The sequence below is a fragment of the Coregonus lavaretus genome (assembly GCF_964263955.1).
Source record: "Coregonus lavaretus genome assembly, contig: HAP1_SCAFFOLD_1653, whole genome shotgun sequence".
NCBI lineage: Eukaryota > Metazoa > Chordata > Actinopteri > Salmoniformes > Salmonidae > Coregonus > Coregonus lavaretus.
The window spans coordinates 1-102,602 of NW_028162137.1; the positions used below are offsets into that span (position 1 = coordinate 1).

Sequence of the window (102,602 nt, forward strand, 5' to 3'; positions counted from 1 at the left end):
ATATTACTGAGAGATGGCAGTGGGGGCAGGACAGACTGACTGAGAGATGGGATGGTGGTGGGGGCAGGACATATTACTGACCTACTGCATCACCATCAGAGAAGATACATTCCATTCATTGTGGTCCTGTCTGGAATCAGAAACAATCCTTCAATCAGTGTTTCTGAATCTATTTCATCTTTAATTCACCAGGGAGTCTCTTGAGATGAAAACAAATGGGGTCTCCCTGAATTGAATAGGTCTAACATCAAGAACTGATACTGTAGTAGCCATATTTGTCTCTGCTTTAGCCTGCTCCTTTGCCATGAAATGGTTGAAATGGTGCAGTTTGGAACAGTTCAGTTTGGATTCCAGGCTAGCCAACTCCTTTGTTGTTGTCATAAACATTTTAAAAACAAAAACCGATGGTGTCTCTCTGGCTGTCACATCAAAGGGAGTCAGTTCAGTGATGTCTGGTCTCATCTGCTCTGTCTCCGTCTGTCAGATCCCTCATGTGTTCCTGACTCCTCATCGGGGACATCAGTCTCTGTTTGGGGGAGACGAAATCTCCCATCTTTTATTGGCTTTCTCTTTCTTCATAAGTCCAGCGCCACTGTGTCTTTTAGGCAGGAACAATCTTTTAGGCAGCAACAATTAAGGCCTGGAGGTGGTGGGGGTGAGGAGAGAGGGGGGCATTTTGGGACTTGTGGTTTATCTGACCGTGTAAAGGCCTCCATCTACAGTGAGGGAAAAAAGTATTTGATCCCCTGCTGACTTTGTACGTTTGCCCACTGACAAAGAAATGATCAGTCTATAATTTTAATGGTAGGTTTATTTGAACAGTGAGAGACAGAATAACAAACAACAAAAATCCAGAAAAAGCATGTCAAAAATGTTCTAAATTGATTAGCATTTTAATGAGGGAAATAAGTATTTGACCCCTCTGCAAAACATGACTTAGTACTTGGTGGCAAAACCCTTGTTGGCAATCACAGAGGTCAGATGTTTCTTGTAGTTGGCCACCAGGTTTGCACACATCTCAGGAGGGATTTTGTTCCACTCCTCTTTGCAGATCTTCTCCAAGTCATTAAGGTTTCGAGGCTGACGTTTGGCAACTCGAACCTTCAGCTCCCTCCACATATTTTCTATGGGATTAAGGTCTGGAGACTGGCTAGGCCACTCCAGGACCTTAACGTGCTTCTTCTTGAGCCACTCCTTTGTTGCCTTGGCCGTGTGTTTTGGGTCATTGTCATGCTGGAATACCCATCCACGACCCATTTTCAATGCCCTGGCTGAGGGCAGAAAAACACCCCCAAAGCATAATGTTTCCACCTCCATGTTTGACGGTGGGGATGGTGTTCTTGGGGTCATAGGCACCATTCCTCCTCCTCCAAACACGGCGAGTTGAGTTGATGCCAAAGAGCTCGATTTTGGTCTCATCTGACCACAACACTTTCACCCAGTTCTCCTCTGAATCATTCAGATGTTCATTGGCAAACTTCAGACGGGCCTGTATATGTGCTTTCTTGAGCAGGGGGACCTTGCGGGCGCTGCAGGATTTCAGTCCTTCACGGCGTAATGTGTTACCAATTGTTTTCTTGGTGACTATGGTCACAGCTGCCTTGAGATCATTGACAAGATCCTCCCGTTTAGTTCTGGGCTGATTCCTCACCGTTTTCATGATCATTGCAACTCCACGAGGTGAGATCTTGCATGGAGCCCCAGGCCGAGGGAGATTGACAGTTCTTTTGTGTTTCTTCCATTTGCGAATAATCGCACCAACTGTTGTCACCTTCTCACCAATCTGCTTGGCGATGGTCTTGTAGCCCATTCCAGCCTTGTGTAGGTCTACAATCTTGTCCCTGACATCCTTGGAGAGCTCTTTGGTCTTGGCCATGGTGGAGAGTTTGGAATCTGATTGATTGATTACTTCTGTGGACAGGTGTCTTTTATACAGGTAACAAACTGAGATTAGGAGCACTCCCTTTAAGATTGTGCTCCTAATCTCAGCTCGTTACCTGTATAAAAAACACCTGGGAGCCAGAAATCTTTCTGATTGAGAGGTCAAATACTTATTTCCCTCATTAAAATGCAAATCAATTTATAACATTTTTGACATGCGCTTTTCGTTTTTTTGTTGTTGTTATTCTGTCTCTCACTGTTCAAATAAACCTACCATTAAAATGATAGACTGATCATTTATTTGTCAGTGGGCAAACGTACAAAATCAGCAGGGGATCAAATACTTTTTTATCTCACTGTATAAACAACAACAAAAAGTTCCCTGCTGGCTGCTTGGCCTTGGCTTCACACATTACCTGTTGTCACCGTGGTAACGGATAGCCTCTGTTCCCGGCTCCTGGCTGGGACCGACACACCGCGCACGCCCACACACATGGCTAGCCTGGAGGAGCAGAAGCAGGTTAGTATTGATGAGGTCCCAAGACCCACAATCCATCAGGGCCCTGACCCCTGACCGCTGAGAGCCTGTTAATTGGCCATTAATGGGCTGTCCTTTCAGAGTGTGTGTGTGTGTGTGTGTGTGTGTGTCCTTTCTGAGATTAGGAGAGGGGGAGGGGCCGGGCACACTGTCTCATCCTGACGGACAGCTCCTAAATGGCAACGGAAACAAGGGAGTATTTGGCCTCCCTTGTATAAAAAATTTGCCAATCAGCGTTGAGCTAAACTGAGCAAGTTCAACTGTGAATGGTCCTGGCGCACCAAGTAAAAGTGTAAAGGGAAGCCAGTTTGGATTTGGCGTCACTCCTATCACATCGCATCAAGAGAAATACGTCATTGACAGAAAAACTTGAATTGTTGTGTCTCGTTGTGTTGTTGTCCTCTGGTGGCTAGCTAGCTAGCTAAAATTGGCCCTTTTCTAAATTAGCCATGGATGGAGATAGGGATTTGGACTTGTGGTTTTACTTAATTCTCCGTACTGGCCAATGGTTATAACGGCGAATCTGATCCAACTATTAATTCATACATTGTTGTGCCCCTGGCCTGAGAGGATGGAAGTTCAGTATGTGGCTAGATGTAGAAGCCTAATGTTAACTAGCTAACGTTGCCCATGAATGGAAGTTAGGCTAGCAAGCAAGCATTTTAGCCAGGTAACCTAGGACAACAAAAAATAACAGTGTACTGTCAACATGAAAGAGAGGAGGATGGCATTGGCGTTTCTCTACAAGTAGGGTCAACATGTTTTTCTACTTGCACGAACACGCACACACACGCACACACGCGCACATGCAACCATGGACAGCTACATCATATTTATCTTACGTTGATTGGACTAAATCATTTTTTGGTATCTTTTAGTTGTCACTGTATTAGACTAAGCAGAGATGATTTGATCATGTTGAAATGTTGAAGTTGAAATGGTGCTGGAATAGTGGAGGCAGCTCCTGCTTTCTTTGCGACTTGCGGTAACTCTCTGTGGTTCTAAATCAATAGTTGATTAGTGGTCGGAAAATGGCGTAAACATTAACTTGCTTGACCATGCTGTAGGTCATGTAACTGTCTGTTACTCTACATACAATATGTTTTGTGGACTTCACTGGACAGAGGTTGCTCTCCGGTTTTGTGATGAAGGTGTGGTTGAATTTATTCTGCCACTGTGTGTTCTTATTGTCTCGGCCTTAGGCCTATATATATCACGGTGTCAAGGCATATAAACTAACAGGTTATAGAACAAACAACGCAATTATCACAACACATAGGTTTTAATATGGCTTGGCTTCCCCAGTGATTTTACCCACGCACCGCTACTGGTCCAGGGTTTAATCCGACCAATTTCCTCTTTCTCTGGTGTGTAGATTAGCCATCTGTATCCCTACTCCTCTCTCCTCCTCCTCCTCCTCTCCTCTTCCTCCTCCTCTTCTCTCTCCTCCTCCTCTTCCTCCTCCTCTTCTCTCTCCTCCTCCTCCTCTTCCTCCTCCTCCTCTCCTCTTCCTCCTCCTCTCCTCTTCCTCCTCTTCTCTCTCCTCCTCCTCCTCTCCTCTTTCTCCTCCTCCTCTCCTTTCCCCTCTTCTCTTTCTTTTCTCCTCCCTCTCTCCTCCCTCTCTCCTCCCTCTCTCCTCCCTCTCTCCCCCAGGAGGTCAGTCATCAGTGTGTTGCTCCTGTCCTTGTCAGTGTAATGGGCCAACCAGTCTCACTGCTACACCGAACACACACACACACACACACACACACACACACACACACACACACACACACACACACACACACACACACACACACACACACACACTGACACACACACTGACACACACACACACACACACACTGACACACACACATACAGACACACACACAAACACTGACACCCACACATACAGACACACACACACACACACACACAAACACACACACACACACACACTGACACACACACACACACACACACACACACACACACACACACACACACACACACACACATACATACACACTGACACACACACACATGCACACACATGCACACACACACTGACACACACACACACTGACACGCACACACACACACACACACACACTCACAATGAAACACTATACAACACACATTGCTACACAGAGCACACAGTTACACACACACACACACACACAAATACACACTCACACTGAAACACTCTACAACACACGCTGCTACACAGAGCACACATTGACAGCCAGGGAGAGGATAAATAGATGGAGGAGGAAGGGAGGGATGATACAGAGACAGGGGAATGAGAGTGTGATAAAGAGACAGAGGAATGAGAGTGTGATAAAGAGACAGGGGAATGAGAGTGTGATAAAGAGACAGGGGAATGAGAGTGTGATAAAGAGACAGAGGAATGAGAGTGTGATAAAGAGACAGGGGAATGAGAGTGTGATAAAGAGACAGGGGAATGAGAGTGTGATAAAGAGACAGGGGAATGAGAGTGTGATAAAGAGACAGGGGAATGAGAGTGTGATAAAGAGACAGGGGAATAACAGTGTGATAAAGAGACAGGGGAATGAGAGTGTGATACAGAGACAGGGGAATGAGAGTGTGATAAAGAGACAGGGGAATGAGAGTGTGATAAAGAGACAGGGGAATGAGAGTGTGATAAAGAGACAGGGGAATGAGAGTGTGATAAAGAGACAGGGGAATGAGAGTGTGATACAGAGACAGGGGAATAAGAGTGTGATACAGAGACAGGGGAATGAGAGTGTGATGAAGAGACAGGTGGTGAAAGAGAGGAGGAGAGAGATAGAAGGAGAGGGAGGACAAGGCGGAGAAATAGAGAGAGCAGGAGAGACAAGTGTCCTTTCATTCTCCCTCCATCAATCACTCCATCCCTCCCTCCATCCTTTCCCGGCAAATTACTCACTGCCTGTCTGTACTGAGGAGGTAGTCTGGGGCTGAAGCTTAGTATGGCGCTAGGGCTTTGACTGGGGGCTGGGGGCTGGGTCTGGTGGCTGGAGACTGGGGGCTGGGTCTGGGGGCTGGTGGCTGGAGGCTGGGTCTGGGGGCTGGAGGCTGTAGGCTGGGGCCTGGAGGCTGGTTCTGGGGTCTGGGGGCTGTGGCTGGTGGCTGGAGGCTGTAGGCTGGGGGCTGGAGGCTGGGGCTGGCGCTTGGGCTTGGGCTAGGACTGTTTTGGGTAGAGGACATGGGGTAGTTGGGAGATGTTGTTGAAAGGCCCAGGGAAGTTTTATTAGGTAGTGTTGTAGTGCTGTGGAGATACACTACCTAGGGCAGTAGTGTTATGGCTCAATGTTGCCTGGGTTTATATGTAGTGTGTTGTTATTGGTGACTCAGACCATGATGGGCTAGCAGAGCAGAGGAAGCAAGGCCACATCCAGCCATGTTTTCCCCCTCAGTTCACCCCACTGCACACAGCAGGATCATCCTGTCCCCAGCCCGGCGCGACAGAGCACATTAACCCTCTCAGCAGCATGCTTCCCTGCCCGCCCGGCCCGGCGCTCCTCTCCACCCGCTGCAAGTAGGAGGCAGGAAGGGAGTGGGGAGCTGCCATGGAGGGTGGAAGGGGTTACCATGGCAGCGGCATCCCCCAGGTGTGGCCCTGCTGAGTGGGCTAGGAAATGGAGTTGGGAACCGGTGGGTTGGTGGTATCGTTAGATGCTGGTTAATGATGGAAGATGGTAGATGTGTGGCCTTGCTTTTGCCAAGCCTCTCAGCTGCCCTCTCCTAATCATGTAGTCGTGACCTGCTGGAGCCCCCAGCTCTCAGTCCCAAAACCCCCAGCCCCCTCCCTGGCCTTACCCCAGTCTCATCCAGCAGCCCCCAGCCCCCAATATACCAATCCCCCCCCACCCCCCCGGGCCAGTGGAGGGAACACAAAGGGCCCCCACAGGGGGCTGCAGGGTGGAGGCTGATTCCCCCTGACAGGAATGGCTCTGTGATGAGTTTGTATAAATGCAAAAAAAGGTCCTGTTCAGTGTTCCCTTTGGAAGGAACACACACAGACACACATTCAAAGTTCCTTCATAGAAGGAAGGTATAATTCGGTGGGCCTAATTCAGATAATGCATGTCATAAAAAATGCCCAGCATTTCAAGCCAAACCTCCTCCACCCTCTCTCGCTCTCTCCCCACCCGCAACATTTCAGTCGCATCTTGCGCCCTTCACATGTCTGTCCATTGCAGGTAAACAACTATAGCCCGCTCCATAGCAAGCTGCTCTATTTGCACTGATTGGTGAAGTCATTTAATGTAGAGCTAAATGTAAAAAAAAAAAAAAAGGTTTAAAAAGGAACGATATAAACTGGTGCTTTTTTGGGGTTCGAACCGGTTTAGAACTTTATTTTGCTGGTCGGAAAAGTGGAACGCAACAAAATACATAATGCTTCTGTTCAGAACAAAATGATTGGAAAATAATTTCGGTTTCAACCCCTGGTACGGACACACACACACGGACACAAAGAAACACACGTACGTACGAACACACACACACACACACGGACGTACACACCACACCACTCGCACGCACACCCACACACATCCTCTGAGTTCTAATTGATGAAAAGTTATCCTGGACAGATCATATTCAATTTGTCTATAGCAAAGTGATGAAATCTGTTGGTATTATCAGAAAGATTAGTGGTTTGGTTAAATAAGGCTTGCTTCCTAACTCTATACTATAGCTTAATTTACCCATATCTAATTTACTGTAATATTGTCTGGGCCAGTGCATACAGTGCCTTGCAAAAGAATTTATCCCCCTTGGCGTTTTTCCTATTTTGTTGCATTACAACCTATAATTTAAATGGATTTTTATTTGGATTTCATGTAATGGACATACACAAAATAGTCCAAATTGGTGAAGTGAAATGAAAAAAATAACTAGTTTCAAAAAATTCTAAAATAAATAATGGAAAAGTGGTGCGTGCATATGTATTCACCCCCTTTGCTATGAAGCCCCTAAATAAGATCTGGTGCAACCAATTACCTTCAGAAATCACATAATTAGTTAAATAAAGTCCACCTGTGTGCAATCTAAGTGTCACATGATCTGTCACATGATCTCAGTATATATACACCTGTTCTGAAAGGCCCCAGAGTCTGCAACACCACTAAGCAAGGGGCACCACAAAGCAAGCGGCACCATGAAGACCAAGGAGCTCTCCAAACAGGTCAGGGACAAAGTAGTGGAGAAGTACAGATCAGGGTTGGGTTATAAAAAATATCAGAAACTTTTAACATCCCGCGGAGCACCATTAAATCCATTATTAAAAAATGGAAAGAATATGGCACCAAAACAAACCTGCCAAGAGAGGGCCGCCCACCAAAACTCACGGACCAGGCAAGGAGGGCATTAATCAGAGAGGCAACAAAGACCAATGATAACCCTGAAGGAGCTGCAAAGCTCCACAGCGGAGATTGGAGTATCTGTCCATAGGACCACTTTAAGCCGTACATTCCACAGAGCTGGGCTTTACGGAAGAGTGGCCAGAAAAAAGCCATTGCTTACAGAAAAAAATAAGCAAACACGTTTGGTGTTTGCCAAAAGGCATGAGGGAGACTCCCCAAACATATGGAAGAAGGTACTCTGGTCAGATGAGACTAAAATTGAGCTTTTTGGCCATCAAGGAAAACGCTATGTCTGGCGCAAACCCAACACCTCTCATCACCCCGAGAACACCATCCCCACAGTGAAGCATGGTGGTGGCAGCATCATGCTGTGGGGATGTTTTTCATCAGCAGGGACTGGGAAACTGGTCAGAATTGAAGGAATGATGGATGGCGCTAAATACAGGGAAATTCTTGAGGGAAACCTGTTTCAGTCTTCCAGAGATTTGAGACTGGGACGGAGGTTCACCTTCCAGCAGAACAATGACCCTAAGCATACTGCTAAAGCAACACTCAAGTGGTTTAAGGGGAAACATTTAAATGTCTTGGAATGGCCTAGTCGAAGCCCAGACCTCAATCCAATTGAAAATCTGTGGTATGACTTAAAGATTGCTGTACACCAGCGGAACCCATCCAACTTGAAGGAGCTGGAGCAGTTTTGCCTTGAAGAATGGGCAAAATCCCAGTGGCTAGATGTGCCAAGCTTATAGAGACATACCCCAAGAGACTTGCAGCTGTAATAGCTGCAAAAGGTGGCTCTACAAAGTATTGACTTCTGTTTTTTTGTCTTATTTCTTGTTTGTTTCACAAGAAAAAATATATTGTGTCTTCAAAGTGGTAGGCATGTTGTGTAAATCAAATGATACAAACCCCCCAAAAATCCATTTTAATTCCAGGTTGTAAGGAAAAATGCCAAGGGGGGTGAATACTTTCGCAAGGCACTGTATGCCTCCTGCCTACACAAATGACTCATCATACAAAATACATTTGCAAGACTAGACACCTCCTCTAATTACCTGGCTCCCACTGCACCTTCGTTTACTCAATTAATATACGCACATTATGCACTCTCATCTACAAAGACTCATACCTCCCAGACAGGTGTAGCGGGTGATTTGGACGGAGTCAGGCACAGGAGTGTAAATCACAGAATAAATGGTTTATTCAGAAAATACAGCGGTACGCAGCAATGCGTAAAACACCACAGTGAGGTATAACGGTGCACTGGAGAAAACAAAGCACACGGGTGAATATCCCGGCGATACAAATATATATAAAGCTCCACCGAGCTATAGTCTCCTCCACAATAAAAAATCGTACACAAAGAAATGGGGGGCAGAGGGAATACTTATACAGGTACTGATGAGGGGATATGAACCAGGTGTGTGTAAAAACAAGACAAAACAAATGGAATGATGAGATGAGGAGCGGCAGTGGCTAGAAGGCCGGTGACGACGAACGCCGAAGCCTGCCCGAACAAGGAGAGGAGGCAGCTTCAGAGGAAGTTGTGACAACAGGTTAATTCTGAAATCCATCAATATAACACAAGACGCTGTGATAACCTTCACCCTCCCCACTGCCACACCTCACATAGTCAATTCTCTATCAGATACAGGAGGTACCATGCTCTGGAATTCTTATCTTCACATTGCCAAAACCTCATCATCCCTCAATAACTTCAAGCGAAGACTGGGGGTCAGCCTGATGAAACAAACTACCGAATAATCCCCTCCATGAAAACTGGGGGTCAGCCTGATGAACCAAACTACCAAATAATCCCCTCCATGAAGACTGGGAGTCAGCCTGATGAACCAAACTACCCAGTAGTCTCCTCCATGAAGACTGGGGGTCAGCCTGATGAACCAAACTACCCAATAATCCCCTCCATGAAGACTGGGGGTCAGCCTGATGAACCAAACTACCCAGTAGTCTCCTCCATGAAGACTGGGGGTCAGCCTGATGAACCAAACTACCAAATAATCCCCTCCATGAAGACTGGGAGTCAGCCTGATGAACCAAACTACCCAGTAGTCTCCTCCATGAAGACTGGGGGTCAGCCTGATGAACCAAACTACCCAATAATCCCCTCCATGAAGACTGGGGGTCAGCCTGATGAACCAAACTACCCAATAATCCCCTCCATGAAGACTGGGGGTCAGCCTGATGAACCAAACTACCCAATAATCCCCTCCATGAAGACTGGGGGTCAGCCTGATGAACCAAACTACCCAGTAGTCTCCTCCATGAAGACTGGGGGTCAGCCTGATGAACCAAACTACCAAATAATCCCCTCCATGAAGACTGGGGGTCAGTCTGATGAACCAAACTACCCAGTAGTCTCCTCCATGAAGACTGGGGGTCAGCCTGATGAACCAAACTACCCAGTAGTCTCCTCCATGAAGACTGGGGGTCAGCCTGATGAACCAAACTACCCAGTAGTCTCCTCCATGAAGACTGAGGATCAGTCTGATGAACCAAACTACCCAGTAGTCTCCTCCATGAAGACTGGGGGTCAGCCTGATGAACCAAACTACCCAATAATCCCCTCCATGAAGACTGGGGGTCAGCCTGATGAACCAAACTACCCAATAATCCCCTCCATGTAGCCTAACTCTCACATAATCCAACGTTTTTTCTTGTATACTGAGTATATCATCTACAATTATAATTAATATGTTTTGTTTAACTGACTGAACTTTTTGGTACTTATATTTGTGGTGTGGTTTTCATATCAGCCCTTTTGGGCTTCCAACCTCACCTGTACACCGTTTTTACCAGTTGTTTATCTGCACTGTTTTGTCTTTCACTTCTTTTCTTTGGTGCGAATAAATAAAACCTAAAACCCAGACACAGGGGCACAGACAGTGACTTAATGATGGCCTATTTTCTATACCTAGCTGTTTCCAGATGCAGGAAGGAACCGGTTTGGGAGTTGTTGTGACCATTAAGCTGCATTCACAGTGGAGGGTTCATACGTGTAGGTGTGTATGTATGTGTGTGTTTGCGTATGTGTCCATGCGCCTGACTGTGTGTGAGTGTGAGTGTGTGTGTGCTTACTTCTCCGTTGAAAATACTCTGCTAGCCTACAGGTCTGTTTAACAGTAAAAACATAGGTTGAGAGTCAGGGGGAGAGAATCAGCTCCCAGACATACTTAACAGTCAGAAATAATTAGAGCCGAGTGTATCTCTGTATCTCTCTCACTGGTGTGTGTGTGTGTGTGTGTGTGTGTGTGTGTGTGTGTGTGTGTGTGTGTGTGTGTGTGTGTGTGTGTGTGTGTGTGTGTGTGTGTGTGTGTGTGTGTGTGTGTGTGTGTGTGTGTGTGTGTGTGTGTGTGTGTGTGTGTGTGTTTGCTAGTGCTGGGTGGTATACCGTATTTTACTATATACCGGTTTAGGTTTTTACTTTATCTTTTATAACGGTATTTACATGTTTGGTTTGTTAAATGTGATATGCCGTGTGCAACGTCCATTTTTATAGTTTACACCGCTACTTGAGTCATCCCTCTCTGCTCTCTCTCTCTCTCTCTCTCTCTCTCTCTCTCTCTTTCTCTCCAGAGAGAGAGAGAGAGAGAGGTGGGGGAAGAAGGAGACAGACATGAAGACAGAGATGGAGAAAGAGAAACAGAAAGAGAGCGAGACAGACAGACAGACAGACAGACCGAGAGAGGGAGAGAGATAGAGGAGAGAAGAGAAAGGAGTCAGACAAGGAGAGAGAGAGAGATGGAGAGAGAGAGAGATGGAGAGAGAGAGAAGGAAAAAGACAGAAAGAGTCGGAGAGAAAGAGAGAAGGAGAAGGAGAAGGGTAAAAGGAAGGAGAGAGAGAGGAGAGAGCTGCTCCACAGCTCAGGGCCCCAGTGTGAGTCCAGGAGTGTGTCCTATACTGTGGCCCAGCTGTCAGTCAGCGTGGGGGGTTGGGGGCATTGAGGCGATGCTGAGTGATAGCTCTGGAGGGAGGAGTGTGTGTGTGTGTTTGAGAGATAGAGAGAGAGAGCTGGCATTTAGTAGTCCTGAGGGGGTTAGGACAGGGCATGGTAGAGCAGAGCTGTGTGGGTGAGGAAAAAGGATTTCTCTGCCTCCATGTGGCCAGCAGCAGCATGTGTCTGTGTGTGTGTGTGTGTGTGTGTTTCTTGACAGTGTTGACAGTGGAGGTTATCAGCCCCACCTCCAGACCCTAGCCTGTAGCCTACAGAGACCACAGAGGTGATTAACCTATAACTTCCAGAGAGAGGGGGCACAGCAGGACAAGGCAAGCATGAGGGGTAGCGGTCACGGTCATAGAGGAGTGACTCTGGAGTATGGAATTTTTAGAATTTAATTGTAGTTCTATGTATGATGTGGTTGGTGGGAGAGCATAAAGGAAGGTAGGGATTGGCTACTCCTTCGCTAAGCTTTTTCATAATGCACAAACTGTAATTTGAATGACATACAGCGGGGATCATCAATATTCAGCCTCGGGCCGATTTTTTTCCGCGGGCCAGAACATAATTACTAATAATTTGTAGACTGCAAATTAACCGCAAGAATCCCAAACAGACATAAAATTTGACTAAAACATAATAATTTCAAACCTTGCTTACATTTGTATATGATCACATACTGTATATCTCTCTATTATGGGTCGGAATACTTTGGAACAGATTTCCAAAATTGGAGCTGATTTGCTGGTGTTTTCACAGTCTTTTATGTCCAGCAATTTAACTTAACTTGGGGGGGGGCAAATAAAATCACCTGTGGGCCAAATTCGGTCCGCGGGCCACCAGTTGGGGAACCCTGACATACAGTATAAAGAAATATGTGTATATATGATTAGTATGTGTATATATGTGCCCTCTGTTCCCCATTGTCCTTGTCGATTATTGTCCCATGTCCATTGGTCTCATGAGTACCGTGTATTGTGCTCTTGTTATTACGGGTCTCGTCCCGTGTGATGTTTAGAGGTTTACACCTCACTCTTTTGTTTGAGAGAGAGAGAGAGAGAGAGGAGTGACAAAAGAGAGAGAGAGGAGTGATTCTTATCTTAGCTCACTGGTCACCATAGCAACACCCACCCGTAGTCTGCGCTCCAGCAGGTATATCTCACTGGTCATCCCCAAAGCCAACACCTCCTTTGGCCGCCATTCCTTCCAGTTCTCTGCTGCCAATGACTGGAACGAACTGCAAAAATCTCTGAAGCTGGAGACTCTTATCTCCCTCACTAATTTTAAGCATCAGTTGTCAGAGCAGCTTACCGATCACTGCACCTGTACACAGCCATTCTGAAATTAGCCCACCCAACTACCTCGTCCCCATATTGTTATTTATTTTGCTAATTTGCACCCCAGTATCTCTATTTGCACATCATCTTTTGCACATCTATCATTCCAGTGTTAATACGAAATTGTAACTATTTTGCACTATGGCCTATTTATTGCCTTACCTCCATAACTTACTACATTTGCACACACTGTATATATATTTTCTGTTGTATTTTTAAGACTTTATGTTTTGTTTACCCCATATGTAACTCTGTGTTGTTGTTTTTATCGCACTGCTTTGCTTTATCTTGGCCAGGTTGCAGTTGTAAATGAGAACTTGTTCTCAACTGGCTTACCTGGTTAAATAAAGGTGAAATAATAATAAATAAAAAATGCAAACGAGTCACCTTTCGGCGAAATTCGCCGTTTTGAATCCAAAATAGGTAACCTATGTGATTCGTGTAGATCCGATGTAATCGGATCACTACTGGCTGTCATAGTAAGCGAACAAGTGATTCACGTTTGGAGCAATACTGGCTGTATCCAAGGATCAGCCAATTGTTCACATAACAACAGAATACAGCACGCGACTTAAGAGAGAAGAGACAACCAACTTCCTAGTTACAGCATCAGCGCGCGCTCTGGAAAAACGATAGTTACCGGAGTTGTAAATCCAGTTCTATGAGTGGAGCGGAGCCCCATAGGGGAGCTCTGCTCCTATTGCTTTACCCTGCTGCCTAGGCAGCGAACAGCCTGAGAGAAAATTATGCACACACCTGCAGCCAATAGGAGTACAGGTGTCCCTATAAGAGGGGATGCTTCCCCTCAATCAGCCTCCCGAGATATGTATCTTCAGCGAGACTAGAGAGGGTCGGCAGGGCCTTAAGTCCTATGGGGCTAGGCTCCACTCATAGAACTGGAGTTACAACTCCGGTAACTATCGTTCTATATCGTGGAGCTCCGCCCCATAGGGGAGCTCTGCTCCTATTGGTTTAAGGGGGAGTGCAACGCTCCAAAATGTACTCCCTGCCGAGCCCAACACTTCCCACTTAAATGAAAAGGTCGGGCCTAGCATTTGCTGCGACCAAGTCCCACAGTACTGTGACACACTGTATCACAATATACTGTGTCCTCGGTACAAATCCGCCCCACCTAGTCCAATGGCATTGCCAATGTCTAGTGGGCAGATGAGTCATACTAATCTGAACCAGCAGATAGATGATGTCACAATTGCGTCAATATTTTATGACCGGTCTGATAGTAATGTAACAAAGTTACAAAAACTATTTCCCTCATCATCCCGCCCCAACCCAGTAATACTGGTGGGCAGATTAAATAACATTCCCTCTACTGTACTGAACATGTCAGTCAGGAGTCATGTCATATATGTCTCCCTCTAACAGGAGCGGACCTGAAAGAGACCTACCTCTTTAGTCCTGCATTCCTTTCTCCTAGCTCAAGATCTCCCATCAGCTACGCTGAGTACAGACTGAGCCAAAGAGTTAGAAGACATATCCAAGAGATAGAAACTGATAAATGGAGACAGTGACGACCACGACGCCGCTGCACAGATATCCTCTACCCCTGTTCCTCTGAAAAGGGCAGTAGAAGCCGCTACTCCACGAGTGGAGTGGGCTCTTATACCCTGAGGCAATTGTCGCCCCGCTGCCTCATAAACTGTCTCAATGCCTTCGCAAAGCCAATGAGACAGACACTGTTTCAAAAGTGGTCTACCTAGTGCAGCCGCACCGTGACACACAAACAGCTGAGGCGATGACCTAATCGCTGCTGTGCGCTCAACGTAACATGCCAAAGCGCTCCTCTCCCCATGAGGAGGGGGAGAAAAAGCCCACAGCTCCACGGTCTGTGATCTATATGAGCTCTTAATAACCTTCGGCTAAATGCCGGGTTAGGACGTAACACCGCTCTGCTCAAATCACCATTAATGGCAAGGCAGTCGGGTCTCGTCGAAAGAGCACACAAATCACTGACACGCTTAGCAGTAGTCAAAGTGAGCAACAGTGCCGTCTTCAAAGACAGCATCTTGAGGGGAATTTGGTTCAATGGTTCGAACGGTGGCTCGCAGAACGCTTCGAGTACCAGAGCCAAATCCCACTGAGGAAGCGTGGCTCTAGGCGTGGCCGCCGTGTTCCCAAAAGGAAACGTTTCACTAGAGGGTGGCTGAAGACAGTGTCTCTCCCAAACCCCTCATGACAAGCCGAAATCGCCGCTGCAAACACCTTAATGGTGGCGGGAGATCGTTGCTTATAATAATAATATAATAATAACATAATAATAATATGCCATTTAGCAAACACTATTATCCAAAGCGACTAACAGTCATGCGTGCATACATTTTTTTTGTGTATGGGTGGTCCCGGGGATCGAACCCACTACCTTGGCGTTACAAGCGCCGTGCTCTACCAGCTGAGCTACAGAGGACCACAAATAAGAACTGTAGGAACGAGAGAACACTCTCAACCTGACAGCACACAGGGTCCACATTTTCTGTGGCACACCACTGTGAAAACACATTCCATTTGCTGGCATAAACCCTGGAAGTGGAACTGGCACGTGAACCCTGTATGGTTCTGATTACAGAAACAGATAACCCACGGCACTCTAGCCTGTCCCTCTCAGGAGCCAAGCCTTCAGTGGTTGGCCGATTATGGGCAACTGCCCTATCGCGCCTCCCGCCTGAGACAACGCGTCCCGTTGATGTGGAATTGGCCAAGGTGGCGCAATCAACATCTGAATCATCTCCGCGAACCATGGAGCCCCTGGGCGATCGGGAGCCACCAATATGATTGACAGCCCGCCTGATCTCACCCTGGCTAACAGTGGGAGAATGCAGGACAGCGGTGGGAAAGCATACAGGAGCTCGAAGAGAGAACCAAAGAGGGCAATGCGCGTTCACGCGTGATGCGAATAGATCCACCTCGGCTCTCCCGAACTGTTCCCAAATTTGGAGAACGATGTTCGGGTGCAGACGCCACTCGTCATCTCGATGACCCCCTCGAGACATGATGTCTGCCCCTAGGTTCAAGTAGCCTGGAATGTGTGCTGCTCTCAATAAGCGAAGGTGCTCGTGAGCCCACAGCCACAATTCCACCACCGCCCGGTGGAGTGCAGGAGACCTAACTCCTCCCTGGCGATTGATGTGGGCTACTGTGGTTCGGTTGTCTGACCAGACCTGCACATCACGACCCCGAAGGGTAGTGCGTGAGAACGTTCGGGTCTCTCCAATAGTTCAGATCTGCACTGAGCGAGAGGGGAACCACCACCAACCAACAACGTTGACACACTGGGTCTAGTCGTAGGTGGCCGAACCATCGCTGTATCCTGCGCATGCGCAGGAGTCCCAGCGGAACCACGAAATGGGCCGACGACATGAGACCCAAGAGTGACATGACCGAAAGCGCCGTTACCGTGTGATTCGGACGAAACCTTCGTAGGGCTAGCAACATAGCAACCCTTCGAGGGTGTGAAATTCGAGCCCTCATCGTTACAGTGTCTATCTGTATCCCCAGATAGACAATCTGATGACTGGGCCAGGGTGCTCTCTTTTTCCAATTCACAGCGAACCCCAGACTTGTGAGATGAATCACTGTCTGTGTCGTGTGAGTGAACGCCAGCTCTGCTGACGGGTCGAGAACCAGTAGGTCGTCTAGGTAGGCTAGTAGCCTTATTCCCTGACGACGCAACGGTTCCAATGCCGCCTCCACACATTTGGAAAACGTGTGAGGTGCCAGGGCGTACTCGAATGGCATCCTCGTGAACTCGTACGCCACCCCTTGAAAGGCGAACCGCAGAAACTTCCTGTGACGCGGCTGCACCGGCACATGAAAGTACGCGTCCTTTAGGTCTATGCTCGTACAAAACTCTCCCTTCTGGACACATTCCAGTAGACATTTTGTCGTTAGCATTCGGAAGGGCCGTTTGGCTACGCTCTTGTTGAGAATGCGTGAATCCAATATCGGCCTCATTCCCCGTCTTTTTCGGCACCAGGAAATAGGGCGAATATAGCCCTTTGTTCCTTTGCTCCCAGGGAACTACTGTGACCGCCTCCTTTGCCAAAAGTTCCGTAATCTCTGCAACGAGAGCTGCAACTTATCGGCCGTTTTCATCACCGTCTCCACCACCCTCCTGAATGGGGGAGGGGTCTGATGAAATTGGATGGCATAACCCTTCTTCAACGTCTGGTCTAACCAGAGGGAGAAGGTACAGCTTCGCCGCTACTCCCAGCAATGCAGAGAAAGCAGAAGAGCACGAAGCTGTGGTACATTCAGTAGGAAGGACCTGTATTCCTCGACGGCCCTCGCTGCCGCTGTTCCCCAACCCCCTTTTTTTTTTACCTTTATTTAACCAGGTAAGCCAGTTGAGAACAAGTTCTCATTTACAACTGCAACCTGGCCAAGATAAAGCAAAGCAGTGCGATAAAAACAACAACAACACAGAGTTACATATGGAATAAACAAAACGTACAGTCAATAACACAATATGTATGCACTCACTAACTGTAAGTCGCTCTGGATAAGAGCGTCTGCTAAATGACTAAAATGTAAAAGTAAAATGTAGTTGGTGAACCAGGCGAGGCAGTCATTTGAGAAACCAAGGCTATTTAGTCTGCCAAAAACACTGAAGTGGTGGAACAGCCCAAGGCGGGCCTCCCAAGAAAGGGAGAGGATACATTAGCGCGTTCTGAGAGAAACGGGGGCGCCGATACGTTGGTTAAACTCGTAACCTCGATATCCTGGCCCTCCATGAACGCAGCAAGGGTCTGAACTGCACTGACTGAGGCGTTAGCCTGAGACAGAGCGCCGTCCCCGTATAGCGATTGCGTCATCATTTCATTACCTGGCTGTGACTGCAGTCTGCTATGTGAGACCTTCACTACAGCACTCCTAGAAGTCTGTAATATGAGGTCTTTATGAGGTAAAGCAAGGCGGCGCCTTGTTACCTTTTTAACACCCGCCTCATGTGTGTGTTCAACTACGCACCCTTGGTGGGCTGAGCTACACGCAGAGTGGTGAGAGAGAGAGAGAGAGAGAGAGAGAGAGTGAAGGAGCTTGAACGTTCTCAGATGTATTATGGAAAAGGGGCTCTCTTGTGACATGACAAAGTCAATTGGAGCCAACTCTTTATTCAACACATCAACAACAACAGTTCCCTCCATACCCTCAACAGTCGTACCAGCCGCTGTGCCATCTCCCATTCTCGCCCCCTCGCCACGTCATAGGCGCCGTCTCTTCTGGCCACCCTTCGGGTGCTTCCAAGAAGGGGCTCTGACGACCTCTCTCGTCAACAGCACGGTCGGGACCTCGGCTCCGCAGGAGGGGCGGGGCCCGCTTCTCTGCTGCTGGAAGTCGCTGCATGGCTCCGGGCACAACGCCTCGCTGTAGACCCCTGTCTACTTGAGGCGGTGGAGCTTGACGGTCGTTTCGGTGCAGGGTCGAGTCTTCCTGCCAGTGGCAGGTGTCTGGCCAGCTGCTTCCTCTCCTCGTCAAGCCTCATAAAATGCTCCGTCGCATCATTGCCGGCGACCCCTAACAGGCCGTCGACAGAGATGGGGGCATTCAGTAACGTGGCTCTGTCTGTCTCTTTCATGGCTGTCATAGACAGCCAAAGGTGTCGTTCCACCACCACCGAAGTGGCCATGGACCTCCCTGCACACACAGCTGATGCCTGCGTTAAGTGGAGAGCTCAGACTTAGCCGTTGTTAGGCGGGACAGAGAGGCTGCTAGGAGGGCAATATTATTCGCCGCTGCTACGGCCTGTGCTCCCAACACGAAGGACTTCTCAACCAGCTGTGCTGTGAGTCGGTCCTTCTGTGTGGGTAGAACGGCTTTCTTGGACGAGGGCCAGGGACTCGAACCCGGCATGAGATACGCAGCCAGGGCGCTCTCGAGCCTAGGGATTCCCCTTGAAAAGCCCTGCTGTCTGCCTTCCATTCTGGTGAATGGGAGGTACGCCTTAGCCGCCGAACGCGCCGCTAAAGGTGCCTCCCATGAGCCCTCCACATACTTACCAAGAGAGGGCATGGTCGGTGCCAGAGGCTCTGCCGCCCTCCTGGGCCTGGAATAAGGACCGCCCTCCATCACATTCACTTCCGGGTTGGAGGGAATGGGGGGCAGCTTAATCTGCAGGCGCTCGAAAGCCCTCTCGATTAGCCCTGGAAAGTCAGAGCTCAGAGAGGCTGTGGTGTATGATGTGGCTGCTGAATTCTCAGAGCCCGCATCATCATCGCCCAGGGATGAAAAAGACCTTGCCCTTGCCCTTTCCAATGGAAATGGGGTCTTAAAATCATGGGTCAGAGTGATGGATTGTTCCGCTGGAATATCCATCTCTTCCCCAATATCCCTGTCATCTCCTGAGTCAGCGCCCTCAGATGATGCCTCAGAAGCTGAGGCTAACACTGATAGCACATCCTCAAGAGGAAAATCCTCCCTAAAAAATGCCCAACGCTGCTTCCTCTCTTTCAATGAAAGGAGGGCGCAGCTGGCGCATAGTGGGGGATGTATGAGGCCGTCCCTGGCGTGCTGTGACCCTAGACACACGAAACATAAGTCGTGGGGGTCAGCAGCCACCATAGAGGAACAGCGACATTGAGCTCTGAAAATAGCTTTTGGGGGTGGAAATTCTCCTGGTGTGCTCATTTTAGGACAACGTCGATGATCTGGAAAATCGACAGCGTTTTCTTCGTCCTGAGTCTTCGTCTTCTTATTGGCTTCTTCATTCCAGTCCAGTCGCTGAAGATAATTTCTCGGGAGGCTGATTGAGGGGAAGCATCCCCTCTTATAGGGACACCTGTACTCCTATTGGCTGCAGGTGTGTGCATAATTTTGTCTCAGGCTGTTCGCTGCCTAGGCAGCGGGGTAAACCAATAGGAGCAGAGCTCCCCTATGGGGCAGAGCTCCACGATATAGAACAGCGGAGAGTGGAAGGCAGTTGCCAGTTACAACAGCGCGTCCACTGAACAATAATGAAGAGGTGAAAGGCAGTTGCCAGTTACAACAGTGCGTCCACTGAACAATAAGGAAGAGGTGAAAGGCAGTTGCCAGTTACAACAGGCGTCCACTGAACAATAAGGAAGAGGTGAAAGGCAGTTGCCAGTTACAACAGGCGTCCACTGAACAATAATGAAGAGGTGAAAGGCAGTTGCCAGTTACAACAGGCGTCCACTGAACAATAATGAAGAGGTGAAAGGCAGTTGCCAGTTACAACAGGCGTCCACTGAACAATAATGAAGAGGTGAAAGGCAGTTGCCAGTTACAACAGGCGTCCACTGAACAATAAGGAAGAGGTGAAAGGCAGTTGCCAGTTACAACAGGCGTCCACTGAACAATAAGGAAGAGGTGAAAGGCAGTTGCCAGTTACAACAGGCGTCCACTGAACAATAAGGAAGAGGTGAAAGGCAGTTGCCAGTTACAACAGGCGTCCACTGAACAATAATGAAGAGGTGAAAGGCAGTTGCCAGTTACAACAGGCGTCCACTGAACAATAATGAAGAGGTGAAAGGCAGTTGCCAGTTACAACAGGCGTCCACTGAACAATAAGGAAGAGGTGAAAGGCAGTTGCCAGTTACAACAGGCGTCCACTGAACAATAAGGAAGAGGTGAAAGGCAGTTGCCAGTTACAACAGCGCGTCCACTGAACAATAATGAAGAGGTGAAAGGCAGTTGCCAGTTACAACAGGCGTCCACTGAACAATAATGAAGAGGTGAAAGGCAGTTGCCAGTTACAACAGGCGTCCACTGAACAATAATGAAGAGGTGAAAGGCAGTTGCCAGTTACAACAGGCGTCCACTGAACAATAAGGAAGAGGTGAAAGGCAGTTGCCAGTTACAACAGGCATCCACTGAACAATAAGGAAGAGGTTGAAAGGCAGTTGCCAGTTACAACAGGCATCCACTGAACAATAAGGAAGAGGTTAAAGGCAGTTGCCAATTACAACAGGCGTCCACTGAACAATAAGGAAGAGGTGAAAGGCAGTTGTCAGTTACAACAGGCGTCCACTGAACAATAAGGAAGAGGTGAAAGGAAGTTGCCAGTTACAACAGGCGTCCACTGAACAATAAGGAAGAGGTGAAAGGCAGTTGCCAGTTACAACAGGCGTCCACTGAACAATAAGGAAGAGGTGAAAGGCAGTTGCCAGTTACAACAGGCGTCCACTGAACAATAAGGAAGAGGTGAAAGGCAGTTGCCAGTTACAACAGGCGTCCACTGAACAATAAGGAAGAGGTGAAAGGCAGTTGCCAGTTACAACAGCGCGTCCACTGAACAATAATGAAGAGGTGAAAGGCAGTTGCCAGTTACAACAGGCGTCCACTGAACAATAAGGAAGAGGTGAAAGGCAGTTGCCAGTTACAACAGGCGTCCACTGAACAATAAGGAAGAGGTGAAATGCAGTTGCCAGTTACAACAGGCGTCCACTGAACAATAATGAAGAGGTGAAAGGCAGTTGCCAGTTACAACAGGCGTCCACTGAACAATAAGGAAGAGGTGAAAGGTAGTTGCCAGTTACAACAGGCGTCCACTGAACAATAAGGAAGAGGTGAAAGGCAGTTGCCAGTTACAACAGGCGTCCACTGAACAATAAGGAAGAGGTGAAAGGCAGTTGCCAGTTACAACAGGCGTCCACTGAACAATAAGGAAGAGGTGAAAGGCAGTTGCCAGTTACAACAGGCGTCCACTGAACAATAAGGAAGAGGTGAAAGGCAGTTGCCAGTTGCAACAGGCGTCCACTGAACAATAAGGAAGAGGTGAAAGGCAGTTGCCAGTTACAACAGGCGTCCACTGAACAATAAGGAAGAGGTGAAAGGCAGTTGCCAGTTACAACAGGTGTCCACTGAACAATAAGGAAGAGGTGAAAGGCAGTTGCCAGTTACAACAGGTGTCCACTGAACAATAAGGAAGAGGTGAAAGGCAGTTGCCAGTTACAACAGGCGTCCACTGAACAATAAGGAAGAGGTGAAAGGCAGTTGCCAGTTACAACAGGCGTCCACTGAACAATAAGGAAGAGGTGAAAGGCAGTTGCCAGTTACAACAGGCGTCCACTGAACAATAAGGAAGAGGTGAAAGGCAGTTGCCAGTTACAACAGGCGTCCACTGAACAATAAGGAAGAGGTGAAAGGCAGTTGCCAGTTACAACAGGCGTCCACTGAACAATAAGGAAGAGGTGAAAGGCAGTTGCCAGTTACAACAGGCGTCCACTGAACAATAAGGAAGAGGTGAAAGGCAGTTGCCAGTTACAACAGGCGTCCACTGAACAATAAGGAAGAGGTAGGCACCCGATTAGACAACAAGTGAGAAGGTGATGAAACGTACTTCATGAGGTGTAACCGAAAAACAACTGGCATTTGGAAAGTTTGAGGTGAGGGAGCAATTGTGGTGGTACAAGAATTGTTAGCATTATTAAGTATCTCACTAGCTGGAAGTGAATTCACTATAGAGGTGAACGGAACACCACAAACTTTCCCTCCTTCTCACTTCTTCAATACGGTGGATAAAAAGGGATATGCCAGGTGTACTCTTTGCCTGAAAGAGATCAATTATGCCAACAAAGGGTCTCATGCTCTGCTGTTGGCACATTGTAGAACAGATGTCCACAGGCAGAAAGTGTACAATGTAATAACGTGCAGTGTAGCCCAAAGCTATTGCTTTTGTTGTGTTGATCTTGACATACAGTTGTGAGTGAGTGGGGATTATTTTTGTTTTTACTCATTGAACGTTATTTTTGCACACATATAGCCTTGTGCACTTGATCAATGTCTACTATAGTGGCCACTATAATCGTGGCCACTATAATAGAGAAAAAATAGAATGCCTGTTTGTTTCATTCTATTTCTACTTTAAGATGTTTTTTTCCCCAAGTGCAATATTTAGATGTGTGTGTTCACAAGCGTTCTATTATAAAGGCTGTCATGGCCAACTGCAATATTAATGTATTGCTTTTTCTCAGGACTTGAGTGTCATTTGCAGTAAAGTCTAGGCAACAAATAACATTGGATTGCTTTCCTTATGTAACCGGTGTGAAACGGCTAGCTAGTTAGCGGTGCGCGCTAGTAGCGTTTCAATTTGTGACGTCACTCGCTCTGAGACCTTGAAGTAGTTGTTTCCCTTGGTAGATGCGGCTTTTGTGGAGAGATGGGTAACGATGCTTCGAGGGTGACTGTTGTCGATGTGTGCGTAGGATCCCTGGTTCGAGTGTCACGTTTTTGGGCCCTCACCAGTTTGCATCCCTGAGAGAGAGAGAGAGACCTCTGGCCCAGTGGAGAGAAGGAGGGACAGACGAGAAGAGCGGTGGAGGGAGGGTCCCCCAATCTCAGGCTGCTGCCACGGCAACGGGGCTGGGGGTAGGGGCAGGGCCAAGCTGAAAGGCTCTACATTTACATTACATTTTAGTCATTTAGCAGACGCTCTTATCCAGAGCGACTTACAGTTAGCACATACATTATTTTATCGAACCCACAACCCTGGCGTTGCAAACGCCATGCTCTACCAACTGAGCTACATCCCCTGCCGGCCATTCCCTCCCCTACCCTGGACGACGCTGGGCCAATTGTGCGCCGCCCCATGGGTCTCCCGGTCGCGGCCGGCTACGACAGAGCCTGGATTCGAACCAGGATCTCTAGTGGCACAGCTAGCACTGCGATGCAGTGCCTTAGACCACTGCGCCACTCGGGCGCAGTGGTCTATCATGGACTTTGATCTAAGAGCACTTCTTGTCCGTTTCACTGCATTCCTTATTCCTTTGTTTTCATTGTACCATTTCAATCCACCAGGGCGGGTTGAATTTAGCAGGTTTTTCTTCCTTTTTCCATGGCTTTAGGTAGTAGATTGTATATGGTAGATTGTACATGGTAGATTGTACATGGTAGATTGTATGCATGTTGGATCTGGTGTAAATCTCAGTGGTTTGACTGATGGTAATGTCACCTCTGATTTGGTGAGCCGGTGGTGGGGGTGGAAGTGGGAGGGTAGTGGGTGTCTGTGTAATGAGGTGATGGATCATCTTATGTTATGATTCATGACAGTCTGAGGGTGTCTGAGAGGGTGAAGGCACACAGTCGAACTCCAGACAACCTCCCACCTGCACCCCCATCCATCCCCAGCCAACCCCCGTATCCCAACATGGGTCATACCATAGGATCAGCTGCAAAAGGGAAAACCTGTCCTAACCATCCCATCCATTCACTAAGGGAGCCAACCCCCCACCTGCACCCCATCCCAATCCACCTCTAGCCCCGCATCGCACCCCCATCTCCAGCCCAACCCCCATCTCCAGCCCAACCCCCATCTCCAGCCCAACCCCCAGCTCCAGCCCAACCCCCATATCCCCTAATGGGGAGTTATAGTAGAACTGTCCTACTCCAGGTTAGTAGAAAACCACAACTACCTGCCGGTCTGTCCCGTCCCTGTCCCATCCCTGCCCCATCCCTGCCCCTGTCCCTTCCTCTGTCCCTTCCCCCGTCCCCGTCCCTGTCCCTTCCCCTGTCCCTTCCTCTGTCCCTTCCCCCGTCCCCGTCCCTTCCCCTCCCCTGTCCCTGTCCCTTCCCCTGTCCCTTCCCCTCCCCTGTCCCTTCCCCTGTCCCTTCCCCTCCCCTGTCCCTTCCTCTGTCCCTTCCTCCGTCCCGTCCCTGTCCCTTCCCCTCCCCTCCCCTGTCCCTTCCTTGTCCCCATCCTTGTCCCTGTCCCTTCCCCTGTCCCCGTCCCTGTCCCTTCCCCTGTCCCTTCCCCTGTCCCTTCCCCTGTCCCTTCCCCTGTCCCTTCCCCTGTCCCCGTCCCCGTCCCTGTCCCTTCCCCTGTCCCTTCCCCTGTCCCTTCCCCTGTCCCTTCCCCTGTCCCCGTCCCCGTCCCTGTCCCTGTCCCCGTCCCTGTCCCCTTCCCCTTTCCCTTTTTTAAATTAATTTATTTATTTAACCTTTATTTAACCAGGTAAGCCAGTTGAGAACAAGTTCTCATTTACAACTGCGACCTGGCCAAGATAAAGCAAAGCAGTGCGATTAAAAACAACAACACAGTTACATATGGAGTAAACAAAACATAAAGTCAAAATTACAACAGAAAATATATATACAGTGTGTGCGAATGTAGTAAGTTATGGAGGTAAGGCAATAAATAGGCCATAGTGCAAAATAGTTACAATTTCGTATAATACTGGAATGATAGATGTGCAAATAGAGATACTGGGGTGCAAATTAGCAAAATAAATAACAATATGGGGATGAGGTAGTTGGGTGGGCTAATTTCAGAAAGGCTGTGTACAGGTGCAGTGATCGGTAAGCTGCTCTGACAACTGACGCTTAAAGTTAGTGAGGGAGATAAGAGTCTCCAGCTTCAGAGATTTTTGCAGTTCGTTCCAGTCATTGGCAGCAGAGAACTGGAAGGAATGGCGGCCAAAGGAGGTGTTGGCTTTGGGGATGACCAGTGAGATATACCTTCTGGAGCGCAGACTACGGGTGGGTGTTGCCATGGTGACCAGTGAGCTAAGATAAGACAGGGGTTTGCCTAGCAGTGATTTATAGATGACCTGGAGCCAGTGGGTTTGGCGCCGAATATGTAGTGAGGGCCAGCCAACAACAGCGTACAGGTCACAATGGTGGGTAGTATATGGGGCTTTGGTGACAAAACGGATGGCACTGTGATAGACTACATCCAATTTGCTGAGTAGGGTGTTGGAGGCTATTTTGTAAATGACATCGCCGAAGTCAAGGATCGGTAGGATAGTCAGTTTTACGAGGGCATGTTTGGCAGCATGAGTGAAGGAGGCTTTGTTGCGAAATAGGAAGCCAATTATAGATCTAACTTTTGATTGGAGATGCTTAATGTGAGTCTGGAAGGAGAGTTTACAGTCTAACCAGACACCTAGGTATTTGTAGTTGTCCACATACTCTAGGTCAGACCCACCGAGAGTAGTGATTCTAGTCGGGTGGGCGGGTGCAAGCAGCGTTCGGTTGAAGAGCATGCATTTACTTTTACTAGTGTTTAAGAGCAGTTGGAAGCTACGGAAGGAGTGTTGTATGGTATTGAAGCTCGTTTGGAGGTTTGTTAACACAATGTCCAATGAAGGGCCAGATGTATCCAAAATGGTGTCGTCCGCATAGAGGTGGATCCGAGCGTCACCAGCAGCAAGAGCGACATCATTGATATACACAGAGAATAGAGTCGGCCCGAGAATTGAACCCTGTGGTACGCCCATAGAGACAGCCAGAGGTCCAGACAACAGGCCCTCCAATTTGACATGTTGAACTCTATCTGAGAAGTAGTTGGTGAACCAGGCGAGGCAGTCATTAGAGAAACCAAGGCTATTTAGTCTGCCAATAAGAATGCGGTGATTGACAGAGTCGAAAGCCTTGGCCAGGTCGATGAAGACGGCTGCGCAGTACTGTCTTTTATCGATCGCGTTTATAATATCATTTAGGACCTTGAGTGTGGCTGAGGTGCACCCATGACCAGCTCGGAAACCGGATTGCATAGCGGAGAAGGTACGGTGTGATTTGAAATGGTCGGTGATCTGTTTGTTAACTTGGCTTTCAAAAACTTTCGAAAGGCAGGGCAGGATGGATATAGGTCTGTAACAGTTTGGATCTAGAGTGTCAACCCCTTTGAAGAGGGGGATGACCGCGGCAGCTTTCCAATCTCTGGGGATCTCAGACGTTACGAAAGAGAGATTGAACAGGCTAGTAATAGGGGTTGCGACAATTTCGGTGGCTAATTTTAGAAAGAAAGGGTCCAGATTGTCTAGCCCAGCTGATTTGTAGGGGTCCAGATTTTTTAGCTCTTTCAGAACATCAGCTGTCTGAATTTGTGTGAAGGAGAAGCGGGGTGGGCATGGGCAAGTTGCAGCAGAGGGTGCAGAGCTGGTGGCCGGGGTAGTGGTAGCCAGGTGGAAAGCATGGCCAGCCGTAGCAAAATGCTTGTTGAAATTCTCGATTATTGTAGATTTATATTGTGACAGTGTTTCCTAGCCTCAGTGCAGTGGGCAGTTGGGAGGAGGTGCTCTTATTTTCCATCCATGGTGCTCTTATTTCCCCTGTCCCTTCCCCTGTCCCTGTCCCCGTCCCTGTCCCTTCCCCTGTCCCTTCCCTGTCCCCGTCCCTGTCCCTTCCCCTGTCCCTTCCCTGTCCCCATCCTTTTCCCTGTCCCTTCCCCTGTCCCCGTCCCTGTCCCTTCCCCCGTCCCGTCCCTGTCCTTTCCCTTGTCCCTTCCCCTGTCCCTGTCCCTGTCCCATCCCTGTCCTTGACCCTGTCCCTTTCCCGTTCCTGTCCTTGTACCTGTCCTTGTCCCGTCCCTGTCCCTGTCCTAACCATCCCATGTATTCAATGAAAACCTGACACCTCTGTCTACAGTCCACAGACAACATTAAAAGAAAGATTAAGTTGGTATGCACTTTAGTCTGTTCTCTAGCTCTGCTGTCTTGTGTTAGTGCCAGTTAGTGTATTGCTTTATGGTTAGACTGTCACAGTGTGTGTGTGTGTGTGTGTGTGTGTGTGTGTGTGTGTGTGTGTGTGTGTGTGTGTGTGTGTGTGTGTGTGTGTGTGTGTGTGTGTGTGTGTGTGTGTGTGTGTGTGTGTGTGTGTTTGTTTGTGTGTGTGTGTACAGTAGGCCAGGTTAGTGTGCGGTGCTGTATTAGAGGTCTATTACAGTAAGACAAGCCAGCCAAGGCTAATGGCTCTCTGGCTCAATATTTAGATAAATTAGCTGCTGTATCTAATATCTAATATACATGAGACAGTGCATGCGACGGTGGCAGGGGAGGACGGTGTGTGTGTATGTGTGTGTTTGTCAGACTGCCTGCTGCGTGCTGTAGGAGCCCAGAATGCCCGACACCTGGCACCTGGCCAATTCACAAACAATGAGACATTTCCATATCAACCAAGGCTGCAGTACAGGGGGGTTATATGAATGGAATAGTCTTTCACCCTTCAATGTACTTCCTCGATTACTCTCTCCCCCCACCCCCCACCCCCCTCTCTCTATCTCCCTTCCCCTCTCTCGCCTTCTCAATTCAATTCAAAGGGCTTTATTAGCATGGGAAACATATGTTTACATTGCCAAAGCAAGTGAAATAGATAATCAACAAAAGTGAAATAACAATCAAAAATGAACAGTAAACATTACACTCACAAAAGTTTCAAAGGAATAGAGACGTTTCAAATGTCATATTATGGCTATGTTTGGTGTTGTAACGATGTGCAAATAGTTAAAGTTCTCTCCTTCCCTCCTTATCTCTGTCTGTGTTGTTGCATTAACAAACAGCCAGAGGTCTGTGCTCTCCAGGAGAGGGGTGTGAGCCTGTAACTCCAACCCACCAGGGAGGCACTGTAACTGGGCCACAGAACCTGGGGCTCAGCCAGAGGATGGATGGGTGTACCCCACTCTATAGAAGCGATAGATGAGAACAAGTTGAAAACATTCACTTACTGTTTCTCTCTCAGACATCTCTGTCTCTGTCTCTGTCTGTCTCTCTCTCTCTCTGTCTCTTTCTTTCAATTCAGTTCAATTCAATTTAAGGGCTTTATTGGCATGGGAAACGTATGTTAACATAACCAAAGCAAGTGAAGTAGATAGTAAACAAAAGTGAAATAAACAATAAATATTAACAGTAAACATTACACTCAGAAGTTCCAAAAGAATAAAGACATTTCAAATGTCATATTATGTATATATAGTGGGGGAAAAAAGTATTTAGTCAGCCACCAATTGTGCAAGTTCTCCCACTTAAAAAGATGAGAGAGGCCTGTAATTTTCATCATATGTACACGTCAACTATGACAGACAAATTGAGGGAAAAAAATCCAGAAAATCACATTGTAGGATTTTTTATGAATTTATTAGCAAATTATGGTGGAAAATAAGTATTTGGTCACCTACAAACAAGCAAGATTTCTGGCTCTCACAGACCTGTAACTTCTTCTTTAAGAGGCTCCTCTGTCCTCCACTCGTTACCTGTATTAATGGCACCTGTTTGAACTTGTTATCAGTATAAAAGACACCTGTCTACAACCTCAAACAGTCACACTCCAAACTCCACTATGGCAAAGACCAAAGAGCTGTCAAAGGACACCAGAAACAAAATTGTAGACCTGCACCAGGCTGGGAAGACTGAATCTGCAATAGGTAAGCAGCTTGGTTTGAATAAATCAACTGTGGGAGCAATTATTAGGAAATGGAAGACATACAAGACCACTGATAATCTCCCTCGATCTGGGGCTCCACGCAAGATCTCACCCCGTGGGGTCAAAATGATCACAAGAACGGTGAGCAAAAATCCCAGAAACACACGGGGGGACCTAGTGAATGACCTGCAGAGAGCTGGGACCAAAGTAACAAAGCCTACCATCAGTAACACACTACGCCTCCAGGGACTCAAATCCTGCAGTACCAGACGTGTCCCCCTGCTTAAGCCAGTACATGTCCAGGCCCGTCTGAAGTTTGCTAGAGTGCATTTGGATGATCCAGAAGAGGATTGGGAGAATGTCATATGGTCAGATGAAACCAAAATATAACTTTTTGGTAAAAACTCAACTCGTCGTGTTTGGAGGACAAAGAATGCTGAGTTGCATCCAAAGAACACCATACCTACTGTGAAGCATGGGGGTGGAAACATCATGCTTTGGGGCTGTTTTTCTGCAAAGGGACCAGGACGACTGATCCGTGTAAAGGAAAGAATGAATGGGGCCATGTATCGTGAGATTTTGAGTGAAAACCTCCTTCCATCAGCAAGGGCATTGAAGATGAAACGTGGCTGGGTCTTTCAGCATGACAATGATCCCAAACACACCGCCCGGGCAATGAAGGAGTGGCTTCGTAAGAAGCATTTCAAGGTCCTGGAGTGGCCTAGCCAGTCTCCAGATCTCAACCCCATAGAAAATCTTTGGAGGGAGTTGAAAGTCTGTGTTGCCCAGCGACAGCCCCAAAACATCACTGCTCTAGAGGAGATCTGCATGGAGGAATGGGCCAAAATTTCAGCAACAGTGTGTGAAAACCTTGTGAAGACTTACAGAAAACGTTTGACCTGTGTCATTGCCAACAAAGGGTATATAACAAAGTATTGAGAAACTTTTGTTATTGACCAAATACTTATTTTCCACCATAATTTCCAAATAAATTAATTAAAAATAGTACAATGTGATTTTCTGGATTTATTTTTCTCATTTTGTCTGTCATAGTTGACGTGTACCTATGATGAAAATTACAGGCCTCTCTCATCTTTTTAAGTGGGAGAACTTGCACAATTGGTGGCTAAATCCGTTCTACCTAATTTCTACCAGCATGTTAAATGTGCAACCAGAGGAAAAAAAACTCTAGACCACCTTTACTCCACACACAGAGACGCATACAAAGCTCTCCCTCGCCCTCCATTTGGCAAATCTGACCATAACTCTATCCTCCTGATTCCTGCTTATAAGCAAAAACTAAAGCAGGAAGCACCAGTGACTCGGTTAATAAAAAAGTGGTCAGATGACGCAGATGCTAAGCTACAGGACTGTTTTGCTAGCACAGACTGGAACATGTTCCGGGATTCTTCAGACAGCATTGAGGAGTACACCACATCAGTCACTGGCTTCATCAATAAGTGCATCGATGATGTCGTCCCCACAGTGACCGTACGTACATACCCCAACCAGAAGCCATGGATTACAGGAAACATCCGCACTGAGCTAAAGGGTAGAGCTGCCGCTTTCAAGGAACGGGACTCTAACCCTGACGCTTATAAGAAATCCCGCTATGCCCTCCGACGAACCATCAAACAGGCAAAGAGTCAATACAGGACTAAGATTGAGTCGTACTACACTGGCTCTGATGCTCGTCGGATGTGGCAGGGCTTGAAAACTATTACAGACTACAAAGGGAAGCACAGCCGTGAGCTGCCCAGTGACACAAGCCTACCAGACGAGCTAAACCACTTCTATGCTCGCTTCGAGGCAAGCAACACTGAAGCATGCATGAGAGCACCAGCTGTTCCGGATGACTATGTGATCACGCTCTCCGTAGCCGATGTGAGTAAGACTTTTAAGCAGGTCAACATTCACAAGGCCGCAGGGCCAGACGGATTACCAGGACGTGTACTCCGAGCATGTGCTGACCAACTGGCAAGTGTCTTCACTGACATTTTCAACATGTCCCTGACTGAGTCTGTAATACCAACATGTTTCAAGCAGACCACCATAGTCCCCGTGCCCAAGGACTCTAAGATAACCTGCCTAAATGACTACCGACCCGTAGAACTGACGTCTGTAGCCATGAAGTGCTTTGAAAGGCTGGTCATGGCTCACATCAACAGCATTATCCCAGAAACCCTAGACCCACTCCAATTTGCATACCGCCCCAACAGATCCACAGATGATGCAATCTCTATTGCACTCCACACTGCCCTTTCCCACCTGGACAAGAGGAACACCTACGTGAGAATGCTATTCATTGACTACAGCTCAGCATTCAACACCATAGTGCCCTCTAAGCTCATCACTAAGCTAAGGATCCTGGGACTAAACACCTCCCTCTGCAACTGGATCCTGGACTTCCTGACGGGCCGCCCCCAGGTGGTAAGGGTAGGTAACAACACATCTGCCACACTGATCCTCAACACGGGGGCCCCTCAGGGGTGCGTGCTCAGTCCCCTCCTGTACTCTCTGTTCACCCATGACTGCATGGCCAGGCACGACTCCAACACCATCATTAAGTTTGCCGACGACACAACAGTGGTAGGCCTGATCACCGACAACGATGAGACAGCCTATAGGGAGGAGGTCAGAGACCTGGCCGTGTCGTGCCAGGACAACAACCTCTCCCTCAACGTGACCAAGACAAAGGAGATGATTGTGGACTACAGGAAAAAAAAGAGGACTGAGCACGCCCCCATTCTCATCGACGGGGCTGTAGTGGAACAGGTTGAGAGCTTCAAGTTCCTTGGTGTCCACATCACCAACGAACTATCATGGTCCAAACACACCAAGACAGTCGTGAAGAGGGCACGACAAAGCCTATCTATTCCCCCTCAGGAGACTGAAAAGATTTGGCATGGGTCCTCAGATCCTCAAAAAATTCTACAGCTGCACCATCGAGAGCATCCTGACTGGTTGCATCACCGCCTGGTATGGCAACTGCTTGGCCTCCGACCGCAAGGCACTACAGAGGGTAGTGCGTACGGCCCAGTACATCACTGGGGCCAAGCTTCCTGCCATCCAGGACCTCTATACCAGGCGGTGTCAGAGGAAGGCCCTCAAAATTGTCAAAGACTCCAGCCACCCTAGTCATAGACTGTTCTCTCTGCTACCGCACGGCAAGCGGTACCGGAGTGCCAAGTCTAGGTCCAAAAGACTTCTCAACAGCTTCTACCCCCAAGCCATAAGACTCCTGAACAGCTAATCATGGCTGACCGGACTATTTGCACTGCCCCCCCACCCCATCCTTTTTACGCTGCTGCTACTCTGTTAATTATCTATGCATAGCCACTTAACTCTACCCACATGTACATATTACCTCAACTACCTCAACTAGCCGGTGCCCCCGCACATTGACTCTGCAACGGTACCCCCCTGTATATATAGCCTCCCTACTGTTATTTTATTTTACTTCTGCTCTTTTTTTTCTCAAAACTTTTTTTTGTTGTTGGTTTATTTTTACTTTTTTTGTTAAAAATAAATGCACTGTTGGTTAAGGGCTGTAAGTAAGCATTTCACTGTAATGTCTGCACCTGTTGTATTCGGCGCATGTGACCAATACAATTTGATTTGATTTGATTTGACTAAATACTTTTTGCCCCACTGTATATACAGTGTTGTAACAATGTGCAAATAGTTAAAGTACAAATGGGAAAATAAATAAACATAAATATGGGTTGTATTTGCAATGGTGTTTGTTCTTCACTGGTTGCCCTTTTCTTGTGGCAACAGGTCACAAATCTTGCAGCTGTGGTGGCACACTGTGGTTTTTCACCCAGTAGATAAGGGAGTTTATCAAAATTGGGTTTGTTTTCGAATTATTTGTAGATCTCTGTAATCTAAGGGAAATACAGCTGTGTAAAAAATTAAGAGACCACTGCACATTTTTCTTAAATCAGCATCTCTACATGTATGACAGCCATTCCATTCCAGTGTCTGTTGAATTCCAACACAGGCACACCTCATTCTACTGAATGAGGTACTGATTAGGTGATCACCTGAACCAAATCTTATTTAACAAGGAAAATTATAAAAACCACTGCTGTGGTCATCACTATCATCTTGCAATAGGACCAGCTGCATGGCAAAAACAGTGCTAATAGTACCTCAAAAGTAATATTAATCAAAAAATAACTATTGACCATGCCAAAAGAGTTGAAACTGAAAGTTTTGAGTGAGGAAAAGAAGGGTTAAATTCTGGCAGAGGGATACAGGTTGCTTCCATCCTTAAAATTTAAATGACGGCGGTTCATAAGAACAAGTTCAAGCAGCAGACATTGGGGACAACAAAGCTACAGACCGGCAGAGGGCGAAAACGACTCTCTACTGACCAGGATGACCGCCAACTCATTCGAATGTCAAGTGACCTACAAAAAGAATGGCAAACGGCAGCTGGGGTGAAGTGCACGGCGAGGACGGTTCGAAACAGGCTCCTAGGGGCAGGGCTGAAGTCGTGCAATGCTAGAAAAAAGCCCTTCATCAATGAGAAGCAAAGAAGAGCCAGGCTGAGGTTTGAAAAATACCATAAGGATTGGACCGTAGAGGACTGGAGTAAGGTCATCTTCTCTGATGAGTCCAATTTTCAGCTTTGCCCAACACCTGGTCGTCTAATGGTTAGACGGAGACCTGGAGAGGCCTACAAGCCACAGTGTCTCGCACCCACTGTGAAATTTGGTGGAGGATTGGTGATGATCTGGAGGTGCTTCAGCAAGGCTGGAATCGGGCAGATTTGTCTTTGTGAAGGACGCATGAATCAAGCCACGTACAAGGTTGTCCTGGAAGAAAACTTGCTTCCTTTTGCTCTGACATTGTTCCCCAATTCTGAGGATTGGTTTTTCCAGCAGGACAATGCGCCATGCCACACAGCCAGGTCAATCAAGGTGTGGATGGAGGACCACCAGATCAAGACCCTGTCATGGCCAGCCCAATCTCCAGACCTGAACCCCATTGAAAACTTCTGGAATGTGATCAAGAGGAAGATGGATGGTCACAAGCCATCAAACAAAGCCGAGCTGCTTGAATTTTTGCTCCAGGAGTGGCATAAAGTCACCCAACATCAATGTGAAAGACTGGTGGAGAGCATGCCAAGACGCATGAAAGCTGTGATTGAAAATCAGGGTTATTCCACCAAATATTGATTTCTGAACTCTTCCTAAGTTAAAACATTAGCATTGTGTTGTTTAAAAATGAACATTAACTTATTTTCTTTGCATTATTCGAGGTCTGACAACACTGCATCTTTTTTGTTATTTTGACCAGTTGTCATTTTCTGCAAATAAATGCTCTAAATGACAATATTTTTATTTGGAATTTGGGAGAAATGTTGTCAGTAGTTTATAGAATAAAACAAACATGTTATTTTTACCCAAACACATACCTATAAATAGTAAAACCAGAGAAACTGATAATTTTGCAGTGGTCTCTTAATTATTTCCAGAGCTGTATGTGTCTCTAATATGGTCATCCATTTGACAGGAGGTTAGGAAGTGCAGCTCAGTTTCCACCTCATTTTGTGGGCAGTGTGCACATAGCCTGTCTTCTCTTGAGAGCCAGGTCTGCCTACGGCGGCCCCTCTCAATAGCAAGGCTATGCTCACTGTGTCTGTACTTTGTCAAATCTTTCCTTAATGTTGGGTCAGTCACAGTGGTCAGGTATTCTGCCACTGTGTACTCTCTGTTTAGAGCCAAATAACATTCTAGTTTGCTCAGTTTTTTTGTTAATTCTTTCCAATGTGTCAAGTAATTCTCTTTTTGTTTTCTCATGATTTGGTTGGGTCTAATTGCGTTGTTGTTGTTGTTGTTGTCCTGGGGCTCTGTTTGTGTTTGTGAACAGAGCCCCAGGACCAGCTTACTTAGGGAACTCTTCTCCAAGTTCATCTCTTTGTAGGTGATGGCTTTGTTATGGAAGGTTTGGGAATCGCTTCTTTTTAAGTGGTTATATAATTTAACGGCTCTTTTCTGGATTTTGATAATTAGCGGGTATCGGCCTAATTCTGCTGTGCATGCATTATTTGGTGTTTTTCGTTGTACACTGAGGATATTTTTGTAGAATTCTGCATGCAGAGTCTCAATTTGGTGGTTTGTCCCATTTTGTGAATTCTTGTTTGGTGAGCGGACCCCAGACCTCACAACCATAAAGGGCAATGGGTTCTATAACTGGTTCAAGTATTTTTAGCCAGATCCTAATTGGTATGTCACATTTTATGTTCCTGTTGATGGCATAGAAGGCCCTTCTTGCCTTGTCTCTCAGATCGTTCACAGCTTTGTGGAAGTTACCTGTGGCGCTGATGTTTAGGCTGAGGTATGTATAGTTTTTGTGTGCTCTAGGGCAACGGTGTCTAGATGGAATTTTTATTTGTGGTCCTGGCAACTGGACCTTTTTTGGAACACTATTATTTTTGTCTTAATGATATTTACTGTCAGGGCCCAGGTCTGACAGAATCTGTGCAAAAGATCTAGGTGCTGCTGTAGGCCCTCCTTGGTTGGTGACAGAAGCACCAGCTCATCAGCAAACAGTAGACGTTTGACTTCTGATTCTAGTAGGGTGAGACTGGGTGCTGCAGACTGTTCTACTGCCCTCGCCAATTCGTTGATGTATATGTTGAAGACGGTGGGGCTTAAATTGCATCCCTGTCTCACCCCACGGCCCTGTGGAAAGAAATGTGTGTGTTTTTTGCCAATTTTAACCAGACACTTGTTGTTTGTGTACATGGATTTTATAATGTTGTATGTTTTACCCCCAACCCCTCTTTCCATCAATTTATATAGCAGACCCTCATGCCAAATTGAGTCAAAAGCTTTTTTGAAATCAACAAAGCATGAGAAGACTTTGCCTTTGTTTTGGTTTGTTTGTTTGTCAATTAGGGTGTGCAGGATGAATACGTGGTCTGTCATACGGTAATTTGGTAAAAAGCCAATTTGACATTTGCTCAGTACATTGTTTTCACTGAGGAAATGAACTAGTCTGCTGTTAAATGATAATGCAGAGGATTTTCCCAAGGTTGCTGTTGACACATATCCCACGGTAGTTATTGGGGTCAAATTTGTCTCCACTTTTATGGATTGGGGTGATCAGTCCTTGGTTCCAAATATTGGGGAAGATGCCAGAGCTAAGGAGGATGTTAAAGAGTTTAAGTATAGCCAATTGGAATTTGTGGTCTGTATATTTTATCATTTCATTGAGGATACCATCTAAACCACAGGCATTTTTGGGTTGGAGGGTTGGTATTTTGTCCTGTAGTTCATTCAATGTAATTGGAGAATCCAGTGGGTTCTGGTAGTCTTAAATAGTTGATGCTAAGATTTGCATTTGATCATGTATATTATTTTGCTGTTTGTTCTTTGTTATAGGGCCAAAAAGATTGGAGAAGTGGTTTACCCATACATCTCAGTTTTGGATAGATAGCTCTTCATGTTGTTGTTTGTTTAGTGTTTTCCAATTTTCCCAGAAGTGGTTAGAGTCTATAGACATTGAGCTGATTTCTGACATGCTGTTCCTTCTTTTTCCGTAGTGTATTTCTGTATTGTTTTAGTGATTCACCATAGTGAAGGCGTAGGCTCTGGTTTTCTGGGTCTCTATGTTTTTGGTTGGATAGGTTTCTTAATTTCTTTCTTAGGTTTTTGCATTCTTCATCAAACCATTTGTCACTGTTGTTACTTTTCTTCGGTTTTCTGTTAGAGATTTTTAGATTTGATAGGGAAGCTGAGAGGTCAAATATACTGTTTAGGTTTTCTACTGCCAAGTTTACACCTTCACTATTACAGTGAAACGTTTTGTCCAGGAGTTGGCTAAAAGGGATTGAATTTGTTGTTGCCTAATTGTTTTTTGGTAGGTTTCGAAACTGCTTTCCTTCCATCTATAGCATTTCTTAATATTATTAAGTTCCTTTGGCTTTGATGCCTCATGATTGAGTATTGCTCTGTTCAAGTAAACTGTGATTTTGCTGTGGTCTGATAGGGGTGTCAGTGGGCTGACTGTGAACGCTCTGAGAGACTCTGGGTTGAGGTCAGTGATAAAGTAGTCTACAGTACTACTGCCAAGAGATGAGCTATAGGTGAACCTACCATAGGAGTCCCCTCGAAGCCTACCATTGACTATGTACATACCCAGTGTGCGACAGAGCTGCAGGGGTTGTGACCCGTTTTTGTTGGTTATGTTGTCGTAGTTGTGCCTAAGGGGGCATATGGGGGAGGGAATACTGTCACCTCCAGGTAGGTGTTTGTCCCCCTGTGTGCTGAGGGTGTCAGGTTCTTGTCCAGTTCTGGCATTTAGGTCGCCACAGACTAGTACATGTCCCTGGGTCTGGAAATGATTGATTTTCCCCTCCAGGATGGAGAAGCTGTCTTCATTAAAGTATCGGGATTATATTGGGGGGATATAGGTAGCACACAGGAGGACATTTTTCTCTGTTGAGATAATTTCCTTTTGAATTTCTAGCCCAATGTAAAATGTTCCTGTTTTGATTAATTTAATTGAGTGAGTTAGGTCTGCTCTATACCAAATTAGCATACCCCCTGAGTCCCTTCCCTGTTTCACACCTGGTAGTTTGGTGGATGGGACTACCAGCTCTCTGTAACCTAGAGGGCAACCAGTGGGTCCGTCTCCTCTATACCATGTTTCTTGTAGGATGACAATGTCTGTATTTCCGATTTCTTTGGTGAAGTCCAGGTTCCTGCTCTTTAGGACAAAGGCAGATGACCTTAGGCCTTGGATATTCCAGGAATAGACATTGTGTGTTTGGGGAAAAGTTTATTTTCTTGTATGTATTTCCCATTTGAGTCCATAAGGAGTACAATCTGTGGCTTGTGTATGTCCTCAGTGGGTGTGGGGGGGTCGTCATGAGGGCTATCAGGGTGGCTGATGGGGGGGGTGCTCAGAGGGGTTGGGATCCCCAGGGCTTGGGGTTCTTCATTTGTTTGTCTGGCTGTGATGTCGAGGCTATGGTCAGGGTCTAGGGTGTACTGTTCTGCTGCGGTGTCGAGACTTTGGCCAGGATCTGAGGTGGGCTGTTCTGCTGGCTTCTCTGCGGGGGGGGCCAGCTCTCTAATGGGTTGTTCTCTGTCACCCGTCATCATTCTCACCTTCTCCTCCAGCACTCTGATCCTCTCCTCTAGTGCTCTGTTCTTCTCCTGTTCCTGCTCTTTCTCCTGTTGATGTTGTCTCAGCACAGTCCAGAGTGCAGACATCTACCTCCAGCTCTCCAGGTCTAGTTAAGGGGGTGTTGTTGTGCTGGACTGTAGTCTGGGTCTGTGCTGACTGGAGTGTGTTCACCTGCTGTTCCAGCTCCATCTGCCTTACCTCCAGCTGGGTGAATGTATCCTTCATTTCAATGAGGGAGGAGTACTTTGTGCTGGGAAGTTGACTTTCCGCTTGGGGTTGCTCTGTGGGGTTATTTAATGAAGAGGTCTGGTCTGACTGTCTGTCTGTCTGTCTGTCTGTCTGTCTGTCTGTCTGTCTCTCCCTCTCTCTCTCTCCTGACCTTGCAACATCCTTTATCATTCAGCCTCAGGTGACTCTAAACTTTACACCTCATTTATAACCCTCTCCCTCCCTCCCCCTCTCTCCCTCGGTCCCTCCCTCCATTTCTATCCCTCCCTCCTCTCCCTCTCCCTCCACCCTCTCTCCCTCCCTCCCCCTCCCTCCCTCCCTCCCTCGTTTTATAAGGAGGATGGGATCCACCCAAATCATTTGGGTTCCTGGATCCTTTCACAGCATTATAAGGCTGCGTTGAGACAATGATTTATCAATGACCCAAGCCCAGCTCAGTTAATCCCTACCATTGTGTTGCTGAGTTGTCATAATGCTTCAGCAAATTTTCATTATCCCAGGGGCGTTGGTAAACACAATGTAAGTAACCTAATTTATGTCCCTCTAACTGCCCTGAATGCCTCTGCTGATCATACAGCTATTGTATGCAGTAATCATGTGCCTATGAACCAGAGTTACAGTGAATTCGGAAAGTATTCAGACCCCTTGACTTTTTCCACATTTTGTTACGTTACAGCCTTATTCTAAAATTGATTAAATAGTTTTTTTCCCTCATCAATCTGCACACACAATACACCATAATCAAAAACACGTTTTTAGAAATGTTTGCAAATGTATTAAAAATAAAAAGGACTCCTGTGTGCAGCTTACCCTGCACTAACATAAATAACATGAGGATGTCTACTTCTGCTAAGCTTCCCAGTAAAGTAATGAAAACAATCAACCATCCCAGAAAAGTGCTAAAAATAGCCCACGTTAACATATGTAGCTTAAGAAACAAGGTTAATTAAATCAATAATTTGCTAGTAACAGATGACATTCATATTCTGACAATCTCTGAAACTCACTTAAATAATACCATCTACAGAAAAGACAGAAATGCCAATGGTGGAGGTGCTGTTTATATTCAGAACCATACTCCTGTAAAGCTTAGAGAGGATCTCATGTTAAATACTGTTGAAGTAATATGGCTACAGGTTCAACTGCCTCACCTAAAGCCCATTCTGGTGGGAAGCTGCTATAGACCACCAAGTGCTAACAGTCAGTATCTGGATAACATGTATGAAATGCTTGATAATGTACAGTGGGGAAAAAAAGTATTTAGTCAGCCACCAATTGTGCAAGTTCTCCCACTTAAAAAGATGAGAGAGGCCTGTAATTTTCATCATAGGTACACATCAACTATGACAGACAAATTGAGAATTTTTTTTCCAGAAAATCACATTGTAGGATTTTTAATGAATTTATTTGCAAATTATGGTGGAAAATAAGTATTTGGTCACCTACAAACAAGCAAGATTTCTGGCTCTCACAGACCTGTAACTTCTTCTTTAAGAGGCTCCTCTGTCCTCCACTCGTTACCTGTATTAATGGCACCTGTTTGAACTTGTTATCAGTATAAAAGACACCTGTCCACAACCTCAAACAGTCACACTCCAAACTCCACTATGGCCAAGACCAAAGAGCTGTCAAAGGACACCAGAAACAAAATTGTAGACCTGCACCAGGCTGGGAAGACTGAATCTGCAATAGGTAAGCAGCTTGGTTTGAAGAAATCAACTGTGGGAGCAATTATTAGGAAATGGAAGACATACAAGACCACTGATAATCTCCCTCGATCTGGGGCTCCACGCAAGATCTCACCCCGTGGGGTCAAAATGATCACAAGAACGGTGAGCAAAAATCCCAGAACCACACGGGGGGACCTAGTGAATGACCTGCAGAGAGCTGGGACCAAAGTAACAAAGCCTACCATCAGTAACACACTACGCCGCCAGGGACTCAAATCCTGCAGTGCCAGACGTGTCCCCCTACTTAAGCCAGTACATGTCCAGGCCTGTCTGAAGTTTGCTAGAGTGCATTTGGATGATCCAGAAGAGGATTGGGAGAATGTCATATGGTCAGATGAAACCAAAATAGAACTTTTTGGTAAAAACTCAACTCGTCGTGTTTGGAGGACAAAGAATGCTGAGTTGCATCCAAAGAACACCATACCTACTGTGAAGCATGGGGGTGGAAACATCATGCTTTGGGGCTGTTTTTCTGCAAAGGGACCAGGACGACTGATCCGTGTAAAGGAAAGAATGAATGGGGCCATGTATCGTGAGATTTTGAGTGAAAACCTCCTTCCATCAGCAAGGGCATTGAAGATGAAACGTGGCTGGGTCTTTCAGCATGACAATGATCCCAAACACACCGCCCGGGCAACGAAGGAGTGGCTTTGTAAGAAGCATTTCAAGGTCCTGGAGTGGCCTAGCCAGTCTCCAGATCTCAACCCCATAGAAAATCTTTGGAGGGAGTTGAAAGTCTGTGTTGCCCAGCGACAGCCCCAAAACATCACTGCTCTAGAGGAGATCTGCATGGAGGAATGGGCCAAAATACCAGCAACAGTGTGTGAAAACCTTGTGAAGACTTACAGAAAACGTTTGACCTTGCCAACAAAGGGTATATAACAAAGTATTGAGAAACTTTTGTTATTGACCAAATACTTATTTTCCACCATAATTTGCAAATAAATTCATTAAAAATCCTACAATGTGATTTTCTGGATTTTTTTCTCTCATTTTGTCTGTCATAGTTGACGTGTACCTATGATGAAAATTACAGGCCTCTCTCATCTTTTTAAGTGGGAGAACTTGCACAATTGGTGGCTGACTAAATACTTTTTTTCCCCACTGAAAGTGTATGTAAACTTCTGACTTCAACTGTATGTGTCTCTAATATGGTCATACATTTGGTAGGAGGTTAAGATGTGCAGCTCAGTTTCCACCTAATTTTGTGGGCAGTGTGCACATAGCCTGTTTTCTCTTGAGAGCCAGATCTGTCTACGGCGGCCCCTCTCAATAGCAAGACCATGCTCACTGTGTCTGTACTTGGTCAAAGCTTTCCTTAATGTTGGGTCAGTCACAGTGGTCAGGTATTCTGCCACTGTGTACTCTCTGTTTAGTGCCAAATAGCATTCCAGTTTGCTCTGTTTTTTGGTAAATGTTTTCCAATGTGTCAAGTAATTACTCTTCTCTAGGTTAATCTCTCTGTAGGTGATGGCTTTGTTATGGAAGTTTTGGGATTCACTTCCTTTTAGGTTGTAGAATTTAATTGCTATTTTCCTGATTTTGATAAATTTACATTTACATTTACATTTACATTTACATTTTAGTCATTTAGCAGACGCTCTTATCCAGAGCGACTTACAGGAGCAATTAGGGTTAAGTGCCTTGCTCAAGGGCACATTTACGTCATTTAGCAGACGCTCTAGTCCAGAGCGACTCACAAATTGATGCATTCACCCTATAGCCAGTGGGATAACCACTTTACAATTTCTTTTTTTTTGGGGGGGGGGGGGGGGGTAGAAGGATTACTTTATAAATAGCGGGTATCGGCCTAATTCTGCTCTGAATGCATTATTTGGGGTTTTACGTTGTACACAGAGGATGTTTTTACAGAGTCTCAATTTGGTGTTTGTCCCATTTTGTGAATTCTTGGTTTGTGAGCAGACCCCAGACCTCCCAACCATAAAGGGCAATGGGGGTTCTATAACTGATTCAAGTATTTTTTAGCCAGATCCTAATTGGGATGTCGAATTTTATGTTCCTTTTGATGGCGAAGAAGGCCCTTCTTGCCTTGTTTCTCGGATTGTTCACAGCTTTGTAGAAGTTATCTGTGGTGCTGATGTTTAGGCTGAGGTACAGTGCATTGGGAAAGTATTCAGACCCCTTTACCTTTTCCACATTTTGTTACGTTACAGCCTTATTCTAAAATTGATTAAATTGTATTTTTTCTTCATCAATCTACACACAATACCCCATAATGCCAAAGAAAAAACAGGTTTTTAGAAATGTTTGCAAATGTATAAAAAAAAGAAAACGGAAATATCACATTTACGTAAGTATTCAGACCAGTTACTCAGTGCTTTGTTGAAGCACCTTTGGCAGCGATTACAGCCTTGAATCTTCTTGGGTATAACGCTACAAGCTTGGCACACCTGTATTTGGGGAGTTTGTCCCATTCTTCTCTGCAGATCCTCTCAAGCTCTGTCAGGTTGGATGGGGAGTGTCGCTGTACAGCTATTTTCAGGTCTCTCCAAAGATGTTTGATTGGGTTCAAGCCTGTGCTCTGGCTGGGCCACTCAAGGACATTCAGAGACTTGTCCCGAAGCCACTCCTGCGTTGTCTTGGCTGTGTGCTTAGGGTCGTTGTTCTGTTGGAAGGTGAACCTTGGCCCCAGTCTGATGTACTGAGCGTTCTGGAGCAGGTTTTCATCAAGGATCTCTCTGTACTTTCCTCCGTTCATCTTTCCCTCGATCCTGACTTGTCCCCCAGTGCCTGTCGCTGAAAAACATCCCCACAGCATGATGCTGCCACCACCATGCTTCACCGTAGGGATGGTGCCTGGTTTCCTCTAGACGTGATGCTTGGCATTCAGGCCAAAGAGTTCAATCTTGGTTTCATCAGACCAGAGAATCGTATTTCTCATGGTCTGAGTGTCTTTAGTTACCTTTTGGCAAACTCCAAGCGGGCTGTCAAGTGCCTTTTATTGAGGAGTGGCTTCCATCTGGCCACTATACCATAAAGGCCTGATTGGTGGAGTGCTGCAGAGATGGTTGTCCTTCTGGAAGGTTCTCCCATCTCCATAGAGGAACTCTGAAGCTCTGTCAGAGTGACCATCGGGTTCTTGGTCACCTCCCTGACCAAGGCCCTTCTCCCCCGATTGCTCAGTTTGGCCAGGTGGCCAGCTCTAGGAAGAGTCTTGGTGGTTCCAAACTTCTTCCATTTAAGAATGATGGAGGCCACTGTGTTTTGGGGGACCTTCAATGCTGCAGAAATGTTTTGGTACCCTTCCCCAGATCTGTGCCTCGACACAATGCTGTCTCTGAGCTCTACGGACAGTTCCTTTGACCTCATGGCTTGGTTTTTGCTCTGACAACTATGGGACCTTATATAGACAGGTGTGTGTCTTTCCAAATCATGTCCAATCAATTGAATTTACCACAGGTGGACTCCAATCAAGTTGTAGAAACATCTCAAGGATGATTAATGGAAACAGGATGCACCTGAGCTCAATTTCGAGTCTCATTAGCGAAGGGTCTGAATACTTATGTAAATAAGGTATTTCTGTTTTTAAGTTTTAATACATTTGCAAAGATTTCTAAAAACCTGTTTTCACTTTGTCATTATTGTCTATGGATTGATGAGGATTATATATATATTTTAATCCATTTTAGAATAAGGCTGTAACTTACCAAAATGTGGAAAGAGTCAAGGGCTCTGAATACTTTCCAAATGCACTGTAGGTATAGTTTTTTGTGTGCTCTAGGGCAATGGTGTCTAGATGGAATTTGTATATGTGGTCCTGGCAACTGGACCTTTTTTGGAACACCATTATTTTTGTCTTACTGAGATTTACTGTCAGGGCACAGGTCTGACAGAATCTTTGCAGAAGATCTAGGTGCTGCTGTAGGCCCTCCTTGGTTGGGGACAGAAGCAGCAGATCATCAGCAAACAGTAGACATTTGACTTCAGATTCTAGTAGGGTGAGGTCGACTGTTCTAGTGCCCTCGCCAATTTGTTGATGTATATGTTGAAGAGGGTGGGGCTCAAGTTACATCCCTGTCTCACCTCACGACCCTGTGGAAAGAAATGTGTGTGTTTTTTGCTAATTTTAACTGCACACTTGTTGTTTGTGTACATGGATTTTATAAAGTTTTATGTTTTTTCCCAACACCGCTTTCCATCAATTTGTATAGCAGACCCTCATGCCAAATTGAGTTTAAAGATTTTTTGAAATCAACAAAGCATGAGAAGACTTTGCCTTTGCTTTGGTTTGTTTGTTTGTCAATTAGGGTGCGCAGGGTAAATACGTGGTCTGTCATACGGTAATTTGGTAAAAAGCCAATTTGACATTTGCTCAGTACATTGTTTTCACTGAGGAAATGTACAAGTCTGCTGTTAATGATAATGCAGAGGATTTTCCCAAGGTTGCTGTTGACGCATATCCCACAGTAGTTATTGGGGTCAAATTTGTCTCCACTTTTGTGGATTGGGGTGATCAGTCCTTGGTTCCAAATATTGGGGAAGATGCCAGAACTGCGGATGATGTTAAAGAGTTTAAGTATAGCCAATTGAAATTTGTGGTCTGTATATTTTATAATTTCATTAAGGATACCATCAACACCACAGACCTTTTTGGGTTGGAGGGTTTGTATTTTGTTCTGTAGTTCATTCAATGTAATCGGATAATCCAGTGGGTTCTGGTAGTCTTTAATAGCTCATTCTAAGATTTGTAATTGATCATATATGTTTTTGCTGTTTGTTCTTTGTTTTAGAACCAAAAAGATTGGAGAAGTGATTTATCCTTACATCTCCATTTTGGATAGAGAACTCTTCGTGTTGTTGTTTGTTTAGTGTGTTACAATTTTCCCGGAAGTAGTTAGATTTTATGATTCTTCAATTAAATTGAGCTGATTTCTGTTCCTTCTTTTTCCGTAGTGTATTTCTGTATTGTTTTAGTGATTCACCATAGTGAAGGCGTATACTCAGGTTTTCTGGGTCTCTACGTTTTTGGTTGGATAGGTTTCTCAATTTCTTTCTTAGGTTTTTGCATTCTTCATCAAACCGTTTGTCATTGTTTTTAATTTTCTTAGGTTGTCTGCTTGAAATTTTTAGATTTGATAGGTTAGCATAAAGGTCAAATATACTGTTTAGGCTTTCTCCTACCAAGTTTACACCTTCACTATTACAGTGAAATGTTTTGTCCAGGAAGTTGTTTAAAAGGGATTGAATTCGTTGTTGCCTAATAGTTTTTTGGTAGGTTTCTACACTACTTTCCTTCCATCTATAGCATTTCTTAATATTGTGCATTTCTTTTGGCTTTGATGCCTCATGTTTGAGTATTGCTCTGTTCAAGTAGTCTGTGATTTTGCTGTGATCTGATAGGGGTGTTAGTGGGCTGACTGTGAACGCTCTGAGAGACGCTGGGTTGAGGTCAATGATAAAGTAATCTACAGTACTACTGCCAAGGATAAGCTGTAGGTGTACCTACCCTAGGAGTCTCCTCGAAGCCAACCATTGAATATGTACAGACCCAGCATGCGACAGAACTGCAGGAGTTGTGACCCGTTTCTATTGGTTGTTTTTGTCATAGTTGTGTCTAGGGGGGCATATTTGGGAGGGAATACTGTCACCTCCAGGTAGGTGTTTGTCCCCCTGTATGCTGAGAGTGTCAGGTTCTTGTCCAGTTCTGGCATTTAGTTCACCACAGACTAGTACATGTCCCTGGGCCTGGAAATGGTTGATCTTCCCCTCTAGGATGGAGAAGCTGTCATCATTAAAGTATGGGGATTCTATTGGGGGATATAGGTAGCACACATGAGGACATTTTTCTCTATTGAGATAATTTCCTTATTCATTTCTATCCAGATGTAAAATGTTCCAGTTCTATACCAAATTAGCATACCCCCTGAGTCTCTTCCCTGTTTCACACCTGGTAGTTTGGTGGATGGGACTACCAGCTCTCTGTAACCTAGAGGGCAACAAGTGGGTCCGTCTCCTATATACCATGTTTCTTGTAGGATGACAATGTCTGCATTTCTGATTTCTTTGAAGAAGTCTGGGTTCCTGCTCTTTAGGCCAAAGGCAGATGACCTCAGACCTTATGTATTCCAGGATGAGATATTAAAAGCTTTGTGTTCCATAGTGTCTAGTGTTGTTTTCAAGGGGTTTAGGCCCGGACCATTACAGTAGGTGTGAGCAGAGCATGTTGAGCATCTGATACATACCTCTTAGGTGGCAGGATGGGGCTTGGGCGGGTGTATTAGAGGGGGTTGGGCCTGTTGCTCTGCTCACGGCCTGGGCATATGAGCGGCTGTCACTCTCTCTCTCTATCTCTCTGCTCGTATCATAAAGAAACAGCCCTGCTATTTCAATCTACCCACCACCTACACACCCACACCATGTCACCACAGAGACGTGGAAAAGCAATAAATCCACACTTAACCATGCTGCTCTTTTATTGCCCAGAATCCCTTTCTTACACAGACACACACTTCCACACACTATTCAGGCCCGTCGCACTTCACACACGTGCCGTCAAATTTGATCTGAGAAGATACTGCTGCGGTCTTCATGCCCACTTTCATCCCTCCATCCTTCCTTCCCTAGAGGAGGAGAGAAGGAAGAGAGGAGGAGGAGGTGAAGTAGAAAGTGGGGGTTTAATCAATTCAGCTCAGAGAAGAGGAGAGACCAGCAGCATAGTGACCTGGGGTGATATGGTATTGATTGTCTACCTTCTGGAGCCCCCTCCTATCTCTCTCTCTTTGTTTCTCTCTCTCTTTCTCTCTCTCTCTCTCTCTCTCTCTCTCTCTCTCTCTCTCTCTCTCTCTCTCTCTCTCTCTCTCTCTCTCTCTCTCTCTCTCTCTCTCTCTCTCTCTCTCTCTCTCTCTCTCTCTCTCTCTCTCTCTCTCTCTCTCTCTCTCTCTCTCTCTCTCTCTCTCTCTCTCTCTCTCTCTCTCTCTCTCTCTCTCTCTCTCTCTCTCTCTCTCTCTCTCTCTCTCTCTCTCTCTCTCTCTCTCTCTCTCTCTCTACTTATTTGTCGTTCTGAACTTTGGAACAGTACTGTTGAAATGTGTATTAGTGTGAAGTCTGGTTATTGGTGGGACTGTGGTGAGTGAGTAATGCCCGTACTGTATTACTGTGTGTAGGATTAGAAGAAGGTAGGACAGATATTACTATATAACAGACAGGCAGAGTACTGTAAACACACACACACGTAAGAAAGGGTTTTGGTTAGAAAGGTTTCACATTGGGTAAAATAAGAGCTTTCTTGAAATCAGGTCAATGAGTGTTGGATTCCATGTACTGTATTGTACTGTGTGTGTGTGTGTCTAATGAATAGTACCAGTATAACTAGCATCATTGCTGTCCTGCTAGCCTGGGGTGGGACCGTCTGTCTCAAAGGTTTCCTGTTTTCTCCCTCTAGTTCTCCAAGGATAAGTATCTGCTGGAGTCTCCACCAGAGAAACTACGCAAGGAGCTGGAGGAGGAGCTGAGACTCTGCAGCAGCGATATCAGGAGCCATGGCTGGTACCATGGACACATCCCACGAGAGGTACACACACACACACACACACATAATATATACATACACACACACACACACAGAGTATATACATACACACACACACACAGAGTATATACACACACACACAGACACACACACACACACACACAGAATATATACATACACACACACACACACACACACACACAGAGTATATACACACACACACACACAGAATATATACACACACACACACACAGAATATATACATACACACACACACACACACACACACACACAGAGTATATACATACACACACACACACACACACACAGTATATACACACACACACACACACACACACACAGAGAGTATATACATACACACACACACACAGAGAGTATATACACACACACACACACACACACACACACACACACACACACACACAGAGTATATACATACACACACACACACACAGACTATATACATACCCACACACACACACAGAGTATATACAGTGGGGAAAATAAGTATTTAGTCAGCCACCAATTGTGCAAGTTCTCCCACTTAAAAAGATGAGAGAGGCCTGTAATTTTCATCATAGGTACACGTCAACTATGACAGACAAAATGAGAAAAATTAATCAAGAAAATCACATTGTAGGATTTTTTATGAATTTATTTGCAAATTATGGTGGAAAATAAGTATTTGGTCAATAACAAAAGTTTCTCAATACTTTGTTATATACCCTTTGTTGGCAATGACACAGGTCAAACGTTTTCTGTAAGTCTTCACAAGGTTTTCACACACTGTTGCTGGTATTTTGGCCCATTCCTCCATGCAGATCTCCTCTAGAGCAGTGATGTTTTGGGGCTGTCGCTGGGCAACACGGACTTTCAACTCCCTCCAAAGATTTTCTATGGGGTTGAGATCTGGAGACTGGCTAGGCCACTCCAGGACCTTGAAATGCATCTTACGAAGTCACTCCTTCGTTGCCCGGGCGGTGTGTTTGGGATCATTGTCATGCTGAAAGACCCAGCCACGTTTCATCTTCAATGCCCTTGCTGATGGAAGGAGGTTTTCACTCAAAATCTCACGATACATGGCCCCATTCATTCTTTCCTTTACACGGATCAGTCGTCCTGGTCCCTTTGCAGAAAACAGCCCCAAAGCATGATGTTTCCACCCCCATGCTTCACAGTAGGTATGGTGTTCTTTGGATGCAACTCAGCATTCTTTGTCCTCCAAACACGACGAGTTGAGTTTTTACCAAAAAGTTCTATTTTGGTTTCATCTGACCATATGACATTCTCCCAATCCTCTTCTGGATCATCCAAATGCACTCTAGCAAACTTCAGATGGGCCTGGACATGTACTGGCTTAAGCAGGGGGACACGTCTGGCACTGCAGGATTTGAGTCCCTGGCAGCGTAGTGTGTTACTGATGGTAGGCTTTGTTACTTTGGTCCCAGTTCTCTGCAGGTCATTCACTAGGTCCCCCCGTGTGGTTCTGGGATTTTTGCTCACCGTTCTTGTGATCATTTTGACCCCACGGGGTGAGATCTTGCGTGGAGCCCCAGATCGAGGGAGATTATCAGTGGTCTTGTATGTCTTCCATTTCCTAATAATTGCTCCCACAGTTGATTTCTTCAAACCAAGCTGCTTACCTATTGCAGATTCAGTCTTCCCAGCCTGGTGCAGGTCTACAATTTTGTTTCTGGTGTCCTTTGACAGCTCTTTGGTCTTGGCCATAGTGGAGTTTGGAGTGTGACTGTTTGAGGTTGTGGACAGGTGTCTTTTATACTGATAACAAGTTCAAACAGGTGCCATTAATACAGGTAACGAGTGGAGGACAGAGGAGCCTCTTAAAGAAGAAGTTACAGGTCTGTGAGAGCCAGAAATCTTGCTTGTTTGTAGGTGACCAAATACTTATTTTCCACCATAATTTGCAAAGAAATTCATTAAAAATCCTACAATGTGATTTTCTGGATTTTTTTTCCTCAATTTGTCTGTCATAGTTGACATGTACCTATGATGAAAATTACAGGCCTCTCTCATCTTTTTAAGTGGGAGAACTTGCACAATTGGTGGCTGACTAAATACTTTTTTCCCCCACTGTATATACACACACACACACACACACACACACACACACACACACACACACACACAGAGTATATACACACACACACACACACACACACACACACACACACACACAGAGTATATACATACACACACACACACACACACACACAGAGTATATAATTACCCACACTCAGAGTATATACATACACACACACACACACACACAGAGTATATACATACACACACACAGAGTATATACATACACACACACACAGAGTATATACATACACACACAGAGTATATACATACACACACACAGAGTATATACACACACACACACACTAAAGCTGGGTGATGTGGAGAAAAATCCAGATCACGATAAATTGCCTAAATTGATGCAATAATGATAAATAGAACAATAGGTTTATAACAGTAATATGATATAACAATGTGCACCACAGTTTTTAAAAACGATCCTTTAAACTACTACAACTAGTGTGATGGTTGTAGACATCAACTGTCCCATTAACAATCAGCCATATTAGCAAACTTATTTCATTTCAAACTTATCGTAATGAACGATATCAGCAAAATGCCTGCAATAAGTGATCGTGTCGATCATTTTCGGTGTATTGTCCCAGCTCTAACACGCACGTGCACACACACACGCAACTGCAGGCTTACACACACACAAAGTGCACACACATACACATAAGCAGGCATGCACAAACACACGCACACACACACACACACGCACACACACAAAGAGTGCAATCTACTAATATTCACCTGCCGTTGTTTTCTTAGTTGGTGACGTTTAATGCACAATAAAAGCCCTATACTTGCATTCATACTAGCCTTACACCTTCCACTCTAGAATTGATTGGCATTCTTACTGATTAATTTACAAAATGAACAGCTTTCTTTTAAAACTGCAAAATCGAAAACTTGTAAAAAGTTCTTCACCCTGGATCCAGGCTCTGTCGCAGCCGGCCGCGACCGGGAGACTCATGGGCGGCGCACAATTGGCCCAGCGTCGTCCAGGGTAGGGGAGGGAATGGCCGGCAGGGATGTAGCTCAGTTGATAGAGCATGGCGTTTGCAACGCCAGGGTTGTGGGTTCGATTCCCACGGGGGGCCAGTATAAAAAAAAAAATAAAAAAAAAAATAATGTATTCTCTAACTGTAAGTCGCTCTGGATAAGAGCGTCTGCTAAATGACGTAAATGTAAATGTAAATGTAATTGACATTAATTTGGAAACAGGGTTAGGAGGGCACAGCTGTGTGTGTCTGTCTGTTGGCGCTGGATACATAACAGTATCAACAGCTGGTGAATACACACACATACACACACATCGGTGTGGCTTCACTGTCCTCCTGACCCACCCATACTCCTCTCTCTCTCTGTAGTGTGAGTTAAACCATCTGTGAATCTCCCTACCTGTGAGGCTCCAGCGCACATTAACATAATGCTACATTCATACTGGGGTAAACAGACAGAACAGGGCTTATCCTCGCTGCTAAAACAATACACTGTGTCTCCATGGTGATGGCTCCCATGCAGGCAGCAGCAGCAGCCTGTCTGTGTATGCAGTGCTCTTGGTGCTGCTATCTCTGGCCTGTAGTAACAGCACCCCCTGTTGGAGATAAGGAGAAATGCTTTACAATGGTATCACCGTCACTTAGACATGGTGCTACAGTATATTCTATATTATAATCTGGTGCTGATTGGCTGAAAGCTGTGGTATATCAGACCGTACACCACAGGTATGACAAAAAGTTACTTTTTACTGTTCTATTTACGTTGGTAACCAGTTTATAATAGCAATAAGGCATCTCGGGGAGTTTGTGGTATATGGCCAATATACCACGGCTAAGGGCTGTATCCAAGCACTCCGTGTTGGGTCGTGCTTTAAGAACAGCCCTTAGCCGTGGTATATTGGCCATATACCACACCCCCTCGGGCCTTATTGCTTAAGTATGTACCTATTTATATCAAGTAGGATCTTTTCACATTTTATTGTGTTACAAAGTGGGATTACAATTGATTGAATTGTCATTTTTTTTGTCAACAATTTACTCAAAATACTCAGTAATGTCAAAGTGGAAGAAAAATTCGTAAAAATAAAAAATGATTAATGCATTTTTTTATAACAAAAATATAGTAATTGCATAAGTATTCAGCCCCCTTGTTTAGGCAAGCCTAAATTAGTTCAGGAGTAACATTTGGGTTAACAAATCCCATAAGTTACATGAACTCAGTCTGTGTGAAATAGTAGGGGTTGACATTATTTTGTAATGACTAACCCTTCCTCTGTCCCCCATACATACAACATCTGTAAGGTCACTCAGTCAAGTATTGAATTTCAAGCCCAGATTCATCTACAAAGACCAGGGAGCTTTTCAAAAGCCTCAAAGAAGGGCAGTGATTGGTAGATGGGTAACAATAACAAATCAGACATTGAATATCTCTTTAAGCATGTTCAAGTTAATAATTATGCTGTGGATGATGTATTAACCACCTAGACACATCGAAGAGACAGTCGTCCTTCTGAACTGAGCTGCAGGACAGGAATGAAACTGCTCAGTGATGTTACCATGAGGCCCTTGGTCATTATAAAAGAGTTACAGAGTTCAATGGTTGTGATGGGAGAAAACTGAGGATGGATCAACAACATTGTAGTGACTCCACAATAATGACCTAAATGACAGAGTGAACAGAAGAATACAAATATACAGAATAAAAATACTCCAAAACATGCATCTTGTATGCAACAAGGCACTAAAGTAATCCTGCAAAATAAACACAGCAAAGGAATACACTTTTTGGCCTAAATGCAAAGTCTTATGTTTAGGGCAAATCCAACACAACACATCACTGAGTAACTGCCTCCTTATTTTCAAGCATGGTGTTGGCTGCATCATGGTATGGGTATGCTTGACATAGGTAAATACTGGGGAGTTTTTCAGGATAAAAGGAAATGGGATGGAGCTAAGCACAGCCAAAATCCTAGAGGAAACCCTGCTTCAGTCTGTATTACACCAGACACTGGGAGAGGAATTCAACTTTCGGCAGGACAATAACCTACATCACAAGGCCAAATCTACACTGGAGTTGCTTACCAAGAAGACAGTGTAGTGTATTAAGATTATGACTTTCTTAATGGGTTTAAGTGGAACCTTTGAGGATGTTTATTTTAGTATCAAGAGGGAATGTTTTAGTGTAACGCCACATACAACAGACAGGAAGTGTGTGTTGTAGACAGGGGATTGGACAGTAGAGGGAGCCACCCACATCTTGGGAAGATTATATATACTGGGTAAAAAGCGAAGAAGAGGTTAGAGCGGCCATTGCAATTCGGGGGATGCCGTTCTCCGGGTGATCTTGACACCTGTAAGCTCATGCTGAAATCTTGTGATATGAATAGACCTTATGATCAAAGTTCAGTATGAGCGGACTCTTTGTTTGACAGCAATAGGTACCAGCATCGACGCGATACCACAACAGTGAATGTTCCTGAGTGGCCAAGTTACAGTTTTGATTTAAATCTGCTTGAAAATCTATGGCAAGACTTACTGTCTAGCCGTGATCCCCAACACCTTGACATTTTTAAATGAATAATGGGCAAATATTGCACAATCCAGGTGTGCAAAGCTCTTAGAGACTTACCCAAGTAGACTCACAGCTGTAATCGCTGCCATGGGTTTCTAACATGTATTGACTCAAGGAGCTGAATACTTATGCAACAACTACATTTTAGTTATTTAATTGATATCATTAAAAAAATATATATATATTTATTGATGGTAGGCTTTGTTACTTTGGTCCCAGCTCTCTGCAGGTCATTCACTAGGTCCCCCCGTGTGGTTCTGGGATTTTTGCTCACCGTTCTTGTGATCATTTTGACCCCACGGGGTGAGATCTTGCGTGGAGCCCCAGATCGAGGGAGATTATCAGTGGTCTTGTATGTCTTCCATTTCCTAATAATTGCTCCCACAGTTGATTTCTTCAAACCAAGCTGCTTACCTATTGCAGATGCAGTCTTCCCAGCCTGGTGCAGGTCTACAATTTTGTTTCTGGTGTCCTTTGACAGCTCTTTGGTCTTGGCCATAGTGGAGTTTGGAGTGTGACTATTGGAGGTTGTGGACAGGTGTCTTTTATACTGATAACAAGTTCAAACAGGTGCCATTAATACAGGTAACGAGTGGAGGACAGAGGAGCCTCTTAAAGAAGAAGTTACAGGTCTGTGAGAGCCAGAAATCTTGCTTGTTTGTAGGTGACCAAATACTTATTTTCCACCATAATTTGCAAATAAATTCATTAAAAATCCTACAATGTGATTTTCAGGATTTTTTTTTCTCAATTTGTCTGTCATAGTTGACGTGTACCTATGATGCAAATTACAGGCCTCTCTCATCTTTTTAAGTGGGAGAACTTGCACAATTGGTGGCTGACTAAATACTTTTTTCCCCCACTGTACTTACAGTCAATTAAAGCATGCCTTCATTTTATGCTACATATCTGAGACCTATAGGAGTCTCAGGGTGCATAATAAATTGTCTTTGTGCCAAACTGTGATTTTAAAGCCACTTTGTGTGCAGTTCTATTTACACAGGAAAAAGGGAGCGGAGTTATCCAAATGTTATATAAGGAACCTTGTAACAATGTAATCATAACTTTAATGATGCTATAGAATGATCCACGTAACAATCTTAAAACACTGTTATTATAAATGTGTCACTGTTACTAAATAACACCCCTTCCCTTCGGTCGACCTCCAGGTGTCAGAGACGGTGGTGCTGCGAAACGGTGATTTCCTGATCCGTGATTCGCTGATAAACGTGGGCGACTACGTCCTGACGACCAGGTGGAACCACGAGGTTCTGCACTTCAAGATCACCAAGGTCCTGGTCAAGTCCAGCACTGAGTCTAAGGTATGTGTTGTAACTTACATAATTTACATAATGTTTGTTTGTAACTTTACTGTTTTGAATGATTTAGTTATTTTGGGGTAAAACAATTCTTACAGTTAAAAACTATTTAAAAGTACAAAGAATCCCAGAGGATGACACATGAAAAACACTTATTTCCAATTTGTTAACCACAAGCATACACATGTCCATTTATTTAACATTTTATTGGACAATAAAGATTTTCAATTCAATTCCAGGTCCAGTACCTGTTAGAGAAAGACAGCTTCGACTCTTTACCTGATCTGATGAGGTACTACGTGGCCGGGCGGCGGCCTGTCTCCCAGCCCAGCGGAGCCCTGATCTACTGTCCAATCATACGCACCCTCCCCTTGCGTTACCTGGAAGCAACGTTTGCCTTAGCCAATAGCAGACACGGCCTAGCCCACTCACCATCCAGTCAGAAAGGAGCGTACATCAAGAGGAGGAGCGTGACCATGAACGACGGATTGACCACGGACAAGCTGATACCTCACAGGTCAGAGACTAGAGAGAGAGAGGGAGCCTTTCATAGATCGTTACACAATCTACTTCTTGAGATTCATGTGTGTGTATGTCTGTGTGCAAGTGTATGTACAGTATGTATGTGTGTATGTGTGTGTGTCTCAGTGGTGTAAACCAGATGTTTCATTGCCCATTCATTCCCATTGTGTGGTCAGTGACGTGGAGTCCATCAGTCCAGTGGAACCACCAGTTTCCCCAGTACCAGTCCAAGTACCTGCACCAAAACCAGAAGCAGTACCAGTTGTTCCAAAGCCAGAAGTGGAGGCTGCTGTTGTGGGGTGCAGGTGGTGTGTGTGAGCCCGTTTGGGTCAGAACACTGGTGTCATGACAGAGCACTGACCCCTTCTCACTCTCACCCCCTGCCCCAGATTCACTGAGAACATGTGTATACTGTAGCTACATGGCTCTGTGTTAGACTAGCTGTTACACCAGTCACTCTGACCTCTGACCTCTCTCCTTATAATGCATGTCTCTTTCCTTCTCCTATGCACAGCAACCAGGATCTGAGTGTAGGAGAGATCCACCTTAGCCTGGTCACAGATCTGTTTGTGTTGTCTTGTCAACTCTTTGCTGTCTTGTCAACTCTGTGTTTGTTGTCTTGTCAACTCTGTGTTTGTTGTCTTGTCAACTCTGTGTTTGTTCTCTTGTCAACTCTGTGTTTGTTGTCTTGTCAACTCTTTGTGTTTGTTGTCTTGTCAACTCTTTGTGTTTGTTGTCTTGTTAACTCTTTGTGCAGTCTTGTCAACTCTTTGTGCTGTCTTGTCAACTCTTTGTGCTGTCTTGTCAACTCTTTGTGTTTGTTGTCATGTCAACTCTTTGCGCTGTCTTGTCAACTCTGTTGTCTTGTCAACTCTTTGTGTTGTCTTGTCAACTCTTTGTGCTGTCTTGTCAACTCTTTGTGCTGTCTTGTCAACTCTTTGTGCTGTCTTGTCAACTCTTTGTGCTGTCTTGTCAACTCTTTGTGCTGTCTTGTCAACTCTTTGTGTTTGTTGTCTTGTCAACTATTTTTATTTGTTGTCATGTCAACTCTTTGCACTGTCTTGTCAACTCTGTTGTCTTGTCAACTCTTTGTGCTGTCTTGTCAACTCTTTGTGCTGTCTTGTCAACTCTTTGTGCTGTCTTGTCAACTCTTTGTTGTTTTGTCAACTCTGTGTTTGTTGTCTTGTCAACTATTTTTATTTGTTGTCATGTCAACTCTTTGCGCTGTCTTGTCAACTCTGTTGTCTTGTCAACTCTTTGTGCCGACTTGTCAACTCTTTGTGCTGTCTTGTCAACTCTTTGTGTTGTCTTGTCAACGCTTTCTGTTTGTTGTCTTGTCAACTCGTTGTGTTTGTTGTCTTGTCAACTCTTTGTGCTGTCTTGTCAACTCTGTGTTGTCTTGTCAACTCTTTGTGTTTGTTGTCTTGTCAACTCTTTGCGCTGTCTTATCAACTCTTTGTGCTGTCTTGTCAACTCTTTGTGCTGTCTTGTCAACTCTTTGTGTTGTCTTGTCAACGCTTTCTGTTTGTTGTCTTGTCAACTCGTTGTGTTTGTTGTCTTGTCAACTCTTTGTACTGTCTTGTCAACTCTGTGTTGTCTTGTCAACTCTTTGTGTTTGTTGTCTTGTCAACTATTTGTGCTGTCTTGTCAACTCTTTGTGCTGCCTTGTCAACTCTTTGTGCTGCCTTGTCAACTCTTTGTGCTGCCTTGTCAACTCTTTGTGCGGTCTTGTCAACTGATATGGTCATTGTCTTGCCAAACATAACAGTAATCATAAGAGTTGGTTATGCAGCACAAACAGATCTGGGACCAGGCTAAGGTTGACCTGTGTTTCACCTCTTCACAGTAGACCAATTGGGTAAAATGTATAGCTGGCACTTAACTTACGAGATGACTTGATTTGGAGCGTTGCTAAAACTTGCTCGATTCAGACACGTTTCAGACCAGACAACATACCCTCCATGGGCCCATAGCCATATTAAAGACCAATGGAAAATGAGTGTGTTTGTTGGTGTTTGCAGCTCCTCTACTATTCACAACCACAAGGACACCATTAGGAACTGTACTCTGAGTATGGACCTCATCCAAGAGTATCGCCGTCCTCCAGTAGGGGAGACACCTCTCTCCCCAGCCTACAGCCACAGTGAGTCCTTTCTATGGAGATTATTGAATTATTAAGAGATTATGGAGATTATAGATAATTCATTGAGATTATTGCATACTGTGTGGGTTTGGTGGTCCTTTTGATTGAGCCTTTCTGGACTGCCAGATGGGAACTTTTGGGGGTTTGCACTTTTGGAATTGTCCATTGGGCCCATTGCACCATGCAAGCTCAATCAATCAAGCGCAGCTGAAGTACATTGAGTGTACAAAACATTAAGATCAGCTTCCTAATATTGAGGTGCATATTTTGCCCTCAGAACAGCTTCAATTCGTCGGGGCATGGACTCTACAAGGTGTTGAAAGTGTTCCATAGGGATGCTGGCCCATGTTGACTCCAATGTTTCCCACAGTTGTGTCAAGTTAGCTGGATGTCCTTTGGGTGGTGGACCATTCTTGATACACACGGGAAACTGTTGAGCGTGAAAAACCCAGCAGCGTTGCAGTTCTTTACACACTCAAACTGGTGCGACTGGCAACTACTACCATACCCCGTTCAAAGGCACTTACATTTTTTGTCTTGACCATTCACCCTCACAACACATACACAATCCATGTCTCAATTGTCAATGCTTAAACATCCTTCTTTAACCGGTCTCCTTCCCTTCAGCTTCACTGATTGAAGGATTTAACAAGTGACATCAATAAGGGATCATAGCTTTCACCTGGATTCACCTGGTCCAGGTGTTCTTAATGTTTTGTACACTCAGTGTATTTGTAAGAAAACCAATACTATTTGTGAACCCAGGTCTGGAATATACATGTGTAACCCTCTGCTTCTCTCTCCAGTCCACAGACACAGAACCCAGTCAGGGGGTAGACTTCTGGCCGTGGTGCCCCCCTCGCCAATCCTGAGACGCTCCAGCGACCCCCAGCTCAGCCCTGGCTCCAACAACAACCTACCCGACATGCTAGCAGCCAGCTCACACTCCACCCCGGCCCACTGCTCCTATATAACCCCAGCAGAGGGCTCCGAGACGGGGGGCAGCTACTGCGACCTACGGCCCACCCCGGCCCTCTGTCCTGAGGCTCCCTGTGCTGCCGGCATGCCTCCCACACCTCCCGCTAAGAGCTACGTGGAGCGGCTGCGTGTGGAGGAGGGCCGAGGGCCTGCCCCAGGGAGGGAGGATGGGGCTCGGGGAGAGGCGTTCAGCGCCCCCCTGGTGGAAACAGCCTCCTCCTTCAGACCAGGGAAGTACCTCTCGCCCCTGATGGCCTCGGAGAACAAGCCCTTAGAGATGAGCATTCTGAAGAGGGTTAAAGAGCTTCTGGCGGAGGTGGACGCTAGGACGGCTGCTAAACACATCACCATGGCTGACTGCATGGTATGGACACCGCGCACATACAGGACATATAGAGAGACACGGGCACAAACACACGCAATACGCATATACCATCCACACTTTATTAAAGCTAGAGCCCATATCTAAAACCGAAGCAGGCTAACGGTTTGTTCCTTGGGCCTGTGAACATAACTCCAATCCCAAATGTCAGCCACAGTACTGTGTCAGAGTGTTGCTCAATGAACTCCTGTTAACAGTGGAGCAGCAGAGAGCAGAGAGGTTAACACAGGGATGACTATGCTATCCTCAGATCTATTTACTCTACTCATTATTTGGTAACATTTGAATTAAGAGACAATTAACCACCAGTCTCAGTGACTGTGAATACGGCAGGTAGCGTAGTGGGTAAGAGCGTTGTGCCAGTAACCGAAAGGTTGCTGGTTCTAATCCCCGAGCCGACTAGGTGAAAAATCTGTCGATGTGCCCTTGAGCAAGGCACTTAACCCTAATTGCTCCTGTAAGTCGCTCTGGATAAGAGCGTCTGCTAAATGACCAAAAAAATAATAATAAAAAAAAAAAAATACATTAAATTAGAAATTACAATAAACCCTTCCCCTCGCTCCCTCCCTCTCCTCTCCTCTCCTCTCCTCATTTCCTCCCTCTCCTCTCCTAATTTCCTCCCTCTCCTCTCTCTCCATTTCCTCCCTCTCCTCTCCTCATTTCCTCCCTCTCCTCTCTCTCCATTTCCTCCCTCTCCTCTCCTCATTTCCTCCCTCTCCTCTCCTCTCCTAATTTCCTCCCTCTCCTCTCCTCATTTCCTCCCTCTCCTCTCTCTCCATTTCCTCCCTCTCCTCTCCTCTCCTAATTTCCTCCCTCTCCTCTCTCTCCATTTCCTCCCTCTCCTCTCCTCATTTCCTCCCTCTCCTCTCTCTCCATTTCATCCCTCTCCTCTCCTCTCCTAATTTCCTCCCTCTCCTCTCCTCTCCTAATTTCCTCCCTCTCCTCTCCTCATTTCCTCCCTCTCCTCTCTCTCCATTTCATCCCTCTCCTCTCCTCTCCTAATTTCCTCCCTCTCCTCTCCTCTCCTAATTTCCTCCCTCTCCTCTCTCTCCATTTCCTCCCTCTCATTTCCTCCCTCTCCTCTCTCTCCATTTCATCCCTCTCCTCTCCTCTCCTAATTTCCTCCCTCTCCTCTCTCTCCATTTCCTCCCTCCCTCTGTGTTGTGCTCCCTCCCTCTGTCTGTGTGAAGGTTGCAAGAATACTGGGCGTTACCGAGGAGATGCAGAGGATGATGGGAGTGGGCTCAGGACTGGAGCTGTTGACTCTTCCTCACGGACACCAGCTGAGACTGGACCTACTGGAGCGGTAAGGGTTAGGGTGGTAAGGGTTAGGGTGGTAAGTGTTAGGGTGGTTAGGGTTAGGGTGGTTAGGATTAGGGTGGTTAGGGTTAGGGTTGTGGTTGAGGGTTAGGGTTGAACCGGGATATGGACATGAAGCTAGGGTTAGCGTTCGAGTTGAGGCTAGGGTTAGGATAGAACCGGGATGTCTACATGAAGCTAGGGTTAGGAGTAGGGTTGTCGTTGATGCTGTTCTCTTCCAATTCTTCCTTGTTTCATCCTCCTCCCCTCCTCCCTCCCTCCTCCTCAGGTTCTATACTATGTCTATAATGATGGCTGTGGACCTGCTGGGCTGTACAGGCAGTACGGAGGAGAGGGCTGCTCTGCTCCATAAGACCATCCAGCTGGCTGCTGAACTCAAGAGCAACCTGGGGAACATGTTCGGCTTCGCTGCTGTGATGAGAGCACTGGAGCTACCACAGGTATGGACCAAACATATACAGTACACACACACACACACACACACGCACACACACACAAAGACACACACACACAGACGCAGTAATACACATAGACGCAGTAAGACACACACAGACACAGTAATACACACACAGACGCATTAATACACACACATACGCAGTAATACACACACATACGCAGTAATACACACACATACGCAGTAATACACACACATACGCAGTAATACACACACATACGCAGTAATACTCACACAGACGCAGCAATACACACACAGACACAGTAATACACATAGACGCAGTAAGACACACACAGACGCAGTAAGACACACACAGATGCAGTAATACACACACATACAAACCCAAATATCGGTAGAGGGAACATAATTATCTATGTTTTATATTGGCTCATGCTATTATATTTCTCTCTCTCTTCTCTTTTTCTTCTCTCCTCTCTTCTTCTCTCCTCTCTTCTCTCACTCTCTCCGTCTCTCTCTCAGATCTCTCGTCTGGAGCAGACGTGGATGACGTTACGTCAGAGACACACAGAAGGAGCCATCCTCTATGAGAAGAAGCTCAAGCCTTTCATGAAGAACATGAACGATGGCAAAGGTATGGAGTTGGTGTGTGTGTGTGTGTGTGTGTGTGTGTTTCTGCGTGAGTTGTGTGTTTGACTTGCACAGGACACTGGTATCTGTGTGTAGATGTGTGTTTCTCTCTCTGTGTGTTCCAGAGAGCACTGTGCTGTCCAACACCTCCTTCCCTCACGTGGTTCCTCTGCTGTCTCTGCTGGAGAGGAGTGTGGCCGTGGGGGAGGGGCCAGGGGCAGGGATAGAACCCTGGGAGAAAGTGGAGGCGGGGGTTGACGTGGTGATGTCACACCTGGAGGCGGCCCGGACCATCGCTCACCATGGGGGGCTGTACCGCACCAACGCTGAGACCAAACTACATGGTAAGGCCTGTGGGAGCTGTGTGTGTGTACGCGCTGTGTGTGCGCTGTGTATGTGTTTGACTTGCACACACACACAAGGTCGGTTTCCCGGACTTAGATTACTGTCAGACACTCAGAGAATCTCATTCATCATTCGATAATCACAGACTCATTCAATCTTCATTGGAAGTGCTTTTTAGTCTAGTGACAGGTTTAATCCAGGTCCGGGAAACCATTAAATAGAGTAATAATAGTATTATAGTGTAGTGTGCCGAATCAGCTTTATTGCCATATTGTTATGGACTAACCACTAAGGGCTTGTCTGAGTAGTGGATGTTGTGCATTGATTTATTTGACTGACTAATAACTGTAGTGTTGCGGTACATGTTGAAGTTGTTGTGTTGCTCCTTGATGCTGAGGCATCGTATTATCTGACGGTGTGTGTGTGTTCAATATGATGTATATAATGGTTCATTGACATTGATCTGAAATAATGGTTGAGATGTTGGTTGTTGTGGTATCTGTGCTAGTGTGGTGATGATGGTTACAGTATGTTGACATTTATCACTATCTGTTCTTATTGATTCCAGTCTGTAGTGGCGATTCCCTATGAAAAGCCACTGGCACAGGAGAGAGCTGTCCATAACACGTCCACAAAAATCAGCTTTCCCATTTATTGCGCATATAAAATATAAATAGCTCATATACCTATACAAAAGGTGCAGAGAGATGCATTCTATAAGCTGTATCTGTGATATGGTAAGAACTGTATGTGCTCTCCTCTCACCTGTGCTAACCCTTCCTGGTCACCTGTGCTACCTATATACACACACGTGACCAGTGACCCATGACCCCAACATATAGGGCCCTCTAGTGTACAAAACAAGTCAAAATAACCCTTGACAGACAACATATACACAGCACATAAACTGGCAAAAATGGCTCCTACACAGTCCCTGGCGATGAGTGTATTGAGCAGGATGTCAATAACTATCTTAACTAGACGTGTTTTCCACAATGTCTGTAATATTGATCAATCACTCTCTTTATTTCTCTTCTCCTCTTATGTTCTGGTGTCTCCTCTCCTCTCCTCTCCTCTCCTCTCCTCTCCTCTCCTCTCCTCTCCTCTCCTCTCCTCTCCTCTCCTCTCCTCTCCTCTCCTCTCCTCTCCTCTCCTCCACCAGGCTTCCAGGAGAGGGAGGAGGTTCTGGAGATCTTCCGGACAGAGTTCCAGATGAGGTTGCTATGGGGAAGTCGGGGGTCGCAGGGCAGCCAATCAGAGCGCTATGAGAAGTTTGACAAAGTCCTGACCGCTCTGTCTTACAAGCTGGAACCTATTGTACGCCACAGTGAACTATAGCACCCATCTCACTGAACACCCCTATACACAGCACAGCACTCACAGTGGTATGGCCCGTCTCCCTACACTGCTGCTGTATGATTCCAATGTGAATACAAGGGGAGGAAGCAGCTAACAGACACAAGAGAATGGACTGAGAGAGGATTAGGGTACACTAAAAGAGAAGGAGCGTCTCACTGTATATCCCCCAAAAAGGCACAAAGGGCTTTTTCAGAGCTCTTAAACAGTGTGGGAACCTACATATTCTGCCTATCTTCAAAGTACAGATAATTGTATGGTGTGCACTTAGGGTCAAACAGCGCAGGGGAGGGAGTAGAGGGAAGAGGAAGCTCTGATTTGTCTCAAACCTCCCTCATTAGTACTGTCACACTCTGTTGTATCACCAACTTAGAGACAGTCATATTTAACACAATGTTTGTGCTCTTCAGGACACCTGTATCATAGATATAAAACGATCTCTCTCTATGACCTGTGTCACCAGACCTCAGCTTCAGACTGAGAGGTAGTGTGTTCTAGAATCTGTTGTTCTTGTATAAAGTCTCTGCATGGCTGCCTTTCATTCCATATTCCATCACGTCCCCTGCAGTGTGCTCAGACAGTCTCTTATCTATCTGTTTTGAACAAGTCATAATATATGTTATGTTTCCAAATCACATCAGCTGTCAAAGAGAGTGATTGATCAATATTACAGACATTGTGGAAAACACAGTCTAGTTAAGATAGTTATTGACATACTGTGCTCTGCCAAAAAGCATTTTCTCTCTGTGGACTTTGTTTGTGTGCTGTTCTTATGAGGGCTCTTCTGAGAAGCATTCACCCCCCTCTCCTTTCCTCCGTTTCTGGCATGTCATAAATGTTTCTCAAATCAAATCAAAATCAAATTGCATTGGTCACATATTTAGCAGATGTTATTGTGGGTGTAGCGAAATATTTGTGGCATGTCATAAATGTTTCTCGCATGTCATTAATGTTTCTGGCATGTCATTAATGTTTCTCGCATGTCATTCATGTCAATTGGTAGTTACAGTGTTGTCCCATCGCTGCAACTCCCGTACAGACTTGGGAGAGGCGAAGGTCGTAGGTCGAGAACCATGCGTCCTCCGAAACACGACCCTGCCAAGCCGCTCTGCTTCTTGACACACTGCTCGCTTAACCCAGAAGCCAGCCACACCAATGTGTCAGAGGAAACACTGTACAACTGGCGACCGTTGCTAGAGCGCGATGGGACAAGGACATCCCAGCCGGCCAAACCCTCCCCTAACCCGGACGACGCTGGGCCAATTGTGCGGCGCCTCATGGGTCTCCCGGTCGCGGCCGGCTGAGACACAGCCTGGGATCGACCCCGGGTCTGTAGTGACGCCTTAGACCGCTGCGCAACTCGGGAGGCCCGTCATTAATGTTTCTGGCATGTCATTCATGTTTCTGGCATGTCATTCATGTTTCATGATGACTCCTGTTTAAATCATTTGAGCATGTTTTTTTCCGCACTTGTCACACACACACACACACACACAATTAGAAATACCCTTAATCCACTCTCACCTGTTTTGTGTGAATTATTGTACTTCAGGCACATTTGTTATAATGTAAAAACACTGACTGTGCTGTTCTCTTGAGCGTTACTTAGATTTTTTGAAAGGCGTGGCATTCCAAATCCTGAGTGATTTTTTTTCTTCTTCCTGACTTACTTTGTTGTCATGGGAACATGTTTGACAGACTTTGTTGACATGGTAACATAACATGTTTGAGCCTCTGCTGTTGCAGTAGTATTCAGGTTTTAACCGGCGTGAATGCATGTGCTTTGGTCTGAAAGCGATCCAGAACGTTCTCAGGGCAGAATGGAGGACCCCCTCAGACCTAGCCTGGTCCCAGATCTGTCTGTGCTGTCTTTGCGCCAACTCATATGGTAATTGCCAGCCAAACAATACCCATAGGATTTGGAACGACAGCACAAATAGATGTGGGATCAGGCTACCTCAAACCCCCTTAGTTGACTGTATGATGGACGGTATATTGTTTTGTATGTAAGATGTGTGATTGATATGGACAGAGTGTTGAAAAGTAATTGAGAACAATTCTACTCCAAAACCATGAAGAAAGTTTATTTACAAAGTCATTGTAGGATCGTCATGCGATTTCACTCACTCAAATTCATCTTCATAAAATGTCATCTAAAAATGTAATGTTGCTGAAATGCTTTAGTGAAATAAATTCCATGTAAAATGCAACTTCAACATGAGGGCTTAGAGGAACCTGGCAACTTCCTTGGAACTAAATACATTGTGACCTTTGATCGAATCATTCCTGGCAACTTTCATCTGCCGACTCCTAAGCAGTGTCACGTTACTGTCAACACAAAAGCACTATGAATGATGATCATGATGAGTTCTTTTCAGTTATTTTATCGTCAGTGTCTGCTGATTGGTTTCTAATCAATGATGTATTTAGGCTGACTCTCAGATCTATGCAATCACTTTAATTAATCAATTAACTAATTAATAAATCAATCAATTAATGGTTTAGCCCCATAGGAAACAAGCAGAGTAGACACTGCTTCCCCTGAGGATGTGAGTTTTGTGTGAGTGCCAGACAGACGGTGCATCCCAGGTTGTATTCATTAGGCACCAAACAAAGGAAAACAGACTGAAACAGGGAGGGATTATCTGAACTTGTCCAATAAGAAACAGCTCCTGAGTGGCGCAGTGGTCTAAGGCACTGCATCGCAGTGCAAAACTGTGCCACTAGATCCTGGTTCGAATCCAGGCTCTGTCGCAGCCGGCCGCGACCGGGAGACTCATGGGCGGCGCACAATTGGCCCAGCGTCGTCCAGGGTAGGGGAGGGAATGGCCGGCAGGGATGTAGCTCAGTTGATAGAGCATGGTGTTTGCAACGCCAGGGTTGTGGGTTCGATTCCCACAGGGGGCCAGTATAAAAAATAAAAAAAATAATATGTAAGTCGCTCTGGATAAGAGCGTCTGCTAAATGACTAAAATGTAAATGTAAGAAACGTTTGTTTTTTTCTTCTGTTGCAAAACGTTTTGCTACGGTGTGCCCTAATAAATATGACCCCAGTCAGCCAGTGAGTACAATTGGTCATCCCTTCTGTCCAGAAGAGGGCACTGTTGTTCAGTCAGCAAAACAATCCAGAGTGAATCTTGAATTGAATCTTGTGATCTGAGTATTTGTTTGTGTTTTTTGCGAATAAAGCCTACTGGTTTAGGATCAATGATGATGTGCTGTATGTAATGATGTTTGTCTCGCCTTATGTTGTACAGATTACATGTGTGGTTTTTCCCTGTTGTAAATAGTCAATCTGGAATGATGAACCTGTAAAGAAACAGGACAAAAGACTCCCATGATTGTGACCCCCATGTTTTTTTTATGCATAACGGTTCACTTGTTTTTCAAATAAAGAAAGGTTGTGTCAATGCTTTGTAGGACTATGGCTTGATTCTATTGACTCTAGTCACTGCTCGGTATAATCAAAGTAGTAATCGCCAGATGGCAGCACTGTCTTACTAACAATGTTGAGCGAGAGTCGCATCAGGAGCTTTAAACATCACCCCTGACTTCATCCTTGTCTTGCTACTTGTGTACACAGTGTTTCAGCTAGCTTCATGGGTAACAGACGGCGCGGTTAAAAGGTGTTGCATACTAGTGAGATAGAACTACTTGACATCAGAGAAGATGAGATGAGTTGCCATTTAAAAATAAAAGCCTGATGACCTGTGAAATGTGTGCACATATGTCCGTGTGTGTTCGCCTGTCTTTGAGCTACCGAGCATGTGCACTGCAGCTCAGGGCTGGGCATTAGATAACAAGAGTCTCACGTGACTCTATATGGTCAGTGCGGGTGGGGACAAGATGGTGGTGGAGACATGGTGAAAAGAACAGGCAGAGCAGTGTGAGTTTGTGTTTGGTTAACTGAACAGAGCTTAGAGTGGGGTAGTGGTAGAGACTGGGGGAGGGGACAACACATAGCAGCATGCCCATGTTAAGAGTCAGGACTCAGCCCATGTTAAGAGTCAGGACTCAGCCCATGTTAAGAGTCAGGACTCAGCCCATGTTAAGAGTCAGGACTCAGCCCATGTTAAGAGTCAGGACTCAGCCCATGTTAAGAGTCAGGACTCAGCCCATGTTAAGAGTCAGGACTCAGCCCATGTTAAGAGTCAGGACTCAGCCCATGTTAAGAGTCAGGACTCAGCCCATGTTAAGAGTCAGGACTCAGCCCATGTTAAGAGTCAGGACTCAGCCCATGTTAAGAGTCAGGACTCAGCCCATGTTAAGAGTCAGGACTCAGCCCATGTTAAGAGTCAGGACTCAGCCCATGTTAAGAGTCAGGACTCAGCCCATGTTAAGAGTCAGGACTCAGCCCATGTTAAGAGTCAGGACTCAGCCCATGTTAAGAGTCAGGACTCAGCCCATGCAGGCAGCTGTGGGCCAGTGCCAGTCAGAGAAGGGGTGCTCTGCTCCTAGCTGCACTGTCAGACACAATGACACATCCATTCCCTCAGCCTTGGCTAAGAAGAGACAGGAGAGACTGGGTCACTGCCGCTGATGCCCCCCATGCACCCCTCTCTGTCTCTCACCCCCCCACCATGCCAAGAAGACAATGGTATGGCGTGGGAGGCAGAGAAACAATGTCAAACAGAAGATTTATTGCGATGAAACTCTCTCTAATTCAAAAAGGACATGATGAAGACATTCCAGCGTGTGTTGATGCTGAGGAAGAGAGGAAAGGAGTTGATGTACTTTCCTATTAGTTACATAAGCTACGTAGCAGTAACTATGGGGTGTGTAGATTACAATAGGCCACACAGAGTGCATTCTCTCTGCTAGCCCCTGCCTCCATGAGCCATGTAACATGTTCATTCTTCTATTTCTTTAAATGCTGCTCACTGAAACAGACCATGGCTCTCTTTTTTCCCCAAACCCATCCCATTCTCACCAATTCACTGCTAATCTAATCCTCTCTGCCTCTTTTCACTGCAAACCCATTGTGTTCTCCATTGTCAGCTATCCATGTGTGACCTAGCTGCATGTCCATGGCAGCATATCATTCATCTAATTTATCACATAGCAGCACCAATTGTATTGTGTTTGTGTGGGTTCAATGCACCACCACCAAACGCAGCCGATCAAATGTGTCGATGAGATATGTGAGGTGGGCTTGAGATATGTGAGGTGGGCTTGAGATATGTGAGGTGGGCTTGAGATATGTGTGTGTGTTTGGAATGTTATGGTCAACCAGGACTCATATTCACAAAGCGTATCAGAGTACGAATGCTTATCTAGAATCATGTCCCCCCCCCCCCCCCCCCCGTCCATGTAATCTAATTCGACGTGGACGTGGACGTCGATTAAGGCAGCCCCCCCGCACCTCTCTGATTCAGAGGGGTTGGGTTAAATGCGGAAGACACATTACGGTTGAATGCATTCAGTTGTGAAACTGACTAGCTATCTCCCTTCCTTTTCCCTTCACTTCCATAATTCATTATGATCCTAGATCAGCTCCATGAATATAGACCCCGGTTATGCGCTGGTCTGGGATCAGGGAGAGCTTAGCGTGTTATGGCGGCATGACAGCAGAGGAAGAACTCAGACAAGCTTAGCGTTAATGTGAAGTGACATCACACTGATGGGTTAATACTAATGTGGTAATACTTGGCTATCTGAATCTATAAAGGAGTTCCTTGTAGCCACCCCTCTTGTCACAGCCACGCCACACACACGGTCTGAACCATTGCTTTCTAGTAAAAAATTACCGTGCCACACAGGAGGCTGCTTAGGGGAGAATGGCTCATAATAATGGCTGGAACAGAGCAAATGGAATGGCATCAAACACCTGCAACCATGTGTTTGATATATTTGATACCATTCCACCTATTCCATTCCAGCCATTACCACGAGCCCGTCCTCCCCAATTAAGGTGCCACCAACCTCCTGTGCTGTGCCACTATAATATTGTTGAAACTCTAGTATGAAAGACTACTGGCTATTACTGCTATGTTACTAACAAATATGTAATTAGTTTGGTCTGGCCCTGTAAACCAGGTGTTACATAAGGAGTTCCAGCATTTTAGAATTGGAAGCAATGAGTTGTGAGGAGGGCTGGGGACAGTTCCTCCACCTACAAAACCCCAATTTAACCCCTGCCCTGCCTGTGTAATTACAGGTCCCTTGAGGATGCTGCTGCTTGTCTAGCACTAGAGGATGTCTTGTCCACTCCCCTGGACATCAGTCTGTCTGTAGTCTCCTTTTCCCTGGACATCAATCTGTCTGTTGCCTCCTTTTCCCTGGACATCAGTCTGTCTGTTGCCTCCTTTTCCCTGGACATCAGTCTGTCTGTAGTCTCCTTTTCCCTGGACATCAGTGTGTCTGTTGCCTCCTTTTCCCTGGACATCAGTCTGTCTGTAGTCTCCTTTTCCCTGGACAGCAGTCTATCTGTGGTCTCCTTTTGCCCTTGTTTTCTGACCCCCCTCAGCATCCACCTCACCCATCCAGACCAGCCTCTACTCCTGGATTTCCTCATTACCACATGAATGGCGTCTAGAAAGGGCCACCGAAGCCTTGTATGCTAACAGAAGGCAGGAGATTTGCAATTCAATCTCCACCCAAATCGGGACAGGCCTGTCACCAATATGACAGAGGACAGGGGGAGGGGGGGCTGCGCCTGCAACACAGCATCACCATCACACACAAACACACAGGCACGCACGCACGCACACGCACACACACACTACTTCAACCACCCATCTCACTTTTACAAAACATAATGTATGAGTTTTCCTATTTTGTTGCATATGGTATTGTTATGAGACTGTTATAATCACACCTTTTAAAATAGTAGGCTATTAGAAATACCCTCAAACTTTCAAAGTTACTTTTCTAAACGAAAAGGCAAAGAAAAAAAGCTTATTTCAGACTTACATTAAATAGTTTTTAAAAAAATATTTTCCAAACGCAATGCTGGGATAGGCAACAATGTACCGGTATGTAACATTACATGTGTACTGCTTGGGATGGTTGAAACGCTAAGGTAAGGGATGAAAGCAAAAAAATATATATGAAGCGGAGAAAAATATTTGGGCAGCGTCACTTCCGGTGTAGGTGCATAGTTACTTCCTGTTTCTGAAGACAACAACATGGCGGCGCCCATAGCGCTAAACCTGGAGTTTGGTTTGGTATAAATACGCCTTTTATCAGTTTGACACAGACTTTTAAACATTTTTTCAAACACATATTTGACAAGACTTCGTTCTCAGTCGTGGTATTAGTTTCAAAAGACAGAAAATACATTTCGTTGGTTTTAACTATCGCAAATGTGCGGCTACCTACACTGCAGGAGGTGAATGACTGTCTTGCAGTCGCAAACTAACGTGAACGCTAAACATAGCGGACTAAACTCGAGGGTCCGCTAAAATAGCCAGCTATGTTAGCTACCTAGGCTAATTGAGCCTGTGCTTATCTACATACAGTACAACTCCATTCAGATTAAACAGCAGCCTACCTGGTGGTTGCTCGTCGTTGTAGCCTACTCCTTTTCATTGAAGAAATGTACAGTAATTCCGTAATTTTATTTCAATTTTACGTTGATTAGAGATGTCTCACGTTGTTTGCTGCACAAGTAGCCACTGACTGTAGACAGTGGCGACAATAACAACAAACACGTGAAACCCGTGCATGCTACTACCTACGGCATGTCTAGTCATACAAACTACATTCAGAAGTTTGTGGCTTTATTGAATTAAGAATTTCAAATGTTATGGTATATCCTTGTGTGTAGCAATGTCACATATATCGTTTAATTTAATGTAGACAAAGCCTTTTCATTGTTAAAATACCTAGGTGTCTGGTTAGAATGTAAACTATCCTTCCAGACTCACATTAAGCATCTCCAATCCAAAGTTAAATTTAGAATCGGCTTCCTATTTCGCAACAAAGTCTCCTTCACTCATGCTGCCAAACATGCCCTCGTTATTCTGACTATCCTACCGATCCTTGACTTCGGTGATGTCATTTACAAAATAGCCTCCAACACTCTACTCAGCAAATTGGATGTAGTCTATCACAGTGCCATCGGTTTTGTCACCAAAGCCCCATATACTACCCACCACTGACCTGTACGCTTTCGTTTGCTGGTCCTCACTACATATTCGTCGCCAAACCCACTGGCTCCAGGTCATCTATAAATCCCTTCTAGGCAAATCCCCGCCTTATTTTAGCTCACTGGTCACCATAGCAACACCCACCCGTAGTCTGCGCTCCAGCAGGTATATCTCACTGGTCATCCCCAAAGCCAACACCTCTGGTTGCCATTCCTTCCAGTTCTCTGCTGCCAATGACTGGAACGAACTGCAAAAATCTCTGAAGCTGGAGACTCTTATCTCCCTCACTAACTTTAAGCATCAGTTGTCAGAGCAGCTTACCGATCACTGCACCTGTACACAGCCATTCTGAAATTAGCTCACCCAACTACCTCGTCCCCATATTGTTATTTATTTTGTTAATTTGCACCCCAGTATCTCTATTTGCACATCATCTCTTGCACATCTATCATTCCAGTGTTAATACTAAATTGTAATTATTTTGCACTATGGCCTATTTATTGCCTTACCTCCATAACTTACTACATTCGCACACACTGTATATATATTTTCTGTTGTATTTTTGACTTTATGTTTTGTTTACCCCATATGTAACTGTTTTTTTTTTTTATCGCACTGCTTTGCTTTATCTTGGCCAGGTCGCAGTTGTAAATGAGAACTTGTTCTCAACTGGCTTACCTGGTTAAATAAAGTTGAAATACAAATAAAATTAATTAATAAAAAATAGGCCCATAATTTTTCAAAATAGGTCCATGATTTTTCTCCCTTCAAAAATGAGTATTTTCAAGTATCATAAAAATGATTGCAGCTTTTAACCTTGAGTGGCTTGTTGAAAGAGTCATACAGTAGTTGAGCATCACAATATATTTATACTTATCTGTACAACATATTATTGGTTTATTCAGGGTTTCCCAATCTCGACCTTGCCACCCCCAGTGCACGTTTTGGTTTTTCCCCCTAACATTACACAGCTTATTCAAATAACCAACTCATCATCAAGCTTTGATTATTTTAATCAGTTGTGTAGGGGGGCAGGATCGAGTTTGGCAAACCCTGTGTGAATTGGTTGGCTATTACTTGATTATGTACACTTGGGGTAATGGATATTAAGGATAATGAACATTTACAAAATGTTCAGATAGAAATGTATTGTGTAGATTAAATCTGAATGTCAGATGTATTGGTATAGTTTAGGAGATTGCTTTATTAATTATATTTCTATCTTCAACATGCAGTTCCAGATACAGCCCTGACATTAGTTGAAGGCAGCCAATCCAATAGTTTCAGAAAAATAGTCTCTTCCTGAGATCTGTATTGAAATATTTTTTTTATGTAGTTGCTTTCTTAGATCTGTAGTCAAATAGTTTTTTAAAAAGTAGTTACTTTCTGAGATCTGTATTCAAATTGTTTTAAAAAGTAGTACTTTTTTTTAGGACCGTATTCAAATACACTGGCCAAAAGTATGTGGACACCCCTTCAAATTAGTGAATTAAGCTATTTCAGCCACACCATGCGTAATGCCAAGCGTCGGCTGGAGTGGTGTAAACTTGACGCCGTTGGACTCTGGAGCAGTGGAAACGTGTTTTTTGGAGTGATGAATCACGCTTCACCATCTGTCAGACCGACGAATCTGGGTTTGGCGGATGCCAGGAGAACGCTATCTGCCCGAATGCATAGTGCCAACTGTAAACTTTGGTGGAGGAGGAATAATGGTCTGGGGCTGTCTGTTTTTCATGGTTCGGGCTAGGCCCCTTTGTTCCAGTGAAGGGAAATCTTAACAATACAGCATACAATGACCTAGACGATTCTGTGCTTCCAACTTTGTGGCGACAGTTTGGGGAAGGCCCTTTCCTGTTTCAGCTTGACAATGCCCCATGCACAAAGCGAGGTCCATACAGAAATGGTTTGTTGAGATCGGTGTGGGAGAACTTGACTGGCCTGCACAGAGTCCTGACCTCAACCCCATCGAACACCTTTGGGATAAATTGGAACGCCGACTGCGTTAAGATTCCCCTTTACTGGAACTAAGGGGCCTAGCCCGAACCATGAAAAACAGCCCCAGACCATTATTCCTCCTCCATCAAACTTTACAGTTGGCACTATGCATTCGGGCAGTTAGCGTTCTCCTGGAATCCGCCAAATCCAGATTAGTCCGTCGGTCTAACAGATGGTGAAGCATGATTCATCACTCCAGAGAATGCGTTTCCACTGCTCCAGAGTCCAATGGCGGCAAGTTTTACACCACTCCAGCCGACACTTGGCATTGCGCATGGTGATCTTAGGCTTGTCTGCGGCTGCTCGGCCATGGAAACCCTTTTCATGAAGCTCCTGACGAACAGTTCTTGTGCTGATGTTGCTTCCAGAGGCAGTTTGGAACTGGGTATTGAGTGTTGCAACCGAGGACAGACAATTTTTACGCGCTTCAGCACTTGGCGGTCCCGTTCTGTGAGCTTGTGTGGCCTACCACTTTGCGACTGAGCCTTTGTAGCTCCTAGACGTTTCCACTTCACAATAAATGCACTTACTGTTGACCGGGGAAGCTCTAGCAGGGCAGAAATTTAAAGTACTGACTTGTTGGAAAGGTGGTATCCTATGAAGGTGCCACGTTGAAAGTCACTGAGGTCATCATTAAGGCCATTCTACTGCCAATCTTTGTCTATGGAGATTGCATGGCTATGTGCTCGATTGTATACACCTGTCAGCAACGGGTGTGGCTCCGAATCCACTAATTGAAAGGTGTCCACATACTTTTGTATATATATAGTGTATGATTATGAAATTATGCATCCAATCATGCTTTATTGGATGATCTTGGCTGGGGTCTGATGCCAAATACAAGTTCACTGTGGGGGAACCCCTAATCTCTATTCTCCAGCGTCTCCCCACTCACCCTCTCTCTATTTTACAGTGTCTCGCCTCTCTCTATTCTCCAGTGTCTCCCCCCTCCCCCTCTCTCTATTCTCTAGTGTCTCCACCCTCCCCCTCTCTCTATTCTCCAGTGTCTCCCCTCTCCCCCTCTCTCTATTCTCCAGTGTCCCCCCTCTCTCCCTCTCTCTATTCTCCAGTGTCTCCCCTCTCTCCCTCTCTATATTCTCCAGTGTCTCCCCTCTCTCCCTCTCTCTATTCTCCAGTGTCTCCCCTCTCTCCCTCTCTCTATTCCCCAGTGTCTCCCCTCTCCCTCTCTCTATAATCTCCATTGTCTCCCCTCTCCCCCTCTCTCTATTCTCCAGTGTCTCCCCTCTCTCTATTCTCCAGTGTCTCCCCTCTCTCCCTCTCTCTATTCTCCAGTGTCTCCCATCTCTCTATTCTCCAGTGTCTCCCCTCTCTCTATTCTCCAGTGTCTCCCGTCTCTCTATTCTCCAGTTTCTCCCCTCTCTCCCTCTCTCTATTCTCCAGTATCTCCCCTCTCTCTATTCTCCAGTGTCTCCCCTCTCCCCCTCTCTCTATTCTCCAGTGTCTCCCCTCTCTCTATTCTCCAGTGTCTCCCGTCTCTCTATTCTCCAGTGTCTCCCGTCTCTCTATTCTCCAGTTTCTCCCCTCTCTCCCTCTCTCTATTCTCCAGTGTCTCCCCTCTCTCTATTCTCCAGTGTCTCCCCTCTCCCCCTCTCTCTATTCTCCAGTGTCTCCCCTCTCTCTATTCTCCAGTGTCTCCCGTCTCTCTATTCTCCAGTGTCTCCCCTCTCTCTATTCTCCAGTGTCTCCCGTCTCTCTATTCTCCAGTTTCTCCCCTCTCTCCCTCTCTCTATTCTCCAGTGTCTCCCCTCTCTCTATTCTCCAGTGTCTCCCCTCTCCCTCTCTCTATATTCTCCATTGTCTCCCCTCTCCCCCTCTCTCTATTCTCCAGTGTCTCCCCTCTCTCTATTCCCCAGTGTCTCCCCCTCTCTCTATTCTCCAGTGTCTCCCCTCTCTCTATTCTCCAGTGTCTCCCCTCTCTCCCTCTCTATATTCTCCATTGTCTCCCCTCTCCCCCTCTCTCTATTCTCCAGTGTCTCCACTCTCTCTATTCTCCAGTTTCTCCCCTCTCTCCCCTCTCTCTATTCTCCAGTGTCTCCCCTCTCTCTATTCCCCAGTGTCTCCCCCTCTCTCTATTCTCCAGTGTCTCCCCTCTCTCTATTCTCACGTGTCTCCCCTCTCTCCCTCTCTCTATTCTCCAGTGTCTCCCCTCTCTCTATTCTCCAGTGTCTCCACTCTCTCCCTCTCTATTCTCCAGTGTCTCCCCTCTCTCTATTATCCAGTGACTCCCCTCTCCCTCTCTCTCTATTCACCAGTGTCTCCCCTCTCCCCCTCTCTCTATTCTCCAGTGTCCCCCCTCTCTCCCTCTCTCTATTCTCCAGTGTCTCCCCTCTCTCCCTCTCTATATTCTCCAGTGTCTCCCCTCTCTCCCTCTCTCTATTCTCCAGTGTCTCCCCTCTCTCTATTCTCCAGTGTCTCCCGTCTCTCTATTCTCCAGTGTCTCCCCTCTCTCCCTCTCTCTATTCTCCAGTGTCTCCCCTCTCCCTCTCTCTATATTCTCCATTGTCTCCCCTCTCCCCCTCTCTCTATTCTCCAGTGTCTCCCCTCTCTCTATTCTCCAGTGTCTCCCCTCTCTCCCTCTCTCTATTCTCCAGTGTCTCCCCTCTCTCTATTCTCCAGTGTCTCCCCTCTCGCTATTCTCCAGTGTATCCCGTCTCTCTATTCTCCAGTGTCTCCCCTCTCTCTATTCCCCAGTGTCTCCCCCTCTCTCTATTCTCCAGTGTCTCCCCTCTCTCTATTCTCCAGTGTCTCCCCTCTCTCCCTCTCTATGTTCTCCAGTGTCTCCCCTCTCTCCCTCTCTCTATTCTCCAGTGTATCCCCTCTCTCCCGCTCTCAATTCTCCAGTGTCTCCCCTCTCTCCCTCTCTCTATTCTCCAGTGTCTCTCCTCTCTCCCTCTCTATATTCTCCAGTGTCTCCCCTCTCTCCCTCTCTATATTCTCCAGTATCTCCCCTCTCTCCCTCTCTCTATTCTCCAGTGTCTCCCCTCTCTCCCTCTCTCTATTCTCCAGTGTCTCCCCTCTCTCCCTCTCTCTATTCTCCAGTGTCTCCCCTCTCTCTATTCTCCAGTGTCTCCCCTCTCCCCCTCTCTCTATTCTCCAGTGTCTCCCCTCTCTCTATTCTCCAGTGTCTCCCCTCTCTCCCTCTCTATATTCTCCAGTGTCTCCCCTCTCTCTATTCTCAAATGTCTCCCCTCTCTCTATTCTCCAGTGTCTCCCCTCTCTCCCTCTCTCTATTCTCCAGTGTCTCCCCTCTCTCTATTCTCCAGTTACTCCCCTCTCTCCCTCTCTCTATTCTCCAGTTACTCCCCTCTCTCCCTCTCTCTATTCTCCAGCGTCTCCCCTCTCTCCCTCTCTCTATTCTCCAGTGTCTCCCCTCTCTCCCTCTCTCTATTCTCCAGTGTCTCCCTCTCTCTATTCTCCAGTTACTCCCCTCTCTCCCTCTCTCTATTCTCCAGTTATTCCCCTCTCTCCCTCTCTCTATTCTCCAGTTTCTCCCCTCTCTCTATTCCCCAGTGTCTCCCCCTCTCTCTATTCTCCAGTGTCTCCACTCTCTCTATTCTCCAGTGTCTCCCCTCTCTCTATTCTCCAGTGTCTCCCCTCTCTCCCTCTCTCTATTCTCCAGTGTCTCTACTCTCTCCCTCTCTATTCTCCAGTGTCTCCCCTCTCTCTATTCTCCAGTGACTCCCCTCTCCCTCTCTCTCTATTCACCAGTGTCTCCCCTCTCCCCCTCTCTCTATTCTCCAGTGTCCCCCCTCTCTCCCTCTCTCTATTCTCCAGTGTCTCCCCTCTCTCCCTCTCTATATTCTCCAGTGTCTCCCCTCTCTCCCTCTCTCTATTATCCAGTGTCTCCCCTCTCTCCCTCTCTCTATTCTCCAGTGTCTCCCCTCTCCCTCTCTCTATATTCTCCATTGTCTCCCCTCTCCCCCTCTCTCTATTCTCCAGTGTCTCCCCTCTCTCTATTCCCCAGTGTCTCCCCCTCTCTCTATTCTCCAGTGTCTCCCCTCTCTCTATTCTCCAGTGTCTCCCCTCTCTCCCTCTCTATATTCTCCATTGTCTCCCCTCTCCCCCTCTCTCTATTCTCCAGTGTCTCCACTCTCTCTATTCTCCAGTTTCTCCCCTCTCTCCCCTCTCTCTATTCTCCAGTGTCTCCCCTCTCTCTATTCCCCAGTGTCTCCCCCTCTCTCTATTCTCCAGTGTCTCCCCTCTCTCTATTCTCACGTGTCTCCCCTCTCTCCCTCTCTCTATTCTCCAGTGTCTCCCCTCTCTCTATTCTCCAGTGTCTCCACTCTCTCCCTCTCTATTCTCCAGTGTCTCCCCTCTCTCTATTATCCAGTGACTCCCCTCTCCCTCTCTCTCTATTCTCCAGTGTCTCCCCTCTCCCCCTCTCTCTATTCGCCAGTGTCCCCCCTCTCTCCCTCTCTCTATTCTCCAGTGTCTCCCCTCTCTCCCTCTCTATATTCTCCAGTGTCTCCCCTCTCTCCCTCTCTCTATTCTCCAGTGTCTCCCCTCTCTCCCTCTCTCTATTCTCCAGTGTCTCCCCTCTCCCTCTCTCTATATTCTCCATTGTCTCCCCTCTCCCCCTCTCTCTATTCTCCAGTGTCTCCCCTCTCTCTATTCTCCAGTGTCTCCCCTCTCTCCATTCTCCAGTGTCTCCCCTCTCTCTATTCTCCAGTGTCTCCCCTCTCGCTATTCTCCAGTGTATCCCGTCTCTCTATTCTCCAGTGTCTCCCCTCTCTCTATTCCCCAGTGTCTCCCCCTCTCTCTATTCTCCAGTGTCTCCCCTCTCTCTATTCTCCAGTGTCTCCCCTCTCTCCCTCTCTATGTTCTCCAGTGTCTCCCCTCTCTCCCTCTCTCTATTCTCCAGTGTCTCTCCTCTCTCCCTCTCTATATTCTCCAGTGTCTCCCCTCTCTCCCTCTCTATATTCTCCAGTATCTCCCCTCTCTCCCTCTCTCTATTCTCCAGTGTCTCCCCTCTCTCCCTCTCTCTATTCTCCAGTGTCTCCCCTCTCTCCCTCTCTCTATTCTCCAGTGTCTCCCCTCTCTCTATTCTCCAGTGTCTCCCCTCTCCCCCTCTCTCTATTCTCCAGTGTCTCCCCTCTCTCTATTCTCCAGTGTCTCCCCTCTCTCCCTCTCTATATTCTCCAGTGTCTCCCCTCTCTCTATTCTCAAATGTCTCCCCTCTCTCTATTCTCCAGTGTCTCCCCTCTCTCCCTCTCTCTATTCTCCAGTGTCTCCCCTCTCTCCCTCTCTCCCTCTCTCTATTCTCCAGTGTCTCCCCTCTCTCTATTCTCCAGTGTCGCCCCTCTCTCTATTCCCCAGTGTCTCCCCCTCTCTCTATTTTCCAGTGTCTCCCCTCTCTCCCTCTCTCTATTCTCCAGTGTCTCCCCTCTCTCCCTTTCTCTATTCTCCAGTGTCTCCCCTCTCTCCCGCTCTCTATTCTCCAGTGGCTCCCCTCTCTCCCTCTCTCTATTCTCCAGTGTCTCCCCTCTCTCCCTCTCTCTATTCTCCAGTTACTCCCCTCTCTCTCTCCCTCTCTCTATTCTCCAGTTACTCCCCTCTCTCCCTCTCTCTATTCTCCAGCGTCTCCCCTCTCTCCCTCTCTCTATTCTCCAGTGTCTCCCCTCTCTCCCTCTCTCTATTCTCCAGTGTCTCCCTCTCTCTATTCTCCAGTTACTCCCCTCTCTCCCTCTCTCTATTCTCCAGTTATTCCCCTCTCTCCCTCTTTCTATTCTCCAGTGTCTCCCCTCTCTCTATTCCCCAGTGTCTCCCCCTCTCTCTATTCTCCAGTTTCTCCCCTCTCTCTATTCTCCAGTGTCTCCCCTCTCTCCCTCTCTCTATTCCCCAGTGTCTCCCCTCTCTCTATTCTCCAGTGTCTCTACTCTCTCCCTCTCTATTCTCCAGTGTCTCCCCTCTCTCTATTCTCCAGTGACTCCCCTCTCCCTCTCTCTCTATTCACCAGTGTCTCCCCTCTCCCCCTCTCTCTATTCTCCAGTGTCCCCCCTCTCTCCCTCTCTCTATTCTCCAGTGTCTCCCCTCTCTCCCTCTCTATATTCTCCAGTGTCTCCCCTCTCTCCCTCTCTCTATTCTCCAGTGTCTCCCCTCTCTCCCTCTCTCTATTCTCCAGTGTCTCCCCTCTCCCTCTCTCTATATTCTCCATTGTCTCCCCTCTCCCCCTCTCTCTATTCTCCAGTGTCTCCCCTCTCTCTATTCTCCAGTGTCTCCCCTCTCTCCATTCTCCAGTGTCTCCCCTCTCTCTATTCTCCAGTGTCTCCCCTCTCGCTATTCTCCAGTGTATCCCGTCTCTCTATTCTCCAGTGTCTCCCCTCTCTCTATTCCCCAGTGTCTCCCCCTCTCTCTATTCTCCAGTGTCTCCCCTCTCTCTATTCTCCAGTGTCTCCCCTCTCTCCCTCTCTATGTTCTCCAGTGTCTCCCCTCTCTCCCTCTCTCTATTCTCCAGTGTCTCTCCTCTCTCCCTCTCTATATTCTCCAGTGTCTCCCCTCTCTCCCTCTCTATATTCTCCAGTATCTCCCCTCTCTCCCTCTCTCTATTCTCCAGTGTCTCCCTCTCTCCCTCTCTCTATTCTCCAGTGTCTCCCCTCTCTCCCTCTCTCTATTCTCCAGTGTCTCCCCTCTCTCTATTCTCCAGTGTCTCCCCTCTCCCCCTCTCTCTATTCTCCAGTGTCTCCCCTCTCTCTATTCTCCAGTGTCTCCCCTCTCTCCCTCTCTATATTCTCCAGTGTCTCCCCTCTCTCTATTCTCAAATGTCTCCCCTCTCTCTATTCTCCAGTGTCTCCCCTCTCTCCCTCTCTCTATTCTCCAGTGTCTCCCCTCTCTCCCTCTCTCCCTCTCTCTATTCTCCAGTGTCTCCCCTCTCTCTATTCTCCAGTGTCGCCCCTCTCTCTATTCCCCAGTGTCTCCCCCTCTCTCTATTTTCCAGTGTCTCCCCTCTCTCCCTCTCTCTATTCTCCAGTGTCTCCCCTCTCTCCCTTTCTCTATTCTCCAGTGTCTCCCCTCTCTCCCGCTCTCTATTCTCCAGTGGCTCCCCTCTCTCCCTCTCTCTATTCTCTAGTGTCTCCCCTCTCTCCCTCTCTCTATTCTCCAGTTACTCCCCTCTCTCTCTCCCTCTCTCTATTCTCCAGTTACTCCCCTCTCTCCCTCTCTCTATTCTCCAGCGTCTCCCCTCTCTCCCTCTCTCTATTCTCCAGTGTCTCCCCTCTCTCCCTCTCTCTATTCTCCAGTGTCTCCCTCTCTCTATTCTCCAGTTACTCCCCTCTCTCCCTCTCTCTATTCTCCAGTTATTCCCCTCTCTCCCTCTCTCTATTCTCCAGTGTCTCCCCTCTCTCTATTCCCCAGTGTCTCCCCCTCTCTCTATTCTCCAGTTTCTCCCCTCTCTCTATTCTCCAGTGTCTCCCCTCTCTCCCTCTCTCTATTCTCCAGTGTCTCCCCTCTCTCTATTCTCCAGTGTCTCTACTCTCTCCCTCTCTATTCTCCAGTGTCTCCCCTCTCTCTATTCTCCAGTGACTCCCCTCTCCCTCTCTCTCTATTCACCAGTGTCTCCCCTCTCCCCCTCTCTCTATTCTCCAGTGTCCCCCCTCTCTCCCTCTCTCTATTCTCCAGTGTCTCCCCTCTCTCCCTCTCTATATTATCCAGTGTCTCCCCTCTCTCCCTCTCTCTATTCTCCAGTGTCTCCCCTCTCTCCCTCTCTCTATTCTCCAGTGTCTCCCCTCTCCCTCTCTCTATATTCTCCATTGTCTCCCCTCTCCCCCTCTCTCTATTCTCCAGTGTCTCCCCTCTCTCTATTCTCCAGTGTCTCCCCTCTCTCCATTCTCCAGTGTCTCCCCTCTCTCTATTCTCCAGTGTCTCCCCTCTCGCTATTCTCCAGTGTATCCCGTCTCTCTATTCTCCAGTGTCTCCCCTCTCTCTATTCCCCAGTGTCTCCCCCTCTCTCTATTCTCCAGTGTCTCCCCTCTCTCTATTCTCCAGTGTCTCCCCTCTCTCCCTCTCTATGTTCTCCAGTGTCTCCCCTCTCTCCCTCTCTCTATTCTCCAGTGTCTCTCCTCTCTCCCTCTCTATATTCTCCAGTGTCTCCCCTCTCTCCCTCTCTATATTCTCCAGTATCTCCCCTCTCTCCCTCTCTCTATTCTCCAGTGTCTCCCTCTCTCCCTCTCTCTATTCTCCAGTGTCTCCCCTCTCTCCCTCTCTCTATTCTCCAGTGTCTCCCCTCTCTCTATTCTCCAGTGTCTCCCCTCTCCCCCTCTCTCTATTCTCCAGTGTCTCCCCTCTCTCTATTCTCCAGTGTCTCCCCTCTCTCCCTCTCTATATTCTCCAGTGTCTCCCCTCTCTCTATTCTCAAATGTCTCCCCTCTCTCTATTCTCCAGTGTCTCCCCTCTCTCCCTCTCTCTATTCTCCAGTGTCTCCCCTCTCTCCCTCTCTCCCTCTCTCTATTCTCCAGTGTCTCCCCTCTCTCTATTCTCCAGTGTCGCCCCTCTCTCTATTCCCCAGTGTCTCCCCCTCTCTCTATTTTCCAGTGTCTCCCCTCTCTCCCTCTCTCTATTCTCCAGTGTCTCCCCTCTCTCCCTTTCTCTATTCTCCAGTGTCTCCCCTCTCTCCCGCTCTCTATTCTCCAGTGGCTCCCCTCTCTCCCTCTCTCTATTCTCTAGTGTCTCCCCTCTCTCCCTCTCTCTATTCTCCAGTTACTCCCCTCTCTCTCTCCCTCTCTCTATTCTCCAGTTACTCCCCTCTCTCCCTCTCTCTATTCTCCAGCGTCTCCCCTCTCTCCCTCTCTCTATTCTCCAGTGTCTCCCCTCTCTCCCTCTCTCTATTCTCCAGTGTCTCCCTCTCTCTATTCTCCAGTTACTCCCCTCTCTCCCTCTCTCTATTCTCCAGTTATTCCCCTCTCTCCCTCTCTCTATTCTCCAGTGTCTCCCCTCTCTCTATTCCCCAGTGTCTCCCCCTCTCTCTATTCTCCAGTTTCTCCCCTCTCTCTATTCTCCAGTGTCTCCCCTCTCTCCCTCTCTCTATTCTCCAGTGTCTCCCCTCTCTCTATTCTCCAGTGTCTCTACTCTCTCCCTCTCTATTCTCCAGTGTCTCCCCTCTCTCTATTCTCCAGTGACTCCCCTCTCCCTCTCTCTCTATTCACCAGTGTCTCCCCTCTCCCCCTCTCTCTATTCTCCAGTGTCCCCCCTCTCTCCCTCTCTCTATTCTCCAGTGTCTCCCCTCTCTCCCTCTCTATATTCTCCAGTGTCTCCCCTCTCTCCCTCTCTCTATTCTCCAGTGTCTCCCCTCTCTCCCTCTCTCTATTCTCCAGTGTCTCCCCTCTCCCTCTCTCTATTTTCTCCATTGTCTCCCCTCTCCCCCTCTCTCTATTCTCCAGTGTCTCCCCTCTCTCTATTCTCCAGTGTCTCCCCTCTCTCTATTCTCCAGTGTCTCCCCTCTCTCTATTCTCCAGTGTCTCCCCTCTCGCTATTCTCCAGTGTATCCCGTCTCTCTATTCTCCTGTGTCTCCCCTCTCTCTATTCCCCAGTGTCTCCCCCTCTCTCTATTCTCCAGTGTCTCCCCTCTCTCTATTCTCCAGTGTCTCCCCTCTCTCCCTCTCTCTATTCTCCAGTGTATCCCCTCTCTCCCGCTCTCAATTCTCCAGTGTCTCCCCTCTCTCCCTCTCTCTATTCTCCAGTGCCTCTCCTCTCTCCCTCTCTATATTCTCCAGTGTCTCCCCTCTCTCCCTCTCTATATTCTCCAGTATCTCCCCTCTCTCCCTCTCTCTATTCTCCAGTGTCTCCCCTCTCTCCCTCTCTCTATTCTCCAGTGTCTCCCCTCTCTCTATTCCCCAGTGTCTCCCCCTCTCTCTATTTTCCAGTGTCTCCCCTCTCTCCCTCTCTCTATTCTCCAGTGTCTCCCCTCTCTCCCTTTCTCTATTCTCCAGTGTCTCCCCTCTCTCCCGCTCTCTATTCTCCAGTGGCTCCCCTCTCTCCCTCTCCCTCTCTCTATTCTCCAGTGTCTCCCCTCTCTCCCTCTCTCTATTCTCCAGTTACTCCCCTCTCTCCCTCTCTCTATTCTCCAGTTACTCCCCTCTCTCCCTCTCTCTATTCTCCAGCGTCTCCCCTCTCTCCCTCTCTCTATTCTCCAGTGTCTCCCCTCTCTCCCTCTCTCTATTCTCCAGTGTCTCCCTCTCTCTATTCTCCAGTTACTCCCCTCTCTCCCTCTCTCTATTCTCCAGTTATTCCCCTCTCTCCCTCTCTCTATTCTCCAGTCTCTCCCCTCTCTCTATTCTCCAGTGTCTCCCCTCTCTCCCTCTCTCTATTATCCAGTTACTCCCCTCTTTCCCCTCTCTCTATTCTCCAGTGTCTCCCCTCTCTCCCTCTCTCTATTCTCCAGTTACTCCCCTCTCTCCCTCTCTCTATTCTCCAGCGTCTCCCCTCTCTCCCTCTCTCTATTCTCCAGTGTCTCCCCTCTCTCCCTCTCTCTATTCTCCAGTGTCTCCCTCTCTCTATTCTCCAGTTACTCCCCTCTCTCCCTCTCTCTATTCTCCATTTATTCCCCTCTCTCCCTCTCTCTATTCTCCAGTGTCTCCCCTCTCTCTATTCCCCAGTGTCTCCCCCTCTCTCTATTCTCCAGTGTCTCCCCTCTCTCTATTCTCCAGTGTCTCCCCTCTCTCCCTCTCTCTATTCTCCAGTGTCTCCCCTCTCTCTATTCTCCAGTGTCTCTACTCTCTCCCTCTCTATTCTCCAGTGTCTCCCCTCTCTCTATTCTCCAGTGACTCCCCTCTCCCTCTCTCTCTATTCACCAGTGTCTCCCCTCTCCCCCTCTCTCTATTCTCCAGTGTCCCCCCTCTCTCCCTCTCTCTATTCTCCAGTGTCTCCCCTCTCTCCCTCTCTATATTCTCCAGTGTCTCCCCTCTCTCCCTCTCTCTATTCTCCAGTGTCTCCCCTCTCTCCCTCTCTCTATTCTCCAGTGTCTCCCCTCTCTCTCTCTCTATTTTCTCCATTGTCTCCCCTCTCCCCCTCTCTCTATTCTCCAGTGTCTCCCCTCTCTCTATTCTCCAGTGTCTCCCCTCTCTCCCTCTCTCTATTCTCCAGTGTCTCCCCTCTCTCTATTCTCCAGTGTCTCCCCTCTCGCTATTCTCCAGTGTATCCCTCTCTCTATTCTCCAGTGTCTCCCCTCTCTCCCTCTCTCTATTCTCCAGTGTCTCCCCTCTCTCTATTCTCCAGTATCTCCCCTCTCCCCCTCTCTCTATTCTCCAGTGTCTCCCCTCTCTCTATTCTCCAGTGTCTCCCCTCTCTCCCTCTCTATATTCTCCAGTGTCTCCCCTCTCTCTATTCTCAAATGCCTCCCCTCTCTCTATTCTCCAGTGTCTCCCCTCTCTCCCTCTCTCTATTCTCCAGTGTCTCCCCTCTCTCCCTCTCTCCCTCTCTCTATTCTCCAGTGTCTCCCCTCTCTCTATTCTCCAGTGTCTCCCCTCTCTCTATTCCCCAGTGTCTCCCCCTCTCTCTATTTTCCAGTGTCTCCCCTCTCTCCCTCTCTCTATTCTCCAGTGTCTCCCCTCTCTCCCTTTCTCTATTCTCCAGTGTCTCCCCTCTCTCCCGCTCTCTATTCTCCAGTGGCTCCCCTCTCTCCCTCTCTCTATTCTCCAGTGTCTCCCCTCTCTCCCTCTCTCTATTCTCCAGTTACTCCCCTCTCTCCCTCTCTCTATTCTCCAGTTACTCCCCTCTCTCCCTCTCTCTATTCTCCAGCGTCTCCCCTCTCTCCCTCTCTCTATTCTCCAGTGTCTCCCCTCTCTCCCTCTCTCTATTCTCCAGTGTCTCCCTCTCTCTATTCTCCAGTTACTCCCCTCTCTCCCTCTCTCTATTCTCCAGTTATTCCCCTCTCTCCCTCTCTCTATTCTCCAGTCTCTCCCCTCTCTCTATTCTCCAGTGTCTCCCCTCTCTCCCTCTCTCTATTATCCAGTTACTCCCCTCTTTCCCCTCTCTCTATTCTCCAGTGTCTCCCCTCTCTCCCTCTCTCTATTCTCCAGTTACTCCCCTCTCTCCCTCTCTCTATTCTCCAGCGTCTCCCCTCTCTCCCTCTCTCTATTCTCCAGTGTCTCCCCTCTCTCCCTCTCTCTATTCTCCAGTGTCTCCCTCTCTCTATTCTCCAGTTACTCCCCTCTCTCCCTCTCTCTATTCTCCATTTATTCCCCTCTCTCCCTCTCTCTATTCTCCAGTGTCTCCCCTCTCTCTATTCCCCAGTGTCTCCCCCTCTCTCTATTCTCCAGTGTCTCCCCTCTCTCTATTCTCCAGTGTCTCCCCTCTCTCCCTCTCTCTATTCTCCAGTGTCTCCCCTCTCTCTATTCTCCAGTGTCTCTACTCTCTCCCTCTCTATTCTCCAGTGTCTCCCCTCTCTCTATTCTCCAGTGACTCCCCTCTCCCTCTCTCTCTATTCACCAGTGTCTCCCCTCTCCCCCTCTCTCTATTCTCCAGTGTCCCCCCTCTCTCCCTCTCTCTATTCTCCAGTGTCTCCCCTCTCTCCCTCTCTATATTCTCCAGTGTCTCCCCTCTCTCCCTCTCTCTATTCTCCAGTGTCTCCCCTCTCTCCCTCTCTCTATTCTCCAGTGTCTCCCCTCTCCCTCTCTCTATTTTCTCCATTGTCTCCCCTCTCCCCCTCTCTCTATTCTCCAGTGTCTCCCCTCTCTCTATTCTCCAGTGTCTCCCCTCTCTCCCTCTCTCTATTCTCCAGTGTCTCCCCTCTCTCTATTCTCCAGTGTCTCCCCTCTCGCTATTCTCCAGTGTATCCCGTCTCTCTATTCTCCAGTGTCTCCCCTCTCTCTATTCCCCAGTGTCTCCCCCTCTCTCTATTCTCCAGTGTCTCCCCTCTCTCTATTCTCCAGTGTCTCCCCTCTCTCCCTCTCTCTATTCTCCAGTGTATCCCCTCTCTCCCGCTCTCAATTCTCCAGTGTCTCCCCTCTCTCCCTCTCTCTATTCTCCAGTGTCTCTCCTCTCTCCCTCTCTATATTCTCCAGTGTCTCCCCTCTCTCCCTCTCTATATTCTCCAGTATCTCCCCTCTCTCCCTCTCTCTATTCTCCAGTGTCTCCCCTCTCTCCCTCTCTCTATTCTCCAGTGTCTCCCCTCTCTCTATTCTCCAGTGTCTCCCCTCTCCCCCTCTCTCTATTCTCCAGTGTCTCCCCTCTCTCTATTCTCCAGTGTCTCCCCTCTCTCCCTCTCTATATTCTCCAGTGTCTCCCCTCTCTCTATTCTCAAATGCCTCCCCTCTCTCTATTCTCCAGTTTCTCCCCTCTCTCCCTCTCTCTATTCTCCAGTGTCTCCCCTCTCTCCCTCTCTCCCTCTCTCTATTCTCCAGTGTCTCCCCTCTCTCTATTCTCCAGTGTCTCTACTCTCTCCCTCTCTATTCTCCAGTGTCTCCCCTCTCTCTATTCTCCAGTGACTCCCCTCTCCCTCTCTCTCTATTCACCAGTGTCTCCCCTCTCCCCCTCTCTCTATTCTCCAGTGTCCCCCCTCTCTCCCTCTCTCTATTCTCCAGTGTCTCCCCTCTCTCCCTCTCTATATTCTCCAGTGTCTCCCCTCTCTCCCTCTCTCTATTCTCCAGTGTCTCCCCTCTCTCCCTCTCTCTATTCTCCAGTGTCTCCCCTCTCCCTCTCTCTATTTTCTCCATTGTCTCCCCTCTCCCCCTCTCTCTATTCTCCAGTGTCTCCCCTCTCTCTATTCTCCAGTGTCTCCCCTCTCTCCCTCTCTCTATTCTCCAGTGTCTCCCCTCTCTCTATTCTCCAGTGTCTCCCCTCTCGCTATTCTCCAGTGTATCCCGTCTCTCTATTCTCCAGTGTCTCCCCTCTCTCTATTCCCCAGTGTCTCCCCCTCTCTCTATTCTCCAGTGTCTCCCCTCTCTCTATTCTCCAGTGTCTCCCCTCTCTCCCTCTCTCTATTCTCCAGTGTATCCCCTCTCTCCCGCTCTCAATTCTCCAGTGTCTCCCCTCTCTCCCTCTCTCTATTCTCCAGTGTCTCTCCTCTCTCCCTCTCTATATTCTCCAGTGTCTCCCCTCTCTCCCTCTCTATATTCTCCAGTATCTCCCCTCTCTCCCTCTCTCTATTCTCCAGTGTCTCCCCTCTCTCCCTCTCTCTATTCTCCAGTGTCTCCCCTCTCTCTATTCTCCAGTGTCTCCCCTCTCCCCCTCTCTCTATTCTCCAGTGTCTCCCCTCTCTCTATTCTCCAGTGTCTCCCCTCTCTCCCTCTCTATATTCTCCAGTGTCTCCCCTCTCTCTATTCTCAAATGCCTCCCCTCTCTCTATTCTCCAGTTTCTCCCCTCTCTCCCTCTCTCTATTCTCCAGTGTCTCCCCTCTCTCCCTCTCTCCCTCTCTCTATTCTCCAGTGTCTCCCCTCTCTCTATTCTCCAGTGTCTCCCCTCTCTCTATTCCCCAGTGTCTCCCCCTCTCTCTATTTTCCAGTGTCTCCCCTCTCTCCCTCTCTCTATTCTCCAGTGTCTCCCCTCTCTCCCTTTCTCTATTCTCCAGTGTCTCCCCTCTCTCCCGCTCTCTATTCTCCAGTGGCTCCCCTCTCTCCCTCTCTCTATTCTCCAGTGTCTCCCCTCTCTCCCTCTCTCTATTCTCCAGTTACTCCCCTCTCTCCCTCTCTCTATTCTCCAGTTACTCCCCTCTCTCCCTCTCTCTATTCTCCAGCGTCTCCCCTCTCTCCCTCTCTCTATTCTCCAGTGTCTCCCCTCTCTCCCTCTCTCTATTCTCCAGTGTCTCCCTCTCTCTATTCTCCAGTTACTCCCCTCTCTCCCTCTCTCTATTCTCCAGTTATTCCCCTCTCTCCCTCTCTCTATTCTCCAGTCTCTCCCCTCTCTCTATTCTCCAGTGTCTCCCCTCTCTCCCTCTCTCTATTATCCAGTTACTCCCCTCTTTCCCCTCTCTCTATTCTCCAGTGTCTCCCCCTCTCTCTATTCTCCAGTGTCTCCCCTCTCTCTATTCTCCAGTGTCTCCCCTCTCTCTATTCTCCAGTTTCTTCCCTCTCTCTAATCTCTAGTGTCTCCCCTCTCTCTATTCTCCAGTGTCTCCCCTTCTCTCTATTTCCAGTGTCTCCCCTCTCTCTATTCTCCAGTGTCACCCCTCTCTCCCTCTCTCTATTCTCCAGTGTCTCCCCTCTCTCCCTTTCTCTATTCTCCAGTGTCTCCCCCTCTCTCTATTCTCTAGTGTCTCCCCTCTCCCACTCTCTCTATTCTCCAGTGTCTCCCCTCTCTCTATTCTCCAGTGTCTCCCCTCTCTCTATTCTCCAGTGTCTCCCCCTCTCTCTATTCTCAAATGTCTCCCCTCTCTCTATTCTCCAGTGTCTCCCCTCTCTCCCTCTCTCTATTCTCCAGTGTCTCCCCTCTCCCCCTCTCTCTATTCTCAAGTGTCTCCCCTCTCTCCCTCTCTCTATTCTCCAGTGTCTCCCCTCTCTCTATTCTCCAGTGTCTCCCATCTCTCCCCTCTCTCCCTCTCTCTATTCTCCAGTGACTCCCCTCTCTCCCTCACTCTATTCTCCGGTGTCTCCCCTCTCTCCCCTCTCTCTATTCTCCAGTGTCTCCCCTCTCTCGCTCTCTCTATTCTACAGTGTCTCCCCCTCTCTCTATTCTCCAGTGTCTCCCCTCTCTCTATTATCCAGTGTCTCCCGTCTCTCCCTCTCTCTATTCTCCAGTGTCTCCCCTCTCTCTATTATCCAGTGTTTCCCGTCTCTCCCTCTCTCTATTCTCCAGTGTCTCCCCTCTCTCCCTCTCTCTATTCTCCAGTGTCTCCCCTCTCTCCCTCTCTCTATTCTCCAGTGCCTCACCTCTCTCCCTCTCTCTATTCTCCAGTGTCTCCCCTCTCTCCCTCTGTCTATTCTCCAGTGTCTCTCCTCTCTCCCGCTCTCTATTCTCAAGTGTCTCCCACTCTCTATTCTAAAGTGTCTCCCCTCTCTCCCTCTCTCTATTCTCTAGTGTCTCCAATCTCTCCCCTCTCTCTATTCTCCAATGTCTCCCCTCTCTCCCACTCTCTTTTCTCCAGTGTCCCCCCTCTCTCCTTCTCACTATTCTCCAGTGTCTCCCCCTCTCTCTATTCTCCAGTGTCTCCCCTCTCTCCCTCTCTCTATTCTCCATTGTCTCTCCTCTCTCCCTCTCTCTATTCTCCAGTGTCTCCCCCCCCCCTCTCTCTATTTTCCAGTTTCTCCCCTCTCTCCCTCTCTCTATTCTCCAGTGTCTCCCCTCTCTCCCACTCTCTATTCCCCAGTGTCTCCCCCTCTCTCTATTCGCCAGTGTCTCCCCTCTCTCCCTCTCTCTATTCTCCAGTGTCTCCCCTCTCTCCCTCTCTCTATTCTCCAGTGTCTCCCTCTCTCTATTCTCCAGTTACTCCCCTCTCTCCCTCTCTCTATTCTCCAGTTATTCCCCTCTCTCCCTCTCTCTATTCTCCAGTCTCTCCCCTCTCTCTATTCTCCAGTGTCTCCCCTCTCTCCCTCTCTCTATTATCCAGTTACTCCCCTCTTTCCCCTCTCTCTATTCTCCAGTGTCTCCCCTCTCTCCCTCTCTCTATTCTCCAGTTACTCCCCTCTCTCCCTCTCTCTATTCTCCAGCGTCTCCCCTCTCTCCCTCTCTCTATTCTCCAGTGTCTCCCCTCTCTCCCTCTCTCTATTCTCCAGTGTCTCCCTCTCTCTATTCTCCAGTTACTCCCCTCTCTCCCTCTCTCTATTCTCCATTTATTCCCCTCTCTCCCTCTCTCTATTCTCCAGTGTCTCCCCTCTCTCTATTCCCCAGTGTCTCCCCCTCTCTCTATTCTCCAGTGTCTCCCCTCTCTCTATTCTCCAGTGTCTCCCCTCTCTCCCTCTCTCTATTCTCCAGTGTCTCCCCTCTCTCTATTCTCCAGTGTCTCTACTCTCTCCCTCTCTATTCTCCAGTGTCTCCCCTCTCTCTATTCTCCAGTGACTCCCCTCTCCCTCTCTCTCTATTCACCAGTGTCTCCCCTCTCCCCCTCTCTCTATTCTCCAGTGTCCCCCCTCTCTCCCTCTCTCTATTCTCCAGTGTCTCCCCTCTCTCCCTTTCTCTATTCTCCAGTGTCTCCCCTCTCTCCCGCTCTCTATTCTCCAGTGGCTCCCCTCTCTCCCTCACTCTATTCTCCGGTGTCTCCCCTCTCTCCCCTCTCTCTATTCTCCAGTGTCTCCCCTCTCTCGCTCTCTCTATTCTACAGTGTCTCCCCCTCTCTCTATTCTCCAGTGTCTCCCCTCTCTCTATTATCCAGTGTCTCCCGTCTCTCCCTCTCTCTATTCTCCAGTGTCTCCCCTCTCTCTATTATCCAGTGTTTCCCGTCTCTCCCTCTCTCTATTCTCCAGTGTCTCCCCTCTCTCCCTCTCTCTATTCTCCAGTGTCTCCCCTCTCTCCCTCTCTCTATTCTCCAGTGCCTCACCTCTCTCCCTCTCTCTATTCTCCAGTGTCTCCCCTCTCTCCCTCTGTCTATTCTCCAGTGTCTCTCCTCTCTCCCGCTCTCTATTCTCAAGTGTCTCCCACTCTCTATTCTAAAGTGTCTCCCCTCTCTCCCTCTCTCTATTCTCTAGTGTCTCCAATCTCTCCCCTCTCTCTATTCTCCAATGTCTCCCCTCTCTCCCACTCTCTTTTCTCCAGTGTCCCCCCTCTCTCCTTCTCACTATTCTCCAGTGTCTCCCCCTCTCTCTATTCTCCAGTGTCTCCCCTCTCTCCCTCTCTCTATTCTCCATTGTCTCTCCTCTCTCCCTCTCTCTATTCTCCAGTGTCTCCCCCCCCCCTCTCTCTATTTTCCAGTTTCTCCCCTCTCTCCCTCTCTCTATTCTCCAGTGTCTCCCCTCTCTCCCACTCTCTATTCCCCAGTGTCTCCCCCTCTCTCTATTCGCCAGTGTCTCCCCTCTCTCCCTCTCTCTATTCTCCAGTGTCTCCCCTCTCTCCCTCTCTCTATTCTCCAGTGTCTCCCTCTCTCTATTCTCCAGTTACTCCCCTCTCTCCCTCTCTCTATTCTCCAGTTATTCCCCTCTCTCCCTCTCTCTATTCTCCAGTCTCTCCCCTCTCTCTATTCTCCAGTGTCTCCCCTCTCTCCCTCTCTCTATTATCCAGTTACTCCCCTCTTTCCCCTCTCTCTATTCTCCAGTGTCTCCCCTCTCTCCCTCTCTCTATTCTCCAGTTACTCCCCTCTCTCCCTCTCTCTATTCTCCAGTGTCCCCCCTCTCTCCCTCTCTCTATTCTCCAGTGTCTCCCCTCTCTCCCTTTCTCTATTCTCCAGTGTCTCCCCTCTCTCCCGCTCTCTATTCTCCAGTGGCTCCCCTCTCTCCCTCTCTCTATTCTCCAGTGTCTCCCCTCTCTCCCTCTCTCTATTCTCCAGTTACTCCCCTCTCTCCCTCTCTCTATTCTCCAGTTACTCCCCTCTCTCCCTCTCTCTATTCTCCAGCGTCTCCCCTCTCTCCCTCTCTCTATTCTCCAGTGTCTCCCCTCTCTCCCTCTCTCTATTCTCCAGTGTCTCCCTCTCTCTATTCTCCAGTTACTCCCCTCTCTCCCTCTCTCTATTCTCCAGTTATTCCCCTCTCTCCCTCTCTCTATTCTCCAGTCTCTCCCCTCTCTCTATTCTCCAGTGTCTCCCCTCTCTCCCTCTCTCTATTATCCAGTTACTCCCCTCTTTCCCCTCTCTCTATTCTCCAGTGTCTCCCCCTCTCTCTATTCTCCAGTGTCTCCCCTCTCTCTATTCTCCAGTGTCTCCCCTCTCTCTATTCTCCAGTTTCTCCCCTCTCTCTAATCTCTAGTGTCTCCCCTCTCTCTATTCTCCAGTGTCTCCCCCTCTCTCTATTTCCAGTGTCTCCCCTCTCTCTATTCTCCAGTGTCACCCCTCTCTCCCTCTCTCTATTCTCCAGTGTCTCCCCTCTCTCCCTTTCTCTATTATCCAGTGTCTCCCCCTCTCTCTATTCTCTAGTGTCTCCCCTCTCCCACTCTCTCTATTCTCCAGTGTCTCCCCTCTCTCTATTCTCCAGTGTCTCCCCTCTCTCTATTCTCCAGTGTCTCCCCCTCTCTCTATTCTCAAATGTCTCCCCTCTCTCTATTCTCCAGTGTCTCCCCTCTCTCCCTCTCTCTATTCTCCAGTGTCTCCCCTCTCCCCCTCTCTCTATTCTCAAGTGTCTCCCCTCTCTCCCTCTCTCTATTCTCCAGTGTCTCCCCTCTCTCTATTCTCCAGTGTCTCCCATCTCTCCCCTCTCTCCCTCTCTCTATTCTCCAGTGACTCCCCTCTCTCCCTCACTCTATTCTCCGGTGTCTCCCCTCTCTCCCCTCTCTCTATTCTCCAGTGTCTCCCCTCTCTCGCTCTCTCTATTCTACAGTGTCTCCCCCTCTCTCTATTCTCCAGTGTCTCCCCTCTCTCTATTATCCAGTGTCTCCCGTCTCTCCCTCTCTCTATTCTCCAGTGTCTCCCCTCTCTCTATTATCCAGTGTTTCCCGTCTCTCCCTCTCTCTATTCTCCAGTGTCTCCCCTCTCTCCCTCTCTCTATTCTCCAGTGTCTCCCCTCTCTCCCTCTCTCTATTCTCCAGTGCCTCACCTCTCTCCCTCTCTCTATTCTCCAGTGTCTCCCCTCTCTCCCTCTGTCTATTCTCCAGTGTCTCTCCTCTCTCCCGCTCTCTATTCTCAAGTGTCTCCCACTCTCTATTCTAAAGTGTCTCCCCTCTCTCCCTCTCTCTATTCTCTAGTGTCTCCAATCTCTCCCCTCTCTCTATTCTCCAATGTCTCCCCTCTCTCCCACTCTCTTTTCTCCAGTGTCCCCCCTCTCTCCTTCTCACTATTCTCCAGTGTCTCCCCCTCTCTCTATTCTCCAGTGTCTCCCCTCTCTCCCTCTCTCTATTCTCCATTGTCTCTCCTCTCTCCCTCTCTCTATTCTCCAGTGTCTCCCCCCCCCCTCTCTCTATTTTCCAGTTTCTCCCCTCTCTCCCTCTCTCTATTCTCCAGTGTCTCCCCTCTCTCCCACTCTCTATTCCCCAGTGTCTCCCCCTCTCTCTATTCGCCAGTGTCTCCCCTCTCTCCCTCTCTCTATTCTCCAGTGTCTCCCCTCTCTCCCTCTCTCTATTCTCCAGTGTCTCCCTCTCTCTATTCTCCAGTTACTCCCCTCTCTCCCTCTCTCTATTCTCCAGTTATTCCCCTCTCTCCCTCTCTCTATTCTCCAGTCTCTCCCCTCTCTCTATTCTCCAGTGTCTCCCCTCTCTCCCTCTCTCTATTATCCAGTTACTCCCCTCTTTCCCCTCTCTCTATTCTCCAGTGTCTCCCCTCTCTCCCTCTCTCTATTCTCCAGTTACTCCCCTCTCTCCCTCTCTCTATTCTCCAGCGTCTCCCCTCTCTCCCTCTCTCTATTCTCCAGTGTCTCCCCTCTCTCCCTCTCTCTATTCTCCAGTGTCTCCCTCTCTCTATTCTCCAGTTACTCCCCTCTCTCCCTCTCTCTATTCTCCATTTATTCCCCTCTCTCCCTCTCTCTATTCTCCAGTGTCTCCCCTCTCTCTATTCCCCAGTGTCTCCCCCTCTCTCTATTCTCCAGTGTCTCCCCTCTCTCTATTCTCCAGTGTCTCCCCTCTCTCCCTCTCTCTATTCTCCAGTGTCTCCCCTCTCTCTATTCTCCAGTGTCTCTACTCTCTCCCTCTCTATTCTCCAGTGTCTCCCCTCTCTCTATTCTCCAGTGACTCCCCTCTCCCTCTCTCTCTATTCACCAGTGTCTCCCCTCTCCCCCTCTCTCTATTCTCCAGTGTCCCCCCTCTCTCCCTCTCTCTATTCTCCAGTGTCTCCCCTCTCTCCCTCTCTATATTCTCCAGTGTCTCCCCTCTCTCCCTCTCTCTATTCTCCAGTGTCTCCCCTCTCTCCCTCTCTCTATTCTCCAGTGTCTCCCCTCTCCCTCTCTCTATTTTCTCCATTGTCTCCCCTCTCCCCCTCTCTCTATTCTCCAGTGTCTCCCCTCTCTCTATTCTCCAGTGTCTCCCCTCTCTCCCTCTCTCTATTCTCCAGTGTCTCCCCTCTCTCTATTCTCCAGTGTCTCCCCTCTCGCTATTCTCCAGTGTATCCCGTCTCTCTATTCTCCAGTGTCTCCCCTCTCTCTATTCCCCAGTGTCTCCCCCTCTCTCTATTCTCCAGTGTCTCCCCTCTCTCTATTCTCCAGTGTCTCCCCTCTCTCCCTCTCTCTATTCTCCAGTGTATCCCCTCTCTCCCGCTCTCAATTCTCCAGTGTCTCCCCTCTCTCCCTCTCTCTATTCTCCAGTGTCTCTCCTCTCTCCCTCTCTATATTCTCCAGTGTCTCCCCCTCTCTATATTCTCCAGTGTCTCCCCTCTCTCCCTCTCTATATTCTCCAGTATCTCCCCTCTCTCCCTCTCTCTATTTTCCAGTGTCTCCCCTCTCTCCCTCTCTCTATTCTCCAGTGTCTCCCCTCTCTCTATTCTCCAGTGTCTCCCCTCTCCCCCTCTCTCTATTCTCCAGTGTCTCCCCTCTCTCTATTCTCCAGTGTCTCCCCTCTCTCCCTCTCTATATTCTCCAGTGTCTCCCCTCTCTCTATTCTCAAATGCCTCCCCTCTCTCTATTCTCCAGTGTCTCCCCTCTCTCCCTCTCTCTATTCTCCAGTGTCTCCCCTCTCTCCCTCTCTCCCTCTCTCTATTCTCCAGTGTCTCCCCTCTCTCTATTCTCCAGTGTCTCCCCTCTCTCTATTCCCCAGTGTCTCCCCCTCTCTCTATTTTCCAGTGTCTCCCCTCTCTCCCTCTCTCTATTCTCCAGTGTCTCCCCTCTCTCCCTTTCTCTATTCTCCAGTGTCTCCCCTCTCTCCCGCTCTCTATTCTCCAGTGGCTCCCCTCTCTCCCTCTCTCTATTCTCCAGTGTCTCCCCTCTCTCCCTCTCTCTATTCTCCAGTTACTCCCCTCTCTCCCTCTCTCTATTCTCCAGTTACTCCCCTCTCTCCCTCTCTCTATTCTCCAGCGTCTCCCCTCTCTCCCTCTCTCTATTCTCCAGTGTCTCCCCTCTCTCCCTCTCTCTATTCTCCAGTGTCTCCCTCTCTCTATTCTCCAGTTACTCCCCTCTCTCCCTCTCTCTATTCTCCAGTTATTCCCCTCTCTCCCTCTCTCTATTCTCCAGTCTCTCCCCTCTCTCTATTCTCCAGTGTCTCCCCTCTCTCCCTCTCTCTATTATCCAGTTACTCCCCTCTTTCCCCTCTCTCTATTCTCCAGTGTCTCCCCCTCTCTCTATTCTCCAGTGTCTCCCCTCTCTCTATTCTCCAGTGTCTCCCCTCTCTCTATTCTCCAGTTTCTCCCCTCTCTCTAATCTCTAGTGTCTCCCCTCTCTCTATTTCCAGTGTCTCCCCTCTCTCTATTCTCCAGTGTCACCCCTCTCTCCCTCTCTCTATTCTCCAGTGTCTCCCCTCTCTCCCTTTCTCTATTCTCCAGTGTCTCCCCCTCTCTCTATTCTCTAGTGTCTCCCCTCTCCCACTCTCTCTATTCTCCAGTGTCTCCCCTCTCTCTATTCTCCAGTGTCTCCCCTCTCTCTATTCTCCAGTGTCTCCCCCTCTCTCTATTCTCAAATGTCTCCCCTCTCTCTATTCTCCAGTGTCTCCCCTCTCTCCCTCTCTCTATTCTCCAGTGTCTCCCCTCTCCCCCTCTCTCTATTCTCAAGTGTCTCCCCTCTCTCCCTCTCTCTATTCTCCAGTGTCTCCCCTCTCTCTATTCTCCAGTGTCTCCCATCTCTCCCCTCTCTCCCTCTCTCTATTCTCCAGTGACTCCCCTCTCTCCCTCACTCTATTCTCCGGTGTCTCCCCTCTCTCCCCTCTCTCTATTCTCCAGTGTCTCCCCTCTCTCGCTCTCTCTATTCTACAGTGTCTCCCCCTCTCTCTATTCTCCAGTGTCTCCCCTCTCTCTATTATCCAGTGTCTCCCGTCTCTCCCTCTCTCTATTCTCCAGTGTCTCCCCTCTCTCTATTATCCAGTGTTTCCCGTCTCTCCCTCTCTCTATTCTCCAGTGTCTCCCCTCTCTCCCTCTCTCTATTCTCCAGTGTCTCCCCTCTCTCCCTCTCTCTATTCTCCAGTGCCTCACCTCTCTCCCTCTCTCTATTCTCCAGTGTCTCCCCTCTCTCCCTCTGTCTATTCTCCAGTGTCTCTCCTCTCTCCCGCTCTCTATTCTCAAGTGTCTCCCACTCTCTATTCTAAAGTGTCTCCCCTCTCTCCCTCTCTCTATTCTCTAGTGTCTCCAATCTCTCCCCTCTCTCTATTCTCCAATGTCTCCCCTCTCTCCCACTCTCTTTTCTCCAGTGTCCCCCCTCTCTCCTTCTCACTATTCTCCAGTGTCTCCCCCTCTCTCTATTCTCCAGTGTCTCCCCTCTCTCCCTCTCTCTATTCTCCATTGTCTCTCCTCTCTCCCTCTCTCTATTCTCCAGTGTCTCCCCCCCCCTCTCTCTATTTTCCAGTTTCTCCCCTCTCTCCCTCTCTCTATTCTCCAGTGTCTCCCCTCTCTCCCACTCTCTATTCCCCAGTGTCTCCCCCTCTCTCTATTCGCCAGTGTCTCCCCTCTCTCCCTCTCTCTATTCTCAGTGTTTCCCCTCTCTCCCTCTCTCTATTCTCAAGTGTCTCCCCTCTCTCCCACTCTCTATTCTCCAGTGTCTCCCCTCTCTCCCTCTATATTCTCCAGTGTCTCCCCTCTCTCCCTCTCTCTATTCTCCAGTGTCTCCCCTCTCTCCCACTCTCTATTCTCCAGTGTCTCCCCTCTCTCCCACTCTCTATTCTCCAGTGTCTCCCCTCTCTCCCACTCTCTATTCTCCAGTGACTCCCCTCTCTCCCTCTCTCTATTCTCCAGTGTCTCCCCACTCTCTATTCTCCAGTGACTCCCCTCTCTCCCTCTCTCTATTCTCCAGTGTCTCCCCTCTCTCTATTCTCCAGTGTCTCCCCTCTCCCCCTCTCTCTATTCTCCAGTGTCTCCCCTCTCTCTATTCTCCAGTGTCTCCCCTCTCTCCCTCTCTATATTCTCCAGTGTCTCCCCTCTCTCTATTCTCAAATGTCTCCCCTCTCTCTATTCTCCAGTGTCTCCCCTCTCTCCCTCTCTCTATTCTCCAGTGTCTCCCCTCTCTCCCTCTCTCCCTCTCTCTATTCTCCAGTGTCTCCCCTCTCTCTATTCTCCAGTGTCTCCCCACTCTCTATTCTCCAGTGACTCCCCTCTCTCCCTCTCTCTATTCTCCAGTGTCTCCCCTCTCTCTATTCTCCAGTGTCTCCCCTCTCCCCCTCTCTCTATTCTCCAGTGTCTCCCCTCTCTCTATTCTCCAGTGTCTCCCCTCTCTCCCTCTCTATATTCTCCAGTGTCTCCCCTCTCTCTATTCTCAAATGTCTCCCCTCTCTCTATTCTCCAGTGTCTCCCCTCTCTCCCTCTCTCTATTCTCCAGTGTCTCCCCTCTCTCCCTCTCTCCCTCTCTCTATTCTCCAGTGTCTCCCCTCTCTCTATTCTCCAGTGTCTCCCCTCTCTCTATTCCCCAGTGTCTCCCCCTCTCTCTATTTTCCAGTGTCTCCCCTCTCTCCCTCTCTCTATTCTCCAGTGTCTCCCCTCTCTCCCTTTCTCTATTCTCCAGTGTCTCCCCTCTCTCCCGCTCTCTATTCTCCAGTGGCTCCCCTCTCTCCCTCTCTCTATTCTCCAGTGTCTCCCCTCTCTCCCTCTCTCTATTCTCCAGTTACTCCCCTCTCTCCCTCTCTCTATTCTCCAGTTACTCCCCTCTCTCCCTCTCTCTATTCTCCAGCGTCTCCCCTCTCTCCCTCTCTCTATTCTCCAGTGTCTCCCCTCTCTCCCTCTCTCTATTCTCCAGTGTCTCCCTCTCTCTATTCTCCAGTTACTCCCCTCTCTCCCTCTCTCTATTCTCCCGTTATTCCCCTCTCTCCCTCTCTCTATTCTCCAGTCTCTCCCCTCTCTCTATTCTCCAGTGTCTCCCCTCTCTCCCTCTCTCTATTATCCAGTTACTCCCCTCTTTCCCCTCTCTCTATTCTCCAGTGTCTCCCCCTCTCTCTATTCTCCAGTGTCTCCCCTCTCTCTATTCTCCAGTGTCTCCCCTCTCTCTATTCTCCAGTTTCTCCCCTCTCTCTAATCTCTAGTGTCTCCCCTCTCTCTATTCTCCAGTGTCTCCCCCTCTCTCTATTTCCAGTGTCTCCCCTCTCTCTATTCTCCAGTGTCACCCCTCTCTCCCTCTCTCTATTCTCCAGTGTCTCCCCTCTCTCCCTCTCTCTATTCTCCAGTGTCTCCCCTCTCTCCCTCTCTCTATTCTCCAGTGTCTCCCCTCTCTCCCACTCTCTATTATCCAGTGTCTCCCCTCTCTCCCTCTCTCTATTATCCAGTGTCTCCCCTCTCTCCCTCTCTCTATTCTCCAGTGTCTCCCCTCTCTCCCACTCTCTATTCTCCAGTGTCTCCCCTCTCTCCCACTCTCTATTCTCCAGTATCTCCCCTCTCCACCTCTATATTATCCAGTGTCTCCCCTCTCTCCCACTCTCTATTCTCCAGTGACTCCCCTCTCTCCCTCTCTCTATTCTCCAGTGTCTCCCCACTCTCTATTCTCCAGTGACTCCCCTCTCTCCCTCTCTCTATTCTCCAGTGTCTCCCCTCTCTCTATTCTCCAGTGTCTCCCCTCTCCCCCTCTCTCTATTCTCCAGTGTCTCCCCTCTCTCTATTCTCCAGTGTCTCCCCTCTCTCCCTCTCTATATTCTCCAGTGTCTCCCCTCTCTCTATTCTCAAATGTCTCCCCTCTCTCTATTCTCCAGTGTCTCCCCTCTCTCCCTCTCTCTATTCTCCAGTGTCTCCCCTCTCTCCCTCTCTCCCTCTCTCTATTCTCCAGTGTCTCCCCTCTCTCTATTCTCCAGTGTCTCCCCTCTCTCTATTCCCCAGTGTCTCCCCCTCTCTCTATTTTCCAGTGTCTCCCCTCTCTCCCTCTCTCTATTCTCCAGTGTCTCCCCTCTCTCCCTTTCTCTATTCTCCAGTGTCTCCCCTCTCTCCCGCTCTCTATTCTCCAGTGGCTCCCCTCTCTCCCTCTCTCTATTCTCCAGTGTCTCCCCTCTCTCCCTCTCTCTATTCTCCAGTTACTCCCCTCTCTCCCTCTCTCTATTCTCCAGTTACTCCCCTCTCTCCCTCTCTCTATTCTCCAGCGTCTCCCCTCTCTCCCTCTCTCTATTCTCCAGTGTCTCCCCTCTCTCCCTCTCTCTATTCTCCAGTGTCTCCCTCTCTCTATTCTCCAGTTACTCCCCTCTCTCCCTCTCTCTATTCTCCCGTTATTCCCCTCTCTCCCTCTCTCTATTCTCCAGTCTCTCCCCTCTCTCTATTCTCCAGTGTCTCCCCTCTCTCCCTCTCTCTATTATCCAGTTACTCCCCTCTTTCCCCTCTCTCTATTCTCCAGTGTCTCCCCCTCTCTCTATTCTCCAGTGTCTCCCCTCTCTCTATTCTCCAGTGTCTCCCCTCTCTCTATTCTCCAGTTTCTCCCCTCTCTCTAATCTCTAGTGTCTCCCCTCTCTCTATTCTCCAGTGTCTCCCCCTCTCTCTATTTCCAGTGTCTCCCCTCTCTCTATTCTCCAGTGTCACCCCTCTCTCCCTCTCTCTATTCTCCAGTGTCTCCCCTCTCTCCCTTTCTCTATTCTCCAGTGTCTCCCCCTCTCTCTATTCTCTAGTGTCTCCCCTCTCCCACTCTCTCTATTCTCCAGTGTCTCCCCTCTCTCTATTCTCCAGTGTCTCCCCTCTCTCTATTCTCCAGTGTCTCCCCCTCTCTCTATTCTCAAATGTCTCCCCTCTCTCTATTCTCCAGTGTCTCCCCTCTCTCCCTCTCTCTATTCTCCAGTGTCTCCCCTCTCTCCCTCTCTCTATTCTCCAGTGTCTCCCCTCTCCCCCTCTCTCTATTCTCAAGTGTCTCCCCTCTCTCCCTCTCTCTATTCTCCAGTGTCTCCCCTCTCTCTATTCTCCAGTGTCTCCCATCTCTCCCCTCTCTCCCTCTCTCTATTCTCCAGTGTCTCCCCTCTCTCCCTCTCTCTATTCTCCAGTGACTCCCCTCTCTCCCTCACTCTATTCTCCGGTGTCTCCCCTCTCTCCCCTCTCTCTATTCTCCAGTGTCTCCCCTCTCTCGCTCTCTCTATTCTACAGTGTCTCCCCCTCTCTCTATTCTCCAGTGTCTCCCCTCTCTCTATTATCCAGTGTCTCCCGTCTCTCCCTCTCTCTATTCTCCAGTCTCTCCCCTCTCTCTATTCTCCAGTGTCTCCCCTCTCTCCCTCTCTCTATTATCCAGTTACTCCCCTCTTTCCCCTCTCTCTATTCTCCAGTGTCTCCCCCTCTCTCTATTCTCCAGTGTCTCCCCTCTCTCTATTCTCCAGTGTCTCCCCTCTCTCTATTCTCCAGTTTCTCCCCTCTCTCTAATCTCTAGTGTCTCCCCTCTCTCTATTCTCCAGTGTCTCCCCCTCTCTCTATTTCCAGTGTCTCCCCTCTCTCTATTCTCCAGTGTCACCCCTCTCTCCCTCTCTCTATTCTCCAGTGTCTCCCCTCTCTCCCTTTCTCTATTCTCCAGTGTCTCCCCCTCTCTCTATTCTCTAGTGTCTCCCCTCTCCCACTCTCTCTATTCTCCAGTGTCTCCCTCTCTCTATTCTCCAGTGTCTCCCCTCTCTCTATTCTCCAGTGTCTCCCCCTCTCTCTATTCTCAAATGTCTCCCCTCTCTCTATTCTCCAGTGTCTCCCCTCTCTCCCTCTCTCTATTCTCCAGTGTCTCCCCTCTCTCCCTCTCTCTATTCTCCAGTGTCTCCCCTCTCCCCCTCTCTCTATTCTCAAGTGTCTCCCCTCTCTCCCTCTCTCTATTCTCCAGTGTCTCCCCTCTCTCTATTCTCCAGTGTCTCCCATCTCTCCCCTCTCTCCCTCTCTCTATTCTCCAGTGTCTCCCCTCTCTCCCTCTCTCTATTCTCCAGTGACTCCCCTCTCTCCCTCACTCTATTCTCCGGTGTCTCCCCTCTCTCCCCTCTCTCTATTCTCCAGTGTCTCCCCTCTCTCGCTCTCTCTATTCTACAGTGTCTCCCCCTCTCTCTATTCTCCAGTGTCTCCCCTCTCTCTATTATCCAGTGTCTCCCGTCTCTCCCTCTCTCTATTCTCCAGTGTCTCCCCTCTCTCTATTATCCAGTGTTTCCCGTCTCTCCCTCTCTCTATTCTCCAGTGTCTCCCCTCTCTCCCTCTCTCTATTCTCCAGTGTCTCCCCTCTCTCCCTCTCTCTATTCTCCAGTGCCTCCCCTCTCTCCCTCTCTCTATTCTCCAGTGTCTCCCCTCTCTCCCTCTGTCTATTCTCCAGTGTCTCTCCTCTCTCCCGCTCTCTATTCTCAAGTGTCTCCCACTCTCTATTCTAAAGTGTCTCCCCTCTCTCCCTCTCTCTATTCTCTAGTGTCTCCAATCTCTCCCCTCTCTCTATTCTCCAATGTCTCCCCTCTCTCCCACTCTCTTTTCTCCAGTGTCCCCCCTCTCTCCTTCTCACTATTCTCCAGTGTCTCCCCCTCTCTCTATTCTCCAGTGTCTCCCCTCTCTCCCTCTCTCTATTCTCCATTGTCTCTCCTCTCTCCCTCTCTCTATTCTCCAGTGTCTCCCCCCCCCTCTCTCTATTTTCCAGTTTCTCCCCTCTCTCCCTCTCTCTATTCTCCAGTGTCTCCCCTCTCTCCCACTCTCTATTCCCCAGTGTCTCCCCCTCTCTCTATTCGCCAGTGTCTCCCCTCTCTCCCTCTCTCTATTCTCAGTGTTTCCCCTCTCTCCCTCTCTCTATTCTCAAGTGTCTCCCCTCTCTCCCACTCTCTATTCTCCAGTGTCTCCCCTCTCTCCCTCTATATTCTCCAGTGTCTCCCCTCTCTCCCTCTCTCTATTCTCCAGTGTCTCCCCTCTCTCCCACTCTCTATTCTCCAGTGTCTCCCCTCTCTCCCACTCTCTATTCTCCAGTGTCTCCCCTCTCTCCCTCTATATTCTCCAGTGTCTCCCCTCTCTCCCTCTCTCTATTCTCCAGTGTCTCCCCTCTCTCCCACTCTCTATTCTCCAGTGTCTCCCCTCTCTCCCTCTATATTCTCCAGTGTCTCCCCTCTCTCCCTCTCTCTATTCTCCAGTTACTCCCCTCTCTCCCTCTCTCTATTCTCCAGTTACTCCCCTCTCTCCCTCTCTCTATTCTCCAGCGTCTCCCCTCTCTCCCTCTCTCTATTCTCCAGTGTCTCCCCTCTCTCCCTCTCTCTATTCTCCAGTGTCTCCCTCTCTCTATTCTCCAGTTACTCCCCTCTCTCCCTCTCTCTATTCTCCCGTTATTCCCCTCTCTCCCTCTCTCTATTCTCCAGTCTCTCCCCTCTCTCTATTCTCCAGTGTCTCCCCTCTCTCCCTCTCTCTATTATCCAGTTACTCCCCTCTTTCCCCTCTCTCTATTCTCCAGTGTCTCCCCCTCTCTCTATTCTCCAGTGTCTCCCCTCTCTCTATTCTCCAGTGTCTCCCCTCTCTCTATTCTCCAGTTTCTCCCCTCTCTCTAATCTCTAGTGTCTCCCCTCTCTCTATTCTCCAGTGTCTCCCCCTCTCTCTATTTCCAGTGTCTCCCCTCTCTCTATTCTCCAGTGTCACCCCTCTCTCCCTCTCTCTATTCTCCAGTGTCTCCCCTCTCTCCCTTTCTCTATTCTCCAGT

General features: G+C 47.6%; 1 protein-coding gene across 1 annotated transcript; it reads left to right on the forward strand.

Annotated features, from left to right (window-relative positions):
- Positions 1–4,684: 4,684 nt before the first annotated feature.
- On the forward strand, positions 4,685–63,267 carry LOC311119552 (SH2 domain-containing protein 3C-like; the record flags this gene model as incomplete). The annotated part of the gene is made up of 12 exons (XM_084194230.1): positions 4,685–5,188; positions 47,672–47,800; positions 54,625–54,777; positions 55,014–55,291; positions 55,473–55,604; positions 57,318–57,439; positions 58,246–58,781; positions 59,990–60,105; positions 60,388–60,559; positions 61,054–61,165; positions 61,287–61,505; positions 62,669–63,267. 12 exons carry the CDS (start codon positions 4,685–4,687, stop codon positions 62,842–62,844), a joined length of 2,649 nt encoding a protein of 882 aa, XP_084050356.1. The 3' UTR covers positions 62,845–63,267.
- Between the last annotated feature and the right edge of the window lie 39,335 nt (positions 63,268–102,602).